At 43.3% G+C, this 144,179-nt stretch overlaps 1 protein-coding gene across 2 annotated transcripts; it reads left to right on the top strand.

The window, feature by feature from the left end:
• Nucleotides 1-30,491: 30,491 nt before the first annotated feature.
• On the top strand, nucleotides 30,492-95,015 carry LOC126194973 (heterogeneous nuclear ribonucleoprotein A1, A2/B1 homolog). 2 transcript variants are annotated; one of them, XM_049933372.1, is made up of 7 exons: nucleotides 30,492-30,649; nucleotides 39,937-40,082; nucleotides 68,391-68,722; nucleotides 81,580-81,819; nucleotides 91,847-92,071; nucleotides 92,955-93,028; nucleotides 94,609-95,015. In XM_049933372.1, the coding sequence occupies exons 1-6, from the start codon at nucleotides 30,629-30,631 to the stop codon at nucleotides 93,008-93,010; spliced, it is 1,020 nt and encodes a 339-aa protein (XP_049789329.1). In that variant the 5' UTR covers nucleotides 30,492-30,628; the 3' UTR covers nucleotides 93,011-93,028; nucleotides 94,609-95,015. The 2 variants fall into 2 exon arrangements, with proteins under 2 accessions (XP_049789329.1, XP_049789330.1); XM_049933373.1 differs by having other exon boundaries at nucleotides 92,964-93,028.
• The last annotated feature ends 49,164 nt before the right edge of the window (nucleotides 95,016-144,179 follow it).

Below are 144,179 nucleotides of genomic sequence, written 5' to 3' on the forward strand. Positions count from 1 at the left end.
AGTCGGCCATCATGCCTATGAGTCAAATTGTTTTGGCCAGACCAGCGAACGTGTGCACCTCACACTGAAATCTGCCAGGATTTCAGGGCTCTCATAGGGAAGTTTCCAGCTTTCTGATAATCAGAACGCAGACCACGTACTTTGCATATTTTCGTGGTTGTGTCACAACATTACAGATGTTGCAGCGACCGTTCCTCGCCCATAGCTTGCTGTTTTCTATTGCCTCCTGAATCAAGGTGAAAGGAAAAAGTACTGCTGCACTGACATAGTGTTATTAAACTACCTGGTCTCAGATGAACCATAGTTTGTGGTGTAGTTGATCATAGTTGTTTCAATTTGAATACAGTTGGGCCTCACTGTGGATTCGTGTAAACCAAGTCAGACTGCATTGTAAAAGGGATTAATTCAGGGGAGGATTTGTATAGATTCCATCCCAATGTATGGTTTGCCCATCAAACACTTTACTTAACTGATTACGCTTGTCATTTTTTGTGTAAGATGCATCAGCTAATTCTCTAGAAAGCTGTAGTTGCTAAAGGTTAATAAAACTTGTCATTATTTTGTAAACTTAAGTACACGATTGTTCTCATTCATACTCCCTCTACTATTCACTGTTTTATTTTATTGTAGTGGTACCTGAGTACACCAGCAATTTAAAATTCAGTATTATTAAATTAGTTAATTTGACTTCTGAAAATGATTACATGCACAGAACAACAAAAGTGCCATGAGTATATTCACTAATTCATATGGAAGACGTATGTGAGTAGCACATGCTTTATAGGTTATTTGCAAGATAATACTTTTCTTTATGTAAAGATAATAACCTTCAGCTTCACGTAGATATACATTTATGATTAAAGCAAGCGACAGCTTGCAACACTGCGCGATGTCCTTGTTGAGGCATGCAACATAGTCCACTAAGTGCAAAATAGAATCAAACCTACACAGGTGTGTCACCATGCACAAAAGTTGGAGGTGTAGGGGTGGGCTTGATCCTATTTTGCATTCACTAGACTGTTTCTTCAAAGTAAAATAAATAATGTCCTTCCCTGGTTTTGACCCCATTTCCCAGTGGACCACCCCTGAATAAGTGGACGAACAAAAATATTCAGGGTACCAGTTAAAACACAGACCTCAGTCAGGTGGCAATAATCAAGGTATGATAAATGTCAGTTCTGTAAACACAAACTGAATGCGCTGCATGCAATTAACTTACATGAGCACTGCAATCCAAATGCAAGACTCTACATGTAATATTTTTGTCCAAACAATAAGAATGTAACTAAAAGGAAAAAGACAATCCTCAATAACTAACTGCCTATGAACAAAGTGAAGTTACTTTTGCTGTTGAATCTTGATCCCAGGTAGAAGTATGCATGCGGTGCTCAATATTCAAGGGGGCATTTGCGGCATCACAGCCAGACTTAATGAGTTTTCCCCCATACCAAGAGAAATAATTATTAAATGACAGAGTCTAGTACTCTTAAATGAGACAATATTGAATTTTGTTGTTATCAACTTCTATGTAATACAGAGCTGAATGAATGTTGTAACTACCACTGAGATAAAAATTACTTAAAGATAATACTGTTACAATGTTACAATGGACATTTAAGTAGTAGGAGAATGGGGCTCTGAGCACAATGTTGATATCAAATTGATACGCAAATTAATTAAATTGATCAATTAATTACCCCACCAACCGTCCCCACAGACCCCCTCCCCCCCATGCACAGAAGATGCCATGAGCTTTCCCAGCAGGCACTTGGGTCCCTCCCCCCTCCCCACCCCTTCCCCTCCACATTCCCCTCCCCTACCTACATTATTCGTGGGAATTTCGAATTTTGTGGTAACATCGAATTTTGGCTGTGCTGCTAACTCACCCCACCCCCCCACCTAGGAACTGACTGGAAATTAAAGATGTTGGTGACCTATCTGGGACTCGTATCCCAATGCTTCTGAATGGAAATCCCAAGAGCACCCCCCTTCCCCCCCCCCCTCCCCAACACTTGGAAACTGTCCAGATGCAAGAGAGGAAGGTTAGGTTAGTGTGCTTTATTTTTCGATTGGCAAACTGAAGATCGGTTCTAATTACGTAATTAATCATAAAGATCTGTCCTAATTACACAACTATATGCACAGCGCTACACAAAGAGCGCCTAATGTCGCAATACAGCTCAAAAATTAACCATGATATACAACTGGTGCTATACCACTGGGAAAAATTACACAATACCACTAGCAACCAGTGGCAGACAGACTCTACCCTTCACCTACAATCTGGCGGGAAAAAGACTGGAGTGAAAAACACTATCTTTATTTGTTTGGCGGGAACTGTGTCCAACTGATCAGCTGAAGAGTGTCTCTATCGCTGTTTGACGTCAGAGTTCGCTACAGACACCTCCCACTGCTTTGCTTGAAAAATCACCCTGCAGTCCAGGTAACCAAAACTCAGGAAAGCCAATAAATGCTACCACTACTGATGGAAAATGCTTCACTGTTCTAATTACACAACGAAATTGTCGTGAAAAAACAAATCAGCACTCGTAATCAATGGGTCGTGATGCAACACATGTGCCCGGGACTACAGAAAATTGTCATATGAAAAGATTGCACCAGGAGAGTGGGGTGGCAGTTGAATGTGCATTCTTCTTGATGCACAGTCACGAACTTCCGAAATTAGAGGCACTCTTACCTCCCCTCATGTCTCTCTCTTTATCCCTCTCCCCACTGTAGGTGGAGAAGCAGACTTTTTCAAATGGACAGCTGCTACTGCTTCCACATAGCGCCTGTGTTGACTGCAGCCTCCTGCCAATCCGGTGACAGAGTCTTTGACCGATGGAGCGTGTGGCCAGGTGGTCAATGTGGCGGCTCTGGACTTACACATTGGACCATAACGCCACTAGCCAAAGTGAAATAAATGAGCAGCAACCCGAGTACAACATTCTTGTTTGTTTAAAATGTAGCCACACCCCTCCCAGAGCGCAGCTGTCCCCAGCGACCACACACACACACACACACACACACACACACACACACACACACACTGTACCTGCCCCCCTTAAGCCCACAAACACTTGCTGTTCAACAACTCTTATGGGTCATTGAACATATAACACATGGCTTCAACACAAATAAAGCGACAGGGCGGTGTTCCTGGACATCGAAAAGGCTTTCGACCGTCTATGGCACAACAGCCTCATTCGCAAACTCAGCGACGCGGGATTCCCCGACGGGCTGGTGCGTCTCATAGACTCATACCTCACAGACAGGAGTTTCAACACTGACGTGCAGGGAAAACAATCAACACGACACGGTATATATGCGGGAGTACCCCAGAGAAGCATCCTAGGGCCCCTACTGTTTAACCTCTACATAAACGATCTCTCAACGACACACCACACCACGATGGCAATCTACGCGGATGACACAGCCATCCTCGCACAAGATTGGAAACCATCAAACATTACGTCACGCTTACAGACTGCACTCAAGAGTGGCTGAGCCTTGGTTGAAGAAATGACGTGTTAGAGTAAACGTCGACAAGTGCGAAACCGTTCTGTTCACTAGAAGATCGAAGCAACTGCGCAAACACCGATACTGCAGACCAATAACTCTACATTCACGCCCAATACGTTTCCGTGAGAAAGTCAAATACCTCGGTATCTGGCTGGACCGGAAATTACTCTGGGGCGACCACATACAACACATGACCAACCGAGCAAGCGCGAGGCTCAAACAACTCTACCCTATGCTCAACAGGCGTAGCACACTGAACAGAAGGGTGTCGAGGTCCATGTACATGACACTTATTCGACCCCTGATGACATACGCAGCTCCTGTCTGAGGACACGCTGCGCCCACACGCCTGCGCCGTCTGCAGCTCATACAAAACAAAGAACTCAAAATCGTAAGCAATGCTACACGATACACACGCATCGCGGACCTTCACCGGGAATACCGACTTGAGACTCTCACGGAGGTAATCCACAAACTCACCACAAGATTATACAGAAACTCCAGACATTCGCAGAACCCGTTTATTTTGAATCTGGGGAACTACGACCACAACCATAGATGGAAACATAAAAGACCAAAAGACATACTTGTAAGGACCTATCATCTATGGCCAAGTACACGCAAACACAACGGTACAGGTGAGCCCCTGTTAATCAGACACCATTACTGGACATCCAGCTGGAACACACGTGCCGAATAACTGGCACTACGGCCGATCTCCCACTACAATATAACGATCTTGATTGTTCCAGGAATGCAGCGGCTGCAGCAAACTGGGATACATCGCCAGCGCTTGCCACGGTAATGATGCATGATACCCATACTAACAAACCCAACCTTGCATAAACTATCGCAGCTAGTAAGCCACTACTGCTCTTACTACCCATCCCACTGTCGCAGAGATTTTTTTTTTTTTCCCGCGGCACGAGCCTTGGCACTTTTTCACTCTGCTCTTCAAATTGCTACCCTCATTCGAGTTTCGTCCACTATCTATCACCTGATGGACCGTGTTAATGCGTAGTCTTACTCAGACGCACGGATAACATCACAGCGCAGCATCCTGTGATCCACCTATTAGATAACTAACATGTTGACGGAGGAGACAGTAGAACTTTTGGTCTGGTCACCACGTTGGTGCGGGCGTGGAGGGGCCCCATCTCTATATATATTTAAAAAAAATGCTATTCTGCAGTGCATTTTCTTTTAGTTTCCTGAACAAAATCGGTATAGTTTCTGCGTTCAACTGCAGGATAAAATTCGCATCTCGCTCTCCCCCCGCCTCCCGTTATTGTGCGACATCCAATGAAGTGACAAAGGGCTACAACACTGGCGCCAATTATAGATGACCAAACTGCAGTGGTCAGAGTGATTTCTCTGAGTTTGATGGACAAAATTACATGCCTCGGGAGTGTCCTTACGTTCAAGTCAGTGACTGTAAATAAACTATCGTGCACGTGTGTATTACAAACATTTAGACACATGAAATAACATTAGAGAATACAGCCTTTCAAACCATTTGCCCACATGTAGGAAAAAACGCAATCGTTTTAAGTTTGACAACAACAAGTGTAATTCAATACAACAGTTATTTTGTATACTATGGAAGCCCACATTTTACCAACGTGGTGCTATATCGCACTGGCGTTTGCAAAACAGACCATGAGAGCCTATCTTCTAATACAGCCTCCTAACATCGCCTAGTAGATTCCTCCAATACATCGAAAACTAATACTGGCTGTGTGCTTAAATTTTCGCTCCATAGCTCCCCTCTAACAAAGTTTCTGTCATCCAGCAGAGAATCATTAGCAATAGCAGCGATTCGTGCATTCTAGTTTCGTAAGCAATTTGATCTTCAGAGAACAGCCTGTTTCATGCAATCTCCTCCCATGCCATGAACAACATTATCATTTCTAGGTCCTACAGTGAGCTATGATTCAAGTGCTGTCTTCTTTATAATTACAGGTTATGAAGTATTAAATAAAACAAGACTTGCAGTAACCCTTAATTTTAAACAGTCAGTCGTGACAATAATAATTAAAACAGTCATGACTCCTCAAGAATAGACACGGTAGATTTCTTTTAGTATTATGAGCAAAATCGGTGTAGTTTGAAAGCACTCTGTGTGATAAAATTACAAATTGTGATGCACAAGGGCATTACATTCATTTCAGACGTATGAAATACCAATACAGATCAGTATGTATACATCCATTTAGCATTTTCGAGGGCACTACTGATGGTTATTCTGTAACATCCAGAGTAGGTAAAAAACTATGAACTATCTGTATGCAAACTTTAACCAATCATACCACTCCTTCTAATAGAACCTCCTATAAGATTTTACTCCATCTCTCTCCTCCAGTATATCAAGAAACAGATACCATCTCCGTGACAACACTGAGCATATCAAATACAGAAATATTGCTCCATTGGAGCAGATGGCCAGATGTCGAAGTCACATTCACAGACATTGAAAAGTTTTTTCGCCTGTATTGGAGGAAGACAATTTCCAGCAGACTATCAATCACAAGAGACAGTTCCTGTGTTGTTCTTGCATAAGCAGTTTAATACAATATTTTTCAGCTGTAACACATCCAAGCAGCCTATGACTACAGCTTGTACACTGCCACACAACTTGTTTTTCTACCATCACTTCGAGGTCTGTGTCAGGTGCTAAGCTGACATTAACACTTTTAAATCCATTGGCTCTCACGAAAAGCTGGATATTACATGCTGTAAACTATGCTGCACCCGCAACACACATGATGGTAGAAATAATACACAGAGACGATGCTTCTTATTGACAAAAATGTGAAAGGCGTCGCAAGATATGGAAACTGCAAGAGTTTGCGGCATTGTGTACGTTTCCAAAGAGTTGTCTGAAGGTGGTAACCTACGCAATTAACCTCAGCTTCCACAGCGATGGGGTAGCAGATGTCTGCTGTTCCACCAAAACTCTCTCAAATTAATGTTATAAGACACAAGTGAGCAGAGCTACATGATATGGACAACGAGCAAAATGTGCATTGTATTCGCAGTCAAATGCTGTAACTACCATTCCACAGAAATTAACTGCCAACCAGAGCAGCGTAACTGGCATTCATACCAGACGAATTCGATAGCTATGGAGTGTTCATCAAACAATAGTCAATTGCATGATTAATGATCAATGTGTTTGTATGGACTGATGGATAGCTAAACTGCATTGGAAAGTGCTAAAGCACTGTTTACTAAGTTTGACTGGAACGAGCATATTTACTGTACCGGTCTGACTCCACTTATTACAGCACCGTGGCTCTGCACTCCTAGTGAACTAGGAGGAGCGAACTTGTTCAGACTAAGGGTGGTGCCATCTCCTGAGCTGGAGACGCATCCAGTGTCTTCAAATTGAATGACGGATGAGTTTTTCGAAATTGGATCTGATGGTTGCTATACTTTCGAATATTCGGTTAAATTCTCTCTCTGATTACAATACAGATTAGTTGGTGAAGTGAACTTGCTGTATTACAACCAAATACAGAGTACGCTTGTTAATGTCGGTATAGTAGCTGACAATGACATCAAAGTTACAGTGCATATTGAGAATGTATAGTGGGATACAATGGTGGAAATAATTCAGATGGATCGGGAGAATCTGTGCAGCAAACTGACATAGATATCAAAGGCAGTTGATGGCTGAGTACGACATATTCTGTCTCAGCATTCCCGTCTTTGGCAGTAGCAAGGTTAGTGCAGGATTTACTCACTGTGCATGCTATGATGAAATTAACAACTCAAGAGCTATCACATGACGTATTTCCAAAGCATCAAACACACATTGTTCACAGTGGTGTACTTTGTTGTAAAGGTTGGGTCTTGTAGATGATGCTAGGTATGTAAAAGAGAGGTTAAAATCCAGCTTCTCCTATAAAAATATAGCCCCATTAATCTATTTTTAAAACTCCATATAGGTAAGAAAAGGGGGTTGCTATACCCTCAACTACCCAGTTTCAACTACTTTTCAAGGTCACACTACTACCCATTTTTCTCATTCGAAATATATACACATAGTTCGTTGTATATAGGCAATATCTTAGAATTTTTGGTAGGTTAGCGAGTAAGACATGCAAATACTCCCAATGACACAAGTCAAGAGCGTTATGTGATAAATAATTCAGATTATAATCGAATTTCAACCTCAGTGCTATTATGGGCTTTCACTGAAAGCCATAATGCATGGAGTCTTAATACTAAATAAACAGTAAACCATTCAATTGTACTAGTGTGGCGCAAAGGACGGCAAATGAAGTGCTGATCATACGAACCAAAGTTCACACTTAGCTAAATTCATGTGTCAAATCATATGTGTATGTGCAGCATCCTGTGAAGGAACTCATGTGTGGAATGCAATCTGATGTACTGCAAGACTCAAAACTTACACCAATGAGTGAATGTGGTGCTGCCTGCAAACTGTCGATGCTTCCGCAATGAGGACATTGGTTGAAGACAATGCTCTGAGCTAGACTGGATTGTAGATTAGATTAGATTAATACTTGTTCCATAGATCATGAATACGACACTTTGTAATGATGTGGAACGTGTCAGGTTAATAAAAGATGTCTGTACAATATATTACATTACACAAAATATTGCATGACACTAATGTTTAAGTTGTTCTTCTTTTTTGCCCCCCTTAACTTATAACTAAAAATTCAGCCATTGAGTAGAAGGAGTTGTCATCTAGAAATTCTTTTAATTTATTTTTAAATGTTAGTTGGCTATCTGTCTGGCTTTTGATGCTGTTTGGTAGGTGACCAAATACTTTTGTGGCAGCATAATTTACCCCTTTCTGTGCCAAAGTCAGATTTAACCCTGCATAGTGAAGATCATCCTTTCTTGTGGTGTTATAGCTATGCACACTGCTATTACTTTTGAACTGGGCTGGATTATTAACAACAAATTTCATAAGTGAATATATATACTGTGAGGTTACTGTGAGGATCCCTAGATCCTTAAATAGATGTCTGCGGGATGACCGTGGGTGGTCTCCAGAAATTATTCTGATTACACGTTTTTGAGCAATGAATACTTTTCTACTCAACGATGAATTACCCCAGAATATGATGCCATACGAAAGCAGTGAATGAAAGTAGGCATAGTAAGCTAATTTACTGCGATTCTTATCACCAAAATTTGCAATAACCCTAATAGCATACGTAGCTGAACTCAGACGTTTCAGCAGACCATCAATGTGTTGCTTCCAGTTTAACCTCTCATCAATGGACACACCTAAAAATTTTGAAAATTCTACCTTAGCTACAGACTTCTGTTCAAAGTCTATATTCATTACTGGAGTTGTGCCATTTACTGTACGAAACTGTATATACTGTGTTTTATCCAAATTTAAAGAGAGTCCATTTGCTGAGAACCACTTAATAATTTTGTGAAAAACATCATTTATAATTACATCACTTAGTTTTGGTTTTTGGATGTTATTACTATACTTGTATCATCAGCAAAAAGAACTAACTTTGCATCTTCATCAATGTGGAATGCTAAGTCATTAATGTATATCAAGAACAGTAAAGGACCTAAGACCGAACCCTGTAGGACCCCGTACTTGATAGCCCCCCAGTTTGAGGAATCAGCTGTTGTTTTAACATTACATGAACTACTTATTTCAACTTTCTGCATTCTTGCAGTTAAGTATGAATTAAACCATTTGTGCACTGCCCCACTCAAACCACAATGATTTAGCTTATCTAAAAGAATTCCATGATTTACACAATCAAAAGCCTTTGAGAGATCACAAAAAATACCAATGGGTGATGTTCAGTTATTCAGAGCATTTAATATTTGATCAGTGAAAGCGTATATAGCATTTTCTGTTGAAAAGCCTTTCTGAAAACCAAACTGGCATTTTGTTAGTACTTTATTTTTACATATATGGGAGGCTACTCTTGAATACATTACTTTCTCAAAAATTTTTGATAGAGCTGTCAGAAGAGAGATTGGGCGGTAGTTGTTGACATCCGACGTATCCCCCTTTTTATGCAATGGTTTTACAATGGCATATTTCAGTCTATCAGGGAAAACACCCTGCTCCAAAGAGCTATTACATACATGGCTGAGAATCCTACTTATCTGTGGGGAACAAGCTTTAAGTACCTTGCTGGATATGCCATCAATTCCGTAAGAGCTTTTACTTTTCAGTGAGTTTATTATTTTACTGATTTCAGAGGGAAAGGTTGGTGGAATTACAGTTGTTTCAAACTGCACTCTTCTATTAGTTGCCTTGCCTCTTCTAGTGAAGATCTAGATCCTATTTTCTCCACAACATTTAAAAAATGATTATTGAAAATATTTTCAATTTCTGATTGTTTGTTAGTACACTTGTCATTGAGTTTTATGGCACTAAAGTCTTCCTGTGCTCTTGGTTGCCCTGTTTCCCCTTCAATAATATTCCAAATTGCTTTAATTGTATTATCAGAGTTACTGATCTCAGACATGATACACATGCTTCTGGATTTTTTAATAACTTTTCTTAGTACCGCACAATAGTTTTTATAATATTGAACAATTTCGGGGTCAGTACTCCTTCTTGCTGTTAGATATAGATTAGTAAATGTGGGATGTCAGCCATATAATTGTGCAGTATTCCCAGTCACTGAAAATGCTCTGTATATATGCTCCACCAAGGAGACTTCTCAAATGCGTGTAGTGCCATCATAATGCCGTAAAATTGACCTTAAACAGTCATGGACTATGAACAGCGCATGTACTGCCGTAAACAATCACATGATGTGTACTACAGTAGCTCAAATCAAACGACAACACAACCAAATATATTGAAGCAGCATACCAGAATTGAAAACTGTCACCACAAACAATAAAACAATTATGAACCTTGCATAAATCTCCATACTAATGAAATATCTTCTCAGCTGATGCATAAAGCCGTCGCATATGTATTTAAATGCAAAAAATTGTGTTTCACAAACCTATGAATAGTGAGCTGACTGACCCTGGAAACACGCAGCCAAGTGGTACTCTATTCTGTTGACACTTTCGACATCCTGGCCCACCTCTCCATGTACCTGTCGTCATTTGAGGGTCCTGGCATCGATTCTAAAGATGTCAACGAGCTGTCATTCCTCCTGTCCACCCAGAGAATTCAGCAGTAATTCGACAAATTACCATTTTCCACATAACGTTAAAAAACTACTTAAAGAAGAGTTCTGGAAAAGCAAAAAGAATTTAACAGTTACTGAATGTTTTCTCCTTTGTGATGACACTGAATGTAATGACTGTTTAAAGACAAACCGAACAAACATCAATATCACATGAAAAGTGAACTATTCCAAACTTTATTCTCCATAAAAATATAGAAAGAAGTCTCCCAAGAACTGATCATTTTGCAGTGCAACTAAACTGTATGAAATACGATGACACCGCCACACACAAAATTCCTATAGGTACATATTAAGATTTTATTTCATATTTTATGTTGTTATGTAATTATCAAACGTAATTAAAAACGTGAAATAAAACGTTTTCCAACACATGACAAGTATGGTCAGCCACCAGTAACGTACAATGAAGAAACAGTTCGTGTGAGTAGCAGGAATATATTTATTATTTGTATACCAATGACGTATTTCGCCAGATTCAGGCATCTTCAGATTGGGTGAGTATTAAATGGTGTTTGGTATATGAAGTGCCGAGCATACAGAACTCCTAGCAAATAACTGTCCTTGTTAAATATCTGGAAACACTGCGCGGTTTCCTAGTTTAAGGCATGTGATGGTGGCCTGGTAATTCAAAAAAGGATCAGGCCTACATAATCTGTCACCATGCAAACATGTTGAAGATGTAGTTGCTCACGTCAGAGCTATGCACATCTACGTAAATTGAAGTAGTATCTTCAAACAACATAGTCATAACACTGCTGGCCATCCAACATACATTTCCAACAAGGACCAGAGACATCACATCCAAACTGATTTGGGAAATGACACGTTGTACAAAGATCACATGATTGAAAATACAGCCCAATGTGAAGTGAGAAAGATGACGGAACAAGTATTAAGTGTTCCCACCATTGATGGCTATAACCACTCCTGCAAGCCTCAGTATTGAATCAAAGAGGCTCTGGATGTGTTGTTGAAGTGTAGCAGTCCATGCTGCTTCCACATATTGCCAGAGTTGATCTGGTGTAGCAGCAGGTGGTATATCCTGGGCTAGTTGTTCTGCAGTCATTGACCAGACGCTTTCGATAGGCGAGAGATTGGGAGAACAGGTAGGTTAAGGTTGCAGTGCATTCTGATGGGCTATGAATAAGCCTTCAACACTGTGTACCATGTATCGACACGCATTGTCCCGTTGCAATGTGGTTGTCAGCAAGCTCCAATATTCCAGAGATGTGACACTGGCTGGTTTATGCACTGGCAGTGTGTACTAGTAGGGTGCGGGAGGGAAGTCCAATACCACCACAGACCATAATACTGGGTGCAGACCAGTAAGGCAATGGATAAAGCAACAGTTCAATAGTCTCTTACCATGCTGTCTGCAAACTCTAATCATACTATCGTGGTGGTGCAGGCAGAATCGGCATTCTTCAGTAAAAACACTCACCATAACTGGTGCAAACGCCTTTGGTTTTGACTCAGTAGTAAACTCTGAAATGGAAGCCTTGTTACTCTGCTGCAAACAACATCGAATGGTACCCTCGCTCAACATACTGAGTTTGTTGTGATGTGGTTTGTCATGTGGCAGAGCGATCTATCACTGCCATGAGTACAATATGCCTGTCATCACGTGTGGTGTTGTAACGAGGTGGATGCAATCAGTCCCGTCAGTCCATCATTCCCCCCTCCATCAGGGGCAATTACAGATCCACGTCACAGTTGCTTGTTTCCGTTCGACACGATCACCAGTTTTCCAAAGAATAATTCACAATCCCTGTAGGCAACAATTCCTCCACAGTCGATCTCCAAGAGATGCTCAAAAGATGGCCAATGTCTTGTATGAGGCATACTAAAGCTGCTTATGCAAGACAACCACACTAAAGAACAATTCCAGTAGGTCCACACAGCCGTCTGTTCGCCCTTTATATAGACCTTGCAGGTGACGCTACTGGCGCCCGTGATGTGCATCTGCAGTGAAAAGCTAGTCATGTCCATCTCTTGTCACCGCCAGAGCATGCTGAAAATTTCACCTGATTGGGACGCCTCCTTCAGGGTGATTCATTATGGGTGGCCAGCAAGTGTATTTTTTATGCTTTAATGAACATTCAGTCTGCAAACGTAAATCAGACTCGATTTTACTAGTACAGCTCAGCGACAAAGAACTAATTCCACCCAAGACCTAATGGCAAGAGAGCAAGAACACAAGAGAGAAACATAAGAAGAGAGCTTTTTGCACTTGTAAATGAATACTAGGATAATAGGGCTCAGAGTGCAATTTTCATATCAAACTGATGTACAAATTAATTAAACCTATCAATTAATTAGAACCATCAAAACATGGTTCAAATGGCTCTGAGCACTATGGGACTTAACATCTGAGGTCATCAGTCTCCTAGACTTAGAACTACTTAAACCTAACTAACCTAAGGACAGCACACACATCCATGCCCGAGGCAGGATTCAAACCTGCTACCGTAGAAGCAGTGCGGTCCCAACCCTCATTCCTCACCAGCCCACAACCCACCTACCCTATTGGTGGGAATTCCCAATATTGATGAGAATTTCGAACTTTTGTGGGAATTAAAAAAATGGTAGGAATTTCAGAAAGGATCTCTAACGCTGTGCTTACCTCCAATCCTAAAACCCATTGGGAAATTCGCTGGAAGTTGAAACTGATTCTGACATTTCCAGGACTCGATTCCCAACACTTTTGGGTGGAAAGCCTAAGTGCACCCTCCAACACATCGAAACTGTCGCGTTGCAGGAGAGGTAGGTTGGGTTAGAGCACTTTATTTCTTTTTGTTGGAAAACTGAAGTAAAGATCGGTACTAATTACGTATTTAATCATAAAGATCGGTCCTAATTACACAACTGTATGCATAGCGCTAACAAGGAACTCTTAAAATAGCAATACGGTTCAAAAATTGATGATACCATACATTGATGTTATCCTGCTAGGAAAAAATTACAAAATACTACTCGAAACCAGTGGCAGATGTACTTACACTCTACCCTTCACCTACAAGCTGGCGCAAAAAAGACTGGAGTGGAAGATACTACCTTTATTTCTTTGCCATGAACTGTGTTCAACTGGCGAGATGCTGGTGGTGGACAGGGGAGAGTTTAATAATTGTATTAAATTTAAGCATACAGCTGATGGCGGCATCTATCGCTATTTGATTTCAGAGTTCGCTACAGACGCCTCATGTTGCATTCCTCGGATTTCACCCTGCAGATCAGGTAACTGAAATTCAGGAAAGCCAATACACGCTATCACAAGTGATGGAAAATTATTTCCTGCTCTAATTACACGTCGAAATTGTCGCGAGAAAATCAGCACTCGTGATCAACGGGTCATAATGCAAGATATATATGGGGACTAGGGAAAATCGTTGTCCCAAAAGACTGCAACAGGAGAGAGAGGTGGTAGTTGAACATGTGTTCTTCTCGACATACAGTCCCCTCATTACTATCTCTCCCTCCCTCTCTTCATGGTAAGTGGGGATACAGGCTTTTTCAAATGACCATCTGCTACCACTTCTGTACAGCACCTATGTTGACTGCTGCCTTCCGCCAATCTGGTGGCAGAGTCTTTTTGCCATTAGAGCACGTGGCCAGGTGGTTGAAGTGAAGGATCTGCACAAAGGTCGTAATGTCCCTTGACCAAAACAAGGTAAATGACGGGCAACTGGAGTACAACGTTCTTGTGCGTCTAAAATACACCCATGCCCTGGTCAGAGCACTGCTGCCTAGGGTGACCACACACACACACACACACACACACACACACACACACACACACACACACACAATGAACCCCCCCACCCCCACCCCCCCCAATCCCCCCAAAACACAACCGCTACCGTTCTGTGGTGGAGAAATTTTTATTTAATGTCAAAGCATCTTCTATAAGCGAGCATATATATACATAAAAAGAAAACACAATCATGGCGATAATAAATGTCCTCATTCCACAAAAACAGGATCAGTCCATTTTGTTTTAGTTTTATGAGCAAAATCGATATAGTTTTCACGTTCGACTGAAGGAAACGATTCCTATCTCCATCTCTCTCTCCCCTTCCCCCCCCCCCCCGCCCCCCCCCCCCCCCCGCACCACCTATTATTATGCGACGTACAACGAAATGAAAAACAAAACAGCATTGCCGCCGGTTAGATGACCAAACTGCAGAGGTCAGAGTGATTTCTCTGAGTTTGATGGACAAAATTACATGGCTTGAGAGCGTCCGCCATGTTCAAATCAGAGTCAGTGCATAAATCGTCATGCATGTGGGTATTAATAACATTGCAGGATACAGCCTTTCACACCATTTGCTCACATGTCGGAAAAAAACACTGTCACTTTACATTCGTTAACAACAAACTATAATTCAAGAGGATGCTGCTGTTTTGTGCACTATGGAAATTCCTGTTTTGCCAGAGCTCTGCATTGTCGCACTGGCGTTTACGATGCAAATCATAAGAGCATGTCATATAACAGAACCTCCTAAAGTCACCTAACAGAGAATCCTATATGATTCCTCCGATACATGGAGAACAAATACCGTATGTGTGATGATATATGAAATTTTTTTGCTCCATAACTCAACTCTAACGACATGTGTGTAAAGTCTCTGTCATCCAGGAGACAATCATTCGCAATACCAGCAGATTCTTGCATTCTAGTTTCGTAACCAATTTGATCTTCAGAGAACAGCCTGTTTCACACAATCTGCTCACATGTCGAACATCACTATCATTTCTAGGTTCCACAACGAGCTATAATACAAGTGGTGTCTACTTTATAGTAAGAGGTTATGAAGCATGGAGTAACACAGGACTTCCAGTAACCACTATTTTTAACCACACACCATAACGATAATAATAAAAACAGTCATGACGCCTGAGAATAGGTACAGTCGATTTCTATTAGTTTTATGAGGCAAATTGCGTGAAACAGCCAGTTCTCTGAAGGTAAAAACGGGGGGCGGGCTGGGGGGAGAGAGATGGAGATGCGAATTGTATCCTGCAGTCGAACGTGAAAACTATATCGATTTTACTCATAAAACTAAAAGAAAATGGTCTGCGCCCATTTTCGTGGAATGATGACACTTATTATCGTCACGATTGTATTTTCTTTTTTTAGATATATGCTCGCTTATTGGACATGCACTTAGGCTTTCCACCCAAAAGTGTTGGGATTCGAGTCCTGGAAAGGTCACCGTCATTTTTAATTTCCAGCGAATTCTCGGGCGGGTGGTGGAGTGGGATGTTAGCACAGCCGTGGAGGCCCTTTCTGAAATTCCCGCCATTTTCGAAATTCCCGCCACAGTTCGAAAATCTCACTAAAATTCGGAATTCCCACCAATAGGGTAGGTGTGTTATCGGCTAGTAGAGGGGAAGGGGTGGGGATGGGAAGGGGGCTGGGACCCTCTTGTGGGTAGAGGAAAATAACATGACGCCGTCGGAGGTGGGGTTAATTTGAGGGGTTAATTAGTTGATTAGTTTAATTAATTCAGTGTTTCGTTTGATTTGAGGTATTTTAGAACACATCATGAGGTTGTTTACTGTACTACATACGCTGTTCACAGTCCGTAATATTGTTTAATGTCGATTTTATTGCGTCATCATGCCACTACACGCACTTGGGAAGTGTCCTTGAAAGAGCAACCGTACAGATCATTTTCAGTGACTGGGAATACTGCATGATCATGTGGTGAGATTCCACAGCGACAATCCAGTCTATCTCAGAGCAATGTCTTCGACCAATGTTCGCATTGCGGTAGTAACGGCAGTTTCCTGGCGGCATCGTATTTGCTCCTGGCTGTAACTTTTGAATTTTTGATCCACACGGTATTTCACACGATTGTGCACGTGCTCATACAATTCGACACATCAATTAAGGTAAGTGTAAAATTTAGTGCATTTGATCAGCACTTCATTTGTTGTCCTTTGCAACACAATAGTACTATCGTATGGTTCACTGTTGATTTAGTATTTGAAGTCCATGCACTATGGCTTTCGGTGAAAGCCCATAATAGCACTGAGACTGACATTCGATTATATTCTGAGTTATTTATCACGTATAGTTCTTTGCTTGTGTCACTGGGCTGTTAAAGTTACATAAGTCCAGAACAGCTTCGAAAGATTTTTATTACAAAAGTTGGTTATACAATTTACTTGCAGTAAACTCCCATATGTTATCAAGAATAGGCGGAGAGGAGCCAAATTTACTGCATGTTCCTCAAAATTCTCCCTAAAAAGGTTAGCCAATGATGGAGACAGCGGAGAGCCCATCGCCATACCGTCCGTCCGTCATTTCATAAAATTTATTACCATACAAGAAGTAGGTGGTCGTCATCACAAGCCGGAACAACTTTATAGTTCCAGGAGACAAAAAAAAATTCGCAGAATTTTCAGGAACTTTTGTGAACAGCGATACCACATCCAGGCTGACTAAAGTGTCATTTGGATCAACTCTAATCTGTTTGATTTTCTCAATGAACATCTGGGAGTTTTTGAAGTGAAGTTCACACCGGCCGACTATAGGAGTCATCAACTTTGTTAGGTATTTGGTCAGCTTGTAGGGAGGAGAACTAATTGCACTGACAATAGGTCTCAAGGGAACATTATTCTTGTGTATCTTCCGTAGTCCGTACAACCTGGGAGGTCTAGGAGCTCGGGCTCTGAGATTTTTCGTAACATCATCAGGCAGACCGGAAATGACACGGCAAGAAAACCGAGAATGTTTTACATATAAGTGCCGTCGCGAAAGACTTCGTTTTCAGTTGCATATTAGGCATTATTCGGTTATGTAAGAGGAGAACGCAAAGATCGACCTCTCCATAGGCAAGTGTTTTATGAAAATTGATGGTAAGGAGATAGTTCTGGACTTAACTAAAACAAAAACCAAGTATGGTACGTTTTGTTAGAGGGTAGAGGTGAAGTCTGTGGGTACTTACGTACTACATGTAGGTAGCCTTTTGACTACCAAAGCCAAGGACACCAAGTATGTAACCGATTTCAAAGATATGCAAGATCTAGACGTAGCATCACGGAGCAATATCCTAGAATCACAATATTTAACAGAATATATATATATATATATATATATATATATATATATATATATATATATATATATACTTACAGATATTCAGGCAGGTATAATCAAGGATTACGTGTATCAAATACAAGTAAACCTCATGAAGTGTATTGCTGTTATACCTATTCACTTCCTTGGACCAAAACAGAGGCAGTAAATAAAAAGATATATACAGTGACTATGAAACTTTCATTTCATTTGATCATTTCTTTTGTACACACATCAAAAAAAGTTTTACATCAGCCCGGTTCGCACTAAACCCGCCCAAAGAAGTAAACAACCATGCACGATCAGCGGCTATTAGACGGAGGGGGTCCGACAGCCGATCAGTTCCAGTCATTCCACTAGGAAGAAGGTACATGGCTCGTGTTGTCTGTAGATCAACCGTGCCTATACGGTCAATACCGCGGTTCGATCGCGTCCATATTGTTACTTTGTGCCAGGAAGGGCTCTCAACAAGGGAAGTGTCCAGGCGTCTCGGGGTGAACCAAAGCGATGTTGTTCGGACATCGAGCAGATACAGAGAGACAGGAACTGTCGATGACATGCCTCGCTCAGGCCACCCAAGGGCTACTACTGCAGTGGGTGACTGCTACCTACGGATTATGGCTCGAAGGAACCCTGACAGCAACGCCACCATGTTGAATAATGCTTTTCGTGCAGCCATAGGACGTCGTGATACGACTCAAACTGTGCGCAATAGGCTGCATGATGCACAAATTCACTCCCGACGTCCATGGCGAGGTTTATTTTTGTAACCACGACACCATGCAGCGCGGTACAGATGGGCCCGACAACATGCCGAATGGACCGCTCAGGATTGGCATCACGTTCTCTTCACCGATAAGTGTCGCATATGTCTTCAACCAGAAAATCGTCGGAGACGTGTTTGGAGGCAACCCTTCAGGCTGAACGCCTTAAACACACTGTCCAGCGAGTGCAGCAAGATGGAGCTTCCCTGCTGTTTTGGGGTGTCATTACGTGGGGCCAACGTACGCCGCAGGTGGTCATGGAAGGCGCCGTAACGGCTGTACGATACGTGAATGCCATCCTCCGACCGATAGTGCAACCATATCGGCAGCATATTGACGAGGCATTCGTCTTCATGGACTACAATTCGCGTCCCCATCGTGTACATCTTGTGTATGACTTCCTTAAGGATAACGACATCGCTCGACTAGAATGGCCAGCATGTTCTCCAGATATGAAACCTATAGAACATGCCTGGGATAGATTGAAAAGGGCTGCTTATCGACGACGTGACCCACCAACCACTCTGAAGGATCTATGCCGAATCACCGTTGAGGACTGGAACAATCTGGACCAACAGTGCTTTGATGAACTTCTGGATAATATGTCACGACGAATACAGGCGTGCATCAATGCAAAAGGACGTGCTACTGGGTATTAGAGGTACCAGTGTGTACAGCAGTCTGGACCACCACTTCTAAAGGTCTCACTGTATGGTGATACAACATGCAATGTGTGGTTTTCATGACCAATAAAAAGGGCGGAAATGATGTTTATGTTAAGTTCTACTCCAGTTTTCTGTACAGGTTCCGGAACTCCCGGAACCGAGGTGATGCAGAACTTATTTAATGTATTTGGTATTAAGATATATTTCGTTGTTTATCTATCTAGATTTGCTTGTGATAAGATGTTGTGCTCTAATGCATAAAGCACTGGTAATGTCAGGGACCAGGACTGTTTTAGATGAATACATAACCCATACAAATATGTTCATTGTGATTTATGGCAGAAGAAACTGATTATGACGACTGCCACAGAAGTTTAGCTCAGCAACTTCCCTGTATGACAGCATGTAATCTAATACATGGAAAATTTAGATTGTGTCTCAACAATCGCAGCTAACTAATTACTCATAAGTGTGCACATAATAGCTTAAGTCCATGACGTTTTACGGATATTTTAATTAGAATTAGTACTATTTATTCATTTTCTTGTGTGTTTTTCGTAATATTTAACTGTGTACTGTGAAAATTAAGCAACTTCATGAATATAAATGTCTAAGAAGTAATACAAGCATTCCCTAAACGAACACAGGGCAGTTAATATAGTAGGCACTTTCTAATGAACTTCCATAGAATATGTACCTGGTTACTGAGGAAATGTTCAGCAACTTTCAGGAGTAATAGTTTCAAATAAGTGATGACTGTTCATATGCTTTACTGGAAAAGCAAAAGGCATGAGCCATCAACTTCCGAAAAGCTTTTGCATTTAATTCTTTGCATAGTCTGGTGTTTTTGGATATTCATTTCATCCTAGTAGTTCTAGACATTTTTTCCTTGGGTTCTTAGCTGTTCAGTGTACAAAGATCTGCAAAGCTCTTGAACAGTGGTTTCTTTAAGTTAATGAATATTTCTAGGTGCCAACACTGCAATCAATTCACCTAGGTAAAGCATGGCCAAAGAGTTCAAAGAAACAAGACCGTACACAATTTCCAACTGAGAAATGATAACTAGAAAGATTTAATGATGTAATGTTAGGTTTAAGTAGTTCTAAGTTCTAGAAGACTGATGACCTCAGAAGTTAAGTGCTATAGTGCTCAGAGCCATCCGAACATCCGCTTCACTGTCGAGATGGAGGAGGGAACGTTGCCATTCTCAGACGTTTTAGGCGAACGTTGGTGTCTCGGCCACTCTGTGTACCGTAAGCCGACGCATACCGATTTATACCAAAATGCACAGAGTTTTCACCATCCTGTTCAGAAGAGAGCCGTTTAATTTCCATGTTAAAGCTCATTTTAGTTTCGTCAGTATGTACTGTATTTCCTCGATTCACCGCCAGTTGGTCCAATTGAAGGAAGGTAATGTTGACTTCGGTGCTTGTGTTGACATGCGACTCATTGCTCTACAGTACTAGCATCAAGCACATCAGTACGTAGCATCAACAGGTTAGTGTTCATCACGAACGTGGTTTTGCAGTCAGTGCAATGTTTACAAATGCGGAGTTGGCAGATGCCAATTGATGTATGGATTAGCACGGGGCAATAGCCGTGGCGCGGTACGTTTGTATCGAGACAGATTTCCAGAACGAAGGTGTCCTGACAGGAAGACGTTCGAAGCAATTGATCGGCGTCTTAGGGAGCACGGAACATTCCAGCCTGTGACTCGCGACTGGGGAACACCTAGAACGACGAGGACACCAGCAATGGACGAGGCAATTCTTCGTGCAATTGACGATAACCCTAATGTCAGTGTCAGAGAAGTTGCTGCTGTACAAGGTAACGTTGACCACGTCACTGTATGGAGAGTGCTACGGGAGAACCAGTTGTTTCCGTACCATGTACAGCGCGTGCAGGCACTATCAGCAGCTGATTAGCCTCCACGGGTACACTTGTGCGAATGGTTCATCCAACAATGTGTCAATCCTCATTTCAGTGCAAATATTCTCTTTACGGATGAGGCTTCATTCCAACGTGATCAAATTGTAAATTTTCACAATCGACATGTGTGGGTTGACGAGAATCCGCGCGCAATTGTGCAATCACGTCATCAACACAGATTTTCTGTGAACGTTTGGGCAGGCCTTGTTGGTGATGTCTTGATTGGGCCCCATGTTCTTCCACCTACGCTCAATGGAGCACGTTATCATGATTTCATACGGGATACTCTACCTGTGCTGCCAGAACATGTGCATTTACAAGTACGACACAACATGTGGTTCATGCACGATGGAGCTCCTGCACATTTCAGTCGAAGTGTTCGTACGCTTCTCAACAACAGATTCGGTGAACGACGGATTGGTAGAGGCGGACCAATTCCATGGCCTCCACGCTCTCCTGACCTCAACCCTCTTGACTTTAATTTATGGCGGCATTTGAAAGCTCTTGTCTACGCAACCCCGGTACCAAATGTAGAGACTCTTCGTGCTCGTATTGTGGACGGCTGTGATACAATACGCCATTCTCCAGGGCTGCATCAGCGCATCAGGGATTCCATGCGACGGAGGGTGGATGCATGTATCCTCGCTAACGGAGGACATTTTGAACATTTACTGTAACAAAGTGTTTGAAGTCACGCTGGTACGTTCTGTTGCTCTGTTTTTCCATTCCATGATTAATGTGGTTTGAAGAGAAGAAATAAAATGAGCTCTAACATGGAAAGTAAGCGTTTCCGGACACATGTCCACATAACATATTTTCTTTCTTTGTATGAGAGGAATGTTTCCTGAAAGCTTGGCCGTACCTTTTTGTAACACCCTGTATAAGGCCACCACAGCAGCACTGAAGACAATCAGTTGCTCCTGACGATGGAGGCTATCTTCGAAAGCTTGAGATTTTATCTTGAATTGATGCGGCAAGAAAACCGAGAATGTTTTACATCTAATATGCAACTGGTTGACAAATTATCCACCATCAGAAATGTGCCCTTAAATGCTCCATTACCTGTAACAATTTCCACCTCCAATGCCAGATGACATTCTTTGACTTGGCGCCAATGGCACCTACTGCTCAACCTTTATTGGTAATGTGTGAGGTGTACCCTTCTCACATATATGCGTATATAAACTGAGAGAAAACACATTAGCCAGTGCACATGTGTCTATAATTATTACAGTAAGTACCTTATCTACTATCGCAGCAAAGACAGCTTACACTAAGGTTTTGTTCTTTACATGGGTTCTTATCAGAGAACAGCTAATCACGCATATCTGTTGGGGCATTGTATCTCATTAAATGTATTTGTTCACTTGTATTGCCCCCTACACTATTCCTGACCACTGGTTGAGGACACAAGGTGGCCAACTTCAATCTGTTGAATTGCTAGTGTTGGGTTGATTATTCTCAATTACTTCTATGAGTCTAATGGGTTGATTATGTGGTCTCCAATTAGGGTTACCACTATTACTATTATTACCCTGTCCTGGGTTAGAATTTTGCTGGTTTACATTCTGGCTTGTAGAATTTTAATGCCAGTTACTTTGCAGATTGGCTCGCCAAGTATCTGACCTTTTATCATCGTTGTTTCTATAACTGGGGTTAAACAGGTTGTCCTACTGTCTTACGTTGTTGTATGGGTGTGCCGCGTGGTCTGAGGCGCCTTGTCATGGATCGAGCGGCTGCCCCCATCGGAGGTTCGAGTCCTACCTCGGGCATAGGTGTGTGTGTTGTCCTTAGTGTAAGTTAGGCTTAGAGACCGATGATCTCAGCAGTTTGGTCCCATAGAACTTACCACAAATTTCGAATTTTGTATGGGGGCCGGTTGATACTGTCATTGCCAGAATTGTGCCCAAAGTATTGTTGTAGTGAGGACCTACCTTTAGCATTGCCATTGTCATTACAGTTGTGATTATTATTATTATTATTATTAATATTATTATTATTATTGTGACTATTTTGTTGCTGTTCTTTGCCTTCCCTGCATTATTGCCATTCTCTTGACTATACATTTCAGTATTCTCATGGAGCAAATCAATTGAATCAACCACCGACATAAATTGTTCTATATCTGTTTCTGATGCATGCAGCAGGATTTCTTTTAAGTGCAGAGGCAATTTTGACTTAACCCTTTGTATGACACGTAGCCCTTTATGGCCCATGCGGTAAGTTAATGGAGTTGTGTTTTCAGCAGTGGAGGTGATAGGAGCGCATATGTGAATGCGTTTCAGGTAGTTACTGAGTGGCTGGTGTATTGATCGCGACCTCAAATGTTTTACGATAAGGTAAAAACTTGGTTTTTCTTATTATACTGTGGGACATTTCGACCTACGTGTCATGCGAAGGATTCAGAACAGGTATCACGTCATCCCAATAACAAGATTTATTGACATATTTTTCGAAATATTTCCTTAAGTCCCCTGTTTGCTGTTGTAACATTGTAACATTCTGGGCTATAAAATTACTTTCTGAGATGTTACTGAATACGTGGAGACCAATACTTAGCTATAAAAACTTTCTCAAATTGTTCATCTGAATCACATCAATCTATTACTTCAGATGTCCAGAGGGCTACCTCACCCTGGATGTGTGGTACGACAAATTGTATTTTCTGAGTGTCTGTCCCTAGTCTAGGGAGGACACCACGAAAACTCTTTATGAGTCAAATGGGTGTGGACCTTTTTTTATCGGGTATGTAGACCTGAAACTGGTGGTGTTTTAAAAGACTTTCTTGTATGAACAACGCCTCGCATTGCGGGTAGTTTGCGTACGGGCTTGTATGATTACTTGGTTCCCGGTAGAAGTATAGTATTCATTGTTGTCGGTGGCTCCAGCATCAGAGGTCTCACTCATATTATTACGCATGGTGGACAGCTCCTGCCGTAGATTGCTCATGTGAGCCTCCATACTTTTCTTCCATTTCGGAAGTTCCTGTGCGAGTATAGGTCACCTAATTCGCATTTAACTCCTTCGCTGTTATCTTTACGATTAGCTACAACATTTTCACTTGTGTTCTGTACTACCGATCTTAATTCATTTTTCAAAGCCACATTAACCTGAGCATCTATCTGTTGAGGCCATTTAACAAATTCGTCATTGACCTTGTTACTTTGAGCGGTTAAGCACTCGCTAATCTGTTCGTCTTTTTCGTACCGCCATCTTAACAAATTCAACAATATAAGCAAGGTCGGAGCTGTCGGTGGTGGCGGCCGAGTGTGCATGAGATGTGCTTGCTTCTGTGAAAATGTGTTGTTTTCTTTGCTGAGGAAGGCTCTGGCCGATAGCTGCACGTGTAACAATCTTCTCGTTTGCTTGTCTGCGACTCAGCGGGTCATCTTTACAGTATCAGTCTATCCCATTCCTTATACTAACACGCGCAAACAAAGTAGACTATCGGCGCGTCGGCTGGTGGGAGCGACCGTAAAGGCATTTCATTGGAAATTTATGGTAAGGTCTTATGGGACCAAACTGCTGCGGTCATCGGTCTCTAAGCCTACACCCTACTTAATCTAACTTAAACTAACTTACGCTATGGACAACATACACGTCCACGCCTGATGGAGCAGTCGAGCTTCCGACGGGAAGAGCCGCACGAAGCATTTCATTGTTCAACTAACGAATTCGCTATTTTGAGAAGTTAGCTGCTGGATGGTATTTCGTAATTCCGATTGGTTATCTTTCAGTTCCTTTACTTCTGATTTTAATTGCGGTACCGAGTCCGTTGAACCTTTGCACGCTAATTTTAAATTAGGTAGGTCTGTCCTTATACACTACTGGCCATTAAAATTGCTACACCACGACGATGACGCGAAATTTAACCGACAGGACGCAGATGCTATGATATGCAAATGATTAGCTTTTCAGAGCACTCATACAAGGTTGGCGCCGGTGGCAACACCTACAACGTGCTGACACGAGGAAAGTAACCAACCGATTTCTCATACACAAACAGCAGCTGACCGGCGCTGCCTGGCGAAACGTTGTTGGTCGAGATCCAATGACTGTTAGCAGAATATGGAATCAGTGGGTTCAGGAGGGTAATACGGAACGCCGTGCTGGATCCCATCGGCCTCGTATCACTAGCAGTCGAGATGACAGGCATCTTATCCGTATGGCTGTAACGGATCGTGCAGCCACGTCTCGATCCCTTAGTCAACAGATGGGGACATTTGCAAGACAACAACCATCTGCACGAACAGTTCGACGACGTTTGCAGCAGCATGGACTATCAGCTCGGAGACCATGGCTGCGGTTACTCTTGACGCTGCATCACAGACAGGAGCGCCTGCGATGGTGTACTCAACGACGAACCTGGGTGCACGAATGGCAAAACGTCATTTTTTCGGATGACTCCAGGTTCTGTTTACAGCATCATGATGGTCTCATGCGTGTTTGGCGACATCGCGGTGAACGCACATTGGAAGTGTGTATTCGTCATTGCCATACTGGCGTATCACCCGGCTTGATGGTATGGGGTGCCATTGGTTACACGTCTCGGTCACCTCTTGTTCGCATTGACGGCACTTTGAACAGTGGACGTTACATTTCAGATATGTTACGACCTGTGGCTCTACCCTTCATTCGATACTTGCGAAACCCTACATTTCAGCAGGATAATGCACGACCGCATGTTGCAGGTCCTGTACAGGTCTTTCTGGATACAGAAAATGTTCGACTGCTGCCCTGGCCAGCACATTCTCCAGATCTCTCACCAATTGAAAACGTCTGGTCAATGGTGGCCGAAATACTGGCTCGTCACAATACGCCAGTCACTACTCTTGATGAACTGTGGTATCGTGCTGAAGCTGCATGGGCAGCTGTACCTGTACACGGCATCCAAGCTCTGTTTGACTCAATGCCCAGGCGTATCAAGGCCGTTATTGCGGCCAGAGGTGGCTGTTCTGAGTGCTGATTTCTCAGCATCTATGCACCCAAATTGCGTGAAAATGTAATCACATGTCAGTTCTAGTATAATATATCTGTCCAATGAATAACCGTTTATCATCTGCATTTCTTATTGGTGTAGTAATTTTAATGGCCAGTAGTGTAGTTTCTAGATTTGTATTTAATCTATTGATTTCAGCAGATTGTCTATTAGCTAATCTCTCGCAATTCATTCGCTGTTGGATACTAGTACTAATTAATACTGCTTGTTCATTCGAAAATCATTTGAAACTTTCATCCATCCTCGCTCTTTGTTCCTTCGCGATATGAAAAAAAATGAAATAAAATAAAATAAATATTCATCTTAGCTCTCTCTTCCTTTGCGAGGTGGGCAAAATTTTCCTTCATATTCTGTTTATATGTTTAGTAACCTCGGTCTGGCACACAGTTTTAATCTGCTAGGAAGTTTCATATCAGCGCACGCTCCGCTGCAGAGTGAAAATCTCGTTCTATATGTTTAGTAATTTGTATCATCTCTTCATTTGCAAGTTGGACAACTTTCTGGCTTAATACTGAGGCTAAACCTTTATACGTTTCAGGAAACTGAGATGTTAATGGACATGGTAATTCAGCTTTTCCTTCGAACTCTGCCGGTAATTCGACTTTACTCATGGCAGAACTCACACTTGCAAACGTACCAACAAAACTTGCCTCCATTCCAGACCCCCACTCACAGGTGGATGTTCCAAGTAAGAACAAATATTCATTCGCCTCACAGACTTAACGTTCCTGAACTCGCATTATTGTGCCTCCAAGGCGGATAATCCATTTTATTCTTTATTTTACATAACTTCTTAGTTACCTCATCATGCTACAGCTTAAGTTATAATTTAGTGAGTTTGCTTAGGGGGATTTGGAGCGAACAGCTTGTTCAGAAAATCACAACAACCAAATATCTTATTTTAAAGTGTAGTTTTAGTGTTATTCTGTTTCTTTATAACTACGATTTTACTCATTCTAAATGTTTTCTGTACATAGGTAAGCACTTTACAGTCTCAATTTTGATTCAGTTTACTGTGGGGAATTCATTTTACCATTGTTTCTTGGTTGTTTGCTAGTTTGTGGAGATAGGTAGCTACTCTTTTTGCAACTCCTTTCATTAACTACACTGGTGTCCAAAGTTAAAACAACAAACGGAAATTTTGCAAGATTGCATTTATTTTGCCACAAAACACTATAAACAAGTGATAGTAAGGTAGGAACAGTGTGTAGAATACAGAATGTAAACAACTGCAACAACCATAACGGTAGACAAAAATGTTCTTCTTTTTTTTCCAACTTACCGGCTTTGTGCACACATTCCGACAACCGGTTAATGTGCTCAGTATGAGATGTGGTCACCTGTTACAGCAATACAGGCTGACGACCAAGGGGCATATTGTGAATGATGTTATCAATCTCATTCTTCTTGCAGAGCTGCTCGCAAGTGTTGGAGAGTGGTTGGTGGATGTTGACGTGATGCAATCCGTCTCCCTAGTGCATCCCAGACATTATCAATGGGGTTGAAGTCGGGAGAGCGAACGGGCCACGCCAGGCGTGGAGTATCTTAAATTTCCAAGAAAACATATCCACTCATGCTCTATGAGGTCGAGCATTATCATCCATCAATACGAAGTCTGGGCCCACAGCACCTCACAACAACCGTATGTGAGGCCCAACGATACCTGACAGCATTTGAAGCGTGCCAGTTGACCTGTAAAATTTCATAAAATGGTGTTAGAGTGGTTAACATAATCCCTGCCCACACCATTATGGTTCCTCCTCGACACTGGTCTCTTTCCATAATGTTTGGGTTCCTGTTCCACGTGCCCCGTCCGCAGCTCGTGGTCGTGCGGTAGCGTTCTCGCTTCCCACGCCCGGGTTCGATTGCCGGCGGGGTCAGGGATTTTCACTGCCTCGTGATGACTGGGTGTTGTGTGATGTCCTTAGGTTAGTTATGTTTAAGTAGTTCTGAGTTCTAGGGGACTGATGACCATAGATGTTAGGTCCCATAGTGCTCAGAGCCATTTCAACCATTTCCACGTGCCCTCCAGATGCGAATCTGTCGAGAATCACTCTCCAGCAAATTCGCACCCATCAGTAAAACGACTGTCCAGGCGGCATGTTGACGACTCCACACTAGACGTTCCCTTCTGTGAAGACGCGTCAGAGGTAAACATACAGCGAGGTAAACATACAGCGTGTTTCCGACATTAAAGGCCACTCTGTCGAAGCCTTTTGTGCACCGTTTGCCTCGTTACAATACGTCCAGTGGGTGCTGCGAGGTTAGATGCCAGTTGCAGTGCAGTACTAAGGCCGTACGTCGTGCCCTTACGGCTAAATAACGGTCGTGTCTTTCTGATGCCACGCGTGGTCGGCCCTGCCCTCGTATCCGGGATACAGTTTCCGTCTCTATAAACTGTCGCCACACCCGAGAAACAACAGAACGATTCACATTAAGCCATCGGGCCACATCAGTTTGCGACTGTCCTGTTTCCATTCTTCCTACGGCTCTTCACTGCAGAGTTACTGGTAGACGTCTTCTCTGTGCCATACTGCACCGTCTGTGACAGTGCACTCAGCAATTGTGGGACTACCCGGCAGACACTACCCCGTTTGATAGGTGCCCTGACGCCGTTCTTGGCGTGGTTGTGAGTTGACCGGAATGCCATCTTCAATGCAGAACACGATCCTACGGACATCTGTTGACAGTTTGTATGACTATATTGCGAATTAGAGACAGAACAGGGAAATTGCGGTTCATTGCTTTAATTTTGGACACCAGTATACTTTTAGTGGGTAAATTGTAGCGTAGATTGTTCCTAACTAGGGCTGTTTTTTTTTTTTTAGAGTGGTATGACTGGAAAAATACCTGCAAATATGTAAAGCAGAAGCAGACGAATTATGCAGATGACGGGGGAGATGCGTTCTGAAGACTCTGCCTCTGAAGTTGACTCCACAGATTCAAATGCTCCTGAAGAAAACGATCTGCCAACGTAATGACACGGCTCAGGCTCAGAAATATATGGAAACGAACTGAATAGAGTATTTTGCTTGAAGAGAATGCAACTGTTACCAATTGTAGTTGATCGTCGCCAACGTGTCACATACGATAAGCACGGAAATTGACCTTCCAAAATCGTCAGTTAATTCATCAAAGATCTAACAAAGTGACTCTGTTCGTTACTTCTGTACAGCTAAAATACTGTACAAGACTGTTGAAACTTGCTTTAAGACTGAAGCAGTGGAAAACAAGGATGTTCGCCCAACAGGTGGATGTTCCAACAAACTGTCCGCCTCCCAACGAATGTTCCCGGAACGCACTGTAAAACGGTGTTCCTAGCTGAGTGTTAAACAGCTGGACTCGTACCCTATATGCAGCATAGAAGGATCACTGGAGCCAACGGAGCGGCAGTTCATTGTTCCTGAGCACAACTGCGCCACGGAGGAAGAAATAACTGGAACACTCAACATTTTCAAATCTTGCTTAACATCACTTCTTCACGTAGCATAAATATCAAATGAACGGTGGTGTGTTCTTGACATTGTTGCTGCATTCGCTGAGCCACTGATGGGTTGTGCACTGTTTTGGTGTTCGGTTCTTTGCACTCTAGTACGTTTGCTTTTTGCATTTCAGAAAGGTAGACTTCAAAACCCTGGTTTTCACCACTAATTTACTGAATCTCGACATTGATAGCACGCAAATGCTTGAGTGTGTCTCCCATTGTCGTGGCGCCATATTTAACTGACCGCAAAATAAACTGTACACACTTATACCTATTCCTTCATTATTGGGATCACCAGTTATGTCGACAAGCTTTACGTACCACGTAACATAGCACGTATCAATCTCAAGTGTACAGAATTGCTTTTGTTATAATACAAATTCAGTTCTGTCTAAAGGCTAGTTTTAACGAGAAAAGTGCTTAATATTTGGAGAGTGAAGCTTCAAGTTCATTTTACAGAGTATGAGCTCAAAAAGTTTGTGAATTGCGGTACTGTAATGTAAATTTTTGTTCTCTTAATCAGAATTTACAAAGCTTTACATTGTGATCTCTTTACTGAGAACTGGCCCATGCTGCTTCTGATACTAGTACAACTTTTCGTTGCGAGACCTTGTGTTTTTTTGCTTATCAGGGACCGCCATTTTACTAGCGTAATCGCCTGATAAGAATGTGGCAAAGCCTATCCAAAGATGATACTAAACTCCGTATTGCTAACTCCATTTTGCAAGGGTATTTTGCATACATTCCACTGAACTTTTTTTCCTAATGTGATAACCTAAAATTCTTACTTAGTCATGGTTAATTTTTACAAGAGTTCATCTTTTTTTGTACTGGTGAATAACAGTGTTTTTTCGTAGGACTAGCTTTTGGCATAAAGTACTTACGAAACAGTTGGCTACAGTGAGTTTGGAGTTCATTTTCTTTTCTTCGCTGGACGTGGACGCTGGCATAGTGGAATTCAAGCGTGTTTTAGTTTGGAAGGCGATATTGCTGAAGGTGTGAGGAGAAAATGGTCAAGTCGGAACCGGAGGTGAGCCAGAACATTTGCTAAGTTTCTGATTAATTCTGCGCGGTGTACTTTTCGTAATTTTTCTGTAAAAACATTACATGTAAGTGGAGCGGGAACATTCCTTAAATCATTATGGAGGTACTTTGGAATATTGGCATAGAGAATCCTCCTATGCCGGTTGGAAATATTTGTGTGAAAACCTTAATACAATTAAAGAGTGCTGCGAACGTGAGGTTTTTCATTATCAAATCTCATAAAATCTAGCAGTGAAATGTTCAAATACCGGACTCGATTCGGCAACATGTGCATAAAATTCAAAATATTTGCACCTCAATCGACAGAAACATTACCGTACTGAAAAATAGAAAAAATATATGGTAATCTCGGCACGGAGTGATTTTTAGGGATAAGATTTGTTGCCTTTTTTTTCCGTGTCGGCTGGTGACGATGTAATTCCTTCATTTGTTTCTTATCTCTAGATGCTTCTTAGAAACAAACTTTGTAAGTTGCAGTAAATCATATTCGTCGTCGAGAAACTAACAAATTGACTTCCGCGTTTGTTAGGACTTAGTTTATAAGTCAGATTTGTTACGTGCATGTAATACGTGATAGATGTGCAGGATAAGGACAATTTCGGTCAGTGCTACTAAATAGTACTGGATTGTTCATTTTACTGCGAGGAGTATCTTCACGGCTGCTTACAGCACCTATGGGAAAGTGTGTATTATTGATAAGTTTATCCTACTTAAAGGTTGAAAATTGAACACATGTACTGGTGTCTGGGAGGTCAAATTATATAAACAAATTAGATGTAGGCTTGTTGTCGGTGCCCTACTCTTGCAGCCATCTGGGTGTTTACTGCCTGAGCGTAGGTCCTGAATATTGTGAAATTGCTGAATGTTTATTCTCCTTTTTCAAAATCAGGTTACGCATTCGAAAATTATGGAATGTGTGGAGGGAAGGTATTTTATGAAGATAAAAAAGCACGCTGTTGTTGCTGTACACTGAATGAATAATTTGTAAAATTTTAGCTCTTTACTTGAGAAATAGTGCTGAGGGGGGGGTTTCTATTGTCAAGTGGGACAGTTGCACTAAGTTTTTGAACAGTCGAAGACTAATATGATGAATAGTGTAAATAGAAATAAAGATTGATGGTGATCAAAAGGAAAGTTTTTGCCTTCTTTTTAACTCGGGATGTTCAAAGTTAACTCCGCAGTTACCAACTTTAAAACTTTGTCATGAGTGGTACAGCAAATGGACATCACGTTGCTCGCCATTTTATAAGAGCGGTGTGAATTACAATACTTATTTTCTTTTGAAAACATTGGATTCACACTAACAAGTTTTCAGTTAGTGTGGTTTTGGACAGACTGAGCAATAGTGCAGCCTGAGGTCTTAAGTTAGGTTCAAAGGTGACAAACTTCTTAGTTGGCTCTGCCAACGAATGTTAAAGCTGAGACTATGTGGTAACAAATTGACCTGTTGTTGTTGTGGTGGTGGTGGTGGTGGTGGTGGTGGTGGTGGTCGTCGTCGTCGTCGTCTTCAGTCCTGAGACTGGTTTGATGCAGCTCTCCATGCTACTCTATCCTGTGCAAGCTTCATCTCCCAGTACCTACTGCAACCTACATCCTTCTGAATCTGCTTAGTGTATTGATCTCTTGGTCTCCCTCTACGATTTTTACCCTCCACGCTGCCCTCCAATGCTAAATTAGTGATCCCTTGATGCCTCAAAACATGTCCTACCAACCGATCCCTTCTTCTAGTCAAGTTGTGCCACAAACTTCTCTTCTCCCCAATCCTATTCAATACCTCCTCATTAGTTACGTGATCTACCCACCTTATCTTCAGCATTCTTCTGTAGCACCACATTTCGAAAGCTTCTATTCTCTTCTTGTCCAAACTGGTTATCGTCCATGTTTCACTTCCATACATGGCTACACTCCATACAAATACTTTCAGAAACGACTTCCTGACACTTAAATCTACACTTGATGTTAACAAATTTCTCTTCTTCAGAAACGCTTTCCTTGCCATTGCCAGTCTACATTTTATATCCTCTCTACTTCGACCATCATCAGTTACTTTACTCCCTAAATAGCAAAACTCCTTTACTACTTTAAGTGTCTCATTTCCTAATCTAATCCCCTCAGCATCACCAGATTTAATCTGACTACATTCCATTATCCTCGTTTTGCTTTTGTTGATGTTCATCTTATATCCTCCTTTCAAGACACCATCCATTCCGTTCAACTGCTCTTCCAAGTCCTTTGCTGTCTGACAGAATTACAATGTCATCGGCGAACCACAAAGTTTTTACTTCTTCTCCATGGATTTTAACACCAACTCCGAATTTTTCTTTTGTTTCCTTTACTGCTTGCTCAATATACAGATTGAATAACATCGGGGACTGATGACCATAGATGTTAAGTCCCATAGTCCTCAGAGCCATTTGAATAACATCGGGGGGAGGCTACAACCCTGTCTCACTCCTTTCCCAACCACTGCTTCCCTTTCATGCCCCTCGACTCTTATAACTGCCATCTGGTTTCTGTACAAATTGTAAATAGCCCTTCAGAATTTGAAAGAGAGTATTCCAGTTAGTTGTCAAAAGCTTTCTCTAAGTCTACAAATGCTAGAAACGTAGGTTTCCCTTTTCTTAATCTTTCTTCTAAGATAAGTCGTAAGGTTAGTATTGCCTCACGTGTTCCAACATTTCTACGGAATCCAAACTGATCTTCCCCGAGGTCCGCTTCTACCAGTTTTTCCATTCGTCTGTAAAGAATTTGCGTTAGTATTTTGCAGCTGTGACTTATTAAACTGATAGTTCGGTAATTTTCACATCTGTCAACACCTGCTTTCTTTGGGATTGGAATTATTATATTCTTCTTCAAGTCTGTGGGTATTTCGCCTGTCTCATACATCTTGCTCACTAGATGGTAGAGTTTTGTCATGACTGGCTCTCCCAAGGCCATCAGTAGTTCTAATGGAATGTTGTCTACTCCTGGGGCCTTGTTTTGACTCAGGTCTTTCAGTGCTCTGTCAAACTCTTCACGCAGTATCTTATCTCCCATTTCATCTTCATCTACATCCTCTTCCATTTCCATAATATTGTCCTCAAGTACATCGCCCTTGTATAAACCCTCTATATACTCCTTCCACCTTTCTGCCTTGCCTTCTTTGCTTAGAACTGGGTTGCCATCTGAGCTCTTGATTTTCATACAAGTGGTTCTCTTCTCTCCAAAGGTCTCTTTAATTTTCCTATAGGCAGTATCTATCTTACCCCTAGTGAGACAAGCCTCTACATCCTTACATTTGTCCTCTAGCCATCCCTGCTTAGCCATTTTGCACTTCCTGTCGATCTCATTTTTCAGACGTTTGTATTCCTTTTTGCCTGCTTCATTTACTGCATTTTTATATTTTCTCCTTTCATAAATTAAATTCAATATTTCTTCTGTTACCCAAGGATTTCTATTAGCCCTTGTCTTTTTACCTACTTGATCCTCTGCTGCCTTCACTACTTCATCCCTCAGAGCTACCCATTCTTCTTCTACTGTATTTCTTTCCCCCATTCCTGTCAATTGTTCCCTTATGCTCTCCCTGAAACTTTGTACAACCTTTGGTTCTTTCAGTTTATCCAGGTCCCATCTCCTTAAATTAGCACCTTTTTGCAGTTTCTTCATTTTCAATCTGCAGTTCATAACTAATAGATTGTGGTCAGAATCCACATCTGCCCCTGGAAATGTCTTACAATTTAAAACCTGGTTCCTAAATCTCTGTCTAACCATTATATGATCTATCTGATACCTTTTAGTATCTCCAGGATTCTTCCAGGTATACAACCTTCTTTTATAATTCTTGAACCAAGTGTTAGCTATGATTAAGTTATGCTCTGTGCAAAATTCTACAAGGCGGCTTCCTCTTTCATTTCTTCCCCCAAATCCATATTCACCTACTATGTTTCCTTCTCTCCCTTTTCCTACTGACGAATTCCAGTCACCCATGACTATTAAATTTTCGTCTCCCTTCACTACCTGAATAATTTCTTTTATCTTGTCATACATTTCATCAATTTCTTCATCTGCAGAGCTAGTTGGCATATAAACTTGTACTACTGTAGTAGGCATGGGCTTTGTGTCTATCTTGGCCACAATAATGCGTTCACTATGCTGTTTGTAGTAGCTTACCCGTACTCCTATTTTTTATTCATTATTAAACCTACTCCTGCATTACCCCTTATATGATTTTGTATTTATAACCCTGTAATCACCTGACCAAAAGTCTTGTTCCTCCTGCCACCGAACTTCACTAATTCCCACTATATCTAACTTTAACCTATCCATTTCCCTTTTTAAATTTTCTAACCTACCTGCCCGATTAAGGGATCTGACATTCCACGCTCCGATCCGTAGAATGCCAGTTTTCTTTCTCCTGATAACGACGTCCTCTTGAGTAGTCCCCGCCCGGAGATCTGAATGGGGGACTATTTTACCTCCGGAATATTTTACCCAAGAGGACGCCATCATCATTTAATCATACAGTAAAGCTGCATGTCCTTGGGAAAAATTACGGCTGTAGTTTCGCCTTGCTTTCAGCCGTTCGCAGTACCAGCACAGCAAGGCCGTTTTGGTTAATGTTACAAGGCCAGATCAGTCAATCATCCAGACTGTTGCCCTTGCAACTACTGAAAAGGCTGCTGCCCCTCTTCAGGAACCACATGTTTGTCTGGCCTCTCAACAGATACCCCTCCGTTGTGGTTGCACCTACGGTACAGCCATCTGTATCGCTGAGGCATGCAAGCCTCCCCACCAACGGCAAGGTCCATGGTTCATGGGGGAAGGACCTGTAGTGAAGCCTAGAAAAACAAAAGGGGATTCAATTTTCTACATGATGAAACATCAATAAATGGTACATTATTAAAACTTGTAAAAACTGTAGTCGAAGGCTCACTGGTGGGAGGAAGAATTGTCAGAGGTTAAACTCGTGCGAAGTTGTCCGCTTTGTTAACTTAGAGTTAAATTTTAGTATCACTTGAAAATTGGATCAGTAGTTTACACATTTAGACCTCGCTTCCTAATGAAACAACTGGTGGGGAAAGTTTTGGTAACTATAATTTCGGTACAGTATTACTCTAACAGGAGTATCCAGTTATTTTGCATAAAAAATTTACCACTTAAATATGAAGCTCACCAACTAACAAAAATGTCTAATTTCCTGAATAGTTGTAATATAAGAAATGCAAAACCTCAGTGAAATATGTCTGGGTAAAGAAAAAAAAAAACAACAGAAAAAAAATTGTTCTATTGAAGGTGGACCCCCCTCCAAAAACAAATTTGTAAGCAAACACAGTTTCTGTGGTGGAAAACTTGAGCCTTTGTTCTTTAAGGTGCCCCCGGCGAAAGTCAGTACCTTGGTGGTCGCTGGAAATTGCTGAGGCCGTTAAAGAACTTCGGCCATCCTTTCCTAGACCACCTAATAGCTTTGAAACGGTTTTGTGCCCATGTTCGCCAGCTTATAATATGACAGAAACAGGAGTGTTGGGAGAGCTATGTGTCGATCATTGGGCGCCATACATAACCTTCCCAATTCTGGACGAAGATCAGATGTGTTTGTGGTTACCAGACCCTGACAGGTGTTACTGGTATTAACATCAATGGCATGTTATCCACTGACAAACGCTATTGCCGAGCACTTTGCTGAGCTCTATGCTCGAGCCACTGCATCAGAATATTATCCCCCAGCATTTCGCACCCTCAAACAATGGATGGAAAGGAAAGCCCTCGTTCACTGAATGTCACAGTAAACCCTATAATGCTCCATTTACAAAGTGGGAGCTCCTCAGCATCCTTTCACATTGCCACAACACAGCTCCTGGGCCAGATTGGATTCAGTCAGATGATCAAACCCATCTTGTCAGACTACAAGTGACATATCCTCGTCATCTTCAACCAGATCTGGTGCAATGGTGTCTTTCCATTGCAATGGCGGAGAGCACCATCACTCTAGTGCTTAAACCCGGTAAAAACCTTATTGATTTGGATAACTATTGGCCTATCAGCCTCACCAACATTCTTTGCAAGTTGTTAGAATGTGTGATAAGTCGGCGGTTGTTGAGTCCTGCAGTCACGTGGTCTACTGGCTCCATGCCAGGGCAGTTTCTGTTGGGGATGCTCTACCACTGATAATCTAGTTTCCATATAGTCTGCCATCTGAAAAGCCTTTTTCAGGTGCCAACACCTCTTTGCCATCTTTCTTGATTTACTAAAAGCATATGACGCCACCTGGTGACATCATATCCTTGCCACATGATGTGAGTGGGGTCTCCAGGGCCAGTTCCCAATTTTTTCTTTTTTTTTTTAAAATAAAAAATTTTCTATCGCTCCATACTTTCCGTGTCCAAGTTAGTGCCTCCCATAGTCCTCCTGCCCCCCCCCCCCCCCATATCCAGGAGAATGGGGTCCTGCAGTACTCTGTATTGAGTGTGTGTCTAGTTTTAGTGGCCATTAACGGTCTAGCAGCAGCTGTCGGGCCATCCGTCTCACCTTTTCTGTATGCAGACCACTTCTGCATTTTGTACTGCTCCTCCAGTACTTGAGTTGCTGAGCAGCACCTATGGGGAGCCATCTACAAGGGCAGTCATGGGCTCTAGCCTACGGCTTCCAGTTTTCAGCCGCGAAGTCGTGTGTCATGCACTTCTGTCGTCGTCGTTCTGTTCATCCAGAACCAGAACTGTACCTTAATGATGATCCACTCACTGTAGTGGAGACATATCAGTTCTTAGGATGTCAACTGAAGTGGAAGTGCTGGCAGCACCTCAATGCCCTCTGTTGCCTGAGCAACACCAACTGGGGTGCAGATTGCTCTACACTGCTGCAGCTCAACAGAGCCCTTGTTCAATCCCGCCTTGACTATTGGAGTCTGGTTTATGGTTCGGCAGCATGTCAGTGTTGCGTTTACTCGACCCATTGCACCACTGTGGTGTTCGACTGGCAATGGGAGATTTTAGGACAAGTCCAGTGACCAGCATCCTGGTGGAGGTGGAATCCCTCCATTGAAATTTAGGCATGCACAACTGCTCGCCAGTTAAGTTGCACACATTTGTAGTTCTCCTCTGCATCCAAATTACCAAATTACCATCCACATCAGTTAATCTCCCGCGTCGGAGGCCCGGTTCGGGGCTTACAATTGCAGTTTGCACCTGATCTCTTCTGTCTGAAGTGGAGCACTTGCCTTTACCACCTATACTTATAAAGTCCATTCACATACGCCTCCATGGCATACACCTAGGCCAGTACAAGCTATCGACAAGTGCTACCCCCATCAGCAGCCTTTGGAAGTGACCATCCAGGAGTCCATCTATGCCTGGAATGGTCCAGTCGTTTGTGTGGACCCCAGGCCACGTTGGAATCCCAATAAATGAACTTGCCGACTGGCTGGCCAAACAGGCTACACGGAAACTGCTTTTGGAGATTGACATCCCTGTAACTGACCTGTGGTCATTATTAAGCCGCAAGGTCTTTCAGCTTTGGGAGATGGAATGGCGTAATCCAGTATGCACAACAAACTGCATGCCATTAAGGAGACTAAGAATGTGTGGAAGACCTCCATGCGGGCCTCTCGCTGGGACGGACTCTGATTCTCTGCCAACTCCGCATTGGCCATATGTGGCTAACACACGGTTACCATGAGAAACTACAATAAAGTGTAAGAAATATTTGCAACAATGGAAGTGAAAAGAAATAACTGCAATGAAGACAATAGAAGTATACATTGTAACAAAGAAATTAGCACGAAAAAACTTCAGTGAAGATATACATTACCCATGAAAGTTAAGAAAATGTTTTAAAATAAAACATGTTCAGCTTAAAAGTGGAAGCTCTCCTTTACAGGGAATGTAGTACTACATGGTACTAATCACCAGAAAAATCTGACTTTTCTGGATTGGCATTTTTGAAAAACATTTTTTCTGTGAATTATAAAAAAATTCAAAAGACATCAGTAAAATAACTTTGACAGATATGTCCAAACAGAGAATACCATTGTAATTGTAAAGCAATTATCTTTCAAATAAAAAACTAGTAACAAAATATCTAGAACTATTACTGAGATACAGCATTTAAAAAAAAAAATCTGAAATTTGCATCTTCAAATTGATGTTGACAATGTCATCTTTGGAGGCATGTCCCTGGGGCAGGAATTTTTTGGAGAAAACAAAAATACACGTTTCTTACTCCTGAAATTTAACATGTGCGAAATTCAATAAAATCAAACACTATGTGTCTGAGACAAATACACTATCTTCATTTCCCACTAATCTATCCTTTAAAGATACCCTTAAATTTTTCCCACAAATGCCACTACTATTTTCTTCAGTTTCTAATCAGATCTCACATTGTGGGAGATTCACTGCTTTTTAGGAGTGCTCCAGTCTGTCACTTCACTACGAATGATCCAGCAGTTGACTGCTTGAATTTTAATACTCTCACCAGAGGGGGAGGGGGAGGGGGAGGGAGAGAGAGAGAGAGAGAGAGAGAGAGAGAGAGAGAGAGAGAGAGAGAGAGAGAGGGAGGGAGGGGGGGGGGAGATACTGTTCTTTGGATCTTTCACAGATACTTATGGGCTTCCTTAGTCTGTGTGTTGGATGGAGAGTTGCCTAATCTAAAAATAAAAAAAAAATTATCTTCTCTTCACAGGTCAGCTACCTGCTTGGTAGCAGTGTGATATTACTAAATCAACTGTGTACTATTCGTACTTGCAGCCAGATGCCCCCATGATTCAGACCCTTTGAAATATTCAGGGAAGTTGTTCCTCATGTACATGCTGTTCACTTAGTCATTTGGTGTGTGCTCTTCATAAAGCAACCATGTTGTGAATTGTTACAATCCCAGTGCTGCATTCTTCAGTGTGTGACAAGATTTTGTAAATCAAATTAATGAATGGTCACTATGAAAAGTATTAACTACCACCTCGAGACCTACCATGCTGCTAATTTCATATGTTGCTATGCAACTACTGCTAATGTGGTCATTCATTTCAAAGACTAACTTCCTCAAAGTGCACAGGTAGGTACTATTCCTTGAGTGCTACATGAAAAAGGTTGTCCACAAGTTTACCCACTGTATAGAAAATGTTTACTTTTGGTTATCTGCTTCATCTTAAAAATATGAACTTAGTTATGTATTTTGCACAGACTTGATTTTCCTTTATTTGTAGCTTTGAAACCCCTGTGTGCTGCTTTAACAGGTATTGTTGAATTGCAAACATGATTATATTGCTACGAAGTTTTAGTATAATTGATTTTCTGCTTTTAGGGGGACAGGCCAGAACCAGAACATGTCAGGAAGCTGTTCATTGGTGGTCTGGACTACCGAACAACAGATGAGTCCCTGAAGAAGCATTTTGAACAATGGGGTGAAATTGTTGACGTTGTAGTCATGAAGGATCCTGGTACAAAGAGGTTAGTGTTAATGAAAGAAGCTATAATTTTCCGTATTTTTTCTGTATCATAAGTTTTTGGTAAATAATGAGCACCTTGGTAATTAAACTAATGGGGTGTGTGTGTGTGTGTGTGTGTGTGTGTGTGTGTGTGTGTGTGTGTGTGTGTAGCATGGAGAAATACGGTAGCAAGGGGTAGAGCACAGTAGTACACATATGGTCACAAGTATTTTGGAGGGTATGCTGATAATTTACTGTTTGTTTAGTGTTTGTTTCTAGGTTCTGGGTAATTTCATGACAACTATTTTACCATTGGTCATCAAAATCCACTTAAATACTTAACAAGCCACTATATGGTATGTGATGGTGTGTACCTTGTACCATTACTAATTATTCCATTTCCTTATCCCATTTGCATATGGAGTGAGCAGAAAAGGACTCTGCTTGCCTCCATATGAGCCTTAATTGATCTTACTTTCTTTGCTTTCTGTGTGTGAAATGTAGCTTTGTGCCAATAAAATTGTACTGGCATCAACTGCAAATGGCAGAATGTAGTCTTACCTCAGGCAATTACCAATTTGAATCTGAAGCATATCACTAATAATTTAATGTTGATTGAACCTACTGGTAACAGATTACAACACTCCTCAGAATTGCTGCAATGTTTCTCTCACTTGAGCAGTACTAAATAATGGAGTGTACTAATGTTCTATACTTTTTCCTTTATAGGTAAACCACACTTTCTTAGAATTGTCAGTAAACCAAAGTTGACCATTTGCCTTCCCAACTGTGGACCTTATATGCTTGTTCCAAAGATAAGCCTAGATATTTAATTGGTGTGATGAGAGCAGGCTGCCATTCATAATACCAAAATAGAAATTCTTTCCAAGCATTTCTGTATTCTTCTACAGTCACATAACGTTTACACTTTCCCATGCACTAAGGCATCATGAGCAAATTGTTGTAGATTGCTGCTCACCCTATCTATCAGATCATTCGTGTACATAAGAGAGCGAGAGTGGTGCTATTGTACATTTGTCTACAAATAATCTCATCAAGGATAATGTACAAAAGTGGTCCTATCACTTCTGACAAAACGCTTGTCTGATTACTCACGGTCACATACTAGGCTCTTACTTAAGTGAAGGCTATGACATTGGGACCACATATTACTTCAAACTTTACACACCTGTAGTAGGCCATTAAAACATAATGGGGCAAGTAGTAAGGTGCACTACTCTGGCAGTTCCGAGAAAATTGCAAGAGAAGTTTCACGCGTCCATTAGGTAACTGATCTGTGTGAAGGTAAGAAATCATTGGGCTCAAGCGGTTAGTGTTTGCAATTTGCAAGAGTTTCATGGATGAGGTGACTGTTCGAAACTTGCTAACACTTATTTTTTAATCACTGGTCCATTATGACATTTGATAGGTAATATAATGAAAAGAAATCATATGCGTTTTCATGAAGTTATAGTACATTTCATATGTTGGCTATTTCTAATTAAATTTCCAAGAACATGGATCAGGCTTGGAAAGCTCAAGTCAAACCATGATAAAAAGTGATGCAAATGACATTATTCACAACCAGTGATGTAGTAAATCACAGTATACTAGACCACAAGAGTAATGTACACTCGTCGGATGTGCTCTAGACATCACACATAGCAGAATGGTATATGTGATACAGACATGGAAAACATGAATTGAAACTGCATTTACAACATCAAATGCAGTTTTGCTGCATGTACTAGGAATTTTCTTCAGATAGTTTGAATGCAAAGCATGTGCTAGTGCAACATTTTGGCAAATATAGGTGCTTACAGTTGGTGGTGTACAGTGGAATGGATCCTAATAGCATATATATGAAAAGCAGTTTTTCGTTCATTGTCAGTCAGAAATGAACAGTTCTGAAAGCGCGTGATGAAGTTTTTTACTTGGCAAAATAAATAAATGGTACATGGTTGACTTTAACTGTGCAAGTGGGAAGACCATTGATAAAGGTGAGACTTCCTGGCAGATTAAAACTGTGTGCCGGATTGAGACTCGAACTCGGGCTGTGGCTAAGCCATGTCTGCGCAATATCCTTTCTTTCAGGAGTGCTGGTTCTGTAAGGTTGGCAGGAGAGCTTCTGTTAAGTTTGGAAGGTAGGAGATGAGGCACTGGCAGAAGTAAAGCTGTGAGGACAGGGCGTGAGTCCTGCTTGGGTAGCTCAGATGGTAGAGCACTTGCCCACGAAAGGCAAAGGCCCCAAGTTCGAGTCTTGGTCTGGCACACAGTTTTAATCTGCCAGGAAGTCTCATATCAGTGCACACTCTGCTGCAGAGTGAAAATCTTTGGGAAGATTGATAAAGGTGTCACCATATAAATCAGGATTCTGGACTTCTTTGCACCTGGTATCCAGCACGGTAGCCAGTCCGTTGTGGTGGGGTTACCATGTACCCTGTTGGTTGTAGCCCCCTGAGCGCACAGGGATCGCTCTGCTGATGCCTGTGCCGTTAACTCTCCATGTATGCCAAGGGGTAGAGGCCCATTCCCCTGGGGCATCGGGGCTCCCGGCAATGGCCATGCTGTCAGGTGGCCTTTGATGCAGCTGGGTGACACCCGTGGGAAGGGCCCCTGGTCAGTGGGTGGCATCAGGGCAGATAACACACGATAAAGCATAGTCCATCATCTCTTGCTGGTGGTGAAACACCAGCAGTCTCCAAGCGTTCACAAGCTCAATTAAACGCACAGAAGTACGAACCCAAATCGTTCCTCCCTGGCCACACTATGGGAGAAACATCAGCCTAGGATGGCAGAGGATCTTATTTGCCCCAGTACCTCGTATGTATGAGAGCTGATGGAATCTTTCATGACAATGAAGCCTCAGTTTTTTGTTGAGCATTTAGAGGACAAGTTTGGGGCTTGTCCAAAAGTAGATCTGGGTCAGTCTTGGTCAAAACAGCATCCTCTACCCAGTCATGGGTGTTACTCGCTTGTGACAAGCCAGGGAACGTTTCTGTAACAATCATGCCCCATGCCAGGGTATCATATTATACAGGGACCTTCTTTTGTTAGTCTGACGATGAGCTGCGCACCAATTTAGAGTGGCGAGGTGTACATCTCGTCCGGTGTGCCCACTGGAGTCAGAGGGATAATCAGGTTGCCACCGTTGCCTTCATCTTAACCTTTGAGGGTGATACGTTGCCCGAGGATGTCAAGGTGATGGCCTACCGCTGTGATGTAAAACCCTATATCTGTCCCCTTATGCAGTGCTTTAAGTGCTGGTTGTTGGGCCATATGTCTTCCCGCTGTACTTCTAGTGTCACATGTCGAGGTTGTGGACACCATCACATGCCAATTCTCCGTGTGCCCCGCCTACCATCTGTGCCAACTGTGGATAGCACCATTCTCCATGCTTGCCAGACTGCAGGATTCTCCAGAAAGAAAGTAAAATCACGGAGTACAAGACCCTGGATCAACTGACGTACACTTAGACTAAGAGAAAATTTGAATGCCTGCGTCCTGTGCGTATGACATCGTCTTAGCCACCGCTACAACAGTTCTGGCACCATCAGCTCCGCAAACTCCAGTCATCTCTCAGAGCTGGAAGACTACACTACACCTGCCCCCTTGATGGTGGCAGGCATTTCCCTCCCTGTTGTTCCTGCACCACCTACTTTTGGAGCAACCCCCCGCCCCCCAACCCTCGAGGATGTCTGTCCCCTCTTCTAAGCCGAAGAAATGTAAGTCTTCTTCGGTTTCTCTCACTAAGAAGGGGTCCCTTGGGTCACTCCCTTCCCAGGTTTCTGCTAGTGGGAAAGATGACACCCACCTGTGGCTGAAGAGTCCAAAAGCAGATGGTTGTAGGGCTTCATGCTCATCCTCAGTCCAGGAGACTTGAGCCAGTGAAGTCCTCCCAGCCAGGGAAACCAAAGGAGCAGCGAGACAAATCCAACAAGAAAACCCCTAAGACCTTAATTGCAGTGGCACACACACACACACACACACACACACACACACACACACACACACACACCACCGCTACCTAAAAGCTCTGCGTCTGAGGATGGGGTGGAGATTTCAGCGTCCACCGAGGACCTAGATCTCACCAGACCCTTGGACACAATGTATAGAGACTGCTTAGGCAATAAGTCAGTGGCAGCAGGTGACTCTGAGGTGTGAACTACCTCATTAAATGTTCCATGCCTTCCCAGAGGAATTGTGGCGGCTTTTTCCACCACCTGGCTGAGCTACGTACGACAACTGTTAGCAGTAAAACTGGTATCTGAATTGCCCTCCAGGAAACCTGGTTCCCGGCAATGCAGAATTCTGCCCTCCGCGGCTATAAGGATATTACAGGAACTGTAGTGACTATAATTGTATCAGGTGGAGTTTTCGTTTATATGCTAAACTCCGCCTGTAGTGAAACTGTGCCCCTTCAAATCCCTCTTGAAGCAGTGGCTGTCAGAATGATGCTGCAGGGAATAACTGTCTGCAATGTATTACTTCCTCGAGATGGTGCAGTACACCAGAACGTATTGGCTGCACTGATTGATCAACTCCCTAAACCTTTCCTACTTTTGGAAGATTTTAATACCCATAACCCCATGTGGGGTGGCACAGTGCATACTGTCAGAGGCAGAGATGTCGAAACTTCACTGTCTGTTTGACCTCTGCCTCTGACGTTTCAGTGTGGCTCATGGTAGTTACTCGGTCATTGATTTATCACTGGAGAGCACATGATGACCTGTGTGGTATTGACCACTTCCCCATCTTCCTGTCACTGCCCCAGCATCAGACACACGGACGCCTGCCCAGATGGGCTTTGAACAAGGCGGACTGGGGAACTTAGACCTCTGCTGTCACCACTGAATCTCCCCCGCATGGGAACATAGTGATGGTTGAGCAGGTGACTGCAACAATTGTTTCTGCATCAGAAAACACGATCCCTTGCTCTTTAGGGTGCCCGAGGTGTAAGGCAGTCCCTTGGTGGTCGCCAGAAGTCGCTGAAGCAATTAAGGAGCATTGGAGAACTCTACAGCGGCACCCTTACCTGGAGCACCTCATAGCCTTTAAACAGCTCTGTGCCCGTGTTTGCTACCTTATCAAATGATGGAAGCAGGAGTGTTGGGAAGGTGACTTATGGAACCTAATGGTAGAGACGTATCTCTCCCAAGTCTGGGCAAAGGTAAAACGTCTTCTCAGGTACTAGACCTCAACAGGTGTTCCCAGTGTTACCATAAATGGCTTGTTATCTACAGATGCAAATGCGATTGCTGAGCACTTTTCTGAGCACTTTGCTTGAGCCTCTGCGTCGGAGAACTACACCCCAGCCTTTCGCAGCGGCGGCAGGTAGGGAACATTCTGTCATTAAATACATGCCACAGTGAATCCTATAATGCCCCATATACAGAGTGGGAGCTCCTTAATGCCCTTGCACATTGCCCTGACACAGCTCCTAGGCCTGATCAGATCCACAGCCAGATGATTCAACATGTCTCATCTGACAACAAGCGACATTTTCTAGTCATCTACAACTGGACCTGGTGTGATGGTTGTCTTTCCATTACAATGGTGGGAAAGCACAATCGTTCCGGTGATCAAACCTGGCAAAAACCTGCTTGATGTGGATAGCTATCAGCCTCAACAACGTTCTTTGTAAGCTGCTGGAACATATGGTATGTCAGTGGTTGGATTGGGTCTTCGAGTCACATGGCCTACTGGCTCCATGTCAGGGTGGCTTTCGCCAGGATCGTTCTACCAGTGTTAATCTTGTGTCCCTAGACAGCAACACCTGGTTGACGTCTTTTTTGACTTACGTAAAGCATATGACACAACCTGGTGACATCAAATCCTTCCCACATTGTGTAAGTGGGGTCTCCGGGGCCCGCTCCCTAATTTTATCCAAAATTTCCTGTCGCTCTGTACTTTCCATGTCCAAGTTGGTGTCTCCCATGGTTCCAGCCATATCCAGGAGAATGGAGTCCCGCAGGGCTCTGTATTGAGTGTGTCTATTTTTAGTGGCCATTAACGATCTGGCAGCAGCTGTAGGGCCCTCTGCCTCACCTTGTCTCTATGCAGACGACTTCTGCATTTTTGTACTGCTGCTCCAGTACTGGTGTTGCTGAGCATCGCCTACAGGGAGCCATCCACAAGGCGCAATAATGGGCTCTAGCCCATGGCTTCCAGTTTTCAGCCGCAAAGTCTTGTGTCATGCACTTCTGTCGGTTTCGTATCATTCATCCAAACCCAGAACTTTACCTTCATGACAATCCACTCACTGTAGTGGAGACGTATATATTCTTAGGACTGGTTTTTGATGCTCGATTGATTTCGCTTCCTCATCTTTGTCAGCTTAAGTGGAAGTGCTGGCAGCACCTCAATGTTCTTTGTTGCCTGAGCAACATCAATTGGGGTGCAGATAGCTCTACGCTGCTACGGCTCTACAGAGCCCTTGTCCAGTCCCAAATTGACTATGGGTGTGTAGTTTATGGTTCGTCAGTGCCCTCAGTGTTTCATTTACTCAACTCTGTGCACCACTGTGGGGTTTGAATAGCGACAGGAGCTATTAGGAAGAGTCTGGTGACCAGCATACTGGTGGAGGCTGGGGTCCCTCCATTACAGATCAGATGTGCACAACTGCTTGCCATTTATGCAGCACAAATTCGTAGTTCTCCTGAGAATCCGAATTGCAGTCTCCTTTTCCCGTCCATCTCCCGCATCGGCAGCCCAGTTCGGGGCTGATGATTGCGGTTTGCATGTGGTCCCTTCTCTCCGAACTGGAGTCTTTACCTTTACCACCTCTACTCTCAGTCCATTCACTTACGCCTCCATGGTGGACACCTCGGCTGCAGCTTTGTCTGGACCTTTTGCATGGCTCTAAGAACTCATTAACCCTGCAGCTCTCCGCTGTCACTTACTCTAGATTCTTGGCGTGTTCCGGGGCTCTGAAGTGGTTTACACAGATGGCTCGATTGCTGATGGTAGCGTTGGCTTTGACTACGTTCACGGTTGCCATATTGAACAGCATTCCTTAACATTGACTGCAGTATATTCGCTGCAGAGATGGTGGCTATTTCTCGTGCATTTCAGTATCTCTATTCATGCCCTGGGGAGTCTTTCCTATTATGTACTGACTCCTTGAGCAGCCTGAAAACTATCGACCAGTGCTACCCTTGTCATCCTTTGGTAGCGTCCATCCAGGAGTCCAACTATGCCCTGGAACAGTCCAGTCGTTCAGTGGTGTTCGTCTGGACCCCTGGTCACATCAGAATCCCAGGAAATGAACTTGCTGACAGGCTGGTCAAACAGACTACACGGAAACCACTTCTAGAGATGGGTATCCCCGCAGTTGACCTGCGATCGTTATTACATTGTAAGGTTTATCAGCTTTTGGAGACGGAATCACAAATTCTCAGTACGCACAACAAACTAAGAGCTATTAAGGGGACCACAACTGTGTGGAAGTCTTTGGTGAGGGCCTCTCACCAGGACCCCGTGGTTCTCTGCCGGCGCTGCATTCGCCGTGCCTGGGCGACCCACAGCTACCTCCTGTGCTGTGAAGACCCACCTCAGTATGTGCGGCGCCTGGTTGACAGTGGCCCATATTCTTCTGCTCTGTCCTTCTTTGGTTGTCTTGCGACTTCATCTTCGGTTGCCAGACTCATTACCATTGATTTTAGCAGACAATGCCTCATCGGCTGATTTGGTTTTACGTTTCATCCATGAGATAGGGTTTTATCATTAGATTTGAGTTTCAGTGCATGTCCTTTGTCCCTCTGTGTCGTCCACTCCAGTGCTTTTAGGGTGGAGGTTTTAATGTGTTGCAGGGTGGCTGGCTTTTTCTTTTTATGTTCGTGGTCGGCCAGCCACTGTATTCTGCTTCCTTGTTTTACTTTGTTCCGACTGTTCCTTGCATCTCTATTTTCCTGTCCTCTTTTGTTCCTTGTAGTGTTCGTTGCATTAGGAACAAGGGAATGATGACCTTGTGGTTTGGTTCCTTTGTCCTTCTTTTAAACCAACCAAATCAGGATGCATTTGATGCCCAAGAATCTGTAATTAGGAAAAATTATCTCTTTCCACATTAGGTGGCCTGACACTAGTGAAAATGAACTAGAGCTGTGTGGTAAGGTTCCCATACTTTCAACAAGTTACAATGACTTTTGGAAAGTCTGTTGTTAATTTCTTAACAGTTTGTTGCACTTTTGGTCCAAACTTACCTGTAGCCTCTTGCAAACACAAACACGTACAGTGTTAACTCACCAGACACCATTATCGCATATTCGCTGTGTTAGTGTGTGTTACCGTGTTCATATTGTGCCTTGTAGCATACTTTTTTTTTTTTTTTTTCAGTGAGAGTTGTTTTAAGTTGACTGGTACTGGCAGCCTGTCTGGTCTGTATCGAACACCAATTTTTTGCTGAACTTGGGCATAAAGTCCTTAATCTGCAGCTGAAACATAAAGCTTCCAGTGTTTCTTCCCCCAATTCACAGATGCCCTGTTACTTGCAAATGTCGTGATCTTCCTCTGCTGAATTCTGTGTTATTGATTGAATTTCTTAACCCATGAAAGTGATGCTTTGAAGATGATGCCCTCAGATTGAAATTGGCGTGCAGCTGCCAAAACCCACTGCTGTAAAATCCTGGTTGTTACCTGAAACATAAAATCAAAGTTGCATATCGTTGCCATAATCTGTTGTTAAAATATGGTTCTTGAAGATTAAAAAAAGATGAAAAGTTGACAAAAATGAACTTACTTGCTGCTCCTTTTTGTTTTGAGCCTCCATGAAGCGGTCTTTAGTCCACGAATCAATTAGTGCATATTTATAGATTACTGAGCCTCCACTTTTTATATTTTCTTCCCCATCTTTTCCAGTGGTCCTTTATATAGGAACTCAAGATTCTTTCCTCTGGAGGGTTTGCAGAGTCTGCATGGGATGTTCTTTTGCCGTTGTTACTGCTTCTGTTTTTGTCTCCAGCCTTATTTTCAGCTGGTTCAAAATCCTTATTGTCAGAAATATCTGAAACTTCACGAAATATACCTCATTCATCTACTTTGTCAGAATGAATGAGTTCTTTGTCAGTAATAAGTCTCCCTTCTCTTAAATTTTTGACGATACAATGTTAAAGCACTCTCCAATTGCCATTGCATGTGTAGAAATAATCGGTGATTGCTCTTTTTCAATAAGGTCCACTTTTTGAAGACTTTCACAGTAAAAGAATGCATCTTTTAACAAATGTTTCATAATTGCATTAAGCATTGAATCCTCATGAAATTCATTTTCTGTGCTAGTCGAAGAACAGAGAGATGTCTTAATTTTTGTAGTAAAAGTGTAAATTCTGATGCTCAAAAAAAAATTGCAGCTACACTATTCATTCTTGCTACATTAGCAACGTCTCATCACTATGCAGGTTAATCACCAAATAGGGCATGCCTCTGTGTCTGCAGCTCAAAGCATAGAGGTGCAAATAGTTCCGGGTACCTTACCTGACCGTATTTATAAGGGATTTTGCTAATCCCGATAGATACAAATTTTCAGGAAAACTGAGTTCTTTGTTTACTGTCGATAGTTTTAAATATGTGCTAATTATTAAGTTTCATTAAAAATAGTAAGAAGTCAAATAACATTCGCTAACACTTCATGCTAATATATGTGGTTTTTCAAAGTTTGAGAGAGAGTCGAACTATCGCCACTTACATCTTCACCTTACGAAGCTCAAATGCTAATCACTCGACCACCATGCACTCTTAACGACCAGCACCTACACACAGATCCAAAAGTGACTCAATAGATGCATAAAACTTCTTTAGATTTTCTCAGAATCAGCAGAGTAGTGCACCTTACTACTTGCACATTGTTGTTTCTAATGGCCTACTAAAGTTGTACAAAATTGGAATTAAATCTCTGATCCCAACTTCGTGGCCTCCCCTTGTTAGTCTTTGAGCCACTTGTGTAGCTGAAAACCTATGTCATACTCTCAAATGTTTAAGTATGCAGTGGGGCTTGTGGTTTCTGTAAATTTGTTGTGGTTGTCTTCAGTCCTGAGACTGGTTTGATGCAGCTCTCCATGCTACTCTATCCTGTGCAAGCTTAATCTCCCAGTACCTAGTGCAACCTACATCCTTCTGAATCTGCTTAGTGTATTCATCTCTTGGTCTCCCTCTACGATTTTTACCTTCCACGCTGCCCTCCAATGCTAAATTTGTGATACCTTGATGCCTCAAAACATGTCCTACGAACTGGTCCCTTCTTGTCAAGTTGTGGCACAAACTCTTCTCCCCAATTCTATTCAATACCTCCTCATTAGTTATGTGATCTACCCACCTAATCTTCAGCATTCTTCTGTAGCACCACATTTCAAAAGCTTCTATTCTCTTCTTGTCCAAACTATTTATCGTCCATGTTTCACTTCCATACATGGCTACACTCCATACAAATACTTTCAGAAACGACTTCCTGACACTTAAATCTATACTCGATGTTAACAAATTTCTCTTCCTCAGAAATGCTTTCCTTGCCATTGCCAGTCTACATTTTATATCCTCTCTACTTCGACCATCATCAGTTATTTTGCTCCCCAAATAGCAAAACTCCTTTACTACTTTGTCTCATTTCCTAATCTAATTCCCTCAGCATCACCCAACTGTAAATCTAGAAATATGAAATTTGCCTGCCTTTCACCCATGGATTACAAGGTATTGAGTGAGAAAAAGGTAATCTGAGTTGCATGACTGATACTTTCTAAGTCTTTGCCTATTTGTCGAGAGAAGTTTTTCTGTCTCAAGGGGGACTTCTTATGTTCAGACATATGATCAAGACAAACCTGACGTTGAAGACATTAGCCTGTAATTCTGCTAAGGCTGTTCTTTTACCATTCTTACACAGGGAATGGCCTGATCCCCCCCCCCTCCCCCCCCCCCCCCCAGTCAGTTGAGACTTTGCACTAGGTGAGAGATTCATGATAAATGCATGTTAAGCAAGGTGCCAGTGCTGAAGAGTACTATCTGTAAAGCCAAATTGGGATTCGACCTGGACCTAGCGACTTTCTTTCTTCAAGTTTTTTAGTTGCTTCTCTATGCTTGGGACGCCTTTTGCTATGCCGTGTGTGTGTGCGTGTGTTTTTTGTGTGTGTGCGTGTGTTTTTTGTGTGTGTGCGTGTGTTTTTTGTGTGTGTGCGTGTGTTTTTTGTGTGTGTGCGTGTGTTTTTTGTGTGTGTGCGTGTGTTTTTTGTGTGTGTGCGTGTGTTTTTTGTGTGTGTGCGTGTGTTTTTTGTGTGTGTGCGTGTGTTTTTTGTGTGTGTGCGTGTGTTTTTTGTGTGTGTGCGTGTGTTTTTTGTGTGTGTGCGTGTGTTTTTTGTGTGTGTGCGTGTGTTTTTTGTGTGTGTGCGTGTGTTTTTTGTGTGTGTGCGTGTGTTTTTTGTGTGTGTGCGTGTGTTTTTTGTGTGTGTGCGTGTGTTTTTTGTGTGTGTGCGTGTGTTTTTTGTGTGTGTGCGTGTGTTTTTTGTGTGTGTGCGTGTGTTTTTTGTGTGTTTTTGTGGTGTGCGTGTGTTTTTTGTGTGTTTTTGTTGTGTGTGTGTGTGTTTTTGTGGTGTGTGTGTGTGTGTGTGTTTTTGTGGTGTGTGTGTGTGTGTGTGTGTGTGTTTTTGTGGTGTGTGTGTGTGTGTGTGTGTGTGTTTTTGTGGTGTGTGTGTGTGTGTGTGTGTTTTTGTGGTGTGTGTGTGTGTGTGTGTGTTTTTGTGGTGTGTGTGTGTGTGTGTGTGTTTTTGTGGTGTGTGTGTGTGTGTGTTTTTGTGGTGTGTGTGTGTGTGTGTTTTTGTGGTGTGTGTGTGTGTGTGTTTTTGTGGTGTGTGTGTGTTTTTGTGGTGTGTGTGTGTTTTTGTGGTGTGTGTGTGTGTGTTTTTGTGGTGTGTGTGTGTGTGTTTTTGTGGTGTGTGTGTGTGTGTTTTTGTGGTGTGTGTGTGTGTGTTTTTGTGGTGTGTGTGTGTGTGTGTTTTTGTGGTGTGTGTGTGTGTGTGTTTTTGTGGTGTGTGTGTGTGTGTGTTTTTGTGGTGTGTGTGTGTGTGTGTGTGTTTTTGTGGTGTGTGTGTGTGTGTGTGTGTTTTTGTGGTGTGTGTGTGTGTGTGTGTGTTTTTGTGGTGTGTGTGTGTGTGTGTGTGTTTTTGTGGTGTGTGTGTGTGTGTGTGTGTTTTTGTGGTGTGTGTGTGTGTGTGTGTGTTTTTGTGGTGTGTGTGTGTGTGTGTGTGTTTTTGTGGTGTGTGTGTGTGTGTGTGTGTTTTTGTGGTGTGTGTGTGTGTGTGTTTTTGTGGTGTGTGTGTGTGTGTGTGTTTTTTTGTGGTGTGTGTGTGTGTGTGTGTGTGTGTGTGTGTGTGTTTTTGTGGTGTGTGTGTGTGTGTGTTTTTGTGGTGTGTGTGTGTTTTTGTGGTGTGTGTGTGTTTTTGTGGTGTGTGTGTGTTTTTGTGGTGTGTGTGTGTGTGTTTTTGTGGTGTGTGTGTGTGTGTTTTTGTGGTGTGTGTGTGTGTGTTTTTGTGGTGTGTGTGTGTGTGTGTTTTTGTGGTGTGTGTGTGTGTGTGTTTTTGTGGTGTGTGTGTGTGTGTGTTTTTGTGGTGTGTGTGTGTGTGTGTTTTTGTGGTGTGTGTGTGTGTGTGTTTTTGTGGTGTGTGTGTGTGTGTGTGTGTTTTTGTGGTGTGTGTGTGTGTGTGTGTGTTTTTGTGGTGTGTGTGTGTGTGTGTGTGTTTTTGTGGTGTGTGTGTGTGTGTGTGTGTTTTTGTGGTGTGTGTGTGTGTGTGTGTGTGTGTTTTTGTGGTGTGTGTGTGTGTGTGTTTTTGTGGTGTGTGTGTGTGTGTGTTTTTGTGGTGTGTGTGTGTGTGTGTGTTTTTTTGTGATGTGTGTGTGTGTGTGTGTGTTTTTTTTTTTTTGTGATGTGTGTGTGTGTGTGTGTGTTTTTTTTTTTTTTGTGATGTGTGTGTGTGTGTGTGTGTTTTTTTTTTTTTGTGATGTGTGTGTGTGTGTGTGTGTGTGTGTGTGTGTGTGTGTGGTTTTTTTGTGTATGCCACACCACACTAGTCGAAAACTGACATATCCACTTAGTGATGTTACATATGACCAGAATTGTCTCGGTTTCTCAACAAGGCCTCTCACTGAGGTATGATAGTGAAAGTTGTTGCTGTGTTCCATGCATCAATCTTCCTGTAGATGCAAAAGTTTATGAAAACTTGCCTGTTGAATTTACCACACTCTTTTTGGACTGAGAATGCAACAATATCATGATCACTAATCCCCCTCTATACTCACACCATTGAAAAGGTCAAGCCTGTAGCTACAAGGTCTAAAATATTTGCATTGCATATGGGTTGTCAAACCTGTTGCTCAAGATAGTTCTTGTAAAACGTGTTCAGAACTACTTTACAAGACTGTGCACATACCACCTGCAGTGAATACACAGTTGTCAAAGTCTGTACTTGGTATGTTTCCTTCCAACTAATATTGCATGATTGGAGTACTGCTGTGCTATTGAGTATAGACTTTGAGTGATTTACTACTGGTAAAGTGAAATAGTGGCTGATAAAAACATTCAATAATTGAGTTCTCCCCAGGGGGTCCACAACTCTTTTGTCGATATGTGCATGGCGAGCACGGGGCTCCGAGCTATTGCAGCCTTCTTTCTCTCCAGGGGCTGCATTTCCTTCTCCTTCCCCTCCTTGCTCCTTTCCCCTCGCCCTCTCCTCTCCCTCTCTTGGTGCCCTTGCTTATGTCGGCCCCCGCTATCCTCCTGGTTCTGTTGGTTTTACAATTTGGCTTTGTTCCATAATCACCTCCTCCTTCTGGCACTCCCTGGTCCCCCTCTGGGGTTTGACCTCCATTACTAAATTTCTCTTCCATAGTGTGAGCCATTTGGGGAAGAGCACCTTACCTAGTGTCTCCGACGTGTGCCCTCCAAGTACATTCCACCTGTTCTTTCACGTTGTTGTCTGATGCTAGGGTGCATAGCCAGCACGGTAGCCAGCCCGTGTGGTGGGGTCGCTATGTACCCTTTTGGTTGAGCCCCCTGAACACACAGGGATCACACTTCTGATACCAGAGTTGTGACCACCTCATGCAAGCCTTGGAGTGGTTGCTCGTCATTCTGGAGCATCGGAACTCCCGGCAATGGCCGCTGTGCCAGACGGCCCTTGCTGTGGCTGGGTAGCGCCCGTGAGGAGAGCCCCTGATCGGAGTGGGTGGTATCAGGGCGGACGCTATGCTAATGAAATGCATACGGGTCCAGAACTCTGGCCATTCTTCTGCGGCCGTCTCTCTTCGTGGAACTGATTCTTAGTGCTGCTTCTCTTGTCCCCTTCGGCCCTCCCTTATATGGCTACCCCCTGGGAGGAGGGTCAGGCCCGTCGGCTAGGGGCGAAACCTTTCCCCCGTTATCTGGTTTGCACCAGGACTGATGGGGATACTTTCACCAATACCAAACCTTTATTCTTTGTGGAACACATTGAAGAAAAGTTTGGCAAAGTGGACTCCCTGAGCAAGATGCGGTCGGGTTTGTTGCTGATCAAAAGTGGTTCAGCTGCCCAATCTGTACCCCCCATCAGACTCTAAATATGGTTCAAGGTGTGATTTTTCACAGGGACCTCATCCTTCAAACTGATGAGGAACTTCAGGACAATCTCGGACGGCGGGGTGTCCACTTTGTTCGGCGTGTTCAGAAGGGTCCTAAGGACAATCGCATTGATACTGGTGCTTTTATCCTGGCCTTTGAACGGGATACCCTCCCTGAGAAAATTAAGATTATGGTTTATCGATGTGATGTGAAGCCGTACATCCCACCTCCTGAGGTGTTTTAAGTGCTTGCATTTTGGACACGTCTTCCCGCTGTTCACAGGCCCCTCTCTGTGGTGACTGTGGACGTCCACTCCATGAGAGGAGTCCCTGTGTTCCCTGTCCTGTGTGTGTTAATTGTCATGGCAATCATTCTCCACGTTCACCAGATTGCCCAGTATATAAGAAGGAATAGAAGATACAGGAGTAAAAGTCCCTCGATCGTTTAACCTACACAGAGGCCCGTAAGAAGTATACACGTCTTCACCCTGTGTCCATGACGTCTAGTTAAGCTTTGGTTACATCTTCACCCTTTCCTCCGCCTTCCTTGCCCCAATCCCAGACCCTCTCCTTCCCCCCTCCCTTGCAGCTCCCACACCTTCTCCTCTGGGTGCTGCTCACCCTCCCCAGCCGGAGAAGTGTCCCACTCCTTCGGCGTCTGCCGGACAAAGGCGCCTCTCCCGGTATGCCCTTTCCCGGCACCTTCCAGGCCAAAGGTCTGCTGCCACGTGACGACCGCGAGAGCCGCGGTCTGTCGGCCCCCAGGTTGCCCGGTCTCTTTCTGTTCCCGATCTTGCTGCAGCTGGCTCCTTTATGGCACACAGCCCTCCTCGATCTCAGCCTGAAAAGAAGAAACAACATAAGTCCCGGGACAAAGAGCCTCTGGTGTCACCAGAGGTCCCATCCCCGGCTTCACAATCTGATTCTGACCTGTTGTTCATGGATGTCCTTTGTGATAGTAACCATTTCCCGTTGATTCTCTCTCTCCCTTCCCGCTCCCTGATGGACAGGTTACCTCGTTGGTCTTTCCAACGCGCTGATTGGCCTCTATACATTGCACAGGTCATGTTTTCTCCCTCTTTGTCGGGTTGTATTGATGACGCCCTACGTGACGTGTCTGACGTGATTATTCGCGCTGCTAGCCTTGCTGTCCCATGCTCATCTAGACCATTTTGTCGCCGGCAAGTCCCGTGGTGGAGTATGGCCATTGCCATCCGTGATTGCTGTCGAGCTTTGCAACACTTTTAAGAGGCACCCATCCGTAGCCAGCCTTTACTAACTTTAAGTGCCTTCGCGCTAAAGCCTGTTATTTAATCAAACAGAGCAAGCGGATATGTTGGGAACGATTTGTTTCTTCTCTCGGGTCTACTGTCCCTCTGTCATGGGTATGGGCTACACTTCACTCTCTCCAGGGTTGCCATCGGCAGTCCACCCTCCCAGGCCTTCACCTCCCAGATGGCCTTTGTACGGACCCGTTAGTTCTTGCGGAACATCTTGTGACCCATTTTGCAGTGGCATCAGCATCAGCCTCGTATCTGGCTGCTTTCCTTCTCCAGAAACAGCGTGCTGAAGCTTCCACCTTATGTTTTACCCCTCGTGAGTCAGAATCTTACAACAAACCTTTTACTGAATGGGAGTTTCTTTCTGCTCTATCTTCTTCTCATGATACGGCCCCTGGCCCAGACTCTATTCATAACCAACTGCTTCAACATCTCAGTGCTCCACAATGGCAACATCTTTGGGTGTTTAACTGTATCTGGCCTCAGGGTGACTTCCCTTTTCAGTGGAGGGATAGCATCGTGGTTCCTGTCCTTAAGCCTGGTAAGAACCCCCTATTTGTTAACAGCTGTTGGCCAATTAGTCTGACCAATGTTGTTTGTAAGTTACTTGAACGGATGGTAGCCCGTCAGCTCAGTTGGGTCCTCGAATCTCGGGATCTATTGTCCCCTTACCAGTGTGGCTTCTGAGAGGGACGGTCTCCAATCGATCATTTACTTCGCTTGGAATCCGCAGTTCGGCAGGCTTTTTCCCAGCGCCACCATTTGGTTGCAGTATTTTTTGACCTTCGCAAGGCCTGACACAGCCTGGCGCCATCACATCTTACTTACCCTTCATCAGTGGGGTCTTCGGGGCCCACTTCAGATTTTTATCCGCCAGTTCCTGTTCCATCGGTCATTCAGGGTTTGGATTGGTACTGTTTTTAGTTCTCCACAGACCCAGGAGACGGGCATCCCACAGGGTTCTGTATTCAGTGTACTTCTTTTCCTCATTGCTATTGATGGACTTGTGGCCTCTGTCGGTCCTTTGGTCGCCCCTGCCTTGTATGTGGACGATTTTTGCATTTGGGTTAGTTCCTCTGCGATGGCCTCTGCAGATGCGGCAGCTCCAGGGAGCAATACGGTGTGCCTCTGCATGGACCCTCTCACGCGGGTTTCAATTCTCTCCTCTAAAATTGCGGGTGGTCTACTTTTGTCACCATACTACGATCCACCCTGATCCAGAGCTCTATCTCGATGCACAATGATTGCCTGTGGTCCTACAGTTTCGTTTTCTGGGTCTTCTTTTCGAGAACCAGCTCACTTAGCTGCCCCATATCAGACTTCTGAAGGTAGGATGTTTCTGTAAACTCGATGTCCTTCGCTTCCTTGCCCACTCCTCTTGGGGTGCGGACCGTTCCCTCCTTCTGTCTTTATCATGCTCTAGTTCTGTCTCGCTTGGGCTATGGTTGTCAAGTTTATGGTTCAGTTGCTCCTTCCACACTGCATGTGCTGGATCCAGACCACCATCTTGGTATCCGTTTGGCCACTGGTGCCTTCCCTACTAGCCCTGTTGATAGTCTCCTGGTTGAAGCCTTTTCTGTTCGGCGGTCCCAGCTTCTGGTGTCTTATGCACTTGCTATCCATTCCTCTCCCACTCATCCTTCCTATTCTATCCTGTTCCCAGACCATGGACGTCGCCCACCCGATTCCTGCCCTTGGGTGGGTTTACCAGTTGGGCTCCGCCTTGCGTCTCTTTGTCGTGATTTTCAGCTTCCTTCTTTGTCCTGTCTTCCTCCCTCCCTCCCTCCCTTCCACCCCCCATTGGTTAGTTCCTCAGCCTCGAATTTGGATGGATCTCCGCCGAGGTCCGAAAGATTCCATCCCCCCGATGGTGTTCCGTTCCTTTTTCTGCCAAATTTTATGGGAGTTTTGGGATGCTGTTGTTTTTTACACTGATGGCTCTAAATCTGCTGATCATGTGGGGTATGCCTTCACATCCTCTGTTGGAATGGAAAATCATCTGTTGCCACCTACATGTGTGATGTTTACTGCGGAATTGATGGCAATTTCCCAGGCCCTTACCTTTATTAAACAGTCCCAACACAACCGCATTTTGTTATGTACGGACTCGATGAGTGGCCTTCTGGCTATTGACCAGTGTTTTTCGCGCCACCTCTTGGTCCCTGCCATCCATGACTATCTTGCTGATATTCGCCGTGCTGCTTGTTCCATTGACTTCCTTTTGGTCCCTCGCCATGTGGGTATCCCGGGTAATGAGCTCGCTGATCGTTTGGCTGTGGGAGCAGTCACTTACCCCCCCCCCCCCCCCCCCTCCCCCGTTTTCTGTAGCCCCTCCTGCAGCAGATTTACCTCCTGCCTGTCGTAAGAGGCGACTAAAAGGAGTCTCAAACTTTTCGGCCTTCTGTGATGGTCCCCTGTTGGGTTTGACCTCCATCTCTCAAAATTTTCCGAAGAGCGAGCCGATTGGGGAAGGGCGCCTTACTTGGTGCATTGTGTCCATCTTGCGATCAGACCTTTCGCCAGCTTATTCGCTGTTGAATTGCAGTCCTGCCTGCTCTCCATCTCTTGGGCATGACTACGTTCCTGCGTGCAGATTACACCTTGCACTGTGCAGTGCCTCTTTCTGCACTGACGGTGACCATGGACCACATGTTACCTAACATCCAGCACGGTAGCCAGTTCGTTGTGGTGGGGCCGCCATGTACCCTGTTGGTTGTAGCCCCCTGACAACACAGGGGTCGCTCTACTGATGCCTGCGCCGTTAACTCCCCACGTATGCCAAGGAGTAGGTGCCCATCTCCCTGGGGCATCAGGACTCCCGGCAATGGCCATCCTGCTAGGTGGCTATTGCTGCGGCTGGGTGGCGCCCATGGGGAGGGCCCTTGGTCGGAGTAGGTGGCATCAGGGCGGATGACTCGCAATGGAGCGTGGTAAATCATCTCTCGCTGGCGGCCGGCCACCAGCAGTCTCTAAGCGTTCGAGGGCTCACTTTAAAGCTAACGTTTATGACCCCAAATCGTTCCCAGCCCTGGCCACACCATGGGAGGAACGACAGGAAATGAATGACAGTGACATATTCACCCAGGTATCTCGTCTGTACCAGAGCTGATGGTGAATCGTTTCTATCCGTGAAGCCTCAATTCTTCGTAGAGCATTTAGAGGACAAGTTTGGGGAGGTGGAGGGCTTGTCCAAAATGCACTCTGGGTCAGTTTTGATAAAAACTGCATCCTCTGCCCAGTCACACAGGTTACTTGCTTGTGACAAGTTGGGGGACATTAACGTTACCATCACCCCACATAAGAGTTTAAATATGGTCCAGGGTATTATTTTCCATCGGGACCTACTTTTGCAGTCTGATGACGAGCTGCGCGCCAATTTAGAGCGCCGATGTGTGCATTTCGTGCGGCGCGTTCATCGGGGTCCGAGGGACAATCATGTAGCTACCGGTGCCTTCATCTTGGCCTTCGAAGGTGATACCATACATCCCTCCCCCGATGCGGTGCTTTAAGTGCTGGAAGTTCGGTCACATGTCATCTCGCTGTATTTCCAGCCTCACATGTCGAGATTGTAGACGCCCATCTCATCCTGATACTCCTTGTGCCCCGCCTCCCATCTGTGTCAATTGTGGAGAGCCTCATTCACCTTGCTTGCCGGACTGCAGTATCTTACAGAAAACGCAAAATCATGGAATATAAGACCCTGGACTGACTGACCTACACTGAGGCTAAGTGGAAATTTGAACGGCTACATCCCGTGCACATGATGTCATCTTATGCCTCCGCTGTCACTCCTACTCCAGCTCCTTCAGCTGCACGACATAGTCAGCTCTCACAAGGGAACCTCCCCATTGCACCCCCCTCAGATTTAATTATGAGTTGGTAGAGTGGATAGGCCTTGAAAAACTGAACACAGATCAATCGAGAAAACAGGAAGAAGTTCTGTGGAACTATGAAAAAAATTAGCAAAATATACGAACTGAGTAGTCTACGTGCAATATATGGAACTTCATGGGTACTGTGCAGTCAGGAGCGCCGTGGTCCTGTGGTTAGCGTGAGCAGCTGTGGAGTCAGAGGTCCTTGGTTCAAGTCTTCCCTCGACTGAAAATTTTAATTTTTTGTATTCAGACAATTATTATCTGTCCGTCCGATGCGATCACTTTTTTGGGAGTGATAATCACATCCACAAGAAAAACTAAATCGGGCAAGGTAGAAGAATCTTTTTACCCATTCGCCAAGTGTACAAGTTAGGTGGGTCGACAACATATTACTGTCATGTGACGCACATGCCGTCAACAGTATCGTATAGAATATATCAGACTTGTTTTCCTGTGGAGGAATCGGTTGACCTATGACCTTGCGATGAAATGTTTTCGGTTCCCATTGGAGAGGCACGTCCTTTCGTCTACTAATCGCACGGTTTTGCGGTGCGGTCACAAAACACAGACACTAAACTTAATACAGTGAACAGAGACGTCAATGAACGAACGGACAGATCATAACTTTGCGAAAATAAAGAAAGTAAATTTTTGGCTCGGGGGAGGACTTGAACCAAGGACCTCTAGCTCCGCAGCTGCTCACGCTAACCACAGGACCACGGCGCTCCTGATTGCACATCACCCTTGAAGTTGCATATGTTGCACGTGAACTACTCATTTCGTATATTTTGCTGATTTTTTTCATAGTTCCACAGAACTTTTTCCTTTTTTCTCGATTGATCTGTGTTCAGTTTTTCAAGGCCTATCCACTCTACCAACTTATAATTAAATCTGAGGGGTGTGCGATGGGGAGGTTCCCTTGTCAGTCATAGGACCTCACCTGCCCCCTTGACGATGGGGGCCCCTTCTCTCGCTGTTGCTCCCACACCATCTACCTCAGGAGCAGCACACACTAAACCACCGGAGACACCAGTCCCCACTTCTCAGCCGGAGAAGCGTAAGTCTTCTTCGGCTTCTCTCGCTCGGAAGGGATCCCTTGGGTCACTCCCTTCCCAGGTCCAGGTTCCTACCAACGGCACAGCAGACACCAACCAGTGGCTGAAGAAGCCAACGATCCTCTTCGGTCCCGGAGACTGACTCCAATAAGCCCTCTTAACAACGGCATCCAAAGGAACAGCGAGAGAAAACGACTTTAAAGACCCGTAAGACCAAGGCACCTACTCCACCGCTACCTACAAACTCTGCGTCTGAGGGTGAGGTGGAGATTCTTGCGTCCGCTAAGGACCTCGATCTCGCCGGTCCCTCAGACGCAATGGATAGCACTTGCACGGGCGATCCATCGGAGGCAGCAAGTGACCCAGCGGCATAATCTGCCTTCCCAGTCCCGTCACGCCTTTCTCAGACATGGACAATACCATCCTCTTATCAGCCTTCACCCTTTCTTCTGTATTGCTCTTCAGGAAACTTGGTTTCCAGTAATGCGAACCCCCACCCTCTGTGGCTATCGGGGTTATTATAAGAACCGGGCAGCTTATGACAAGGTGTCTGGTGGCGTCTGCATATCTGTCCTTAACTCTCTTCACAGCGAGTCTATCCCTCTACAAACAGCTTTAGAGGTTGTCGCTGTTCGGGTGTGGACGCCACAGGCTGTTACCGTCTGCAGTCTTTACCTTCCACCGGATGGTGATTTCTCGCAGCATGTCCTGGCTGCGCTGATAGCCCAATTGCCACCACCTTTCTTGCTATTGGGAGACTTCAACGCCCATAACCCTCTGTGGGGTGGGTCAGTGGCGACAGGTCGAGGCGCCACCATTGAGCATTTATTGGCACAGCACGATCTTTCGCTGTTAAATGATGGTTCCTTCACACACTTCAGTGTGGCGCATGGCACATACTCTGCAATTGACCTTTCGATCTGTAGCCCTAGCCTCTTACCGTCTGTCCAATGGAGTGTGCATGACGACCTGTGTGGTAGTGACCACTTTCCGATCTTTCTGTCACTACCACGGCGTCACTCTTCTGGGCGCCCTTGCAGGTGGGCAATGAATAAGGCTAACTGGGACCTGGTTGCCCCTATTGAGCCTCTCTCTACTGATGGCATTGATGCGGTGGTTCAATCGGTCACCAAGGGCATCGTTACTGCCGCCGAATCTGCCATTCCCCGTTCTTCTGGGTCCCCTCGGCGGCGGACTGTGCCTTGGTGGACGCCTGAGATCGCTGAAGGGATTAAAGATCGCCGGCGGGCGCTCCAGTGTCACAAGCGACATCCCTGCATTGAACACCTCATTACCTTCGAACGTCTGCGTGCGCAGTCCCGCCGCCTTATCCGCCAAAGCAAGCAGGAGTGCTGGGAGCGCTATGTGCCCACCATTGGCCTCCATGTCTCTCCATTGCAGGTCTGGGCCAAGATCCGACGCCTCTATGGCTATCGGACCCCTGTCAGCGTCCCTGCGCTCTCACTGAATGGAGCAGTTTGTACAGACTCTGACGAAATTGCCAACAGCTTGGCAGAGCATTTTGCTCTTAGTTCCGCTTCTTCCAATTACGCACTGGCCTTCCGCTCCATTAAAGAGCGGATGGAACGTCGGAGCCTTTCTTTTCGCACCCACCATTCTGAATCCTGCAATGCTCCATTCAGTGAGCGGGAATTTCACAGTGCCCTTGCCGCTTGCCCTGATACTGCTCCTGGACCAGATCGCATCCACTGTCAGATGCTGAAACACCTTTCAGTGGACTGCAAGCGACGCCTCCTCGACCTTTACAACCGTCTCTGGGTCGAGGGTGACTTTCTGTCGCAATGGCGGGAAAGCATTGTCGTCCCCGTTTTGAAACCAGGCAAGAGCCCTTTGGATGTGGACAGCTACCGCCCCATTAGCCTCATCAACGTTCTTTGCAAGCTTCACGAACAGATGGTGAGCCGGCGCTTCTCGGGGCCTTCTGGCTCCGTCTCAGGGTGGGTTCCGTAAAGGTCGCTCTGCCGCCGACAATCAGGTGAGCCTGGAGTCAGCCATCCGCACTGCCTTTGCCCGCCATCAGCACCTGGTCGCTGTCTTTTTCGACATGCGGAAGGCGTACGATATGACACGGCGTCATCACATCCTTTATACGCTTCATGGATGGGGCCTTCGGGGCTCTCTGCCGATCTTTATCTTCAATTTTCTGTCCTATCGTACCTTCCGCGTGCAAGTCGCAGCCTCCCATAGTTCCTCCCGCGTCCAGGAGTACGGGGTACCACAGGGCTCTGTCCTCAGTGTCTGCCTGTTTTTAATCGCAATAAACGGGCTCGCTGCAGCAGTGGGAAATTCTGTCTCCGCTTCCCTGTATGCTGATGACTTCTGCCTTTACTATAGCTCTATTGGCATTGCAGCTGCTGAACGTCAGCTACAGAGCGCAATCCGCAAGGCGCAGTCTTGGGCTGTAGCGCGTGGTTTTCAGTTTTCGGCTGCCAAGACCCGCGTTATGCATTTATGCTGGCACCGAATGGTCCATTCTGAACTGCGGCTTTATCTTGACGGCGAACTTCTTGCTGTGGTGGAGACCCACAGGTTTTTGGGTGTACTTTTTGATGCCCGGTTGACTTGGCTGCCTCATATTCGGCAGCTTAAACAGGCGTGTTGGCGGCATCTAAATGCTCTGCGATGCTTGAGCCCCACCATCTGGGGCGCCGACCAATCTACCCTGTTACGGCTCTACCAGGCGTTAATCCAGTCTCGTCTGGATTATGGGAGCCTGGCTTATGGCTCCGCTTCCCCATCTGCGTTGTGGGTGCTGGACCCAATACTACACAGTGGGATATGACTTGCCAATGGTGCCTTCCGCACCTGCCCTGTGGACAGCATACTAGTGGAGGCAGGTGTCCCTCCCCTGCGGTTACGGTGCCAACGTTTGCTGGACGCTTATGCTGCCCATGTTTTAAGCTTGCCCGGGCATCCAAACTATCGTCTCCTGTTCCCCCAATCGGTCGTCCATCTGCCAGAACGTCGGCCCTGGTCTGGTTGTAAGATCGCGGTCCGCGTCAAAGAGCTTCTCTCCGGGCTTAGGGTTTTCACTGTTCCACCTCCTTTCCGGGACACTTTGCGTACACCCCAATGATGTGTTCCTCGCTCTTGCCTTCGGCTCGACTTGGCACAGGGCCCGAAGGACTCAGTCCCTCCAGAGGCCTTCCGCCGCCGCTTTTATTCCATCCTGACCACGTATCAGGGCTCTGGCATTGTTTACACTGATGGTTCGATGGTTGCTGGTCGTGTCGGGTATACGCTAACTCTAGGGGACCATTCCGAACAACGTTCCTTGCAGGATGGCTGCAGCGTTTACACTGCTGAGCTGGTCGCCATCTTTCGTGCCCTAGAGTATATCCGCTCCTGCTCAGGTGAGTCCTTAGTTATCTGTAGCGATTCCCTGAGCGGTTTACGAGCTCTCGACCAGTGTTTTCCTCGTTCTCGTCTGGTGATGGCTATCCATGAGTCCCTGCATACTCTTGCCCATTGCGGCCGCTCTGTGGTCTTTGTGTGGACCGCGGTCATGTCGGTATCCCGGGCAATGAACATGTTGACCGCCTGGCGAAAGAGGCCATGAGTAAACCATCTCTCGATGTTGGCCTCCCAGAGACTGATTGGCGGGCAGTCTTACGCCGCCAAGTTTTTGCGCTATGGAATGATGAATGGCACGACCTGACAACGCGTAATAAACTCCGTGCTGTCAAGGAGACGACGGCTGTATGGCGGTCATCCCTGCGAGCCACTCGCAGGGACTCAGTAGTCCTTTGCCGGCTCCGCATTGGCCACTCCCGGCTGACACACAGTTATTTACTGCGCCAGGAGGACCCTCCTCTATGTCGCTGCGGGGCGGCTTTGACAGTGGCCCACATTTTGTGGGCCTGCCCCCTTTTAGCTGTGGTCAGGCAGACATTTGTGCTGCCTGATACACTCCCTGCCCTTTTATCTGATGACCCTGTTATGGCTTGCTTAGTTTTACGTTTTATTCGGGCAGGGGGGTTTTATCATTTACTCTGAGTGTTTGTTATGTTCTTTTGTGTTGATTCTGGCCATTGGCCTACGATTTTAATCTGAGTTTTTAATGCGTTTCTCGGTGGTTGGCTTTTCCTTTTTTGTTTGTATGGTCGGCCAACCACTGTCACACAAACTGTGATTTTAGTTCGTCTTGTCTGGTCTTTGTCTAAGTCTCTCTTGTTCTGTGTTGTCTGTGATCTATTCTGTTACTCGTTTTTATTCTCTGTGGGTGTTTTTAGTATTTGGAAAAAGGGACCGATGACCATAGCAGTCTGGTCCCTTTAATCCAAGCAACCAACCAACCAATCACCTCAAATCCCACTTCGTACAGTCATGGGCCAATTCTTGGGAGGCTACTCCCCTGTCTAATAAACTTTGTGCGATTAAGGTGACACCAGCCCCGTGGCGTTCTTCCTTTCGCCTCTCCCGAAAGGACTCGACCACACTGTGTCTTGGCCATACCAGGCTGACCCATGGTTTTCTTTTGTGTGATCAGCCACCCCCACTTTGTGGTTGTGGAACCTTCCAGTCAGTAGCCGACATTTTGGTTGAATGCCCCCTTCTTTTGGCTCTGTGTGCCAAATACAGACTCTCCCACACTTTACCTTTGATGTTGGCTGACGATTCCCGGATGGTCTCTCTGGTTCTTGGTTTCCTCTGGGAAAGTGGTTTTTATTCTCAGTTTTAAGGTTATTAATCTCTCTCTGGTGTTGGGGCAGGGCGGTGATTGTTGGGGTATTTCCCACTGTACGCCGTGTTTGGGGATTCCTGACTCACCTCCCTGACCGAGATCCTCTTTTGTTCCCCTTTTACTCTGTTTTTACCTTTTTTTAGGGTTGGTTAGTCCCCTTTTCCCATACGTACTTCTCCATTCTAGTCGTGGCACCTTTTAAGTCGCAGGTGGTCTTGCCTCTGCTGCTTCAGCATAGCGTTGGGTTCGTTCTTGTGCTGACTTCTCTCATTTTGTTTTTACCACTGACAGCATGACTGCCCTTTTACATTTTTAGCCTTTTCCCTTTTATTGTTCTGACTTTCCAAAGATGTCACATTAGCGGAATGGACCACATTTGAAACAAGGGACTGATGACTTTGCTGTTTGGTCCCTTAAACCCCAAACAACCAACCAGTAATTGAGTTCACCTCACATCCAGCTAAATTTGTGGTCACACGTAATGTCATGTCGACAGACAAATATTTTCATAAAGTGCAGTGGATACTATTACCACTACTTCCACAGTATATAAACTGCCTTTTTGGTATAAATGCCATGCCTCATTAAATACTTTGGAGCTTTCTACTTGGGTTTGAGTGACAGCTTTCCTGGAGGGCAGTAAATTTATGGATGATGATAAAAAAGCTTCAACAATTTACTGTTAAAATTTTGATGTTTGAAATTCCTTCACTTTGTGTGCAGTCTGATTTTGCTCTGTGCATATCGACTAACCCTTTAGTGATGCTATCAAGTTAATTTGTAAGGAGCAGCCAATTCCTATTATATCTAATTATTTACTTTATTATTTTTCTCCTGTTTTTAATTTAATAATTTCCTTGGCTGTTGAGAGTGTTAATCGGAAGACACCAAACCACCACCTATGCTAAAAAAAAAAATGTGCACTCCACAAGTACTCTGCTGCCAAGTAACTTCTTTTGTGTACAGCACCCCAGACCTATTGACAGTCCTAAAATTCTCCCCACCATAATGCAGGGCCAGAGACCTGCAACCTTGGAGGTCATAGAATCTGCGGAGCTTCTGGTTGGACCCTTCAGTAGGCTTCAAACCAAATCCTTATCAGTTCTGGACACCATACTGCAAACTATAATCTTTCACCAAGTGAGTGAGGCCACCAGCTTTCACTTCCGCCATAACTCTTGAAGAACTGCAGGTAGGCTCAGAATCCAACATGTCCTTGGTGCCAAGATTAGCCATGACTTGCAGATGACTGTGGCATGCACCATGGATAGTCGCAAGTAGGGGTTTCTCCATATCTCTGATGTGGCCTCCACCCAGCCTAAGAGTTCTTTCCAGCCCTTGATGCTATTTCTGTAACTAGCAAACCCTGTCCCCATGCAGCTGCTTCGACCCTGTTGGGGTAGTGGCCACTTGGCCCACTAACAGAGTGAACCGGAAAGGCCAGGCAGCTGGTCCCCAAATACTCCCCCCCCCTCCCCCCCACCCAAATTGGGTTTGCTATTAGGTGTCTTTGCATCAGAGAGTGTGAGTGAAACAATTGATACTTGAGATGTGCCATGTCAGCTTTTCTGCTGCCACAACACGCTGAAGCAGCAGCTGACCACGGCTGAAATTATTTTCATCGGATTGTGAACTGCAGCTACTTACTCCTGAGTTGGCACACAGCACGCACACTTCCTACGCAATCTACTACCAAATTCAAATGAAAAAATAGTTAACAATTAGGTAATGAACCCTGTTGTCTTTTAGAAATGGATTTACACTACCAAACTTGTTTGGAAAAACAAACAAAAAAAGTGTGAACCCAAGCTAGTAGGAACTACTGACGTCATTGTCACTGACAGTAGTTCACTGCCTGCTGATATCAAGTAATGTAGCTGAAAATTACACTACATAATTACATAACTCACTCAGTTAACAAATACGCAAACTCTTACAACAAAATAAATAGCACTGTAAAAACAGATAAACAATCACTCTTCACTTCTGCTTAGCCTGTAAGAATACCACTAAACTAGCAATGTATACCATCTGTGTACAGACGATAAGCTGCTGCTGAACTCCTCTGCTATAAGACTGTTACTCTGTTTGAGATTGGTAACAGAGGAAGGGAAGAGCTTTTACATAAACAAATAAGCAAAATAGTGTTCATTGTGTACTTGTGTTTGAGTAGTAGCAGAAATGATTCCCCATGTAAAGTGGGACTAATAGACAAAGTGAGCAATTAGGCTGGGTAACAGTATTCTGTCTGTCCAGAATATCTAGCATGCCAAACTTGGTTTGTGTACATCAGTTTTACCTTATGTACAACTGGTCCAAAATGAGGGCAGAGGTCTTCTGCTACGGATGTTTGTCATCTATACCTTCATTTTTGGTTTTATTTTTATATTCCTTCATTATCTCTTCAGTCTATTACCTCCTTGTTTTCCCAAAACTATTGAACTGCTTGTGGGAGGTTCAATCTTTGATATGTATAATATGTAATTATTGTCAACTCTTTAATTTCATTGTCAAGGCACAGATCACAGTCCCCCTTCTCTCTCTCTCTCTCTCTCTCTCTCTCTCTCTCTCTCTCTCTCTCTCTGTGTGTGTGTGTGTGTGTGTGTGTGTGTGTGTGTGTGTGTGTGTGTGTGTGTGTGTTTTTTGTTTTTGATTTGAAAATTCAGAAGATAAGGCAAACGTATAACGGTTGGTGTTTCATTTATTGATTTGTTCTTAAAACATATTGGTCTTATAGTAGCAAACCTATTTAGCTTACACCTGCAGTTTATTCCTGTAGGCTCGATTATCATTTTCAATTTCTTACTTTGAATTTGGGAGATGCAATATTTATATTGTTGCCTGTAGGTCCCGTGGCTTTGGTTTCATCACATATTCAAGGGCACACATGGTGGATGATGCACAAGCTGCACGGCCTCATAAAGTGGACGGGCGTGTGGTGGAACCAAAACGTGCAGTTCCTCGCACAGAAATTGGCAGGCCAGAAGCTGGTGCCACAGTGAAAAAGTTATTTGTTGGTGGCCTCAAAGAAGAGGTGGAAGAAGATGACCTTCGTGAATATTTCCAACAGTTTGGCACTATTGTGTCATGTGCAATTGTTCTCGATAAAGAAACAAGGAAAAAGAGGGGCTTCGGTTTTGTAGAGTTCGATGATTATGATCCAGTTGACAAAATATGTCGTAAGTACTTTTTTATTCATTTTGGATTGTAATTAGAATAGTTGCAGCAACCAGATTTTTATTACTCACGCAATTTGTGGTAAACTGTGCTGAAAACTAAGAATTGAATTTGTAGGTATCAGCAGCTAATTTTTTGAAATGGTTCTTGGAGTATACAATTTTCTGTGAAAGGTATCTGTATAATTACTGTTATGTCTGCCCGTACTGCTTTTGTTGAAATTCCTCTTTGCAGAGGCCTGGTTGGTAGAATATTTTCACATGGAAATGGGTCTTCGTTCAGTTAGCTGGCTCAAGCGGACAGTGCAAACCTTTAAAACAATCTGTTTCATGTGAATAGTGCACACCTCAAAAATAATAATGGAAAACCTTAAGTTAAAGTGAATGACTGGTTAGTGGACAACCTTATGGACAGCTGCTGCAACTCATTTATATTATGTTGGCTCAGCCTGATTCGTTAGCCTTTTTTGCATATGAGGTGGTTTCCAGTTCTTCTTTGGAAAATGCTGCTGTTGGGGCAACTATCTGAAGGCATTAAATGCTCTAGATATCTTGGAATCAAACAATGAAAAATCCAGGATGGAATGCAACTATATTAGGGAAGGAAAGTTGCTACTCCCTACATAGCGGAGATGCTGAGTCACAGATAAGCACAACAAAAAGATTCTCACAATTATAGCTCTCGGCCATTAAGGCCTTTGTCAACAACACATGCACATGCATGTAATTTGCACACAAGACTGCAGTCTCAGGCAACTGAAACCACATATTATTAGGATCTTTGTTGTGCCGATAGGCATTAGCATCTCTGCTATATGGTAAGTAGCAACTTTCCTTCTCTAATATTGTTAGAGATCTTGGAATCTGAAGACGGATTGTAGATAATCACGTAATGCATCATCTGATGAGCAGCCAAAATTGTGTGTTTGAAATTAATTTTACTCATATTTTAAAACCTATTGAAGGAACTCAGTCTTGTAAATGACCTGGAAAAGTGTGCTTGCAGTAGAAACATAAAATTTTTAAAATGCCTCTCATAGTATTGCAGAACAAATAGGTCAAGGACTGAAGTAGATATAGAACATCTAAAACAGGGACAATCATTGTGCCTATATAAACCAAGCTTTAAAAATTTATTTTGCTATTTTACTTGGCTGAGAGACTACCTCTGTTGTGAGAGAACTAAAGGTAGTGGCAATACCGGTCAAGAACTCACATAACTGACATAATGTAGCTTTCTAATGATGATTTTAGATGGGCTCTAGAATCTGCAGTGCATGAAACACTATGCGGTCTACTAGCTCCTGTTCCTTTGCTTAAGCTGTTGCGAATCTCGTCATTTTAAACCTTCCAAACCAGATCAGAGCCACAGTTAATCACTGATAGGTCAACATGGCCACTGTTCTTACTTACACTGGAAAATTGTCTATTGCAGGAGGTTTCAACTCTGCTCTGTGGGGCGTGGGTTCTGTCAGCTCACCTGCAGGCAGATGCAGGTGGCTAGGCGTGGGTTCTGTCAGCTCACCTGCAGGCAGATGCAGGTGGCTAGGCGACTAAGATACTTACGAAAGTTAAATAAGCGAACATGGTTCTTGTTAACATGACAGTTTGAATTGGAGAAATGTTTCAATTAAATGATTATATTAACTCAATTAAGTGTGTACAGCATACTCCTCCTTGCAGGTCTCCACACCCAAGTTATTGACCAAAATTTCATCCTTTTCCTTTGCTCATTAGCATGTGTGTCTGCATTGCTTAACATCAAAATTGGTAAAGGCACCAATTTCCTCCAAATATTGTCTCTTGAAACAGACCATTTGCCATCAAATAACTTAACTGCACACTTTACACAATATTAAAACTGGCGGGCAAGCTACCTATTACTGCTGCATGTTAACGAAGTCTTGCACACTCAAACTAACTTACAGTGAAACATGTTACACAGTCTTAATCTGTCCACACCTGAAGACTTAAGCAGTGCCCGTAAGAAATCTGTGAAATGAACTGTATGTTCAGTTAACTGGGTGTATTTGAATGTAGTATTCAGGGATTGGTCAATTAGATTATGAATGTCATCCACAAGCTCCCACCAGGGGATCCACAACTCTTTTGTGGATACGTGCGTAGCGAGCACGGGACCCCGAGCTGATGTGGCCTTCCTTCCTTTCCTTCCTTTCCGGGCTGCATACCTTCCCTTTCCGCATCCTTCCCCATTTCCCATCTTCGCCACCCCCCCCCCCCCCCCCTTCACCTCTGGCTCTTTATTTCCCTTTCTCTGGGGTTATGGTTTGTGCCTACGTCCGGAGACGGACGCTTGTACATATACTACATTCTTCGCCTTCATTCCTTGCTTGTAAGTCTTCATCCTTCCTTTGTCCTTCTCTTTTCCTTACCTCTTCTCTCTACCTTCTCCGCTGCGGCGTTTGAGACCTCTCTTCTTTCCTTTCCCTTTCTCTTTCTTCCTCCCTGTGCGTGTCTGAAGGCCAACCCACGCACTTCCATGCGTAGCCGGTGACGGGGTAACGCGTAATTCCCCGCCCCGGGTAGACAGGTAGGACACGTACGTACCCCCTGGTAACGGCCAGGCCCAGGGAGGGGTGATTACCCGAGCTGATACCTTCCGAAAGTGCCGATTGGTCCCTCCGTCCGTTTGTCGGGAGGTGTGACCTGAGGTGTGAACAATCACCTAAGGCGGGAGTGCCCTCAGAGAGGGCCCCCACAAGGGAGGAGCGCGCCATCGGAGACGCCGGTAATCATGGGGGATTCTTCCGCAATGGTTTCCTCACCTTCCACTATGTCTGCTCACAAACGTGAGTTCACTGAGTCTCAACCACAATCAGTTCTTCCATCGTTGCCACAGTTCCTTGTTGTTTCTCGGTCTGACGAAGGTCACGACTTCTCCACGGTCAACCCTTTCATTATTCAGAAAGGTGTCGACGCAATTGCAGGTCCTGTAAAGTCTTGTTCCAGATTACGGAATGGCACCCTGTTGTTAGAAACAGTCAGTGCTCTCCAGGCACAAAAATTGCTGCGTACGTCCCTACTACACACCTTCCCTGTCCGGGTGGAACCGCACCGTACCTTAAATTCCTCGCGTGGAGTCGTTTATACACGCTCCCTCGATGGACTGTCTGACGAAGAAATTCAGCACTACCTGTCTGACCAGGGCATAATGGCTGTTCATAGGGTTATGAAAAGGGTTGACACGAACATCATTCCAACCCGCACTGTCTTCTTGACATTTGACAAAGTTCAACTACCATTGAAAATCAAAGCCGGCTATGAGATAATTTCCGTTCGCCCTTACGTCCCGAACCCTACGCGTTGCTATCGGTGCCAGCGGTTCAATCACACCAGCCAGTCCTGTTCCAATCTGGCCAAATGTGTTACGTGTGGCAGGGATGCCCATGAGGGTGCTTGTCCACCTCCATCCCCTCGCTGCATCAACTGTATGGGTGACCACGCCGCTTCCTCTCGAGATTGCCCCGTTTTTAAGGACGAAAAACTCATACAGGAAATTAGGATGAAGGAAAAGGTGTCGACCTTTGCTGCTCGAAAATTATTCGCCAGTCGACAGCCCACCGTGCCTCAGAAAGGAAAATACAGCTCTGTCCTTGCTTCTCCTCGGCCAACAAAGGAGGCGGCCACGCGGACTTGCGACCTCACCTTTAGTGCCACGGTCGTCAGATCGGCCAGTGCAAAGATCGCCCGTTCAACCTCACCACTTTCGCCTGCCCATTCTTTGGCTCACCCTACGTCGAGTTCTGCTAAATCTCGAGCCCAAAAGTCAGACACCAAGACTTCGAAAAAAGAGCATACTCGTGAAGAGTTTTTACGTACGGCAACTTCCCAACCATCGGTTCCTCCTTCCTCTAAACATCATACTTCCAAGAAGGCTACAAAGAAACCCAGTTCCTCTCCTTCTCCGCCAAGGCGTGTCCCATCTACAGCACCACCTGGCGGAAGTCGCCCTCGGCCGTCTTCTGTGTCGCCGAGGCGCACTGCTGGCGGCCGATCAACCGGCCGGTCGCTGGTGGCAGGAGCTGCTCCTGACCAACCTATGGATCAGGATCTTCTGCCTTCGGCTGAATGCCATTCCTTGCTGTCGGTCGCAAGCTCAGAGCAGTCGTTGAGTTGACAGCGACCTTGGTCGCATTCCTCCATTTTCTGTTCACCCTATGTCCATTATCCACTGGAATATCCGCGGTATTCGAGCCAATCGGGATGAATTGTCGATCCTCTTACAATCCTACTCGCCGGTCATCTTCTGTCTTCAGGAAACAAAGCTGCGTCCCCATGACCGCTTTGTTCTCCCTCATTTTCAGTCCGTCCGCTATGATCTCCCCTCTGTTGAAGGCACTCCAGCACACGGAGGACTCATGATTCTTCTCCATGAAGCTGTCCATTATCACCCAATCCATTTAAACACTTCCTTCCAAGCTGTCGCCGTCCGTCTTTCCCTTTCCGGATACACGTTCTCTCTTTGTACTGTATACATTCCATCGTCCACACCAATGGCACGAGCTGATCTCCTTCATCTTCTTGGTCAGCTTCCACCCCCATATTTGCTGGTTGGGGACTTCAATGCTCACCACCCGCTTTGGGGATCTCCACATCCTTGTCCACGTGGCTCACTATTGCTAGACGTCTTCCACCAAGCAGATCTAGTTTGCCTCAACACTGGGGTCCCTACGTTTTTGTCTGCCTCCACAGCAAATTTATCTCATTTGGACCTTGCGGTCGGTACTGTTCCGCTAGCTCGGCGCTTCGAATGGTTCGCCCTTGATGATACACACTCCAGTGACCACTTTCCATGTGTCCTTAGACTGCAGCCTCAACGGCCATATATGCGCCTGCGACGCTGGAAGTTTGCTCAAGCCGATTGGACACTTTTGTCGTCTCTAGCGACATTCGATGACCGTCACTTTCCCAGCGTCGACGATGAGGTCACACATATTACCGACGTTATTCTTACAGCTGCGGAACATTCAATACCACGCACCTCCGAATTGCCCCGGCGCCCCCCAGTTCCTTGGTGGAACGAGGCATGCCGTGATGCACTACGTGAGCGGCGACGTGCTCTCCGCGTTTTCCGCCACCATCCTACTTTGGCCAACTGTATCCGCTATAAGCAGCTACGAGCGCGATGCCGTCGTGTCATCCGCGATAGCAAGAAGGCAAGCTGGAAATTCTTTATTAGCTCATTTAACACCTTCACTCCCGCCTCAGAAGTTTGGAGTCTGCTTCGACGGTTCTCAGGCGCGCCTAGTTTCTCCCTAGTCTCTGGGCTCACTGTCGCGCATGACACATTAGTGGACCCCGTCGCAATTTCTAACTCGTTGGGTCAGCACTTTGCCGAGATTTCGAGCTCTTCAAATTACCCGCCAGCGTTTCTCCCGAAGAAACGTGCAGCGGAAGTGCGACCTCTTGCTTTCTCCTCTCAAAATCGCGAAAGCTACAATACTGTTTTCTCCTTGTGGGAACTCCAACATGCACTATCTTCTTCTCGCTCCTCCGCCCCAGGACCAGATGGTATCCACGTCCAAATGTTGCTGCATTTATCAACCCATAGTCTGCGTTACCTCCTTCGCCTTTATAATCGAATGTGGACCGACAGTACTTTTCCCAGACGATGGCGGGAAGCTATCGTCGTTCCTGTTCCGAAACCTGGAAAGGACAAACATCTCCCCTCTAGCTATCGCCCCATTTCTCTCACGAGTAGTGTCTGTAAGGTTTTGGAGCGTATGGTGAATTACCGTTTAGCGTGGTGGCTGGAATCCCGCAGTCTTTTAACACCTGCCCAATGCGGATTCCGAAAGCATCGTTCTGCAGTTGACCATCTTGTTGCTCTCTCCACTTATATCATGAACAATTTTCTCCGGAAACGCCAAACAGTAGCAATATTTTTTGATCTGGAGCGAGCATACGATACCTGTTGGAGGACAGGCATCCTCCGCACACTGTTCTCTTGGGGCTTTCGAGGCCGGCTGCCCCTTTTTCTTCGCGAATTTATGGCAGAGCGCACATTTAGGGTGCGGGTGAACACTACTCTCTCCCGCACTTTCTCCCAAGAAAACTGGGTACCCCAGGGCTCCATGCTGAGTGTTGTACTGTTTGCCATCGCTATAAATCCAATTGTGGATTGTCTCCTTCCCGATGTCTCGGGCTCCCTCTTTGTGGATGATTTTGCGATCTACTACAGCTCTCAACGGACTAGCCTTCTTGAACGTCTTCAAGGATGTCTCGATCGCCTCCACTCTTGGAGCATCGAAACAGGCTTCCGTTTCTCTCCCAGTAAGACCGTTTGTGTTAATTTTTGGCGACGTAAGGAGTTTCTTCCGCCCTCCTTACATCTAGGACCTGTCAACCTTCCGTTTTCAGACGTCGCTAAATTCTTGGGTCTTACGTTTGGCAGAAAACTGTGCTGGTTCTCCCAAGTTTCCTATCTTTCGGCTCGCTGTCTGCGATCGCTTAACACCCTCCGTGTCCTGAATGGTACCTCCTGGGGAGCGGACCGAGTGGTCCTTCTCCGCCTCTATTGCGCCTTAGTGCGCTCGAAATTGGATTATGGAAGCATAGTCCACTCCTCTGCTCGGCCGTCTATTCTTCGGCGTCTCGACTCTATCCACCACCGTGGATTACGTTTAGTGTCTGGAGCTTTTTACACTAGCCCTGTGGAAAGCCTTTATGCTGAGACTGCTGAACCTCCGTTGTCCAATCGGCGAGCGGTCCTTCTAAGTCGTTATGCTAGCCATCTGTCTTCCATGCCTGCTAATCCAGCCCATGCCCTTTTTTTCGACGCCTCATTTGATGTAGGGTATGCTGGCCGCTACTCCTCCCTACTACCCCCGGGAGTCCGCTTCCGTCAACTGCTCCATTCTCTTTCCTTCCGCTTTCCTAAAACCTTTTTGACAACTTCGGGTACGGCACCGCCTTGGCTCCATCCCCGGATCTGCCTGCTCCGTGACCTTTGTCGATTTCCCAAGGATGGTACCCCTACACTTGTTTATCGTCGTGCATTTTCTGCTCTATGTGCACAAATGACGGACGCCACATTTATTTACACCGACGGCTCTTCAACAGTTCTACTCCTTCTTCTGTTGTCTGGGGTAGCCTGCGCCGGCTATCTGGCACTAAGGTCCACTCCCCAGTTTCTGGCTTGAAGGTCGCGAATGAAGTCCTTGTGGCCCCTGAGGCTGTCTCCAATGCCTTCTGCCGCTTTTTCGCCGAGGTTTCGAGCTCCGCTCATTACCACCCTGCCTTCCTCCCCCGCAAACAGGCAGAGGAGGCGAGGCCACCTAACTTCCGCTCCTCGAATCGTGAGGGTTATAATGCCCCATTCACCATGCGGGAACTGGAAAACGCACTTGGCCGATCACGGTCCTCCGCTCCAGGGCCTGATTCTATTCATATCCAGATGCTGAAGAACCTTTCTCCTGCGGGTAAAGGTTTTCTTCTTCGTACTTACAATCGCATCTGGATTGAGGGACATGTTCCCGCATGCTGGCGCGAGTCTATTGTTGTCCCGATTCCTAAGCCGGGGAAGGACAAGCACTTGCCTTCCAGTTATCGCCCTATCTCGCTTACCAGCTGTGTCTGTAAAGTGATGGAGCGAATGGTTAACTCTCGATTGGTTTGGCTGCTCGAGTCTCGACGCCTACTTACCAATGTACAATGTGGATTTCGAAGGCGCCGCTCTGCTGTCGACCATCTGGTTACCTTGTCGACCTTCATCATGAATAACTTCTTGCGGAAGCGCCCGACCGCGGCTGTGTTCTTTGATTTGGAGAAGGCTTACGACACCTGTTGGAGGGCGGGCATTCTCCGCACCATGCATACGTGGGGCTTTCGCGGTCGCCTCCCTTTTTTTATTCGTTCCTTTTTAATGGATAGACAGTTTTGGGTGCGTGTGGGTTCTGTCCTGTCCGACACCTTTCGCCAGGAGAATGGGGTGCCACAGGGCTCAGTTTTGAGCGTCGCTCTCTTCGCCATCGCGATCAATCCAATAATGGATTGCCTCCCAGCTGATGTCTCAGGCTCCCTTTTCGTGGACGATTTTACCATCTATTGCAGCGCGCAGTGTCCACGTGTCCTGGAGCGCTGTCTTCAGCGTTCTCTTGACCGTCTTTACTCTTGGAGTGTCGCCAATGGCTTCCGTTTTTCTGCCGAGAAGACGGTCTGTATTAACTTCTGGCGCTACAAAGAGTTTCTCCCACCGTCCTTACGACTCGGTCCCGTTGCTCTCCCACTCGTGGAGACAATCAAATTTTTAGGCCTTACCTTTGACAGGAAACTTAGCTGGTCTCCACATGTGTCATATTTGGCCGCCCGTTGTACCCGTTCTTTAAATGTCCTCCGTGTTCTCAGTGGTATGTCGTGGGGAGCGGATCGAACCGTCCTACTTCGTCTATATCGGTCGATCGTCCGCTCCAAGCTGGATTATGGGAGCTTCATATACTCCTCTGCACGGCCATCCATCTTACGCCGCCTCAACTCCATACAACATCGGGGTTTACGACTTGCGATCGGAGCATTTTATACCAGTCCCGTAGAGAGTCTTCATGCTGACGCTGGCGAATTGCCACTCACCTACCGGCGCGATATACTGCTTTGTCGGTATGCCTGTCGGCTACTGTCAATGCCCGACCATCCTTCTTATCGTTCCTTTTTTGACGACTCTCTTGACTTTCAATACGGGTTGTATGTCTCTGCCTTGCTACCCCCTGGAGTTCGCTTTCGTCGCCTCCTTCAACACCTTCATTTTTCACTCCCTGCAACCTTTCGAGTGGGCGAGAGCCGCACGCCACCTTGGCTCCAGGCTCAGGTCCGCGTTCACCTCGACCTCAGCTCGCTCCCAAAAGAGGTCACCCCCGGTTCGGTCTACCACTCCCGTTTTTTGGAACTTCGTTCGAAGTTCAACAACATGACTTTCATTTATACAGATGGCTCTAAGACCAATGACGGGGTCGGGTGTTCCTTTATTGTCGGGGCACAAAGTTTCCAATACCGGCTCCATGGCCATTGTTCGGTCTTCACAGCTGAGCTCTTTGCCCTCTACCAGGCTGTTCTGTACATCTGCCGCCACCGACATTCTGCTTATGTCATCTGCTCAGATTCCCTGAGCGCCATCCAGAGCCTTAGTGATCCGTACCCGGTTCACCCTTTCGTACACCGGATCCAACGCTCTCTTCAGCAGCTGGTGGACGTCGGTACGCCGGTTAGCTTTATGTGGGTTCCTGGCCATGTCGGTATCCCTGGGAACGAAGCTGCAGATGCCGCGGCCAAGGCTGCGGTCCTCCAGCCTCGGACAGCTTCTTGTTGTGTCCCTTCGTCCGATTTTAGCAGGGTCATTTGTCGGCGCGTTGTGTCGCTGTGGCATGCCGATTGGGCTGCACTTACCGACAACAAGCTTCGGGCCTTAAAACCTCTTCCCGTGGCTTGGACGTCCTCCTCACGCCCTTCTCGGCGGGAGGAGGTCGTTTTAGCAAGGTTAAGAATTGGACACTGCCGGTTCAGCCATCGCCATCTGCTGACGGCTGCGCCGGCGCCGTTCTGCCCATGTGGGCACTTGCTGACGGTTAGTCACATTTTAATGTCCTGTCCCGATCTTAAAACACTGCGCCTCGATCTTAACCTGCCTACTACTTTAGATGCCATTTTAGCGGATGACCCACGAGCAGCTGCTCGTGTTCTTTGTTTTATCAATTTGACAAACCTCGCTAAGGACATTTGATGATGTTTTTTAATCCTATGCCTGTCAGTCTGTCTTTTATTGTGCTTTCCCTTTTAGTTGTTGTTGTCAACTTGTGCCTCGCGGTGCATTCTTAGAGTAGTCAGGGCGCTAATGACCATTGAAGTTGTGCGCCCGAAAAACCACAAAAAAAAAAAAAAAAAAAAAAAAAACCGACGGCTCGAAAACATCGTTAGGTGTAGGGAGTGCCTATATTGTTGGCAACACCCCAAATCAATTTCGGCTTCCCGACCAGTGTTCGGTGTATACTGCGGAGCTTTACGCTGTTCTCCATGCTATCCACTACATCCGCCGCCATCGGCGGATACAGTACGTTATCTGCTCAGATTCTCTCAGCTCTCTCCTCAGTCTCCAAGCTCTTTACCCTGTGCACCCTCTGGTCCACCGGATTCAGGACTGTCTGCGCTTGCTCCATCTGGGGGGCGTCTCGGTGGCGTTCCTCTGGCTCCCGGGACACGCTGGTATCTGTGGGAATGAGGCGGCCGATATAGCGGCCAAGGCTGCAGTCTCTCTTCCTCGGCCAGCTATTCAATCGCTTCCCTTCACCGATCTACGGAGCGGTTTATGTCGCAAAGTTGCTCATTTATGGCATGCGCATTGGTTAACACTTCCCAATAATAAATTGCGGGAAGTGAAAGCTCTTCCTTGCGCTTGGACTTCTTCCTCCCGAACGCGTCGTCGGGAGGAGGTAATTTTAACTAGACTCCGGATAGGGCACTGTCTTTTTAGCCATCGACATCTTTTAAGCGGCGATCCTCCCCCACTCTGTCCCCACTGCTCTCAGCTGAGGACGGTAAGACACCTTTTAATTGAATGCCCCTATTTTAATCCGTTACGCGCCCGTCTACAGCTATCGCCTGATCTATCGTCGATTTTAGCAGATGACACGCGCTCAGCCGACCGCGTTCTCCAGTTTATTAGTGCTAGTGAAATGACGTCAGTCATTTGAAGCTTTTTTTGGGGACAACCAACCCCTTTCTGTAGTGGATTTTTAAGCCTTCCTTCTGCTTTTAGTTTCTCCAATTTTATGACTTCGTTCCCATTCCTGCTGCTTTTCAGTTTCGGTTTTTTTTTACTATTTCCTAAGTCACAGGCTGGGCGCTAATGACCATAGCAGTTTTGCGCCCTAAAACCAAACCAAAAAAAAATCCACAAAGCTAATCGTACATCTATTGGTCATCAGGACAACTAAGTAAACTGAGAGTCATTACTGTCCTTCCAGATTATTCATACAAAAGAAGTGTTTCCCAAGGTAGTCTTTATTATTCCCACCACCTTCTTCCCCCCCCCCCCCCAAAAAACACACACACACACACACACACACACACACACACAAAACTTAACTTTTTAGTAATTTTGAAAAACATCCTTAAGAATTTTGGTGAAATTTTTGACCATTACTTTTAGAAATTTTGATATTTCTAATGGTCTTCAGACAACAAAAGAGACAGTGTGGTACTGGGGTGCAAGACTCTCCAGTCTCTTGCAGTTGACTCACATATTGTGTGCAGCCTATCTTTTTCTCGTGTCTGACGGCTGTATGATCATCTTCACAAACTCTTCTCCGAAGACTCTCTAGCTGGTTAAGGGAATTTCAAAATAGACTGATTCTGTGCTCTCAGGATACTTTTGTTCAACTCTATTTTCAGCTCCACAATAAAAAAACTTCACAAATTTCACATAAGCGTTCAACTCTCGCGAGTCAACCATGTTTTGGACCATTAGAAACCAACAGATACAATTATAATGTTACACCATCAAAGAATAGAGCGTGCTTGCTCTTTGTATGCCGTATTCTCCCAATACATGTCCATCCTGCGCGCGTACACTGCCCCTTCCCCCCCTCCCCTCCCCCTTCTACACACACACACACACACACACACACACACACAGAGAGAGAGAGAGAGAGAGAGAGAGAGAGAGAGAGAGAGAGAGAGAGAGAGAGATATTATAATGGTGTTGGAAATATCAAATTGTAGATTACAAATTCTATTAAGCATGAGGAAACCGGCTCACCAATGTTTGGAAAGTGTCTGTGTATGTGTACTCACAGCCAGTGCCCCCCCCCCTCTCTCTCTCTCCCCCCCTCTCTCCCCCCCCCTCTCTCTCCCCCCCTCTCTCTCCCCCCCTCTCTCTCCCCCCCTCTCTCTCCCCCCCTCTCTCTCCCCCCCTCTCTCTCCCCCCCTCTCTCTCCCCCCCTCTCTCTCCCCCCCTCTCTCTCCCCCCCTCTCTCTCCCCCCCTCTCTCTCCCCCCCTCTCTCTCCCCCCCTCTCTCTCCCCCCCTCTCTCTCCCCCCCCCTCTCTCCCCCCCTCTCTCTCCCCCCCTCTCTCTCCCCCCCCTCTCTCCCCCCCTCTCTCTCCCCCCCCTCTCTCCCCCCCTCTCTCTCCCCCCCTCTCTCTCCCCCCCTCTCTCTCCCCCCCTCTCTCTCCCCCCCTCTCTCTCCCCCCCTCTCTCTCCCCCCCTCTCTCTCCCCCCCCTCTCTCCCCCCTCTCCCCCCTCTCCCCCTCTCCCCCTCCCCCTCTCCCCCCCTCTCCCCCCTCTCCCCCCTCTCCCCCCTCTCCCCCCTCTCCCCCCTCTCCCCCCTCTCCCCTCTCTCCCCTCTCTCCCCTCTCTCCCCCCTCTCCCCCCTCTCCCCCCTCTCCCCCCTCTCCCCCCTCTCCCCCCTCTCCCCCCTCTCCCCCCTCTCCCCCCTCTCCCCCCTCTCCCCCCTCTCCCCCCTCTCCCCCCTCTCCCCCCTCTCCCCCCTCTCCCCCCTCTCCCCCCTCTCCCCCCTCTCCCCCCTCTCCCCCCTCTCCCCCTCTCCCCCCTCTCCCCCCTCTCCCCCCCTCCCCCCTCTCCCCCCTCTCCCCCCTCTCCCCCCTCTCCCCCTCTCCCCCCTCTCCCCCCTCTGCCCCATCTCGCCCCTCTGCCCCATCTCGCCCCTCTCCCCCCCTCTCTCTCCCCCTCTCCCCCCCTCTCTCCCTCTCCCTCTCTCCCCCCTCTCCCCCCCTCCATCTTATGTCCTCCAAATGTTGCCTCTTGGAACAGACCATTTGCCATTAAATAACATGCTGCACATTTTACACAATATAGTCACTCTAAATTTCTGTTAATCTTATGGCTTTTCAGTTTCAAGAAATCACCAGATTAATGGAAAACACATAGATGTGAAAAAAGCATTGCCAAAGGGTGATGTAGGATTGAGCCGTGGAGGACCTGGGGGCCGTGGAATGGACGGACCCCGAGGAGGAGGAGGAATGGGTGGTGGAAGTAGTTGGGGTGCCCGTGGTGGTAGAGGAGACTGGGGCAATGGCCCTGGTTTTGGAGGAGGATTTGATGGTGGCAGAGGCATGGATGATAGTTGGAGAGGTAAGTGCAGTAATATAATAATGTTTTGTTCTATGCTCTGTAATATTTAGTGGTAGATAAAATTCCCATACCTCGCTTGTGTAATCTTGTATTTATGATGATGCCACGTGCGAATGCGCTATAATAGAATGAAAAATACTTTCATGTGGCTGTTATAGGTTGTTTTTTCATTTGACTTAGTTTGGTGTCATTCAAAAGCCTCATCTGGAAACAGATTGTATTCAAAGATTTTCGCTCTCTTTGCTTTTTTAACAATTTCTTTCAAACCTTTCTTGGCTTTTTAAATTGTGGTTCCCACTTTGGGTTTGACCTCCAGTTTCCAAATTTTACGAAAGTGTGGGCTGTTTGGGAAGGACACCTTACTGTTGGGTATTAACTCTCCACTGTGCCTTCCCAGGGAGTCCACAACTCTTTTGCGGATATGTGTGTGTCGAGCACGGGGCCCCGAGCTAGTGCAGCTCTTTCCAGGCTGCATACCTTCCCTTTCCACATCCATCCCTGTCCCCAATGGTTCCCCCCCCACCCCCTGCCTTTCCCCTTTCCCTTCTCCCTCTCTTTTGGAGTATGTTTTGCTCCTAAGTGTGGAGACAGGTGCTTGTGAATGTATGATCTGGTTTCTTTTCTTTTATCTCTAATGGAAAGTCTGTCTTTCCTTTGTTCTTATCTTTTCCTTGATTCTTCTCTTTACCTTCTTATCTGCTGTGGTAATTGAGAATTCTTCTCTTCTCTCCTTTTCTTTGTTCCTCCATTTGTCTTTCTTTCCTGTGCATGTCTGGAGGCCAACACACGTGTTCCCACACATAGCTGGTGATGGGATAACACGTAAATCCCTGCCCAGGATAGACAAGTAGAACACTTACGTAGCCCCTGGTAAAGGCCAGGCTCAGCGAGGGGTGATTACCTGAGCTAGTACCTTGCGAACATGCCGATTTGTCCCTCTATCCCTTTCTCAGGAGGTGTGACCTGAGGTGTGGACAGTCACCTAAGGCGGGAGTGCCCTCAGAGAGGGCCCCCCCTAGGAAGGAGAATGCCATCGGAGGTGCTGGTAATCATTTCACAATGATTTCTTCTACTTCCCACAAGACAACTAGAGGAGTCTCAGCCATGGTTAATTCTTCAGTCAGTGCCAAAGTTCCTAGTTGTTTCTCAGTCTGACAAAGGTCAAGACTTGTCCACAGTCAACCCTTTTGTTATTCATAAAGGTGTTCACGCTATTGCAGGTCTTGTAGAGCTTTGTTCGCGGTTATGAAATGGCACCTTGTTGTTAAAAACAGTCAGTGCCCTCCAGGCACATAAATTGCTTTAAACCTACACCTCTACACACGTTCCCTGTCCGGCTGGAAGTGCACCATACTTTAAACTCATCACGCAGTGGTTTATACAAGATCACTTGATGGATTATCCAGTGAGGACATTTAAAATCATGACTTTACGGCCATACATAGTCATGAATAGGGTTGAAAAAGAATCTGTACCAACCCGTACTCTCTTCTTGACATTTGACAGAGTTCAACTTCCATCGAACATTAAAACGGGATATGAGAATTTCTGTTCACCCTTGTATTCCCAACCCTACGCGTTGCTATCAGTGTCAGCAGTTTTAATCATACCAGCCAGTAGTGTTCTAATACAGCCTTTAGAGTCTGTCCTATTTTTAAACAGGGACAAATTATTAGGAAATTGGAGTGAAGAAAAAGGTGTGAACTTTCGCAGCTTGCAAGTTATTTGCGCGTGTGCTATTGTGCTCCCAGTGGGTAAATGTAGCGCTGTCCTCGCCTCTCTTAATTACTGAGGAGGTAGCCACGCAGACTTGCAATCTCACCTTTAGTGCCACGGTTGCCAGATAGGCCAGCCCAAAGACCATCCCTTCAGCCTCTGCACTATCACCTGCTCACTCTAAGGCTCAACCTTCATCGGATCCTGCTAAATCACGGTCCCCAAAATCGGACACGCAGACTTTCCAAGAAAGAACCTACTCGTGAAGATTTTTTACATACCCAGACCTCACAACCATTGACTCCTCCCTAATCTCAATGTCCTGCTTCCAAGAAGGCTCATGAGAAACAAAGTTCCTCTCCTTCTCCACCACAGCATGTCTCTTCTACAGCGCCACTCAGCAGTAGCTGCCCTTGGCCATATCCATGTCACTGAGATGCACAGCTGGCAGCCGATCAACCAGCTGGTCACTGGCGGCAGGAACTGTACCTTTCCCAGAAGATGGTGGGAATCTATTGCATTCCTGTTCAGAAACCTGGAAAGGACGAACATCTCCCCTCTAGCTGTTGCTCAGTCTCTCTCAAGAGTAGTGTAAGTAAAGTTTTGGAGCATATCGTAAATTGCTGGTATATATGATGGTGGCTGGAGACCCAAAACCTTTCAACACGTGCCCAAAGCAGTTTCCGAAAGCATCGTTCTGCAGTTGACCTTCTTGTTGCTCTTTCCCCTTATATCATGAACAATTTTCTCAGGAAATGCCAAACGCTAGGTATTTTTTTGATCTGTAGAGGGCATACGATACCTTTTACAGGACAGGCATCCTCCGTACACTGTTCTCTAGGGGCTTTCGAGGTTGGCTACCCCTTTTCATCCGTGAACTTATGTTAAGAGTGCACATTTAAGGTGCAGGTGAACACTACTCTCTCCCGTACTTTCTCCAAAGAAAACAGGATGCCCCGTGCTAAGTGTTGTACTGTTTGCCATCGCCGTAAATCCAATTATGGATTGCCTCCTTCCCAATGTTTTGGGTTCCCTCTTTGTTGATGATTTTACAGTCTGCTACAGCTCTCAACGGACCAACCTTCTTGAATGACATCTTCAAGGATGTCTGGATTGCCTCCACTTGTGGAGCATCGAAACCAGCTCCAATTTTTCACCCAGTAAGACTGTTGTGTAAACTTTGGGCGTCATCCAGAGTTTTATCTGCTGTCCCTACATCTAGGCCCTGTTGACCTTCCATTTGCGGACGTCGCCAAATTCTTGGGACTTACGTTGAACAGGAAATTGTGCTGGTCTTCTCGTTACATATCTTTCAGCTTGCTGTCTACGATCCCTCGATACCCTCAGTGTTCTGAGTGGTAACTCCTGGGGATTAGACAGAGTGGTCCTCCTCTGCCTATATCGCACCTTAGTGTGCTCGAAATTGGACTATGCTTGTATAGTTCACTCTTCTGCCCGGCCGTTTATTCTTCGGCACCAAGACTCTGTCCACCACTGTGGATTGCATTTAGTGTCTGTAGCTTTTTACACCAGCCCCGTGGAGAGCCTTTACGCTGAGACTGCTGAACCTCCACTGTCCAATCGGCGAGCTGTCCATGTGAGTCGTTACTCTAGTCACGTCTTCCATGCCTGCTCATCTGACCCATGCCCCTTTTTTTCGACACCCTAAAGGGTATGCAGGCCACCTTTCATCTCTACTACTACTACTACTACTACTACTACTACTACCACCGCCACCACCACCGGGACTCTGCTTCTGTCAGCTGCTACATTCCCTTCCCTTCCATTCTCTTAAAGAGATGAATACACTAAGCAGATTCAGAAGGATGTAGGTTGCAGTATGTACTGGGAGATGAAGCAGTTTGCACAGGATAGAGTAGCATGGAGAGCTGCATCAAACCAGTCTCAGGACTGAAACCACAACAACAATTTTCTCCTCTCTTAAACACTGAACATTGCAGTGAATGAGGAGGGTGCGGTTCGAGACAGGTGACACATCCGTCACCATAAACGGATTCAGTATATTATATGGTGGTAAGACACCACCTTGGCTTCACCCCTGGACCTGCCTTCTGTGACCTTTGTCAGCTTCCCGAGGGTAGTAACCCCCCTCCCTATAATTTGTCGGGCATTTGCTGCTCTATGCACACAAATGGAGGATGCCACATTTATTTATACTGACTGCTCAAAGACTACCGTTGGTGTTGGGAGTGCATATATTGTTGGCGACACCCCTGTTAGATTTTGGCTTCCCGGCCAGTGTTTGGTTTTTACTGCGGAGCTTTATGCTGTTCTCCAGGCTGTCCAATACATCAGTCACCATAAACGGATTCAGTATATTATATGCTTGGATTTGCTCAGCTTTCTTTTCAACTTCCAGGCTGTTTATCCTGTGTACCCTCTGGTCCACTGGATTCAGGACTGCCTCCACATGCTCCACTTGGGGGCATCTCCATGGCATTCCTCTGGATCCCAGGGTGTGCTGTTATCCACAGAAACGAGGCAGCTGATATAGCAGCAAAGGCTGCAGTCTCCCGTGCTTGGCCCACTGTTTGCATGGTTCTCTTTGCTGATCTACAGAGCGTTTTATGTTGTGTTGCTCTTTTATGGCACACACATTGATCTGCCCTTCCCAATAAATTACGGGACATAAAACCTCTTCCCTGTGCTTGGACCTCTTCCTCCTGGCCTCCTTGTTGGGAGGAGGAATTTTAACTATACTCTGGATTGGGCACTGTCTGCATCTTTCAAGTGGTGATACTCACCCACTTTGTCCACACTGATATCAATTGAGGATGGTGAGACACCTTTTACTTCAGTGCTCCTATTTTAATCTGCTATGCACCCGTTTACAGCTGTCGCCTGATATATCTTCCCTTTTAGCGGATGACACACCTCAGCCGATTGCATCCTTAAGTTTATCAGTGTCAGTGAGATGACATCGGTCATTTGAAGCTCTTCCTGGGGAAAACAAGCCCCCTTCAATAGCAATTCTCTAATATTTCCTTCTGTTTTTAGTTTCCACCCTCCTTGAGTTTCTCTCCCATTGCTGCTGATTTAAATTTAGGTTTTTTACCCTTCACTAAGCCACAGGAAAAAAAAAACTGCACTGTGTGCTGTTATCTTTCGCATCTACCATTCAAGTAGATATTTCACTGCCCCTGAAATCTAGCACAGTAGCGAGTCAGTAGCAGTGGGGTTGTCATGTAGCCTCTCGGTGGTAGCCCTCAGACAACACAGGAATCTCACTGCCGATGCCAGACCTGTAACCTCCCTGTGTCGGCCAAGGCATTGATGCCTCTAAAACTTCAGGTTACCGGGAGGACTCGGGACAACAGCTACTGAGGCAGGTAGCCTTTGCTCTGGCAGGTTGTTACCCATGGGGAGAGCCTCCGATTGCAGTGATTGGTTTTGGGATGGGTGGTCTGCAATGACATGGATCAAACTTATTGGTAGCCCTGCCAACACAAACACCTCAGCTGTCAGGAACAGTGACTTTAAGGCAGAGGTTTACCATACTAAGGTATTTACGTCATTCTCAGTTTCTCTAGATGAGAGCCAGATAAGGAGAAATGGAAGTGAACAATTTGCTGAGTTCTTGGTACGTTCCCAAACTGATGGCAGATCTTTTGCTACCAAAGCCACTGTTTTTCATTGAAGATATGGAAGATTGGTTTGGGAGGTTTCAGCAATAGAAAAGATGACAAATGAATCTTTGCTGATCAAAACATCATCATGCAAACCAATCGCCTGCACTTCAGGCCTGTTTAATGATAAATGTACCAGTCACCATTTATCCTCATAACAAGCTCCATAGAATTCAATGCGTTACCTTCCACCAGGACCAAATGCTGCAAACTGATATATGAACTAATCCAGTGCAGTGTGGTGTCTGTTTTGTTCCCCACATCCACAAGGGAGCCAAAGATAATACTAAAAATGGACACTGGAGCTTTTATCCTCACCTTTGATGGCAACATTTTGTGTGAGAAGGTTAGGGTCATGGTTTATAGGTGTGATTTCAGGCCTTATTTTCCTCCACCGATGAGCTGTTTCAGGTGCTAGTGGTTCAGATACATGTCCTGCAGCATTAACGAGGCTACCTGTTGGGCATGTAGATGGGCATCTCATGAGGGCAGCCCTTGGTGACCAACCCCCTCAATGTGTCACCTGTCTCGAACCGCACCCTCCTCATTCACTGCAATGTTCAGTGTTTAAGAGAGGAGAAATTTGTTGTTGTGGTTTCAGTCCTGAGACTGGTTTGATGCAGCTCTCCATGCTACTCTATCCTGTGCAAACTGCTTCATCTCCCAGTACATACTGCAACCTACATCCTTCTGAATCTGCTTAGTGTATTCATCTCTTGGTTACCCTCTACGATTTTTACCCTCCATGCTGCCCTCCATTATTAAATTGGTGATCATTTGATGCCTCAGAACATGTCCTACCAACTGATCCCTTCTTCTAGTCAAGTTGTGCCACAAACTCCTCTTCTCCCCAATTCTATTCAGTACAGCCTCATTAGTTACGTGATTTACCCATCTAATCTTCAGCATTCTTCTGTAGCACCAAATTTCGAAAGCTTCTATTCTCTTCTTTTCCAAATTTCCATACATGGCCACACTTCATACAAATACTTTCAGAAATGACTTCCTGACGCTTAAATCTATACTCGATGTTAACAAATTTCTCTTCTTCAGAAATGCTTTCTTTGCCAGTCTACATTTTATATCCTCTTTACTTTGCCCTGTCTCATTCCCTTCCCATCCACTGCTTCCCTTTCATGCCCCTCGTCCATTATAACTGCCATCTGGTTTCTGTACAAATTGTAAATAGCCTTTTGCTCCCTATATTTTACCCCTGACACCTTCAGAATTTGAAAGAGAGTATTACAGTCAACATTGTCAAAAGCTTTCTCCAAGTCTACAAATTGAAATTGATGTATAAAACATTTTACCACCTGTCAATGACAAGGTCTCGCAAGGCATCTCCTGGCCTGGTCGTATTCCAGGGCCTGCCCCCACAGTTGGGGAGAGAGTGTCAGATTCCACACCCTATACTCCTGTAGCACTGGTGGTTCCCACACCCTCAGTGTTGCCAGAGAAGCCTAGTCATCTTCTGGTGTTGTCAGGGACGAAGACACCTATCAAAGTGCCCCACACTCAGGACAATGACCAGCAGTCAGTCTGTGAGCAGATGAAAAGTGTGGTCCTTGCCTCTCCCGGAAGATAGTGGGGAAATCTTCACAGAAATCAGTCTCTCAAGGATAAGAAGGGTAAGGAGAAAGGTAAAATATTTTCTGAGGCTGTAAGAGTTCTGTCCACATACTACATATTCTGTAATTGGCGTAGCACTACAGGAAACACGGTTTAGGGCAACACATCTACCTGCTCAAGAAACTACAGACCATACTGTACCAGTTGCATTAATGTTGAGTGTCCAGTGGGGTTTTTACCCTTGTAAACTGATATTTTCAGTGAGCAGGAGTACCTTACCACTGAACTAGAGCCATTGCCATTAGTGCCTGTCAGTTTGGACGACAGTTGTAATTTTTATATATCTCCAGACGGACCTTTTCATTACCACGAGCTGTTACTTCATGGAACAGTTACCATCCCCATTCCTCTTACTTGGGACTTCAATCTTCACAGAAATCAAAGTCTGTGCGGTGACGACACTTGTCTCGGAGGCCGGGTACTAGAACACCTCCTTTAAGAATTGGGTGTATGCTTATGCAACCCTGGAGCTGCAACACATTTCATTTCAGTGCAGCTTGCGGGACATAATCAACTGTTGATCTCACAGTTTGCAGCCCATGTATCTTATCTCTGGTTCAGTGGCATGTCTGTGGCGATCTTTGTGACTGCGACCATTTTCCTGTCATTCTCTCCCTCCCCACTCAAACATCTGCAATATGCTCCACGTTGATCACTTTGGAAAGCTATCTGGCAGGCTTTCTCGTCTACCGCTGCTTTTGTAGCCAGTTGTGTGACGGATATTGACAGTGGTACAAGATACTATTGATACTATTATTCATGCTGCAGAAAAAATGATAGCCTACTCCTCTGATGACTGTCGTTACCATGATGATCTGAAGATGTAGCCGCAGATATTAGGGAATGCTGCAGGGCCCTTGAACCTCACAAATGCCATCCTTCAATGGATAATTAATAGCATTCAAGAGACTCCAGGCAAAAGTGCAGTTTTTATAAAGAAAAGGAAAAAGGAGTGTTGGGAGTAATATTTATCATTTTTGCAATCTCGTACCCCACCGTCCCGAGTGTCGACTGATCTCTGCCACATTTGTGCCCATTCACCATTTGGCATCCTTGTCAGTGGTAACATATGCACTGATTTGTGGTATTTACCAACTGTTTTGAGGTTCACTTTGCTGAAGTGTCTGCTTGCAGTAATTAATGCTCCTCATTTTGTGACCTGGGAACACCTGACTGCCACCTATCTATCTGTCCTTGCACGTGGCTGTATCACACAATGCCCCTTTTAGTGAATGGGAGTTTCACAGTGCTTTCAAGAGTATCAAGATACCGCCCTTGGACCTTACAGAATCCACAACCGAGTGCTCAGACATATTACGTGCCTACATTATACAATATATCCTCAGACTTTTTAATCATATTTGGTGGGAAGGAGAATTTGCCTCTCAGTGGCAACAAGGTATTGTTATTTTTGTCCTGAAATTGAAGAAAGATCCGCATATTTTAACTATCTAAATCTTGCATCTAAAATCATCTAAGAGCATTACCAAAGAAAGAAAAATTTTCATTACTCCAGAAAAAAATTCTCAGTGAGTTAACAGAAACATGGCAACAATGAGCACAAACATTTATTAGATATTGCAAATGGGCATTTCTTGAATCCTGAGCAGTGTATGTGGCTCCTCTACTGTTTACAATAAAAAATTTTCAGTTGTAACTGACTACTGATGATTTAACTTTGTTAGCCCGGCCCTCGTGGAATGGCTGAGTTCACTGTAGGGTATATGTGTAAAGGGTCAGTTATTAAAATGCTGCTGATTTTTCCTTTCATTGCAAGGAAACAGTTTAATTGTATTTTTGTTTTGTAACTAGAGATAAATTATGAATATTTGACACAAAAAAGAGTAGCGGAATATACATTACTGGATTCATTTTCGGAAATCGACCCCAATACTGGGCTAATGTCAGTGCTTGTCTCATTCCCTAGGTAGTTTTCAGAGAAGTTAAGTTTCACAGGATGGCTTATCATGCCAACCACTAACAAAACTGTAATTTTCCCAATTAATTGTTGGATGATTAGTCTCCAACAATTAAAGTATGATTAGGGAACTTACGTATAAGTGAACTAAGGTTTTCTCTGATGTTTTTGATTACATCAGGACATGAGTCTAATGGCCAATAAAAGGATGCAATTATCCTTTCATGCCTACCTCGGTACTGAGTCTCATCCAAATAATCTCGCATACAGCTTCGGTTTCTACCTCAGTGGATTTGAATTTCTCTTCTACTGTGACAAATACTCCACATCAGTTTCCCATCAGCCTATCATGTAGATATACATTTAAATTTTCCGCAGAAATCTCGCTGCTCAATTTCAGTTTTCAACCAGCTTTCTCTACCTAGTAGTATGTGAGCTTCATTGCTTTTCACAAGCACTTCAAACTCTGGCACTTTGTTGTGAATTCATTGGCAGTTTACCATTAGAATTTTAATACACTAATCTTGGGAGGCATTTCTTTCAATCTTACACTGATACATCTGGGTACAGTTATTCTCTAGATTGGATGGAGAGTTGCCTAATTTCAAAAACTGTTATGTGCGCAGCCTGTGATATGTAATGCACACCTGACCCATTCAGGGGAACCCTATAGTTGTCAATCCTATGCACAAGCCCAGGAAGTCAGAGCGAAGCTTGTCATTGAACTTTCGAAGTATCTGGTTCAGGCCTTCCACTGGACTTGTACCCATAGGACTATGATCAGTTTTGGGGACAATGCTGCAAATTTTGATCTTCGTTGAAACTACATGCGGAAGGCTGGGCTCTGCCTTCTGTAAGTCACTGGAATGATCCAAGAATGTCCTTGGAGCCCAGATGGCAGGTATCATTTGTTCCAATATGTGCCACAGTCTTGTAGTTGGTTGGGGAACTTCCTAAATCTTCAAAACTACTGATTAGTATCCTTTCAGTCAGTTAAAGCTTTACTAGTGTGGACATTTTGAAAATAAATAAAAATCAAATTTGATGATGTTATTTTTGTTCTTAGAAACTAAGATATTGATTTTTAAATGTTTACTTTGAACCTTTATTTTTTCAGATGGCCCATGGGATAACCAGGGTAGGGGTGGTTGGGACAGCCAAGGAGGTGGTGGGAACTATGGAGGTGGAGGGGGCTGGGATGATGATAACTTTGGTGGTGGATACCAGAGAGGAGGTGGTGGCGGTGGTGGCGGCGGTGGTGGTGGTTATGGCGGTGGACCAATGAGGGGTAGTGGTGGCGGTGGAGGTGGTCGACCAGGCCCATACTCAGCAGATCGATCTCGTAAGTCCGTATTCAGTGTAAAAGTGTGGTGATACATTATAAACCTTAGCATAGTTAACTTTGAACTGGTCACATGTTAAAATTATGATTTTCTCTTTGTGACAAACTTTGGATTTAAAGACTATAAGAAAGAGTTGTCTCAAAGTGCTTCAGTTTATGTATTAAGTTGCTACAAAACATATGCACTATGGTTTATAGTATTTGTTAAAGTGTCAAGCACATGTTAACGTGGCACTGTAAAGATTGATTTTTTAACTGCTATGAATTTTTGGGCAATATCCCATTTTGTAAAAGTGTATGCATTCATATGTACGCGTCCATCTTTAAATGATGAAAAGAAGGAACATAAAACTGATTACAAAGCTGCTATAGTCCACTGATCGGCCGAGTAAAATCTTGCCGTTGCTGTGTGGAAGTGTGTGTCCTTAGTCATACTGACGGCTTATGAGCAGTTCAAATACTAATGTTTTTAAGGATTTAAATGCTGTAAGGGTTTAAAGTATGAATGCCTTTGGGCTCATTGTATATATCACTATTTTGTCATTGACTGTTAGATAAAACATGTTCAAATTTAAGAATTCTTTTAGGATTTTGGAGTAAATCAGAAATATATCACTATCTGATTCACATGTAGGAACAACTTTTGCAGGGTTTGTCTGGTAGTGATTATCGTTTAAAAAAAATTAAAGGATTCTGTACAGAATTTGATGTATTTGTTGCAAAAATTTAACATGAAAAAGCTGCAATTGTTTTTTGTGGTCAGTTTTACGCTGTAAATTGCTGTGGGCTGCATGCCTGTAACATCCATGTAACAATTTTTTTCTTCCTTCGTTTTGTGTTAAACCATATTGGCCATTTGAAAGGTAATTCTTTCATATTGCAGGTGGGAAAGGTGGTTACGGTTCTGGTGGTTATGGCGGAGGTGGCAGGAGATACTGAACACTTGACAGATCTCAGGTTTGTATAAGTATCAAGTATGTTTCAGTGTAGCTTATTTTGTAAGTAAACTGTCATGGACCCAAAGACTGGCTTTCCCATCTCAGTGCTTTACTAGGTCTGCTCCTATATGTCTTTTGACCTTTCTCTGATCTCTGGAAGTGACTTACCCAGCCCATTACAGAGGAATCTACAGTTTAATATGGATTCTAGGCCACATTGGAACTCGGTTATTTTGCATACGCAAATCATTGCCAGAGGTGAAAGTACTGATAAGTAACAAAAATATGCCTGGACCAACTGAGAATTGACTCTTGACTATTTAATTTGTAATCTCACATGACTTCACTGAGCTACCACGCAACATGTTTGGCTTGAAATTTGAGTTTTACTAATTGAAAATATGGCCTTTTAGGCTATCAGCAGAGGACGAATGGCAGTCAGTTGGTCTGTTTGGACAGAGTTTAGTTTCTAGTACCTTGTGAGTAGAAATGAATACCATTGCAAGTTACTGAAGTGTAGCCTTGTGAGGTGTTAAAATAATACCAGCAGGGTAGCTTTATTGCTTTCGAAGGGTCTTTCATTCTAAACCCCCAAACAGTGGCAACTTGTCCCATCAGCCATAATGCTCAGCATTACTGTGCACTGCTACTTTACAGGACCACATATGTACAAATTGGCATTCTACATACCCCCAAATTATTTACGGTAGTGCTGGTCGGCATATCAAGATAAACCGACATGTGGTCTGAATTGCCTATTTGGGAATTAAATAAAAATTTTGCATCAAAGTTGGAGCATGTAAGAGTGAAAATACATCAAACAGTTTTTGTAAGCTTGAGACAGTTTTTGTAAGCTTGAGACAGTTTAAGCACATTATTATTACTCTGTGCTGCTTAGTTATGTAGAGTTGTCAACATAATTTAGTGTATGCATTATGTAATCAGTAGTAGTACTTCATAATTGGAGTTATATTGGCTGTTTTATCTGAAACTCAAGCTGTAGATTGTGCTTATTAAAATGAGAACAAGGACCACCATGAAATATTAGAATGGTCATAATTATGTACATGCAGGAATTGAAGGGGATGGGGGAGATGCTACTAAAAGTTCTATCTGAATGAACCTTCGTGTGCAGTCTAGGAGACTGATGACCTGAGATAAGTCCCATAGTGCTTAGAGCCATCAAACCTTCTTGTAAATTTAGTAGTATGCCATATATTGATTTTTTTTTTACTATAATGTCAATAGTTTTGGTTTTGATGGTCCTGGCATATAAATTGTACCACACTTTCCAAATAGTTTGTGTTATTAGTAGTTAATATATTTGAGACTCATCATACTGCTCTTACTATAAGTCTCACAGAATATGCGCTTTCTGCACTTTAAATTTCATCATTTGTTTCTGAATAAAATTATTTACTACTTCAGAAGTGCTGTGTCAAAGTTTACACAACTGAATTTTTTATGATGGCATTGTTGTAAGGGTGTGTTAAGTTTTATTGGAGTAATTGTTCAATATTGGGGACACTGGTTTAGTTTTAGTATTTTGTTTTACTATAAATGAAATATAACTCATGATCTATCTTTGTGAAATTTTAGGTGTGCCAGGCTGTTTCTGCTGCTGCGAGTACCACCACCAACACTTTCACCTTCGTAGCACTGACAACTTGATTGGATTGTAATGATATGTGATATGTGATGTGTGGAGTGAGACAATAAGACAATGCAAAACATTCAAAAAGCAGTTTTAAGGTTGGGAGATGTTTCAGTGTTAATGTTAGAACTCGTGAAAGGAAGTGATTAGGAAAGAAACATTTCCTCTGTTTGCTCATTTCCTTTTTTAAATTTACTGTGTTTTGTGCTGTCTTGCCATGGTGCAATATTCATAGAAATAAGAAAATGACACTTTTAAATATTTGAAACTGTTGACTCATGGACATCTGCAGTGTCACATAAATTGAGTAGATATACTCAGATAATTAATGAAAATATATTGATTTAATTGACCCAAGTTCTTTCTGTGATGTACCAAGCAATTTATCAAAAAATTGTATCCTTGTTGCAACACTTCCTGTAACAGCACATTCTTAAGTTTTTTTTATCAAAAATAAAGATGGTTGTACACTAGTTTATTGAATCGGTTCAGATATCAAGTGGGACAAAATATAAATTTAATGAATATAGTAATGGAGATAGGCATTTATTAAAAAGTGAAAGTTGATGTATTGTGGTAAGATGGATGGAATTACAGCTGTTTTCACATCAAACAGTTCAGAGAAATAAAGAAAAAAATAGCAAACAGTGTAAAATAGGTGAAGATTTAATGAAATAGGTTGCACATTTCAGGTTTTAGGAGATTGTTAATGTCGGTCTGATGTAACGATATTGTAATACTGGCTCATGAACACTTGTGGCTTTAAATTCTCATTCCGTCACTTCCAGTAAAGGTATCAGTTACGTAACTGATATATGGAGTACTCCAGTATATATTTAAGTGCAGTTGCAAACAAGTATATTACTCAGATATATGTACTAAACTAGAACAGGGTTAATATGGTTGACAGAATGAACAGTTGAGAGAGGTTAAATCCATAGGTTTATACCAAAGAATTAAATGAAATATTGGCTGACGCCAGAATGTTTAAGGAGAGTAAGTATCAGATTTATTTTTATATATAGCATCATTGGAGTCATAAAATTCGTGGTATTGTGAAAATATTCTTTCATCAGTATCGGTAATGATTTTAAATTAATGTAATAAAAGAAAGAAAGCACCTATGGGTCACTGGAAATCGTGCAGACTGGCATACCAAACTGTTTACACGGTGAATGTCTTTACCACATTCACGAAAGTTAAAAATTGTAATATAAATAGTCTTGCAAAAAGTACCCAATTGTAGCACAGTGTTCGCACATGTAAATTTGGTATAGCTGACTCGTGACCTGATTTTTCTGAAATGTGGCCTGTTCAACAGATGGTATGACTGTTGTGAAGATAGTTTACCATATCTTTTATTTTGGACTTTTTAATGCTGTACATGAATCTCTGACTACTGGTAACATAATGATGATTCTTAAATTGCTGTAGTACAGGGATCTGTACAGATTTGTTGCAGCTGATGGATTGTTTGAGGGAGGAAATTTTGATAAATGTCAATGGAATGGAGATTTTAAGACAAGCACTGATTTAAATGCATTGTATTAGTAGCACCCATTTAAAAGCATCATTAATAATATAAAAAGCACAAAAATAATGTTCTTATCTCAGATCTGCTGTAGTGGCAGGAGTAAGACCAGTCCTGCATCTTTTGATCAACAAGCAAGAAAAGTCTATTTGACAGACATGGTAACATTAAATATTGATTCCTCATGAAAGCTTCTTTGCTATATTGCAATAAAGCTGTCCCAACCCAAAGGCTGATTTGAACTTGCGATGTAAATTTATCGTGTTGGTTTCAAGAAAACGGCAAAATTCTTGAATATTGTAAAACATCTGTCACAATGTGCTACACCGACAAGATAGGCAAATTAATGCACTGTTAACGTAAGAGCTACTCTTAAAAGTGTGGTTATTGACTTCTGCCACATGTCTACAGGTCTCAAATGCTGCTGCTGGTGCCGCGCATGCTAAAAAGTACATTTGAAGTGGCTTATGAAGTATAGATTTGGATGAAAAAACATTGTACAGGATGTAGTACTAAGTATATTTTGTAAAACATTTCAAAACAATTAAGTCTTGTAATTTGAATCTGGAAAATAATGGAGCCTCGTGGAGTACTGGACTAAATGCAATCTGATAAGTAATTTCCAGAAGCCTTGGGGATATATCAATAATAATGTAATTAGTTGAGGTTGTCACTGTAGTAGTAGTGTAAGCCCAAGAAGCTATTATGGAAAAATGATACTGCAAAGTTCTTGGTGTTACAAATGGTGTTATTTCGATGTGCAGACATGATTTTGGTATACATATTTATAGTTGAACTTCAATTTTTAAGTTCTCCGGTCTTATTTTTTTTGCGATTCTACACCATAAATTCATAGCCCCTGTGAAAAACCCACAAGATCAATGCTAAAAATTCCCTGATTGTACACTTCTTCCTAGTAAAGTTTACCTCGATTCTAAGTTCTTACTCAACATCTCGCTTGACTTTGTCCCATTTTCTTCCAGTTGACATTTGATGTGACTGAACAAGTTAAGTGGCACAAAAAGACAGACAGTCTGCACCTTGGGTGGTGGAGGAGTTAAGGGAATATTTTAGGCTGTTGTGGAGAGAGGAGACAAGAGAGGAAATGCTGACTTAATCCACATTGGTGTTGGCAACAGAACTTGCAGCATTTATAGTCTGTCTGTAAACTCAAGAGCGAGCAGCGCTTTTGGTGGGGAAGTGGCCTTTCCCGGAAGAACGCTGCCACTGGACTACAGGGGCACCCAAAATTTGTTACCTGTCTAGTGGTGTAGATCGGCGTGCAGTGATATACGTCGTTTCTGTTCGTGGGATCTTAGTTGCCAGTGTCAGTTAACTTTGTATACTTACTGATATACTTATATATCCGGAAGTTATGGCTAATTGTCTAGCATTGCAAGAAAATATGCAGAAGACGAAGAAGGGGAAGTATTTGCCGAGTAATGAGTGTTCAATCGTTTCTAATGTTAGTACAGCGTATGTTAGAGGCGACGCAAAAAGAACTGTTGGCTAATATTACCACTCCCAACCAAACGGCTGCAATTTATGCAAACATCAGCCTCGCCCAATAGGATGCATAAAGAAGGAACGCCGAAATAAGCCGCGTGGTTTACTGGAATTACCACAAAGGAAAACTAATAATTTTGTGAGGAAGCCCATCGTTAAGGACAGTTTCAAAATCACACAGTCTTTGATGCTGATGGAACACTAAATCTCTATCTCGGTCACTATTCATCCGATTCTAAGACATATTGCTTAAAACATGTGCGCAATAGCTATTCTAAACACTGCTGAAATTTCCTTCGAAACACATACCCCGATTCTGGACTTCCAAGCAGAAAGCTTGACATAAGAGGTGTGCTTACATATTAACTTTTATTTTTTGGTAAGAACTTTATCTGTTAGTCTACAGTAGTGTTATATTCTTCAAAATATTCCCCATTACGTTCTATACACTTACGCCAGTGCTTTTTCCAATTTCCGGAACACTTTTAGGAACTGTTTCTTGGGGGTAGTTTATAGGTCTTCTAACTGTGCATTTTTAATCTGTCCCATACTTGTAAAACTGCTGCCATTTAAGCAAATAATCGTTGATACTACCAAAACAAATGTAACCTTTTATACAACTGACAACAGAGTAAATAGCCAATATGCATAACATTGTACACATACGTTTGAGACATGTTTACGAAGACAGTGACAAAAAAGTAGTGCAAATCGGACTAACATACAAAATTATAAATTTCTGCTTACTTTTTAAATACTCGTCATGTTGCAAGAATTGTTAAGTTTCAATACAGTCCCTCAAAGGAATCTTCTACCTTTCAGTAGAAACACAAAGTAACAACAAGCCTTAAATTCTACATATTGATTGCATTATGTGCAGTTCGTTTTACGAATAGCAATAGAGGAACATATTCACATGAACAGGCATTCGGTTCTATGTTTGTAGTAGAATCCTGACTTCTGTTCTTATACTAATATTATTTACTCTGCTGATGTGTTTCGAAAGAAGCTATCGTTTTTTGCGTTCCTTTTGGTCTTAATGCATTTGTCCAAAAATAAATGCAGCTGAGACGTATCTGTACATGGCGTTGCCACAGATTTAAATCACGCACCGCGGCAGGGCCGATACTACGTTGTGAAACAGCCTGTAGAAGCGCCTTGTGACGTAGCTGGGTTGGCAGATTGGGGACTTGCTCGCTCTTCAGTTTACCGACTGACTATAGCTCCACTGCACACTTATGAAACTGCTACCATTAGGTTGCAGGAGTAATGGAAAAACGAGAGTCAACGCAAAATTTTCAGGATCGAGCCAATATGTAACGAAGGGACAAGCCATCACCTTTTCTTGTGCTACATATAACTGTCATCTTTTTGCACATAATTGTGATATATTGCATTCAGCAACAATATCAATCATCAACCATTTAAATTGGAGTGCTGTTAGCTGGCGACTTGTTAAGTCACCCAATTGCCAACGGAGCAACCACACCACACCACACCACACCACACCACACCACACCACACCACACCACACCACACCACACCACACCACACCACACTACACTAATACTTGTAAAATGAGCTCGCCTACTGGATGTGTGGAGAGAGGGAGTAGCCCTTCAGTGTCGGGAGTGCAGGTAGGGGTGAAAGTGTTTCGTGAAGTGTTGAAAACACTTTTCGTACAGATGGTATGCTATGACAGATGTCACACGAAAGTAGAGCGAGGGTTTTGTGGTAGCACATTTTGACTTTGGTGTTCAAATCTGACACAGTACAGTTGCAACAACTGCACACCTATATGCTTTGCACCACACATTATGTATTGGAAAGAATGGCACAAATGACAGAAGGCATGAAGTGAAACTCTAGTCTCTGAGCTTTCTTTCAAATTTACATTTTACGTGGTGTACAGGAACCAACTTCTGATAAGCTTGTAACATCAAGTGGGGAAGTAAATTCAATTTTTTGCATATGTTTCTCTCATCAAGCCTAAAATAAAACTTTAACAACGGTGAGCACGTGAAATGCAACTGGTAAGAAGAAAATTAAACAGAAACAGCAATGGTGGTTATTAAGCAGACATGTATTGGGCACTGCATTTTTAGCCGTCGTCATTTGGTGAGTGGTGCTACCCCACCACTTTGTACATATTGCACCCAAATTTTAACTGTCTGCCACTTCCTGCAGGCATGGCCTTTAACAATTTACATTCCAGCTTGAGTTTGCTGTCTGATTTATCAGCCGTTTTAGCAAATGACGCGCGGTCTGTCAACCGTGTTTCACTTTTTATCCTCTGAAGCAATATGGCGGAGGCCATTTTCAGTTTCAGACCTCCATTTCTGCACGGTGTTTTTTAGCCCTTTTTCCACGTGCCTGTTTTTAGCTGTCTCCTGTCCATTGGGACTGATGTGTAATTGTTTGACTGCTCTCTGTGTTTGTGTTCTATAGTTTTGACTTGGGCGCTTATGGTTTAACCCCTTAGCTGCTGTGATGTTTTTGATGTAATTCAGCATGCTGATCAACTTTTGCTTTTTTCCTGGGTGAGCAAAAAGGATGATCTCTCAAAAATTCATGTTTTCAATGTATAAAGAATTGATGAAATTTGTTACCACAGATTGTTGTATAAACATTGTATTGTACATTTAATTTCCTTCACTTAGATTTTGTACAAAGTATTGAAGAGGACTGCAATTTTTAATCATATATGCTAATTAAGTTTGTTTTTGCTCATATTTTAGGGGGTTTAGCATTTCCCTCAATTTTGCATTTTCTAAGTCTGGCCCCCCCTTGAAAATGTAAAATAGGGGTTTCATATTACCCAAAAATAATTTTGTAAAATGGTAAAAATTGGAATATTGAACAATGTCAATGGTGAGGCCATTATGGTTATGGTAAAATTGTCAATGGGCTGTGAAACATTTGCATTAGAATATTAGTGTAGTAAAACCTGTATTCGGAATATTTGATGAAAAGTTACAGCATTAATATTAGTATCAGCAGACTGGTTTGAGATCTGCGTGTTGTAATGGAAAGTGGTAGGTTAGGGGTATCAGCAGCCAATAAGAAAAACAAATTTTTTTCTTTACTTTGGTAATAATGGATTCATTTTGGTACAATATGTCAGACAGAAATAAGTTTCAATCCACATTTCGCAAGGTTAACTTAAGTTATATTGTTTGTTTGAATATTTGTAATACATTGATCGGGGCAATTGGCTTGAGAAACCTAATGAGTTTTCTGTTGTCCTCTCCTCAAAATGCAGCATTGAAAATAAATCATTGTCATTGTTAAGACTGCAAACATTTCCTTTCATGCAGTAGTAATATGTTACTCCATCAGAAGGTGTGTAAATGTTGTGGAAAAATTTATTTTTCGCAGACACTGAAATCCTGGTCATGTGCCTGGTATGAATGTCCACTAAGAATGTTCTGGTATTAAGCCTGAATGAGCAAATAAATATTCGTACAATATAGCTGGCACAGCCCCATCTTCTGCAGTCCTTTCTATGCATCACATTCACTCTTTAAATACAGGGTGAACATAGTCACTAAACATTTATGTGAAAATGCTAATTTATTAAAGATCTATTAATATACAATGTCATGCATATCACAGAACTGCAAGTAAGTAAATCACAATGAAATAGCCCTCAAAGTCTAAGCATGGCTGCCAGCACTCTTCCATGGACTGTCAGTGTTCAACAATAGCTGCAGACATTTGATCAGCTGTGTATCTAGTTGTTTCAGTTGTGCTATAATGTTAATCTTCACCTGCTACACATCCCTCGACAAACACCACACACAGAAATTTGAGGTGGTGTAAAGTCTGAAGAATGAGGGCCTCAAAGCCTTTGGGGAACAACATTCAACCCATCTACCATGAAAAGCATAGTCTTTGTATTTGTGGACAAGTAAAGCAAAATAAGTGGTGCCCCAACCCACTGGCAACATTAATCCCATCTTGTACCATCTGTTGCTACTCTTAGAAGTGGTGTGTGGTTATTAGTTTGCCCAGAATCTGCACTCTCATCTAATCAGATGTGTAATGTTGATCATTGAACAAACACCTGTACCAAAGGATTCTCATTTTCTGCAGCCTGTAACAAATTTTACTCCACTGTCTGTCAGGTGCAGAATCCTCAGATTCAAGCTTATGCAAGATGTAGACATGGTATGCTTGTTCCTTCAGTATGTGTAATGGGATTCTCTGGACCATGGGTAGTGAGATAAAAAATTATACAGATAGTTATGGGGGATGAAAATTTAATAATCATGGGGGATTGGAATTTGATATCAGGAGAAGGAAAGTAGTAGTAGTTCAGTATGGACTGGGGCAGAGGAATGGAAAGAGGAAGCTGCCTGTTAGAATTTTGCACAGAGCATAATTTAACCATTGCTAACACTTGGTTTAAGAATCATGAAAGAAGGCTGCATACCTGGAAGAGACCTGGACACAGACAGTTTCAGATTGATTATATAATGGTAAGATGTTTCCAGGAGCAGATGTGGACTCTGACAATTTATTGGTTATGAACTATAGGTTGAAACTGCAGAAAGGTAGGAGTTTAAGGAGATGGGACCTGGATAAACTGAAAGAACTAGAGGTTGTAGAGTGTCTCGGAGGGAGCATTTGGGAACAATTGACAAGAACAGGGGAAAGGAATACAGTAGAAGAATGGTTAGCTTTGAGAGATGAAATAGTGAAGGCAGCAGAGGATGAAGGGGATAAAAAGACAAGGGCTAGTATAAATCCTTAGATAACACAATTTAATTGATGAAAGGAGAAAATATAAGAAAGCACTAACTGAAACAGGCAAAAGGAAATACAAAGTTCACAAAATGAGACCGACAGGAAGTGCAAAATGGTTAAGCAGGAATGTAAGGATTTAGAAGCATATATCACTAGGGGTAAGCTGGATACGGCCTACAGGAAAATTAGAGAGATCTTGGGAGAAAAGAACCACCTGTGTGAATATCAAGAGCTCAGATGGAAAACCAATCCTAAGTAAAGAAGGGAAAGCAGAAAGGTGGAAGGAGTGTATAGAAGGTCTATACAAAGGCGATTTACTTGAAGACAATATTATGAAAATGGAAGAGGATGTAAATGAAGCTGAAATGGGAGATAGGATACTGCACGAAAAATTTGACAGAGCACCGAACGGTGCAAGTCGAAACAAGGCTCCAGGAGTAGACAACATTCCATTAGAGCTACTGATAGCCTTGGGAGAGCCAGCCATGACAACTCTTCCATTTGGTGAGCAATATGTGTGGGAGGCGAAATGCCCTCAGACTTCAAGGAGGATTAATAATTCCAGTTCCAAAGAAAGCATGTGTTGGCAGATGTGAAAATTACGGGACTCTCAGTTTAAAAAGTCATGGTTGCAAAATACTGACATGAACCCTATACAGAAGAATGGAAAAACTGGTAGAAGCCAACCCTGGGGAAGATCAGTTTGGATTAAGGAGAAATGTAGGAACACGTGAGGCAATATTGACCTATGACTTCTCATAGAAGATAAGCTAAGGAAAGGCAAACCTACACTTCTAGCATTTGTAATCTTAGAAGAAACTGCAAAAAGGTGGGAATTTAAGGAGATGGGACCTGGATAAACTGAAAGAACCAGAGGTTATAGAGAGTTTCAGGGAGAGCATAAGGGAACAATTGACCGGAATGGGGGAAAGAAATACCGTAGAAGAAGAACGGGTAGCTCTGAGGGATGAAGTAGTGAAGGCAGCAGAGGATCAAGTAGGTAAAAAGACAAGGGCTAATAGAAATCCTTGGGTAACAGAAGAAATATTGAATTTAACTGATGAAAGGAGAAAATATAAAAATGCAGTAAATGAAGCAGGCAAAAGGGAATACAAACGTCTCAAAAATGAGATTGACAGAAAGTGCAAAATGGCTAAGCAGGGATGGCTAGAGGACAAATGTAAGGATGTAGAGGCTTGTCTCACTAGGGGGCAAGATAGATACTGCCTACAGGAAAATTAAAGAGACCTTTGGAGAGGAGAACCACTTGTATGAATATCAAGAGCTAAGATGGCAACCCAGTTCTAAGCAAAGAAGGGAAGGCAGAAAGGTGGAAGGAGTATATAGAGGGTTTATACAAGGGCGATGTACTTGAGGACAATATTATGGAAATGGAAGAGGATGTAGATGAAGATGAAATGGGAGATAAGATACTGCGTGAAGAGTTTGACAGAGCACTGAAAGACCTGAGTCAAAACGAGGCCCCGGGAGTAGACAACATTCCATTAGAACTACTGATGGCCTTGGGAGAGCCAGTCATGACAAAACTCTACCATCTGGTGAGCAAGATGTATGAGACAGGCGAAATACCCACAGACTTAAAGAAGAATATAATAATTCCAATACCAAAGAAAGCAGGTGTTGACAGATGTGAAAATTACCGAACTATCAGTTTAATAAGTCACAGCTGCAAAATACTAACGCGAATTCTTTACAGACGAATGGAAAAACTGGTAGAAGCGGATCTCGGGGAAGATCAGTTTGGATTCCGTAGAAATGTTGGAACACGTGAGGCAATACTAACCTTACGACTTATCTTAGAAGAAAGATTAAGAAAAGGCAAACCTACGTTTCTAGCATTTGTAGACTTAGAGAAAGCTTTTGACAACGTTAACTGGAATACTCTCTTTCAAATCCTGAAGGTGGCAGGGGTAAAATACAGGGAGCGAAAGGCTATTTACAATTTGTACAGAAACCAGATGGCAGTTATAAGAGTCGAGGGGCATGAAAGGGAAGCAGTGGTTGGGAAAGGAGTGAGACAGGGTTGTAGCCTCTCCCCGATGTTATTCAATCTGTTTATTGAGCAAGCAGTAAAGGAAACAAAAGAAAAATTCGGGGTAGGTATTAAAATTCATGGAGAAGAAGTAAAAACTTTGAGGTTCGCCGATGACTTTGTAATTCTGTCAGAGACAGCAAAGGACTTGGAAGAGCAGTTGAACGGAATGGACAGTGTCTTGAAAGGAGGATATAAGATGAACATCAACAAAAGCAAAACGAGGATAATGGAATGTAGTCAAATTAAATCAGGTGATGCTGAGGGGATTAGATTATGAAATGAGACACTTAAAGTAGTAAAGGAGTTTTGCTATTTAGGGAGTAAAATAACTGATGATGGTCGAAGTAGAGAGGATATAAAATGTAGACTGGCAATGGCAAGGAAATCGTTTGTGAAGAAGAGAAATTTGTTAACATCGAGTATAGATTTAAGTGTCAGGAAGTCGTTTCTGAAAGTATTTGTATGGAGTGTAGCCATGTATGGAAGTGAGACATGGACGATAACTAGTTTGGACAAGAAGAGAATAGAAGCTTTTGAAATGTGGTGCTACAGAAGAATGCTGAAGATAAGGTGGGTAGACCACGTAACTAATGAGGAGGTATTGAATAGGATTGGGGAGAAGAGAAGTTTGTGGCACAACTTGACTAGAAGAAGGGATCGGTTGGTAGGACATGTTTTGAGGCATCAAGGGATCACAAATTTAGCATTGGAGGGCAGCGTGGAGGGTAAAAATCGTAGAGGGAGACCAAGAGATCAATACACTAAGCAGATTCAGAAGGATGTAGGTTGCAGTAGGTACTGGGAGATGAAGCAGCTTGCACAGGATAGAGTAGCATGGGGAGCTGCATCAAACCAGTCTCAGGACTGAAGACAACAACAACAACAACAACAGAGAAAGCTTTTGACAATGTTGACTGGAATACTCTCTTTCAAATTTTAAGGGCGACAGGGGGTTATTCAATCTCTATATTGAGCAAGTAGTAAAGGAAATGAAGTGTTCAAAATTGAAATCATAATTTATCCAAATGTGTGCTAGGTCATATTATGCTGATAGCCTCAAATTAAGAACTGCCTCCAAAAAGCACATATGCAGAAGGAAGGACATCTGTTTATGATGATCAGTCTGAAAGAAAGTACTTCCTTTAAGTTGTAACCTTGAATTTTCAGACTTCTCTGTATGCTGATACTGTCATTATTTACTTCATGTCTAAAATGGACTAGACTACTGCTTAGTGTATTTTTATTATTCAGTGTTTCATTTTTAATTATTTTGAATGAGACATGTCAATCACTACAGCATCTACAATCTGTAATTAATGTCTTAGATAGCATGAGAATCTACACCACTAAAGAGCAAAATTGTTAAACAGTGACACAAAGTGTTGTTGCATGAGTAGGACTAAAAATGTGTTCATTAATGTTTCAACTAATTGTATATACGTAACCTGTAAACTGACTCGTTCCACATTTCCATAAAAGAATTGTTCAAATGTTCCAGAGAAAGTGGACAGAATGGATAGTTTAATACATATCACTTATTTTGCCATCTCAGTTGCACATTTATTTTTATGACAGAGTAGTTTCATTTGACATAGTTCATTTTCTTCATATCTAAGTAGCTTTGTAAGCAACAAATTGTGTATTTATTTATTTTATTGTTCAGCTAATTCAATCTATACAAGATGTAGCCTCTTTAAATTTTTAAACGCATTTTTAAGAGGTGTTTCCATGCATCTCTGTCCACGGCTGTCTTCTGCCAGTTGAAGCCCACAGTTTTCCTGAGTTCCTTATCACAGTGATCTGGTGGTCTTCGTTTTTCTCTGGGACTCCACTCTAAAACTGATTTTGTCCATCTTCCATTGTTCGTTCACACCTGCCTTGAGAGGACTGGGTGTTTGTGTTGTCCTCATCATTTCATCATCATTCATGAAAGTTGCGAGATTGGGCTGAGCAAAGGCTGGGAATTGTACGGGTGCTGATAACCGCGCAGTTGAGTGCCCCACAAACCAATCATCATCATCATCATCATTGTTTGTTCATGCAATATGTCCTGTCCACTGCCATTTTAGTCTTAACCCGTTCTATAATATATGCTTTTCACTTTTCTGTCGATATTTCTTAGTGAGACCTAACATTGACCTTTCCATAGCTCCATGAGCAGTTCTAAGTTTCGTTTTGAAAAATTCATTTAAAGTCAAAGTTTCACGCTCGTACGTTAAAACTGGTAGGAGACACTGCTCAAAAACTGTCTTCTTTAAGTAGACTGGCATGTTAGATTTGAAAACTGTTGCATTCCTTCCGTAAGCCCTCCAACCCAGTTTAATTCGACGAAAAATTTCATGTTTCAGATCCCCTTTTGTGACAATTAATTGCCCCGGATAAACGTATTCTGTAACATTGTTTAGGATGTTGCCATTCAGTGTCACTTGTCCTGCAGCTACCCACTTATTATGCATAACCTTTTCCTGACAAGATCTGTTGAATCTTGCTTGGTGTCAAGCAACCCATTTTATTCATATGAAACTGCAATGATGTGTGATGCCAAATGGATGTGATGGATTACTTACGTATCGTCATAGATTTGAAGGTGATCAACTTTGACTGGAACTATAGTAGTCAGTGCAATTCATCCCCGACAGTTGCAGTAGACTGGGTGTGGTAGCTTCGTGCTACTTGACTGTTGTCACAGCTCTGTAGACAGCTACTGTTTTCACCTGCAGCTGTTAGTGCTTTGCACTTTGTAAGCTGCCAACAGCACTCTGGGCCATTGGGATTCTCTTACACAGTCTAGACTGTAGTCAGGTCATTAAAAAATGTGTAACTGAGGTGGCAAAATAAACAACAAATTTTTAATTTCAACACAGCTGCAGAATCTAATGGCCAGTGTCGATGGGCATCTCTTGCGGTGTATATCATTGGGTAATAGTTAAGCAGTGTGGGAATTATTTGAGCAGTGGCAAGAACAACACACGCTGGTCAGGTGAGTATACGGCTATCTTCATAAAATCCAAAAAGGCTAATATAGGAATAGGCTAGTTGGTTGATTTGGGAGAGGGGACCTAACAGCAAGGTCTTCAGTCCCAGTAGGAACAGGTCTAATAGTAAATAAGAAAATAGGAATGCATGTAAGTAACAAAGAAAAGTGTAGGGAACACCTTATAGTAGCCAATATAGATAGATATTGGGGCTAAGAAATGAAAGAGGAAGCCGCCTGGTAGAATTTTGCACAGAGCATAACTTAATCATAGCTAACACTTGGTTCAAGAATCATGATAGAAGGTTGTATACATGGAAGAACCCTGGAGATACTAAAAGGTATCAGATAGATTATATAATGGTAAGACAGAGATTTAGGAACCAGGTTTTAAATTGTAAGGCATTTCCAGGGGCAGATGTGGACTCTGACCACAATCTATTGGTTATGAACTGTACACTAAAACTGAAGAAAGTGCAAAAAGGTGGGAATTTAAGGAGATGGGACCTGGATAAATTGACTAAACCAGAGGTTGTACAGAGTTTCAGGGAGAGGATAAGAGAACAATTGACAGGAATGGGGGAAATAAATACAGTAGAAGAAGAATGGGTAGCTCTGAGGGATGAAGTAGTGAAGGCGGCAGAGGATCAAGTAGGTAAAAAGACAAGGACTAGTAGAAATCCTTGGGTTACAGAAGAAATATTGAATTTAATTGATGAAAGGAGAAAATATAAAAATGCAGTACATGAAGCAGGCAAAAAGGAATACAAACGTCTCAAAAATGAGATCGACAGGAAGTGCAAAGTGGCTAAGCAGGGATGGCTAGAGGACAAATGTAAGGATGTAGGGGCTTATCTCACTAGGGGTAAGATAGATAGTGCCTACAGGAAAATTAAAGAGACCTTTGGAGAAAAGAGAACCACTTGTATGAATATCAAGAGCTCAGATGGAAACTCACTTCTAAGCAAAGAAGGGAAAGCAGAAAGGTGGAAGGAGTATATAGAGGGTCTATACAAGGGTGATATTCTTGAGGGCAATATTATGGAAATTGAAGAGGATGTAGATGAAGATGAAATGGGAGACATGATACTGCGTGAAGAGTTTGACAGAGCACTGAAAGACCCGAGTCGAAACAGGCCCCGGGAGTAGACAACATTCCATTGGAACTACTGACGGCCTTGGTAGAGCCAGTCCTGACAAAAATCTACCATCTGGTGAGCAAGATGTATGAGACAGGTGTAACACCCTCAGACTTCAAGAAGAATATAATAATTCAAATCCCAAAGAAAGCAGGTGTTGACAGATGTGAAAATTACCGAACTATCAGTTTAATAAGTCACAGCTGCAAAATACTAACGCGAATTCTTTACAGATGAATGGAAAAACTGGTAGAACCCAACCTCGGGGAAGATCAGTTTGGATTCTGCAGAAATATTGGAACACGTGAGGCAATACTGACCCTACGACTTATCTTAGAAAATAGATTAAGGAAAGGCAAATCTACATTTCTAGCATTTGTAGACTTAGAGAAAGCTTTCGACAATGTTGACTGGAATACTCTCTTTCAAATTCTAAAGAAAATACAGGGAGCAAAAGGCTATTTACAAATTTGTACAGAAACCAGATGACAGTTATAAGAGTCGAGGGGCATGAAAGGGAAGCAGTGGTTGGGAAGGGTGTGTGACAGGGTTGTAGCCTGTTGTCCCCGATGTTTTTCAATCTGTATATTGAGCAAGCAGTAAAGGAAACAAAAGAAAAATTCAGAGTAGGTATTAAAATCCATGGAGAAGAAATAAAAATGTTGAGGTTCACCAATGACATTCTAATTCTGTCAGAGACAGTAAAGGATTTGGAAGAGCAGTTGAACGGAATGGACAGTGTCTTGAAAGGAGGATATAAGATGAACATCAACAAAAGCAAAATGAGGATAATGGAATGTACTCGAATTAAGTTGGGTGATGCTGAGGGAATTACATTAGGAAATGAGACACTTAAAGTAGTAAAGGAGTTTTGCTATTTGGGGAACAAAATAACTGATGATGGTCGAAGTAGAGAGGATATAAAATGTAGACCGGCAATGGCAAGGAAAGCGTTTCTAAAGAAGAGAAATTTGTTAACATCGAGTATCGATTTAAGTGTCAGGAAGTCATTTCTGAAAGTATTTGTATGGAGTGTAGCCATGTATGGAAGTGAAACATGGACGATAAATAGTTTGGACAAGAAGAGAATAGAAGCTTTCGAAATGTGGTGCTACAGAAGAATGCTGAAGATTAGATGGGTAGATCACGTAACTAATGAGGAAGTATTGAATAGGATTGGGGAGAAGAGAAGTTTGTGGCATAACTTGACCAGAAGAAGGGATCGGTTGGTAGGACATGTTCTGAGGCATCAAGGGATCACCAATTTAGTATTGGAGGGCAGCGTGGAGGGTAAAAATCGTAGAGGGAGACCAAGAGATGAATACACTAAGCAGATTCAGAAGGATGTAGGTTGCAGTAGGTACTGGGAGATGAAGAAGCTTGCACAGGATAGAGTAGCATGGAGAGCTGCATCAAACCAGTCTCAAGACTGAAGACCACAACAACAACAACAGATACAAAGAAAGCCATCACAGTTGCAAAAGTTTATATACCTACTGATTTCACAGACAATGAAGAGAGAGAAATGTCTGAGGAGGTAAAGGAAATTGCCCAAGTAGTTGGGGGGTGGTGATTTTGTGATACGGAATCTGACATTTGGAAAAGTAAGGTTATGGAAAATAGTAGAACGTGTACTTGAGTGGGGGGGGGGGGGGGGGGGTGATACTTGGAGAATTCAGTGCACAACAAGATTTAATTATTGTTAATACTAGGATCTGTGAAAAAATGTTATATAACTGGACGAGAGCTGGAGAAACTTGAAGGTGTCAGATTATATAGTTGTAAGACAAATTTTGCAATCAGATTTAAAACTGCAAAACACTTCCAGAGCCAGATGTGGGCTTTGACCACAATTTATTTTTATAAACTGCAGATTAAAATAGGAGAAGCTGCAGAAAAGTAAGAGATGGGACTTGGATAAACCAAAAGAACCAGAGGTAAGAGATTCAAAACCAGAATTAGACAATGACTAGCTGAAAAGGGGAAGAAATTCAGTAGAAGACAAGTGGATAGCTTTTAGAGAATAATGAAGGCAGCAGACAATCAAAAAGCCAAGAGCCAGTGGAAGATAACATGTGGGATATTAATTTAACTTATGGAAGGAGTAAATATAAAATGCAACAAACAAAAGTATGCACAAGTGAATACAGGTATCTAAAAAATGAGTGGCAAGTGTGAAGTGTCAGAGCAGGTTTGTTGGAGGAGAAATACACAGCCGTAGAAATACATATAACTATGAGACAGATAGGTGCTGAGTAGAGAGACCTTTGGAGGTAAGAAGCAGCTGTATACATCCTGAAATAAGCAAATAAGTGGATGGTTGAAAGTGGAAGGTGCATGTAGGTCAATAAAAGGGAAACTTAACGACATTAATGTTACAGAAAGGAAAGAAGTAAATGGAGACGGGAGATATTACTGTGACAATAATTTGGAGGAGTACTGAAAGACCTTAGTGGAAATAAAGGTTGCTGGAGTAGATGCTTTTCCTCTGTGAGAATCATGTGAGAACCACCTACAACAACTTGAAACTGGCATGCAAGAATGAGGCAGTCAGAATACCCTCTTACTTCAAATTCCAAAGCAGGCAGAATAAGCTTAATCAGGCATAATAGCAAGAAACCAAATATTATTTACAGCAGAGTGGAAAAATTGGTAGAAACTGAGTTCAGGGAAGATCAGTGAAGGACTTGTCACAAACAGCTTATCCCCCCCCCCCCCCCCCCCCCCCCCCGGGTCATCAGTCTTTGCTGAGTACGTGCTCGGCTACCACAGGGCCCCAGTCGTTTCTGTGGTCTATCCTCCAGTTATTGTTTTCCCCTTCCTTGGGGACAGAGTTGTGTACCTTCTTTGGGAAACAGAGGTTCTTTGTAAAACTGTGTATGGATTTGTTGTGTCCACCCATCTTTCTTTCCAAGTCCTTCTTTTTGTTCCCCTTCCTCTGCTTCGGCATTTGAGGTCTTTCTTTTTCCTTTTCTTCTTCTTCTTCTTCTCCTCCTCCTCCTCCTCCTCCTCCTCCTCCTCCTCCTCCTCTGTGTGTTCCTGAAGGCCGGCCCACATTTGATGTATAAAAGGTGACAGCATAATGCATAATTCCCAGCTGTGGGTCGACAAGTGGGGCTCGTACGTACCCCCTGGTAAATGCCAGGCCCTGGGAGGGGTGACTGCCTGACCTGGTACCTTCCTCTATGTTGATTAGTCCCCCTGTTTGGAGTCAGGGAGGAATGATCTGATGAGTAGACAATCACCAAGGCGGGTGAGCCACAACTGAAGAGGCCACCTAGCAGGAAAGAGCGCACCATCGGAGACACTGGCAATCGAGGGGGATTTCTCTGCGATGAGTTCCTCATCCTTAAATGTAAATGGATTGAGATGAAAGAATCAGCACCTCTCCTGGTTGCACCCCAATACCTCGTGGTGTCACGCATGGAAAATGGTCACAATTTCATGACAGTTAATCCATTTGTTATTCAGAAGAGTGTAGATCCCATTGCCGGTCCTGTGAAGTCCTCCTCTTGGGTGCGTAATGGGACCTTGCTTTTGGAGACAGATAGTGCTTTTCAAGCACAGAAACTGCTTAATGCAACACTTCTCCACAGCTATCCTGTTCAAGTAGAGGTGCACCGTACTCTGAATTCCTCCCATGGTTTCATATACAGTCAGCTGCACTACAAGGTTGATCGTGCTGCAGCCTCCCGCGACTGTCCGATCTACCTCAGAGAGAGAGCCATTCAGGAAATCTGGGTGAAGGTTTGTACTCAAATTGCTCGGAAAATGTTGGTTAGACTCAGACCTAGTACATCAACCTCTGGCAATTATAGTACAGTTGTTGCTACACCCCGACATATGAAAGACATGACTGCACAGACTTGCAACGTCCAGTTTAGTGCACAGTTGTGAAATCATCCAGCTCCAAGGTCACCCCTCATCTGCACCTCCTAAGGGGCACACCATACCAACAAACCTTTGTCTGCCCCTGTGAAATCGCATACTTTGTAAACAGAAGCACGAAATCCAAAAAGGAGTACTCCCACAATGACTTTCTGTGCACGTCAAGCCAGCGAACGTCTGGGTCTGCACGTGACAAACGTCAAGGCTCTAAGCAGTAACACAAAGGCAAATGATCTTCCCCTTCTCCAGCTCAGTGTTCTTCAACAGTGTCACTATGGGATACCATCACCCAGCCGACCTCTCGTTTCACCGGTACTGACTGTCAACAACCAGTCAACTGGCCAGCCGAAGGCAGATAACGATGCTTCTGTCAAGCTAATGGACCAGGATCCGCCAGCCTCTGAACCTGGTCACTGTGGACATTCGAATTCTGGCACTCAGCAGCCACTGCAGTAACTGCCGCCTTATTTGACCCATCTCCTGTCTATCATTGGCTATGGTTATTTTCCAATGGAACATTTGCAGCTTCAGATCCAATAGCATTGAATTACAGCTTCTCTTGTGATCATCTTGACCAGTTGTTTTCTGATTTGATTTTTTATTGGTCCAGTTTTATCATACAGCAAAAATTGTACAATTGATATTGGACAGGTCAAAGATAAGTTACAATAATACATAGTATTAGCAAAATACTAGGCAAATTAAAAATAGCTACATATTACAATTAATTTTTTATACATATTCAGAAATTCTCTGACAGAATAGAAATAGTGCTTTATTAGAAATGCCTTTAGTTTAGCTTTAAATATTGGATGAGTAGCATTTATTATTTCCTCTGGTATCTTATTGTGTAGTATTACAGCAATGTTAATTATGCTCCTCTGATAGGTGGTTGTTCTGTGATATTTTTGATGTATATTTGATTTCCCTCTGGTACTGTAGTTGTTACATTTTTGTTCTGTAGCAGTTTGCCTGTTTTCAGGAGGTAGTCCCTAGTGAACAAGATAGTTTCATAAATGAATAAACTTGGAACATTTAGAACACAAAGCTCAGTAAATTGGCATTTACAGGGCTCCATCCTTTTAAGGCCACAAATTATTCTTAGAGCTCTTTTTTGCATTCTAAAGCCTTTTCACTGTGAGTTGAGTAACCCAGAAAACGATCCCATATGGGACTAGTGAGAGGAACTGTGCATAGTATGCCTGCAGTACTGTTGTTTTGCTTGTTTGAGCCTTTAAAATTCTTAGGCCATAGCACACAGATGATAGTTTTCTAGACAAGTTATTTATATGTGTGTCCCAAACTTGCTGAACCCACAGACCCAAAATTTTGTGAAACTTACGTTTTATAGATTATCATTTTTTAATTGTGCTTGAATAGACATTTGATTAGTTGGAGGAATTAAATGAAAATTGATACACACAGTTTTTCAGTATTTATAAAGAGTTTGTCTTTTCATAAAACTTTCTGCTGTGGACTGCAAAGTTTCTGGACTGGATCCAGTGAGCAATATGCGGGTGTCATCGGCAAACAGGATAGTTTTTGTAGGACTCATTTATTCAAATAAGTTGTCCACATAAATCAAGAAGAGTAGTGGACCTAAGACTGAGCCCCGTGTTACACCATATTTTATTAGTAATTTGCTAGAAAGAAAGGAGTTGTTTCTTGTGTTATTCATTTTGTTGAATTCATACTGAAGTGATACTTTTTGCCTATGGTTTTTTAGGTATGAACACAACCAGCATTGTGCTACACCTCTTACTCCTTGTCTTTCTAATTTTTCGAGCAGAATGTTATGGTCCAGGACATCAATGGTTTTTGATAGATCTAGAAAAATACCTGCAGCTAATTTATGCTGATCAAGGGATTTCAAAATGCAGTGTAAGAATTCGAAAATTGCTGTCTGTGTAGATTTAGACTTTCTAAAACCATTTTGTTGTACTGTAAGAGGTGCATATTTATTTATGAAACTTAAAAGCCTGTCATAAAAGAGTTTTTCTAGAATTTTTGAGAAGGAACTTAACTGTGACACGGGTTGGTAGTCTGATATTTTTTCAGAAGAACTTTTTTTAGCGGTGGTGACACTTTTGCTATTTTAAAAATATCTGCATCCAGTTAACAAAATTACGTCCTCCCAATCGCTTTCACCTTCCACACTTCACTTCAGTCCGTTCTGACCTTTCCCCTGAGGCGGGGACTCTGGCTCATGGGGGAGTCATGTTGCTCATTAGAGACAATGTCTATAGTCACACCATTTCCTTGCACACCCAACTTCAAGCTGTTGCTGTCCGTCTCTCCCTGCCCAGTTCCACCTTCTCTCTTTGCACCCTCGTATTCTGCTGTCACTGGGGCGGCATTTTGCAACTTATTGCTCAACTTCCTGCTCCCTTTTTTTGCTGCTCGGCATCTTCAATGGCCCCCATCTGCTTTGGGGCTCTCCACACCCCTGACCGAGAGGCTATTTCCTAATAGATATCTTCAACTAGTTCAATTTAATCTGTTTGAACACAGGTAAACCCACATATCTTTCCAATTCCACACACCCCTTTTCCCACTTGGACCTTTCGATCTGAGCTGCTCATCTTGCTCATCGTCTTGAGTCGTCCGTTCTCTCAGACATAAACTTGAGTGACCATTTCCCCTATGTCATTCGTTTGCTAAAGCGTGTCCCATCTGAGAGTCCAATCAACTGGCAGCTCTCCAAAGCTGACTGGCAGCTCTACTTCTCACTGGCCACTTTCGATGAACACAATTTCCCCCTCTATTGATGACCAGGTAGAATACCTTACAACCAATATCCTTACTGCTGCTGAATGTTCCGTACCTCGCACCACTTCCTCGCCACAATGAGCCCCCATCCCCTTGTGGATTGAGAGATGTTCCAACACAATCCACGTGCAGAAACGAGCTCTCCCCAAAAACCCGTCCCACGATGGCGAACTGTATCTGTTATAAACAGCTACGTGCACAGTGTCACTGCATTTTCAGGGATAGCAAAAAAGCTAGTTGGCTTTTTTTTTCAATGCTCTTTTTAAGTTTTAGTCCATCTTCTGTTGTTTGGGGTAATCATTGGCTATCAGGAACCACAGTTTATTCCCTGGTTCCTGGTCTGACCATAGCAAACAATATCTCCTATATTTTGCAGACAATTTGAGTTCTGCCCACTAACATCATACTTTCCTCCCTCTGAAACAGGTGGCGGAGGCGAGGACCATATCTTTCTCCTCCCAGAATCGCAAATGTTCCAATACTGCTTTTACTATAAGGGATCTTACACATATACTTTCTTTGTCCCAGTCATCCACTCCAGGTCTGGACGGCATTCACATTCCGATGCAACATCTATATCCTGAGCGCCTACACTGTCTCCTCCATACATATAACCGCATTCGGTCACCTTCCTTCCAGCTGTGGCCCAATTTCCCTCACCAGTAGCATCTGCAGGGTGATGGAATGTATGATTAATGGCTGGGTAGTGTGGTGGCTCAAGTCTCTGAATCTCCTTAGTAATGCCCAATGTGGATTCTGCAGGCACCACTCTGCAGTTCATCATCTCGTCACCTTGACAACTCGATTATGAACAATTTTTTCTGGAAGTGTCAAACTGTGGCTGTGTTTTTTGATATGGAGAAAGCAAGTGACATCTGCTGGAGGACAAGTATCCTACATACTATGTACGAGTAGGGCTTCCGGGGCTGCCTGCCGATTCTTATCCAGGAATTTTTAAAAGACTGTGTATTTATGGTATGTGTGGGCTCTGCTCTGTCAGACACTTTTATTGAAGGGAATGGGGTACCTCAGGGTTCTGTGCTCAGCACTGTCTTATTTGCCGTACCCATTAAGCCTAAATGGCTTGTCTCCTGCCAGGTATCTCAGGCTCTCTTTTCGTTGATGACTTTGTGACCCATTGCAGCCCTCAGTGAACCTGTCTACTTGAGCGGCATCTTCAGCAATGTCTTGATCATCTTTACTCGTGGAGCATCAACAATGGCTGTCACTTTTCCACTGACAAGATTGTCTTCATGAACTTATGGCGGTGTTGGGAGTTTCTTTCCCCATCCCTATGTCTTGGCCCATTCCTTCTTCTGTTTGTTGACACAACGAAATTCTTGGGACTCGTGTTTCACAGGAAATGCTGTTGGTCTTCTCATGTTTCTTACCTGACACCTCATTGTACTCCCTCCCTCAAATGTTCTGCGTGTTTTATGTGGTATCTCGTGGGGAGCAAATGGGACCATCCTTCTCCATTTATCCAAGTCCTTTGCCCATTTGAAAATGGATTATGGATGTATCGTATATTCATCCATACGTCCGTCTATCTGACGATGTCTTAACACCATCCACCATTCTGGGATACGTTTAGCCACTGGTGCCTTCTATGCTAGTCCAGCTGAGAGTCTTTATGCTGAGACTGCTGACTTACCATTGTTTTACTAGTGGGATGTTCTCCTCAGTCATTATGTGGACCATCTGTCTTCTCTGCCCAGTCACCCATCCTGTCCTCCCTTTAAAATGATTCTCTTGACTACCAGCATGGGCTGTGCCCATCTTCTCTATTGCCTCCTAAGTTCGTTTTTGTTTGCTGCTTTGACAGCTTTGCTTTACAACCCCTGCCACGTTCCCCAAGGGTGCGACTTCTCCACCGAACTCTCCACTGCCCTGGCTTTGTGCCGAGGTATGTGTTCATTTTGGACTCCATCCGCTTCCTAAGGACACTCTTCCTGGCATAGTGAATCACTGGTGAATCACAGCGAGTTTCTTGCACTACACATGTAGCTTGGAGCAGTGTCTTCATTTACACCAACGGATACAAGACCAACCATAGCGTGCCTTTGTACTTGGCAATGATAATTTTCAATATCAGCTTCTTGACCAGTGGTTCGATTTTTACCGCAGAGCTCTATGTCCTAAGCAGGCCACCGAGTGTACCTGGCAATGCAGGCTTCGAAATTGTGTTATCTGCTCAGATTCTTTCAGTGCTCTTCAGAGCCTTCATGTGCTGTACTCAGTCCACCCTTAAGTACAACAGATCCAAGACTTGTCTCCACTCGCTTACTGTGGGAGGAAGCCAACATGGGGTTCCTGAGGGTTCTCAGTCACTTCTGCATGCCAAGGAACGAGGCTACTCATCTGATGCACAGGCTGCAGCTCCCGTCCCTCAGTTTGTTAGTCATTCTGTTCCCTTGAATGATCTTCATGTCACTGTCTGTCAGCATGTAGTATCACTCTGGAGTGCACAATGGTCTTCTCTCCAAAGGAATAAACACCGGGACATTAAACATCTCCCAATAGTTTGGCGACTTCCTCTCAGCCCTCACATTACGAGGAGGTCATTTTACCCCGACTGCCTATAGGACACTGTCATTTTAGTCGCCACCATTTGTTAATTGGTGACCCTGCCCCACACTGTGCCTACTGCTCTCAACCTTTGATGATGCACCACTTTCTGATCCGGTGCCACTTTTTTAACTGTTTATGTGTATGTCTATGTTTGCCATCTACTTTGTCAGATGTTTTAGTGGATGACACGCATTTATAGATTGTGTCTTACTTTTTATTCACCCCAGTGGTATGGCGAAGCAAATTTGATCCCCACCCGCATGGACCTCCACTATCTCGATGATGTTTTGAGATATTTTCCCTAGGGTTGTCCTTGTCCTTAGCTGCTCCTCTTTTAAAATTGCTTGATTGGGTTTTTGCCTTTTTCACCTCATGTTTTTATTTAGTAATTTTTTTTCCTTATGTTATGGTACGGACACTTATGACCACGGCAGTTTTGCACCCTGCAGCACCAACCAACCAAAAAGAAAAGGCAAGGGGCTTGGAAGAGCATTTGAATAGAATGAATAATGTCTCAAAAGTGGTTATGAGATGGATATCAACTAGTGTAATGCAAGGAAAATGGAATATAGTCTTAATTACATCAGGCAGCACTGAGTGTAGTAGATTAGGAAATGAGACAGTAAAATTAATGATTATTATGTTACCATCTCCTTTCACATACGGAATTACATCTACATCTATACTCTGTGAACTACCGTGAGGTGCATGGCAGAGGGTACATCCCATTGTACCAGTTATTAGTGTTTCTTCCTTTTCCATTCACGTATGGAAGAATGATTGTTTGAATGCCCGTGTCCATGCAGTAATTATTCTGATCTTATATTTACGATCCCTAAGTGAGTGATACATAGGAGGTTGTAGTATATTCCTTAAGTAATCATTTAAAGCCAGTTCTTGAAACTTTGTTAATAGACTTTCTCAGGGTAGTTTACATCTATCATTAAGAATCTTCCAGTTCAGTTCCTTCAGTATCTCTGCGACACACTCCAATGGATTAATTGAACCTTTCACTAACTTTGCTGCCACTAACAATCTTAATATACAACCCAAATTTCTTTGGGTTGTGTGGAAGACCACTTGACAATATGCTGCTACGGTAGTCATTGAAGGCATCACGTATTGCTCTCTTGACAGCCAAATGTGTTTCACTGAGCATCACTCTGTCTTTAGCCTTATGATTTGTTTATGCAGCAATCTCTCCTCCCCCCCCCCTCCCCCTCCGCTTATGAACTGTTCTACTGGCTACATATCTGTCCAGTGCATGGTCGACTATTCTTTTAAACTTGCGCCAGAGTTCCTCTACATGCTTCTGTCCAGTACAGAAAGCTTCAAGTTCCTCACTGAAATATGACACTACTGATTTTTTATCTAGTTTACTAAATGTATATATCTTTCTGTTTTAGTTGTCCCTTGTACTTTGGTTATCATTGTTGCCACAACACATCACGAACACCGATACCAGTTTCAATGTGGACACCCTCAGAGAGGTCAGGTCTATTTGTTGCTGTTAGATCCAATATATTTCCATCATGACTGGGATTCCTAACCATCTGTTCTAGGTAGTTTTCAGAGAAAGCATTTACTAAAGTTTCACGTGATGGCTTATCACACTCACCACTAACAAGTTGTAATTTTCCTGGTTAACTGATTAATGATTAGAGTCTCCACCAATGATTACAGTATGACTGGGGATCTTATGTAAAAGTGAGCTGGAGTTTTCTCTTAAAGATTTTGGTTACATCAGGAGATGAGTCTGGTGGGTGATAGAAAGATCCAATTATCCCTTTATATCCACACCGAATACTGAGTCTTGCCAAACAATCTCACAAGCAGCTTCAATTTCTAACTCAGTGGATTTGAATTTCTCTTCTACTGTGACAAATACTCCACATTCATTTCCCATTAGCCTATCCTTTCAATATACACTTAAATTTTCCCCAAAAATGTCACTGCTATCAATTTTAAGGTTCAACCAGTTTTCTGTAACTAGTATTATGTGAGTTTCACTGCTTTTCTGGAGTGCTTCAAACACTGGCACTTTGTTGTGAATCCTTCGGCAGTTTGCCATTAGGATTTTAATACTCTGATCTGTGGGAGGCATTTCTTTCGATCGTACACTGATACTTCCAACTTTCCTACAGCTATTGTTATCTATGAAACCCTTGTGTTCACCCCATACAGTCAGCTACCTGAGCAGCAGTCTCCGATGTGTAGTGCACTTTTGACCCATTCAGAGTGACGTTACAGTTCTTAAACCTGTGGCGCAAGTACAAGAAGCCGCTTGTCACTGAACTTTTGAAGTCTCTAGTCCACTTTGCTCAGAACCAGAGGGCCATGATCAGTTCTGTGGACAATGCTGCAAACTGTAAGCTTCATTGAAACTCCATGCACAAGGCTGGTCTTCTCAACTTTCTCTGCCTGTCGCTGGTATGACCCAAGAATGACCTCGGAGCCCAAGCAACAGGAATCATTTGTTCCAACATATGCCACAATCTGCAACTTGTCGCACCCCGTGCCCTCAATGGCTGCCAGAATATCCTCTTCAACACATACAATGAGGGCTCCAGGCATACTCACTGAGTGCAACTGTTGTCCTTCCCTGCCATTTGCCTAAGTGGTTCCATGATTTGCCGTACGTTTGAACTGCCGACAATTAATAGACCTCTACCCTTTTGTGTTTCCCTTCTCCTGACACCGGACAAAACAGTTTTACAGGTGAAGTGAGTCCCACTGGCTCAGTTTCACTTTCTGTGAAAGACAGCACCTCAAACTTGTTGATTGGGGGGATCACTTCAACACTCTGAGTCTTCGCTGGTCCCTGTCTGACCTGTACAGGACACCTGGATCTACCATTGACAGGTGACTCGTAGTCAAGTAATGGCAGTTCCTGTACTTTCTGCAGAGGAGACAGGATCCACGGGAGAGGGTAGTACTTGAGGTATTTCTGTTACAGGTATCACAGGTACACAGCTCTTGGGAGCTCTTCCAACACACCGATTCGCAGCGGCTGCCACTCATTTAACAGTAGTCAGGGCGATTTCCAGTTGCTTGTGAACGTCAACCAGATCATCTCGTGTTCGAAAACAGCATTCACAGTGGGGCTGCGTTTTGGCTCCTGCAATGTATTATAAGACAGTAAACAAACAACATTAAATTAAGCCTGCTGATTGTCTCTTAATCTGTTGTGCTACAAATTTACTAATTCCCTATAAGAGAAGCAAATGCATAAAATGAGATTTCTATTAATGCCACACAGATTCCAAGGTTAATTATAGTTGTTAGCAAACTTGAAAACAGAGTTAATTTATGATAAATGCAGAAAATATACAGGGCTGTTCCACGTTAAGGGAAAACTAGATGTAACACAATACCTTAGAAAATCTGCTGTAGTAACTAAATCACAAACGCCAATTTGCTACAAATTGCTTGTAGGTTATGTAGAGGACAATGGTAGCTTCCCCAAATTCTCAAAAACACACATTTATTTGTGTTGATATACTATGAAATCCAGGGGTGATGTTTTCTGTGCCAGAACTGTCAACCACGAACATTGATCTGCTAAGAAATAAATTATGTATCCAACACTCATTGCAGTAACTTATGAAAATATAGTTTTGTAAGTGTCCGAAAAATTCTCAAAATAACCTAGTTCACATGTAATTGTAATTAAATTAGAGAACGGTCACTTTGCGTGATGACAGGCCTACTGTTCTCCAAAATTTTAAAAAGCACAATTACATTTAAGCCTACAATTGCCAATAACAGTACGAGATATCGCGTCACTAGCGAATGTTCAAAGATTCACAGTACATCACAATACAATGGGGACTGATACAGCCAATGAAAGATTATGCAGAAACTACGCGAACAGTAAAATATGCGAATCTAGAACTTTAAATCGATACACAATCTTATAGACGTGGTGTCACACAAAGGAAAATTTCGAAGTCCTAATTTCATATATAAATATACATGCATATTGCGCTTATTGGATGGGTTTTGCTATTTGAACAGTAAAAGAAATGACAATGTCCAAAGGAGATATAAAATGTGGACTGGAAACAGAAGGGAAAAAGTTACTGAAAGAGAGGAATTTAACATCCAATATCTATTTAAATGTTAGGAAGTCTTTCCTGAAGGTATTTGCTAGAGTGTAACCTTGTGTGGATGTGAAAAGTGGATGATAAACAACTCTGACAAGAAGAGAATGGAAGCTACTGAAATGTGATGCTACAGAGCAGATGTGTAGATTAGACTAATGAGGCACTGAACAGAAAAGAAATGTATGGCACAAGTTGTTGAAAAGAAGGAGTTGGTTGATAGGACACATCCTAAAGCAATAAGAAATTGTCAGTTTGGTACAGACAGACGACTGGGAGTAAAAATTTTAGAGGGAGCCAGCTACAAATGACTACAGTAAGTAGGTTCAGATGCATGTAGGTTGTAGTTATGGAGGGATGAAGAGGCTTGCATACAGACTATTGTGGAAAGCTGCATAAAATCAGTCTTCTGACTGGAGACATCAACAACGATTACCAAGAAAACTGATCTGCTGTATACCTACACTGCAATAGTTTTGTGGACACAATAAAACACAAAGAGGAGCTATTAGCTGATGCCTGAGCCTGACCGCCTACAAATATTTTATAGCTCTTCAAATGCTGAATCACAGCCATTGCATTTCAGCTTTTGAAACTAAAATGCAGGAGACAAATAATAGATTTCAATATATATCCTGGGGAGTCAAAATACTGCCGTGGTGCATGCACCACAGTGTAGTGTCTAGTGTCAGTGGCTGGTGTGCTGCGGGTCACACGTTCAAACCAACCACCAGCAGCTTTTGTTATTTAGTATTTATGATTCATGTTAAGACTTCGAAATATATTATGGCTGTAATTTTTTATATTCAATAGTATTCAGTGTTTGTGTAAATAGTTGCACACTCTGTCCAAGAGGACAGTTTTGGGTTGGGTGTACACTGATGTCAGTAATTAACAAGTGCTCAGTTCTAAATGTTGTACTTAATTGACAAATATGCCTTCAGCTTCAGATGTGATTGTAGTTGCAACTTGGCAGTGTTTGGTGTATGCACCAAGTACTTAAAATATCTGCATCACCGTGACTCCAGTTTGGCAACTTAGAAGCTTATGCCTACATCGACAGGAACCAATTTCAAAACAGCAGTAAGTCAGCTGTACATCAAGCATCCTTTAGTGTTTTCCAAAGGCACTAGTAAGGACGAAACAAAATGGCTGAAACGATTCGGATGAGCTGCCAAATACAACAGGTGGGACTGCATGATGTGTATTCTTACTTGTACGGCACAGCCAAGCAATGGTAGAGAACAAGCTCAATAGTTGGTATAAAGTCCAGGCCAAACTAAAGGAAACATCTTATGACAATCAAGAGTGAGTCTGTTTAGAACAACAACAATTGAGGAACAGGACCCTTTTGCAAATCTGTGAATCCCAGTATGATAGAAGCCAAACTTTGATGAAGGGTTTCCAGAAGACATGTATCAAGCTCTTCTGGTAAAGTTAGTTAGTTACTTTCATGTTCAATGGATCACTTTGCACAATAAATTGTCATGATGTGGAACACATCAGTTTACATTCATATTGCAAATTAATTTGTACATCTATTTGTACTCTAAACATCACCATATTATTATTATTTACTTTTTTCCCTGAAATGAAAACAAGATATACAGATTGAGTTAGCAAATCCAACCAACCACCTTTTATACATTACACACATAGAAATTCTTCACTGAAATAGAAGGAGTTGTCAAAGAGAAACTTTTTCAACTTATTTTCAAATTTTACCATGCTTTGATTAGACATTTTAAATCATAATTCTTCTACAGAATAGGAGTTGTCAAGGAAAAACTTTTTAAATTTATTTTCAAATTTTACCTTGCTGTCTGTTAAACATTTTATATTACTAGTTAAGTGTTCAAAATTTTTTGTTGCCGTGTTGTGCACCCCTTTCTGTGCTAAAGACAACCTTAATGATGAGTAATGAATGTCATTTTTTCTTCTAGTATTGTAATTATGTACTTAATTGTTCCTTTTGAACTGTAGTTGATTATTTACAACAAACTTGATGAGTGTATAAATATACTGTGAAGCAGTAATCAGAATGCCCAACTCCTTAAACGGATGTCTACAAGATGATCCTTGGTGAGCACCACATATTATTCTTACAGCACGTTTTTGGGCAATGAAGATCTTCTTTCTTAAAGCTGAGTTACCTCAAAACATTATTCCATATGACATTATCAAATGAAAATAAGCAAAATATGCTAATTTACTGACTTCTCTCTCCCCAAAATTTGCTATAATTCTAAATGCAAATGTGGCTGACCTAAGTTGTTTTAGGAGTTCCAAAATGTTTTTTTTTTTTCCAATTTAAATTCTCATCAATATGGACACCTACGAATTTTGAAGTTTCCACTGTATGTATTATTTCATCACCATGTGTTACACTTATCACTGGTGCAGTTCCCCTAGCGGTGCAGAACTGAATATGCTGTGTCTATGTGAAATTCAGGGTGAGACCATTCACAAAAAACCAGTCAATGATACTTTTGAGAACTTTATTCACCATTTCTTCCATTTCTGTATGTACAATGGGAGTGATTACAATGCTGGCATCATCTACAAAAAGAACTAATTATGTTTGTTGTACATTAGATGGTAGATCATTTGCATATATGAGAAACAGTAGTGGACCTAAGATTGAGCCTTGGGGAACCCCATACATGATATCTCCCCCAGTCAGAATTATGTCCCTGGATTCTGTTGGTTGCTTTACTATAAAGTACAACTTCCTGCATTATTTTGTTTAGATATGACGTGATCCATTGGTTGGCTATACCATCAATCCTATAAATTTTAATTTATTTAGGAGTATACTTTGATTTACACAATCAAATGCATTGGACAGGTCACAGAAAATGCCTACCAATGCTATTTTGTTATTTAATGCTTGAAATATCTGGTGTGTGAACATGTAAATCGCTTTCTCAGTAGAGCAACCCTTCTGAAACCCAAACTGTGATTTGCTGAGGATATTAGTGTTGCCAAGGTGAGATACTATTCTAGAATACATCATATTCTCAAAAATTGTGGAAAATGATGTCAGCAGTGAAACAGGTTGATAGTTACTGACGTCTCTCTTATCACCTTTCTTAAAGAGGGGTTTAACAACGGCACATTTTAGTCTCTCTGGAAAAATACCTTCAGTTAGTGATGCATAACATATTTTGGACAATACCGGACTTGTTATATAGGAACAAATCTTTAGTACTCTATTGAAAACACCATCAAAACCAGAAGAGCTTTTGTCTTGATAGAATGTGTGACCCTCTTAATTTCAGAAGTAGAAGTTTGAGGGACATTCAAATGATGTAATTTCATGAGAGTTACTTCTTCAACATATTGCAGTGATCTTCCTCTAGAACTGTTGGTCCCTGTGCTTTCTACTATGTTAAAGAAATGACTATGAATTACATTTGCTACCTGTGACTTGTCATTTATAACCCTTCCAGTCAATTCAATAGTAATGTTATCCTCTTCTGAGGTTGGTTGTCCTGTCTCTTGCTTCACTATATTTCATATTGCTTTAACTCTGTTGTCAGACATACTTATTTCTGACAGTATGTGCATGTTTCTTGATTTTTTAATAACCTTTCTTAGTAATTTTGAGTAGTTTTGTAGTGCACAACTACTGCAGGGTCTCTACTTGTTCTTGACAAAAGATACATTTCCCTTTTCCTTTCACAAGACACTTTAATCCCCTTAGTGATCCATGGTTTTTTTACATGTCCATTTAATGTCCTTTCTGATTAGCTTATGTTGAAAGCTATTTTTAAGTACTGATATGAATTTATCATGGAACGGATTAAATTTTATATTGGTATTTGGTTCTCTATAAATTTCATCCCTGATTGTTTCTTGCAAGCTACTGTTCAAAACATCTGCCCTTTAGTCATTAACGATTCTGACTGACTTTCACTGACGTGTATCCACACTGTAAGACACTATGTCATTTATCCTGCATCATGATTACAGATAGCATTTGTTACTGGGCAAACAGTTATTTTTTTGCTTTGTGCCTCATCAAAGAAACCATTATCTCGTAGGGACCTACTGTCTTTATCCAACCGGGTTGGAAAGCTAACTACTGAGAGCAAATTGTAGCAGCGAGAAAATGCTACAGAAGAGTCTGTCAAAAGAGGTATGATTGGGTGGCAATTGTGAAAGACCACCATGACCTTGCTTCTCTCATACACTACATTGTAAGAAAGAAACACAGAATTTTGTGGCAGCTAGAACTGTTTGACTGAATACAAAAAAGATAGTGGCCATGAACAGCAGCCCAATACATCAGTAAGTAATAGTGTGTGTTGAAGAAGTGTATCAATGTTTGGCACCTATCTTCACCACTCTAATGCGCTATGAAGAATGGACTCAATCAACTTAGACTTACACTCCACCATCAAATGAAAATCCAGCATTCAACCAACACAGGTCCAACCAACTATGCCTCCACATAATCACCCCACAGAACAGCAGACATTTTGAGGACACAGGGCAGCACGCCAATCAGTTCTGTGGACGCCCTGGACACATTGAGTGGTACTGAAGAGAAAGGAGATGATTTTTCAGTGATCATTATGCCACAAGACATCAACAATCACAACAGCCTCATTCATGCCAGTCAACTGCAAATGTTGATAGTCAACCTGTGGGCTGAAGATCATTGCCGTACCCTGGACGAGATTGCTCCCCAACACAGCATAACTGCTCCTGTCGCTGTACAGAGGTTACAGCTGATCACCTAGCTGCCAAATTCAGGAAAACTAAGTGATGTGACCACCAATGGAATAAGACCTCAAAAGGTAAAAATTCTCCACAGTCGAAGGTGCCAAGAGGACAGGTAATCTCATCAACGGTCAACTAGTCCAGATGCTAGTAGACTCATGGGCTTCCTTTTCTATAATTTCAAATGCTATGATTGATAGCTAAAGAAGACTTTCCAGGGTATGAAAGTGAATGTGCTGCAGGTTGCAAATGGGAAATAAGTCATGTACTGCAAGAGTAACTATCATTGACAGAACACAGCCCTTCAGATTAGTTGTTCTGATGATGATGTCAGACAGGACTTCTTACCGTTACTGTAAGCAATCATAAACTTTGGAAGATCAGAGGTTCAGACTGATAATGCTGTTGCCACAAGTATACATAACAGAGATTGCTCTGGCCAGTTGTTTGCTGTTAAAGGCGTTATCTCACCATCATTGAGTTGCATTCCAATTGTCTATCAAGATGAACTGTTAAATTGCGAAGTTTCTGTCAGTTTCAAAAAGCTATTCAGGGTTAGGAAAGAACTCTACACGTCAGCAACTATTATAAGCTTTGTGGAAGATTGAGGTGAACTTTGGATCATTAATTGTCAAGAGAAGCCACATCTCATCCCTAAAGGTATGTGTGAGGGGTAGACGGACCAGTCTAGGAAGGCCACCTATGAAGAATTGAGCTCCTGTACCACCACAGATATCACAGGAGAGGAAACTGTTATTGAACTGCCAATAGGATCTGGCTTGACTTAGGAATAAAGTTGGTGGGGGTAGCCATTCTTCATGAATGTTCAGATGCATTCAAATCCACAGTGGACAAAATACAGACAAAGTGGTCCATGATAAAACACTGTATCACTACCAGGGATCATCTACCAATTAGCCAGTCTTCATGTAGGGTGTCACTGGTTGAACAGTGGGTAATTCAGGAGGAAGTGGAGAAGATACTACAAGATGATGACAATGAACCTTCAGAGAGTCCTTGGTCTGCTCATGGTCCTTGTGAAGGATACTGGTACATGGTGTTTCTGCTTAGATGACAGAAGAAAATGACAGTGTCTATCCACTGTAACACAGTAATGACACGCTGAACTGATTGAAACAAGCAAAATATTTCATCGTTATGGACATACAGACAGGTTACTGATAATTGAGGGTGATGCCAATGATTGGGAAAAGACTGCCTTCATAACTCATGACAGGGTTAGAAAAGAACTCTACATGCCAATGTCAATCATAAGCTTTGTGGAAGGTTGAGGTGAACTTCGGAGCATTCAGTTTTTGGAGTTCAGTTACACTGTTTGAACTATGTATTTCTCAAGCCACTTTTGAAGGTGTGATGGGCAACCTGGTTCAACACATCCACCACCTGCTTTACCCACAACTGAGCATATGTGATCATTCAATTTCATATCACTACATTGATACACCCAGGTATTGCACAAGGTGGCTGGTTAGACAGTGACTCACTGATATTGTAGTCATAGGGTACTACATTTTTTTTTTCATTTTGCAAAGTGCATAGTTTTACATTTCTGAAGATTTAAATCAAGTTACCAGTCACTGCACCATTTTGAAATCTTATCAAGATCTGAAACTTCCTGACAGATTAAAACTGTGTGTCAGACTGAGACTCGAACTCAGGACCTTTGCCTTTCATGGGCAAGTGCTCTACCAACTGAGATACCCAAGCACGACTCACACCCCATCCTCACAGTTTTACTTCTGCCAGTACCTCGTCTCCTACTGGCAGAAGTAAAGCTGTGAGGACGGGGTGTGAGTCGTGCTTGGGTAGCTCAGTTGGTAGAGCACTTGCCCGCGAAAGGCAAAGGTCCTGAGTCTGAGTCTCGGTCTGGCACACAGTTTTAATCTGTCAGGAAGTTTCATGTCAGTGCACACTCCGCTGCAGAGTGAAAATCTCATTCTCTTATCAAGATCTGACTGAATATTTATGCAGCTTCTTTCAGACAGTACGTCATTATAGATAACTGCATCATCTATAAAAAGTCTGATTTTGCTATTAATATTGTCTGCACAGCCATTAATACACAACATGAACAGCAAGGATCCCAACACACTTCCCTGGGGCACACCCAAAGTTGCTTCTACATCTGATGATGACTCTCCATCCAAGATAACATGCTACATACTCCCTGCCAAAAAGCCCTCAGTCCAGTCACATATTTCATTTGTTACCCCATATGATCATACTTTTGACAATAAGCTTAGGTGTTGTACTGAGCCAAATGTTTTAAATACATAAATGCAGCATCTACATGATTGCCTTGTCCAAAGCTTTCAGTATGTCACGCGAGCAAAGAGCAAGTTGGGATTCACAAGATCAATGTTTTCAAAATCCATGCTGGTTGGCATTAAGGAGGTCATTCTGTTCAAGATACCTAATTATGTTTGAGCGTAGACAATGTCCTAAGATTCCACAACAAATCGATGCCAAGGATATTGGGCGGTAGTTTTGTGGATCACTTCTACTACCTTTCAAGTAGATGGGTGTGACCTTTGCTTTTTTCAAAGAACTGGGCACAGTTTTTTGTTGGAGGATTCTATGATAGATTATAGTTAGAAGAGGGGATAACTCAGCTGCAAATTCAGTACAGAATCTGATAGGGATTCCGTCAAGTCCTCAAGATTTGTTCAATTTTAATGATTTCAGCTTTTTTCCAACACCACTGACACTAATACTTTTTTCCACTAATATTTTCAGTGGTACAAGGATTAAATTGGGGCAGTTCTCCTGGGTTTCCCTTTGTAAAAGAACATTTGAAAATGGAGTTAAGTATTTCAACTTTTGTTTTGTTACCATCAATTTCACTTCCTGTCTCACTCGCTTGGTACTGGACTCTAACTTTGGTGCCACTAACAGTCTTTAAATAGCACCAGAATTTCTTTAGGTTTTGTGAAAGATCATTTCACAATATTCTGCTTCAGTAGTCATTAAAGGCTTCATACATTGCTCTCTTGACAGCCAAATGCGCTTCACTCAGCTTCTCTCTATCTGTAGCCCTACACTTTGCTTTACATCTATTATGCAGTAACCTCTGTTTCTTTAGAAGTTTATTTATAGTGGCTGTACACCATGGAGAGTCTCTCCCATTATGGACTGTCCTATTGGGTACATATCTCTCTAGTATGTGGTTGGTTATTCTTCTAAACTTGAGCCATAGTTCTTCCACATGCCCGTGCTCTGCTGAAAGTTACAGGTTCTTCATTGACACATGACACTACTGATTTTCTGTCTAGTTTTCTGATCATATGTATCTTTCTGCATGTTTTAGTTGTCCATTGCACTTTGGTAATCATTGTTGTCACAACTATGTCATGATCACTGATACCATTTTCAATGTGGACATCCTCAAAGAAGTCGATTCTAATTGATGCCATTATATCTAATATAATTCCATCATGAGTGGAGTTCCAAGCTATCTGTTCTAGGTAGCTTTCAGAGAAGATATTTAGTTATGTTTCACAGGATGTCGTATCATGTCCACCACTAACAAAACTATAATTTTCCCAATTGATAGTTGGATGATTTCAGTCTCCACTAATGATTACAGCATGACTGGGGAACTTTGTACAAGTGAACTGTGTTTTTCTTTAAAGTTTTGGTTACATCAGAAGATACGTCTGGTGCACAACAGAGGGATCTAATTACCATTTTATGCCCACGCCTGATACTAATTCTTGCCCAAACAATCTCACATGCAGCTTCAACTTCTGTCTCAGTGGATCTGAGTTTTTTGTCTACTGTGATAAATACACAATCTCTATCTCCCATTTGGCTATCCTTTTGATATACACTTAAATTTTCCCCAAAAGTCTCACTGCTCTCAATTTCAGGTTTCAACCCACTTTCTGTAGCTAGTATTTGTGAGCTTTACTGCTTTTCGTGAGCAATTCAAACTCTGGCACTTTGTTGTGAATGCTTCGGCACTTTACCATTAGGATTTTAATACTCTGACCTGTGGGAGGCATTTCTTTTGATCTTACACTGATACATCTGGGTACAGCTATACTTATCTGGATTGGTTGGAGAGTCACCTAACATACAAAACCTTTGTGTGCACACTATACACGGTCAACTACTGGTTAGCAGCCTCTGATATGTAGGGCACATCTTATCCTTTTAGGGAGACCCTACAGTTCTCAACCCTATGGCACATGTCCAAGAAGTTTCAGCCTAGCTTGCCCCAGAACGTTTGAAGTCTCTGGTTCAGTACTTCCATTCGACTCAGAACCAAAGGGCCACGATCAGTTCTGGGGATAACACTGCAAATTGTGAGCTTTGATGAAACTCCAAGCACAAGGCTGGCATTCTCAGCCTTCTCTGCCAGTCTCTTTACTGACCCAAGTATGACCTCAGAGCCTAGACGACAGGCATCACTTGTTCCATGTTTCCTCAACAGATGCCAGAATAGCCTCTTCAATAAGTCGAATGAGAATCCCAGTCAGATACACTGTATGCACCTGGTATCCTTTCCTGTCCCTTGCTACCATTTCCCTAAGGAGAACCATCAGTTGCCATACATTTGAACTGCTGAAAATTAATAGACCCCTGCCCTTTTGTGTTTACCTCTTGACACCAGACAGAACAGGTCTCCCTAAAACAGGTGAAGGGAGGTTTCCCCAAAACAAATGAAGTGAGTCCCATTGCCTCAGTTTCAGTTTCAGTGAAAGGCAGCACCTCAGAGTTGTTGGTTATGGGGGCCAGTACAACAATGTGACAACAGCACACCTTCATCTACTATTGAAACTCCACTCGCAGTCCAGCGGATGAGTAATGACAGAACCTGTTTTTTCTGCAGAGGAGATAGGATCCATAGCACTTGAGGTACCTTTGGTACCAGCACTACAGTTACATGACTCTCGGGAGCTCTTCCAACACAACCGACTGGCAACAGTTTCCAATCGGTTGACATTAGTCACAGCAGTTTCCAGCTACTTACAGATGTCAACCAACTCATTCTGTGTTCAAGAACAGCATTTGCAGTGGGGCTGCACTTTAGCTAGTGCAGTGCATTACAGGACAGTGAACCAATAAATTTAAATTAAGCCCATTGATTATCTTTTAATCTGTTATGCTAAAAATGTGCTATTTCCTATAAGAATTGAAGCAAATGCAAAAAGTGAGATTTCCATTAAGGCAACACAGAAATATGTGATAAAAATTACTAATTGCCTGAAACTTGATGAATTTAATTATAGTTGTTAGCACTTAGAAAGCTCAGAAACAGATTTAATTTATGATAAATGTAGATTATACAGCTTTCCTCTTTAAGGGAAAAATACAATGGTGGCCAAAACTAAAGCAACAAATGGAAATTTTGTGAGGTTGTGTTTATTTTGTCACAAAACAGTGTAAACAAGTGATGGTAAAGTAGAAGCAACGTAAAGAATAGAGAACGTAAACAACCTTAACATGCATAGAGGTAGACAAAAATGTTCTTCATTTTTTCCATCTTAACGGATTTGCACACACAGTCCAACTGGTTAATATGCTCAGTGTGGGGTGTGATCACCTCTAGTAGCAATATAGGCCTGACAACGATAGAGCATGCTGTGGATGATGTCATCAGTCTCCTATTGAGACAATAATGCTCATTTTTCATGCAGAGCTGCTCGTGTCTTGGAGAGTGGTTAGTAGATGCTGACATGATGCAAGCCATCTCCCTAGTGCTTCCCAGACGCAAAGTTGGAGAGCAAGCAGGCCACACCATGTGTGCAACATCTTCCATTTACAAGAAAACATGAACCACCCGTGCTTTATGAGGTCGTGCATTGTCGTTCATTGATACGAAGTCTGGGCCCACAACACCTCACAACAACCACAGATGAGGTCCCAAGATCTTGTCCTGATATCTGACACCAGTTAAACCTCGTCAATTCTCCCGTACAATAGAGTTCCCTTCTGTGAAGACACATCAGAGGTAGACATACAGCAGGTCTCTGATGATAAAAGCCACTCTGCCGAAGCCTTCTACACACTGTGTGCCTCAATACAACACGTCCAGTGGATGCTGCGAACACTCATGCCAGTTGCCATGCAGTACTAAGAAGGTATTATTGTGCCCTTACAGCCAAGTAATGGTCCTCTCTTCTGAAGTCACACATGGTCGGCCCTCCCCTGGTCCTCGGGATACAGTTTCAGTCTCTATAAACTGTCGTGACATACAAGAAATAGCAGAACGATTCTCATTCAACGATCGGGCCTCATCAGTTTGCAACTGTTCTGCTTCCTTTCTCTCCATGGCCCTCCACTACAGAGGGTCTGGTACGCATCTTCTCTGTGCCATACTGCACTGTCCATGACAGTATTCACAGCAATTGTGGATGTGGGGCTACCCAGCAAACACTACCCCCATTTCATAGGTGCCCTGATGTCATCTTTGGCACAATTGCCCATTGACCATAATGTCATCTTCCGTGCAGAGCACGATCGTACTGACATCTGTTTGACAGTTTGTATGATTATATTGTGAATTAGACACAGGATGGGGAAACAGCGCTTTATTGCTTTAATTTTGGACACCGGTGTAGATGTAGAATAATATGTTAGAATATCTGCTACAGTAACTCAATCACAAATGCCTATTTGCTAGAAATTACTTGCAGATTATGCACAGGACAAAATTCTCGAAAATGCACATTTATTTGCACTGATGTACAGTGAAATTCAGGGGAAATGTATTCTTTGGCAGTAACTGTGAACCACAAATGCTGATTTGCTAAGAAGTAAGTAATGTATCCAAAACACTTGCGCTGGTAACTTACAAAAATGTAGTTTTACTGTATTATGAAAAGGAATGTTGCCACTCACCATATAGTGGAATTGCTGAGTCGTAGATAGGTGAATGGGTGGGGGTAAGGAGGAGGCTTGTGTGGGGAGGGGGAGAGATTGTAGGGGAGAGGTGGGGGACAGTGCAGTGCTGCTGGTGAGCACATAGGGATGAGGTGGAGAAGGTAGGGCAGCTATGTGTAGTTTGGAGGTTAGACTGTGGACAGGGGAGAAGTGAGGAGAGGGGGTAGCGGAAAAGGAGAGAAGTAAAAAGACTAAGTGCGATGGTGGACTGAGGGCTGTTTAGTGCTGGAATGTCAACAGGGAGACTGGATGGGTCAGGACAATGACTAACGAAGGTTGACACCCTCCTGGCCTCAACCTTTGTTAGTCATAGCACTATTTTAGTCCTCATTCCACCATTGCACCCAGTGTTTTTACTTCTCTCCCGTTCCACTATCCCCTCTCCCCACATTTCCCCAGCCCTCCATCTAACCTCTTTTGTGGATACGTGGGTAGCGAGCACGAGACCCTGAGCTAGTGCAACTCTCTTTCCTTTCTGGGCTGCATACCTTCCTTTTCCACATCCCTCCCTCCCCTTCCCACCCCTTTCCCCCTCTCTTTGGGAGTATGTTTTGTGTCTACGTCCGGAGATGTATGCTTGTGACTGTAAGACATAGTTTCTCTTCTTTGCTCTCTTGCTCTCTATGCTGGAAAGTCTCTGTCCTCCCTTTGTCCTTCTCTTTTCCTTGTGTCTTCTCTTTACCCTCTTCTCCACTGCAGCATTTGTGACCTCTCTTCTTTCCTTTTCTTTGTTCCTCCCTTCCTCTCTCTTTCCTCTCTGTGCATGTCTGCAGGCTGACTCACGCATAGCCAGTGACGGGGCAATGCATAATTCCCTGCCCCGGGTAGACAGGTAGGACACGTACGTCCCCCTGGTAAAGGCCAGGCCCAGGGAGGGGTGATTACCCCTTGCGGACATGCCAATTGGTCCCTCTATCCGTTTCTCAGGAGGTGTGACCTGATATGTGGATTGCCCTCAGATAGGGCCTCCCACTAGGAAGGAGCGCGGCATCGGAGACACCGGTAATCATGGGAGATGTTTTTGCAATGGTTTCCTCTACGTCTACAGCTTCTGCCCACAAGAGAAAGCTAGATAAGTCTCAGCCATGGACAATTCTTCCGTCAGTGCCAAAGTTTCTAATTGTTTCTTGGTCTGACAAAAGTTAAAACTTCTCCACAGTCAACCCTTTCGTTATTCAGAAAGGTGTTGATGCAATTGCAGGTCCTGTAATGTCTTGTTCCCAATTAAGAACTGGCATCTTGTTGTTAGAAGCAGTCAATGCCCTCCAGGCACAAAAATTGCTGCGAACTACACTGCTACACACCTTCCCTATCCAGGTGGAAGCGCACCATACTTTAAATTCATCACACAGGGTGGTTTATACTCGCTCACTCGATGGATTATCCACCGAGGACATTCAAAATTACCTGTCTGACCAGGGCGTAATGGCTGTACATCGAGTCATGAAAAGGGTTGACAAAGATTTGGTATCAACCCATACTCTCTTCTTGACATTTGACAGAGTTCAACTTCCATTGAACATTAAAGTGGGATATGAGATAATTGCTGTTCGCCCTTACATCCTCAACCCTATGCATTGCTATCGGTGTCAGCAGTTTAATCATACCAGCCAGTCATGTTCCAATATGGCAAAATGTGCTACATGTGGCAGGGATGCCCATGAGGTTGATTGTCCACCTCCATCCCCTCATTGCATCAACTGTATGGGCGACCACGCTGCTTCATCTCGAGATTGCCTTATTTTCGAAGATGAACGAAATATTCAGGAAATCCGAGTGAAGGAAGAGGTGTCTACATTTGCTGCTCGTAAGTTATTCGTCAGTAGAAAGTCCACTGTGATCCCAGCGGGTAAACATAGCACTGTTCTTGCATCTCCTTGCTAAGGAGGTAGCCACGCAGACTTGGGATCTCATCTTTAGCCAGCCCAAAGATCACCTTTTAAACCTCCTCACTACCACCTGCTCACTCTAAGGCTCAGCCTTCATCAGCTCCTCCTAAATCACAGGCCCCAAAATCGTGTGCCAGGACTTCCAAGAAAGAGCCTACTCGTGAAGATTTTTTACATACCCCGACCTCACAACCATCGATTCTTCCCTCATCTCAACGTCCTGCTTCCAAGAAGACTCATACGAAACAATGTTCTTCTCCTTCTCCGCCATGGCGTGTTTCCTCTACAGCGCCACCCAGCGATAGTTGCCCTCTGCCGTCTTCCCCAAACAGCTGATCACGGACGGCAGGAGCTGACCCTGAACAACCTATGGATCAGTATCTTCTGCCTCTGGTTGAATGCCGTCCCACGCCATCGGCCGCTGGCTCTTATTGGTCGTTGAGTTGATGGCAATTGTGATGAGATTTTTCCCTTTTCTGTCCGCCCTATGTCAATTATCCATTAGAATATCCACAGAATTCGCTCAGATCGGGATGAATTGTCGATCCTCTCACGATCCTGCTCCCTGGTCGTCTTCTGTCTTCAGGAAACAAAGCTACATCCCCATGATCGCTTTGTCTTCACTCTTTTCCAATTGGTCCGGTTTGGTCTCCCCTCTGTTGGTCGCACTCTGGTACAGGGGAGACTTATGATTCTTCTCCATGATACTGTCCATTATCACCCAATACCCTTAAGCAGTTCCTTCCACGCTGTCGCTGTTCATCATTCCCTTTCTGGATACACCTTCTCTCTTTGTACCGTATACATTCCATCATCCACACCAATGGCAAAAGCCGATCTCCTTCATCTCCTTGGTCAGCTCCCACCCCCTCTATTTGCTGGTTGGGAACTTCAATGCCCACCACCTGCTTTGGAGATCTCCGTATCCTTGTCCGCGAGGCTCCCTATTGATTGACCTCTTCAACCAACTGGATCTTGTTTGCCTTAACACTGGGGAACCTACATTTTTGTCTGCCTCCACGTCAAACTTCTCTCATTTGGACCTTTCGGTAGGTACTGTTCAGCTAGCTCAGCGCTTTGAATGGTTTGCTCTTGCAGATACACACTCGAGTGACGATTTTCCATGCGTCATATGATTACAGCCACAACTGCCATCATGCGCCCAAGATGCAGGCAGTTTTCCCAAGCCGACTGGACACTTTTCTCCTGTATAGCGACAATCGATGACCGTCAATTTCCTATCACCGACAATCAGGTCACTCATGCTACAGAAGTTATTCTTACAGCCGCAGAACGTTCAATACCTCGTACCTCCTCTATGCCTCGGCACACCTCAGTTCCTTGGTGGAACAAGACGTGCCATAACACACTATTTGAGCGGAGACATGCTTTTCGCGTTTTCCGCCACCATCCTACATTGGCCAACTGTGTCCACTATAAACAGTTACGTGCGTGATGCCATCGCATCATCCGCGATAGCAAGAAGGCAAGCGTGGACTTCTTTACCAGCTCCTTTAACACCTTCACTCCATCCTCTGTAGTTGGGAGCCGCATTCAGCGGTTATCTGGCATGTTTAGTTTCTCCCCAATCTCTGGGTTAACTGTCGCGCATGATACCTTTGTGGACTCAGTCGCAATTTCTAACTCATTAGATTTCGAGCTCTTCAAATCAGCTGCCAGCCTTTCTCCCGAAGAAACGAGCAGCACAAGTGCGACCTTTTGCTTTCTCCTCTCAAAATAGCGAAAGCTATAATACCGTTTCCTCTATGCGGGAACTCCAACATGCGCTCTCTTCCTCTCACTCTTTCGCCCCAGGACCAGATGGCATCCACGTCCAAATGTTGCTGCATTTCTCATACTGTAGTCTGTGTTATCTCCTTCACCTTTATAATCGAATTTGGACTGACAGTACCTTCCCCAGAAGATAGCGGGAAGCTATTGTCGTTCCTGTTCCGAAACCTGGAAAGGACAAACATCTTCCCTCTAGCCATCGCCCCATATCTCTCACGAGTAGTGTATGTTAGTTTTTGGAGCGTATGGTGAATTGCCGTTTAGGATGGTGGCTGGAGTCTCAAAACCTTTTAACACCTGCCCAATGCGGTTTCTGAAAGCATCATTCTGCAATTGACCATCTTGTTGCTCTCTCCACTTACATCATGAAAACTTTTCTCAGGAAACGCCAAACGGCAGCAATATTTTTTGATCTGGAGAGGGCATACAGTACCTGTTAGAGGACAGGCATCCTCCACACACTGTTCTCTTGGGGTTTTCGATGTTGGCTACCTCTTTTTATTTATGACAGAGTACACATTTAAGGTGCCAGTGAACACTACTGTCTCCCGTACTTTCTCCCAAGAAAACGGGGTGCCCCAGGGCTCCATGCTAAGTGTTGTACTGTTTGCTATCGCCATAATTCCAATTATTGATTGTCTCCTTCCGATGTCTCGGGCTCTCTCTTGGTCGACGATTTTGCGATCTACTACAGCACTCAATGGACCAGCCTTCTTGAACGACGTCTTCAACTATGTCTGGATTGCCTCCATTCATGGAGCATCGAAACTGGCTTCCACTTTTCTCCCAGTAAGACCGTCTGTGTAAATTTTTGGCGTCGTACGGAGTTTCCTCTGCCTTCCCAACATCTGGGCACTGTCGACCTTCCGTATGCGGATGTCGCCAAATCCTTGGGACTTATGTTTGACAGAAAACCATATTGGTCTTCCTACATTTCATATCTTTCAGCTCACTATCTGCGATCAGTCAACACCCTCCATGTTCTCAATGGTACCTCCTGGGGAGTGGATCGAGTGGTCCTCTTCCTCCTATATCGTGCCTTAGTCTCGAAATTGGACTATGGAAGGATAGTTTACTCTTGTGCACAGCCGTTTATTCTTCGGCACCTAGACTCTGTCCACTACCGTGGATTGCATTTAGTGTCTGGAACTTTTTACACCAGCCCTGTGGAGAGCCTTTACACTGAGACTGCTGAACCTCCACTGTCCAATTGGCGAGCTGTCCTTCTGAGTTGCTACGCTAGTCATGTGTTCCATGCCTGCTCATCTGACCCATGCTCCTTTTTTCGACCCCCTTAAAGGGTATGCCGGCCACCCTTCATCTCTACTACTACCAGGAGTCCGCTTCTGTCAACTGCTACATTCCCTTTCCTTCAAATTTCTTAAAACTTTCTTGACAAATGGGGGTACGGCCCCACCTTGGCTTCACCCCTCGACCTATCTTCTCCATGATCTTTGTCAGCTTCCCAAGTATAGTACCATATAGTTTATCGTCGGGCATTTGCTGCACTATGTGCACAAATGGAGGATGCCACATTTATATACACTGACAGCTCAAAAACCACATTTGGCGTTGGGAGTCTCTCATCCTCAGCCCGCTGTTCGCATGGTTCCCTTAGCCGATCTACAGAGCGTTTTATGTCATTGCGTTGCTCTTTTATGACACTCACATTGGTCTACACTTCCCGATAATAAATTATGGCCCGTAAAACATCTTCCCTGTGCTTGGACCTCTTCCTCTGGGCCTCGTCGTTGAGAGGAGGTCAAAAGCTAGACTCCGGATAGGGCACTGTTTTTCAGCCATCAACATCTTTTAAGTGGGGATCCTCCCCTGCTTTTCACCCACTGCTGTCACCTGTGGCCAGTGAGACACCTTTTTACTTCACTGCCCCTATTTTAATCCGCTACGCGCCCATTTACAGCTGTCGCCTGCTATATCTTTCCTTTTAGCAGATGACATGCGATCAGCCGATTGCGTCCTTGAGCTTATCAGTGTCAGTGAGATGATACCGTTCAGTTGAAACTCTTCTTTGGGGACAACCCCCCCCCCCCCTCCCCACTTTGTAAGTAGTTTTCTAAGATTTCCTTCTGTTTTTAGTTTCTTTCCTTTTTTAGTTTCGCTCACATTGCTGCTGAATTAACTTTCGGTTTTTTACCCTTCCGTAAGTCACAGAATGGATGCTCATGACCGTAGCAGTTTTGCGCCCCAAAACCATTAAAGAAAGAAAATTGTACTTTGCACGAGAAGAGACCACCACTGTCTGCGTAGTAGCGGAGACCTCAAAAATATTTTGGGATGTTCTAAAAGAAATGCATATGACAGTTCCAAAAACGGAGGACTGGAAGAAATTGCCGAACGTTTTCGTTATTTATGGAATCAGTGTTGGAGCACTGGATGGCAAGAATATCAGAATAGAAAAATTGGCGAACAGTGGTTAAAACTTACTTCATTAGAAACTATATCACTCGATTGTGCTAATGGCCTGCTGCGATTTTGATGAATTACTTTCTGTAATAGAGACGGGCTATGCTAGAAGAAACAGTGACAGACGAATATTTCGCGCACCAGCAATCAAACACTGGATAACACATGTAGGCCTTGATATTCCATCCCCATCGAGATTAATGTACGATGTGGGTAATAACCAATTTCCCTGTTATTTTGTAGCAGATGAAGCGTTCCCCTTACCACGCTACTTAATGGGACCATTCTCTACTAAGTGTCTCGATAATGTGAAAAGAATTTTCAACTACCGCTTAAGCGGAGGAAGGAAAACTATTGAATGTGCATTTGGAATGGCTTCAGAAAAGTTTCAAGTTTTAAATGGCCCAATACGTTGCAAGAATTCTGACCGGGTGAGTGATGTTACCCAAACCGTTTGTTCGCCACAGTTATGTACGCAAACGTGACTGCGTTGAATATGCGTCAACACACTTGCAAGAAAATCATGAACCCGCTAGTGATGCTGCAATGTTTCAAGCAAATCATAACATTTCAATTTGTACTAATTCATCAGCAATTGCATTAAGAAATTATTTAACAAATTACTTTTTAACCCCATGTGCCTCTCTTCCATGGCAATGGAACTACTGTACTTGAATGCTCATTTCATGTTGACTATTGTTAAATTCTGTGAATGAATAAAACCTACATTCTTCACTTTAATGTGTTGTTGATTACTTTTATTTTGAAAACCTGGGCGTGATTACATTTATACACATGGAAAGGTGGTGATAGTGGTTATGCTCTTTAAGTCATTTGTATTTAAACACCACTGTACTTTAACACATATCGTAGATTTATGGCATCTCTGTCTTTTCCGGCCATCTTCAGGATTGTTTGCACACAACAATGTAATTTTAATCACTCCTGCAGTAGCCTGGAAACTTGGAATTATGTAAACTGGGGATGTTTCTTTCCTTGCCAAACAAAAGTACATATGTATACCGAAATGGAAAAAATACAATGTTGTCATTGGAGGGGATATCAATTCAAGTTTTGATGTCCTGCAGGACAGAAAAACTGTGACAGAGCTCAAAAATGTGCTTCGACAATTTAACATGTACTATGTTAACTGCAAACCTACCAGAGGCTCATCCTGTCTAGACAATATATTTACAAATATTAAGAGAACTTGTATGTCCACTGATGTAATTAGTTTCCCTTTCTCAGACCATGATGCAGTATATCTTAGTCTTAATAATGTAACTTCAGACTGCACCAAACCAGAATCTAAAACTGTGATTACTAGACCAGTGAGCAGAGAGAGGATGGATAGGTTTAGACATGCCCTCACTTATTTCAGTTGGGACATATGTTTTATTAGGCTTCAACACTGTTCAGCTGATATTGTATTCACAAAGTTTTTCTCCATCTTTTTAAATGTATTTGAAAATAGCATCCCTCTGAAAAAATGTACAGTGAATATTAGTAGTAATTACAAGAAAAGGAAAACGAAGGAATGGTATACTCCACAGTTAGGGCAACTGAAAAATACTGTTATGCTGTATTCTAGTCTGTACAAAACCAGTAAATCAGAACTGTATAAAGACCTGTATGCTAAAGCTAAATGCAAGTACAGGAAGGCAATAAATGAAGCAAAGAAACTGCATAACATAGTAAACATTGAAAAATCTAACAATAAATGCAAGAAGGCCTGGAGTGTAATAAACTCCATTGCACACACTAAACACAAAGAGGAAATTGACATTACCCCAGAAGAATTTAATAAATATTGAATTCAGTCCATTGAAGAAATTAGTAGTTCAATAATCAAACCACCTGAAAATGCACTTAGTATTATGGACAGCTGCTTTGAAAAGCTTCCCCCCAGCACCTTCACTTTCACAGAAGTGAGCCCAAATAATATCCTAAAAATAGTGAAAAATTACAAACCTTCAGTTAGTGTTGATTACTATGATATGTCATGTAATTTGTTGAAAGATGTTATTGATTGTGTGATTTATCCTTTAACCTTTTGTGTTAACAAATACCTAGTTGAAAGTAAGTTCCCGGACATACTAAAAATTTCTAGAGTTGTGCCCATATACAAAAAAGGGGAAAAGAACTGTCCCGCTAGCTACAGACCTATATCCATGACCCCAGGTTTTTCAAAAATTTTAGAAACGATTATGTATGAGCAAGTTAGTGCCTACTTGGGTAAACTAAATGTAATTAGTGATAAACAGTTTGGATTTAGGAAAGGTAAATCCACAACAGATGCAATGGACTCCCTCGTAAAATTAGTCCTAGATGTGTTCGAGGCTAGGGACTATGCCCAGGCTACATTTTGTGACCTGAGCAGAGCCTTTGACTGTGTAGAGCATGACACTGTGCTGAATAAGCTAGTTTACTATGGTTTTGATGACAACAGTATAAATATGTTCAGGTCTTTTCTAGAGAACCGTCAACAAGTTGTGTGCATTGGTAGGGAGAAATCAAATTTGGTTAATGTTAGGTACGGAGTGCCTCAAGGGTCGGTGCTTGGACCTTTACTGTTTATACTAATGATAAATGACCTGCCCTTATTCATAAAATCTCATACAATATTGTATGCTGATGACACAACTTTTCTACATAAAAGCTCTGATCTAGGTACACTGAAAACACTGACCGAAAATACCCTTGCTCAGTCCTCATTATGGTTCGAAGCTAATGGCTTCTTGCTAAATAAAAACAAAACCCAGACACTTTACTTTAGCCTCAGAGAGATTCCTAACTACCAGGAATTAGAAACTGTTAAATTTTTAGGAGTTACTATTGACAATAAATTGACATGGGAACCACACATTAAAAATATATTGGCTAGGCTTTCAAGAGTGATTTATCTAATTAGAAATTTAAAAAGACATGCTCCCAATGACTATGTGAGATCAGCATATTTTGCCTTCTTCCAAAGCATCATCTCTTATGGAATTTTACTGTGGGGTAGTAGCTGTCATGTAAATGACATTTTACTTTTACAGAAGAAAGTAATAAGAATAATAACGGATTCTGATAAAACAGAACATTGTAAACCTCTGTTTATTAAATTGCAGTGTCTTACAGTAGTAAACATATTCATCTACAATGTTTTAATGCACATTAGAAACAATGTGTCTAATTTTGTGTTGAGAAGTGATATTCATAGCCATAATACTAGAAACAGAACATCTGTAGACGTACCATATCATAGATTATCAAAATCGCGTAACTCTTACCTAGTTCTTGGACTAAGGATGTTTAATAGACTACCTGCTGACTTTAAAGAACTGCCTGTAAATATCTTTAAAGCTAAATTATACAAGCTACTAGTGAACAATCCGTTTTACTCCATTGACGAATTCTTTGAAAATGAAAATACTGTATTCTAACGTGTACCTATTTTATGTAAACCAATTCACTTCGATATAGTAGTTTATGTAGAAAAATATGCTCTTGACTTTGTCTATTGCTGTAATCAGCTGAACGACAATAAAATTATTATTATTATTATTATTATTATGCGGTCGCCTCAACCCACAAGTCTTGCTCGAGCAACGAGCTTTAATCCAACAAATGTGAATACCTTTTTCAACAACCTGGCTAGCGTTATGCAGAGATATAAGTTAGAGCCCATGGACATCTGGAATATGGACGAGACAGGTCTAACCACTGTTCAGAAGCCAAACAGTATTGTTGCTAAACAGGAAATAAAGCAGGTAAGAGCAATCACGTCATCTGAAAGAGGCTCTCTTGTCACTGTTGCTATTGCCATCAACGCTCAGGGAAACAGTACATCGCCTCTCTTTGTATTCCATCGCTTGAGGTATGATGATCATTTTATTCGAGATGGTCCAATTTTTTGCATTGGTGCAGGAAATGCAAGAGGAAGCTTCCAATTTTTGTTATTCTTGCACCATTTCGTAAAATTTGCTAAACCAACTCCTGAGCACAAATGTTTACTGTTTCTCGACAATCACGAATCTCATATATCCATCAGAAGCCTGATTTTTTGCAAAAGCAAGGGGATTGTTATGCTGTCATTCCCACCGCACTGTACACACAGGATGCAGCCTCTAGACCGTTCAGTTTATGGTTCATTTAAAAAGATGGTGAATGCTTTTGCTGACAACTGGATCAAGAACCATCCGGGAATGGCCATGTCAATTTATGACATCCCTTCAATTGTAAGGGAAGCACTTGCCCTTGCAGCAGGGTTTCACTGCACAAGCATAGTACCATTTAATACGAATCCCTTCAGTGAAATCGATTTTGCACCATCTTCTGTCACTGATCACCCAGCACAAGCTTCCAATTATGGAAAGTAAAATATGTCCTTAGCAGAATCAATAGCGGTTTCTAGTGACCCATCTCTAGCTGGGAGGACATCTAATCCTGATCCAGTAGCAATATGCGAGAAAACGCTTTCCAGTGTCACAGCCTGTGATGCAGG

Source organism: Schistocerca nitens, chromosome 7, assembly GCF_023898315.1.
Source record: "Schistocerca nitens isolate TAMUIC-IGC-003100 chromosome 7, iqSchNite1.1, whole genome shotgun sequence".
NCBI classification, from domain to species: domain Eukaryota; kingdom Metazoa; phylum Arthropoda; class Insecta; order Orthoptera; family Acrididae; genus Schistocerca; species Schistocerca nitens.

Coding starts and splice junctions, on each gene's coding strand:
- LOC126194973 (XM_049933372.1), top strand. CDS start 30,629: ATGGTCAAGTCGGAACCGGAG. Junction 81,820..91,846: donor CATGGATGATAGTTGGAGAG/GTAAGTGCAGTA, acceptor TTATTTTTTCAG/ATGGCCCATGGGATAACCAG. Junction 92,072..92,954: donor ATACTCAGCAGATCGATCTC/GTAAGTCCGTAT, acceptor TTCATATTGCAG/GTGGGAAAGGTGGTTACGGT.